The following is a 121896-nucleotide window of genomic DNA, read 5'->3' as shown; positions in this document are numbered from 1 at the left end:
TCAGCAGAGCCAATTTATACGGCTCCCACCTTAGCAGCAAGTGAGAGATCAGATACTTGTAGTAATAACAGTGAGACCCTTTCACTGTCAGACAAAGTGTGCAAAGCTGCATCATGTAGTGTCACACTTTCTTAACCCTGTTTCTCTTTAGCTTCCCCAACAATTTGTAGCTCTATAAACTCTGTCACAATGTAGACCTGATGTCACACTGGTTAATAGGATCTGACCCCTGATGGTTAAATTATTTAGGCACTTTGAAGAGAGAAACCCAACAAGCCTCCCTAATTGATACACCCACACACAAACACACACACTGCTGTGAAAGGATGTGCAGATCCCCAGCATTGCAGAGGCCTATTGGGCCCACTGCCATTCTTCTCCCAGCATATTGGAGGTTTTTAATGAGCGACCACTCTGTCTCTGCAACACTGTCTTCAGCACAGCTATCCACAGCTGGACTTCAGGGGTCTGACAAACCTTCTATTATGTTTCCTTAGTAAATCAGAGGAACTGTATTTTTTTTCCTGTACCAAAACAGTTCTCAATTATAAGTTTTCTTATATTTAATTTTGCTCATCACTTGCACAAATAACTACACTTTGTTACTCTGTACGAATGTTTTGTCAAATTAGTCTAAATAAATTCTATCTGTGAAGAGGGTATGTTATCAGTTGCAGTTTCTTTATGTCTGATTTAAATAGATTCATCAAAATAATCTTAGATTTGTGAAATCTAACACTTCTGATTTGTCACAACTATTAAATCATTCCTTGCATTCAATGTGACACCAGTGTGAAATTACAAATCAGCGCATGCAACACTCTGAGAGCTATATTAGTAAAGTTCAGAACTTTTCGAGTAGAGTTTATTTCTTATTTTTGCATTGAGAAGCAATTGCAGTTTTGCTAAAGTGGTCCCCTTGTCCAAGTTGGCACCCGTGCAGAAGCCTAAATGTGCTGAGTAAAATAATCATCTCATCAATAACATATCAATTTTGTTTGCCTCAGACATGGCGCTGTAATTCTACTCTGTCTTTTTCCTCCAGGGGTATCTACAGAACATTTGAAGGACTTGAAAGACCAGTGACCAGAGACAAAAAACTGAGCAGAATGCCATTTGTGAGCGCCATGGTGCGTGGGTAATAACATAACAGCATAATTGCTTCACTTTCTTGAAAATAATCTTTAAGTCTTTAAAGGAACAATTGCTCACAAATATCATACCTCAGCCAAAATACAGTGTACACATTGTGTTTTGGGTGTTGTGATTGCTGTCACAGCTTTCATCTGTGTCTGGTTTTAGCAAAATGAGAGTCAGGTGAATTTTTTAAGGGCATTTCATGGACCATGGATTTGTTTTGAGACATTGGTGGTGAAGACAGTGCCTGTACACAATCAAAATTAAACAATAAATAAATCTTATAGCATGTAGCTCTGCTACTGTAGTGAGTGACAGGACAATCAATATCTGTCAAACTTTACTTATCTATATATACTGTACCTGTGTACAGTCACAATTTATGACCACTTGACCACAGAAAGTTTTTAAGTCATATTTGTTTTTATTATGTTTTATCTGATTCTAAAGTGTTTTACCTCTTTATATAAGGTGTAACAGTTTTTGACCTTGGTCCTTTTTCTTACTTATCTACCATAATCATAATCAATTTTAACCCAAATCTCATCAGCTGCTTCACTACAGAGCCACTCGAGTCTTCCTTGTCAGTTCACTCTGCTCCCCAGTACTCTCCTATAAGGGCCAATTGCTGTAACATTCCTATGCTTGCTCTTCAACAGCCATCTGCTGCTGTCTGTTTACACATGCCACTGTGTAAATTAGAACTAAATAAATAGCAGAAATTGTCACCTTGCAGATAAAGTAAAAATGTCTCATTAGAGTAAGAGTATCTGCATCTGTCAGTATGATGGACAGCACACACCTTCATCAAACTTCTTCACAGGATGTTACAATGAACAAGAGCTCACCTGTAAGCCATTCATCTATTGACTGAAATGTGCAGCTGCAGTACTGTTGATATACTGTATGGGTAAAACTAAATCAATTTATGATCATGAGAAAACAATAGTACAACATTTCATAATGATGCATTGTTTGTATTATGTTAAAAGCTGTATATATACTAATAATTCACTTGATAATAACTACCAGTGATTTACATTACATTACACAGTGCTAAAGGCTGCTGATTATGGGCACACTCAGAGGCCTGAGACTTCACTGAAAGATGCTGTTAATTCATTGTTATCATGGGTAATGGTTGTGTTTTTGTTTCAGTCAATTAATCTTAATTTTTTTGAATGGAAACACCTCCTGTCAATACATGCACAGAGGAGTGAAGGGGGTCTTGCAGCTGTCACTTTGTCAAGCAAGGTAAGGGTGATTTAATGCTCCCTCCATATGGTTAATCATGTAAAACACACAAACATGGCGGTGATTTGTTGGCTGCCAGTCTTCCCCACATCCAGGGTGAGCCAGTGGATTGATCAAGCCAGCTGGATGTTCCAGCTCCACTTTCACTTTAAAGCCATTAATCCAGGCCTGTCTTTGTGCTCTCACTTTGTTGTTATTTGATGGAAATTTTAAAAAATCCCAATCTGTTTCATTTGCTTGCAGTTCCAAATCACTATATATATATATATGTGTGTGTGTGTGTGTGTATGTATTTCTGCCGTTTGCACTGAATGCTGGGTTTTGAAATGTTCTCCTCCTGGCAGCATCAAATTGAACCCACAAATGCTTGGTCCTTGCCTGTAAACATTTTAATGAGGTGCATGCATAATCATAATGAATCTTCTGTTCATCTAATATTTGTCTCCTTATGTAATAAAAAGTAAGAGAAGAATGCAAGAAAAAACAAACTTGCCTGAAATTCTAGTCATCAAGAACATAATGTAAGCAACCCACATTCGAATCAACTTCAAACTCTGAGGTGAGGTTACAACACAAAGTGCATCCGCAGTAGTATAATATACATAAAATGTGATTCCCATTAACCTGTCCACTGGTCCAGCATGCATGGTGAACAGAAGATATTATATGGACTTTCATCTATTAGTCTGCAGGTACAGAAATATATGTATTTTTATGCGATTAGGTAATAATAATGCTATCTATTCAGATCAAACAAAATCACATTAAACCAAAGAAGTCAAGATGTTGAAAAAACCTACACAAATCTAGTTTTATATTTCAGGTTCATGTCTATATTCAAGTGTGAATATGTATGAGCTCTGCACTCAAACTCTATTGTTGTCCATTTATGTAAAGCAGTGTGAAGAGCCAGGTTCAAGCAGCAAGTATATTATAAACATATTTAGAGTTAGAACATAGTTCTATGGTTGAATGTCTCTTCTCTCTCTATCCGTCTCTCTATGTTCATCTTCATGTATTCACAGAGTATAAAAATATTGGAAAATAGGGAAAGTGATGAACAAACTACTCTGTGAAGTTAATGGACATAGATGCAATATTTAAGAAGAAAAACAAAACATCAACAGAATGAAATTGGCTGCCATTACTGATGCCTGAAAATTCTGTATATGTATGAGGTCATGCATTGACATATTTAAGACACAATCGGTTGTTGACACTTTATCCAATCCTAATCTGTCAATTTTGACTGCAAAGGAAGTATTTATGGATGTTTAATCTGGGATCTGAGAAGGTTAAACTTTTCTAGTGTGTGTGTGTCGAACAAATATCAAACAAATGAAATGTCAAAGTTGGTACCCCTGAACAAATGAAATGTCAGGGACAATACCTTAGGCCAGGCCCTCCCTCACCTGGCTCATCATCTCCATGCAGTTATATTTGTAGTCAGACATAAGAGGGCAAACCAAACAGGCTTTCTTCCACTGAGCTGACCTATTAGCACCCTATTATTTGAACTGCTGAATGGAAAGTGCTAGGGGTCCCTTCAACCCACCACAGAAAGTTAAGGTCACAAAGTAAAATTCTCTGGTACTATTCTCTGTCCTTTGGCTCCTGACTCTGCTTTCTCCTATTTCCTCTGCCTGGCACAGAGCCTCGATTCCTCCCAGTGTGGACATTCTCCCATGCACCAACTCTGACTATCAAAACAACAGTCATTAGGCAAATTTGCTTTGGTGCAGGATTACGTTAATTATCATGGAATTATCACTTCATTAAAGCAGGCAGAGATAAATTATCTCTGATGAAACGAATGCAAAATGAGGAAATAATGATCAGGCCAAAAAAAAAAAAAAAAAAAGAAAAGAAAAGAAAAGAAAGAAAGAAAAGAAGAAAAAAAAAAGAAAAAATTAAGAGACTACGCGTCGAAGGAAATCAAGTCATTGTGTTCCAGAGGCTTGGTCCCTAAGAGGAATTGCAGCACAGTGCAACATGACAGAGCAAGTGGGTTTCCACAGAACACAGTGAGGACCACCCACCCCTTTACCCAGTGCAGTCCAATTTTCTTCCCCAAGCCTCAACAGAGCCAGTACTCTTCCTTGCAAATTGCAAGTATCATTAATCATGCCAAATACCAATTTTAATGAATGCCTACATCAGCCCAGTAACACTTTCTGTTTCTGGGCAAAGGCTGTAGTACTGCAGCAGAACCAGAGTGAGATTTTTATGACTGTAATGATGATTTCTTTTCCCTTTGCACTATAACACAATAGTGTTTTGATGGTCACAAGCTTTTCTTTGTTGACCTCACTGTAACCATGGTAAAATGATGGGTATCAATATGATAGTGCCTAACCAGGGTCATATTGGTTGAAATCTGAAAGGCCTTGGCTGTAATAGTTGCTTATCTGTGGGGGCAGTGGTAAAAAGAATTCTGGCCAGTTTGCACTGATAGATATTCATGAGCCAGTGTGCTCAGTCCTAACATTGAATTAATCATTGAACCACCCTTTTTTTTCCCACATTGCAAGGGAGGACTGGGAAACATACAGTTAAAGCAGTGGTACTGCAATCTTAATAGCCTATTTCGTGCTTGATTTAATGAAAGTATTGGCATCTTACAAATTGTTTTGTCACACCATTAGCTCTTTTCTTGTGATCTTTTTAAGGTGCTAGAAGAGCGAAATAAAACCCTAAGGGTGATCAGATATTCATCTCAGTCTTTTTTTTTTTTTTATCCCAACAATGATGTAAATGACTACAGCACAAGGACACTGGTCTCTGCTTGATTTATAATCATTAGAATAATCATATTTCTATGGCAACATTAGGCAGTAGCAGGGGTCCTATCTTTTCCATTGCTTAGCAATATCCAATGATGTGCAGTATGCAAGAAATAAAGTGTTCCTATTAAGGTTCATCCATTGGTTGGGAGAGAATACTGCAGGAGATTTGTGAGGGAAAATATTGCCTCAAATTACACTTGACCTTTTATCTCTGGTATAATTTATTCATGCGCTCATTCATTGTTTTGTGGCTAAAACAACCATGGTTCTCCCTTTGCAATGCAGCAGTTTTGTTGATCTATTCGTTGATTATTCGTGAGGCCAAGGACTGTAATCTGTGATGTCACGTTGACTGACAGATTGTTGCTCTACGAACAGAAAAAGCTTTTGTCTGAGTGGAGAGTAACATTGTGGTGATATGAGGGGGCAACAATTCTTGTCTCTTGTTGCCTCAATTACTGTCTCCAAATGCATTGAAAAAACATTTAGTAGATTCTCCCTGTCATGCAAAAGACAGCAAATCTGTCTCTGACAAAAGATGTAGGACCTTTTGTGAGTGCATGTTACAAGCAGTAACCATGTTATCTGCGTAATTATTAATAGGAAAACAACATGGAAGCTAAATGATTGTCAGTAATTGTCACACTACGGTCTAATGTGTGGGTCTATGAAGAAGACCCACACATTAGAGAAAAGAATGATCACTGACAATAAACAATTTTCGCCTCTCATTGCTGTTACCAACTTTTCCTCTTCCCCTGCTATAGCCTGCTATATACTCTGCTGATCTAGGGACTTGATGAACTGCACCACTGAAGCTGTAATACAGACAATCCCTTAAGGACCCTCTCGTAATGGTGGCACACTGTTCCATAAAAATGCTAGTTTGCTTTGGAAATTGAGGCACAGGTTCATTAGAGCTATCCTGTTGAATTTGAGAATAAGCTCCCAAGTGAGATATGGAGAGAGGCCCAAGGAATCACCAGAATCGGGGGAGGGTGGAAGTTTCTAACACTCACAGTTTGTCACTTTGGTTTCATGGTAGGTTTTACCCTTCTCTCCCTCTCCTGCAATGTTGGTGGTATCACCCAGGCCTTCCACTGTGGGAGTGCTTTTGGGGAAAACCTCACACCAGGCTACTTATTCTTCATGAGGTCACATTAAACAAAGACACCTACTCTCCAGGGTTTTCTGCATTACATTGCCAGAATGAGCTGCATTGGCTTGGTGAGTCAGAATACAACTTTACCAAGAGGAGAAAAAGATGTTAACACATCCATTTGAGTTCAGTCACGAGCACTGAAGCAAGAACATTTAAATTAAACCATTGGGAACATTAACAATGGCATTTGACAACAAAAATATGATCAGTTTTGAATGAACATGAAAATTTCTTGCAGGCATGAAAACTCAAAAGCGTGGCCACAAGTGTTGGTAAATCTTCAGCTATTGTATGCTGAACTAGAGGATTTTACCAATACAATACTCACAGCATGGAGATATACACGCTGCCGTGTTGACTATTCCAGTGTCGAGTAACAAATTACATAAACCACCCACAAGAAATCTGTGATGTATTTGTAATGATGCAGCTACTCGCCACCATGGCCAGAGCGCTCCCTTCTATTCTACTGCTTCGTTCAAGACACTATTTCATGTTCTCCCTTTGTGTTGCAGAGAAATCTGTCTGGAACAATTGCTACAACTTAGGCTCAACAAAAACCATGTCCAATTTCTTCCACCAGCTGCACTAGAAACTACACACACCTGTAGTCAAAGCTCCAGGCGATCCATTCACTTTTGTTCAGAGATTTAAATAACATAGAGAACAATAAGTAGCGTGCACTCTACACACCGTTCCAATTTCAGCTCTCTAAGTAATCTGGTATTCTTCTCTGCAGAAGAGCGAAATCCATTCAACCCCTTTTTGTCACTGGCTCTTACAAGGAACACAATAGCATCTATTTACAACAGTGTTGTGTAAACATTACACATTTGTAAATATGGTAACAACTTATTTGCACATAATGTTCTTAATTAGTTTGCTAATTTGATTCATATTTTGTCTATATATGTAGTATGTATGCACACTGTTTATGTATCTATGCATACTGAGAGGATACATAAACAGGTGACGGTACCTCACATCTCTAACTTTTGTAAACTGACATTGGATTGGTTACTTGCCACAGAGAAAAGACATTAGTATTTGATCAGGTCTGTGTTGGTAGAGAGATCAAACTGGTTGGTTGGGAGCTCATGCACAACTATCTATTTGTGAGGAATGTGCTTTCAGAATAAACTGAAATAAAGTGAAGTCAGTCATTTGCAACAGAAAATACATTTTGAAGAAAGTGTAATTCTGCCCAAATTATGTTTTCTATCAACGTAATTAGGAAATGTTGATACTAAACCTGGCAAAATGTCAATACTAAATGCATTTACACTGACAAAGTATTTCATTTGTTTTCCCTAAAATAGTCGCTCACGCAATAATAACAAAACAAAAGCATGACAAACATTTTTCATGGATATGATCAAAGCACTTGGTTATGGTTAGACTGTGGTTTTAGTTGAAAATTAGTGTCAAAAGTGACTTGAAGCATGACATATTTAATTTATCAATTACTTAACCAAAAACATGATCTTCCCTAAAGCTATTCAAAGTGCCTAAATCTATCCAAGAACACAGCTGACTGAGAACAGTATGGACATCATCATGGGGCACTTTCCAAGTATTATTGTAGACCCAAAAAAACTGTCTGAATTCTTTAAGTATAAATGTCATTACTTGATCTATAGAGTTACTTGAAATGCTGTGGTGAGGTAGTTTTGCATAAATTGCTGATGGTCCTAGGAAAACAGTCAAAACACAATCACAAAAGGCCTGTATCATCACCTCTCAACAGCATTTTGTGTTAACAATAAAAACTATAATGAATAATTTATGATATGTTTATATATATATGGATATATGGATCAGATGTTGCTCACTTCTGTTTTCCACTGCAGCTCAGGAAAAAAACACCCTTGTTCTGTCACAATGGGACGTCAGAGGGAAATTAATTAGGTGACATGCAGGACAAAACAAGTGGTTTTTATATTTCAGCTGCCAGCCTTTTATCTCTCCACCGTTTAAATCACTTTGTTTGTTCTGCTAGCAGGAAAATACAGTATATCTTTCTTTAAACACTATATGCCTTTTGTATAAATGTCTTTTGTCCTCCTTTGTGCCATGCAGTAGATGAGGATAGGTAACTGTGTATATGCAGGCTATAGTGCAATGGGAAATTGACCACTGGAATTGTCAATAGCGCATCAGCAGTAATGAAGCAGCAATATTGAAGTTGAAAAGAAAAACAGGTAGACAAGGTCACAGGTGAGAAAGCAATAACTTTGTTTTGCCATATTATTTTATGACTTTATCACTTAGAGACACATTTTTATTCTCCTTTATGTAGTAGGAGGGACCTGTGTTGAGAAAGGGGAGGAAAGAAGCTGAGAAGCCATGGATTTAAATGTGTTTGTTAATTCACAGTCATTTTTGCAGTACAGCCAACAGCCACCATGGCTCAAATTTATGCTCAGGCAGTTACTGCCCCAACCTCCCATTTCCAGGTTGCTTAAACATGACAGAAGTTATTTAAGTGGGGGACCTGACATGTCATGCTGGCTTCAAAGAGCTAATGTTGACAAAGACTTTGCATTGCCTCAGTTCTTCTGTGAAAGTTGATAGCTCAGGGCTTAAAGAAAATAGCCAATGACATAACATGCGCACTCATTCTGCTCCTGGGTGAGAGACAGTACCATAAGTAGGATCTGTTCAGGACTGGAAACTTACTAAGCATATTAACCTACAAATCCATTTTTATATGTTTAATTTGTTTGAGTGTGCACTTAAGAAATCATTGTCAGCTACGTTTGTCAGCAAAACAGTTACAACTAGCCAGTGGTCTTTTGCTTACAGAGGAAAAAAAAAAAGAGTGATAGGTTAGCCATAGGTTGGCATATATGGCATATATAGCATATATGTCATATGGCAAATGACATATATGGTCATTTGGGTTGGAGGACTTGTTGGAAAAAATCAAGGCAAAAATAAGGAGAAACAGCTCTGAATGGGTGAAATCATTGGTTTACAAGGCTGAACAGCCAGTCAGACAGCTCTCTTTCATTGACTGCCTCCACTGACAATCCAATTCAACATGTTGAATCGGCTGAGTGACTGCTGATGAGAGCCAACTAGGGGCAACAGTGCCGGACACACTGCAGAAACCGGTGTGCGATGGCTCTTAAGTGCTCATCTTCATTCACCATTAGCTCAGTGCTTGAGTTTTACAGGCCTGTCAGCGCCTACCAAGAAACTTATTTTCACTGTTGCATTCTTCGTTACCTGCCCACATCGGACGCATTATTTCCCCTGGCACTCCATATGAAAATGGAGGGCCAAGAAATGAGCACTGAGCCGTGTAAACTGTGCAGCTTGCTTAAAAACATTATGTTATATAGTAGCAGAAAAACAGAAAGGTTAAAATCAATATGTCATCAAATGCATAGTAGATGATCAATAAAGCAGGTTAAATTGAGTTACAGTATGAGCCACACAGATGCAAAGAAAAAAATGTGTTGCAGTGTTGGAAAATACTTGGTGCAGTTTATATTTTTTGTAAAAATCTTCAAACTACATGTAAAGTTATATTGTCAAAGAATCACCAGGAAAAGCTAGAGACACTTCAGAAAACAAAGACCTCTCACTCCTGCAAAGGTTTTTTGAAGGTATTGCATATTTTAGAAAACTATTCTCTTGTCTGTGAGCATACCCCAGTAACCATGAGAACTGGCATTTGAAGTGACATGCTCCTTTGGTTTTAGCTTTTCACAGCACATTTTGGTCTCACTTTGGACTGCAATCCATCTTTCTGAATTACTGTAGCAGAGGAACAATTGATCCAGTCTTTTCAGTTCCCTGTATATTCCTGTAAAAGGCTTCATTCCACAGAGACAGAAAAACAGATTTAAGATGGACAGAGAAATGGATTAAAAATGGTTCCTAAAAAATTGTGAAACATTTGTGCCATTTATGATATAAAGTCCAACACAATTCAGGTGTTTTCTGTCACTCTGTTTCCCTCCAAAAGGGCAGAGAGGTCAAGTAACGTACCTGTGCCAGGCTAAAATAAATCATTGGCAAGCAGAGACTTTAGGTCAAATAATCACCCCTCCGATAATGCATGTCCATGGAAAGGGCCGGGGAGATTCATTGCTGTGCTCCCGCTGACAATAATGGAGGCTTTCAAAGGCCACAGTCTTTAATTTCTAGTCCCTGCTATCAGCGTTTTTATCCTCCAGAGAGGAGGAGGTCAACTGCCCCTGTTCCACAGCCCCAGAGCCAGCATCCTGGGCATTAAGGGCTGAGAGAGGTGGCTGAGGTCACACAGTGATTGCTGCTGGAGATGGCAGGCTGAGGGGTCCTGGGGCTCATCGGACCCTTCTCAGACAAAGAGGCTTCACAGAGCAGCTCCCAGGTCAGTTTTATCAGGGCATCACTAATGGTTATGATATGATCTGTCTAGCATCACTTCCAATTAAAGCTTGCTGAGGGAATGTGGCAGCCGCTACACCCCATCTCACTGAGGGCTCAGTAGTGTTCAGTGAATGTAGACCATTGTTTGAGCCACTAATTTCAGTGGCGATCAAAGTTCTATTGTGACTACCACAAAGAGATGTGGCCACTGGCCAGGCCTATTAGATACGTAGTTGTGGTGGGGAGATGGAGAGGGTAATCAGTCTTCTTACTGATAGCAATGACCAGCCCACTTCTCACTGTGACAAAGACTAACCTCTTCAATACAATATAAAGCTGTAACAAAAGGTTATTCTTCTTGTTTGGATAGCCTTGCCTTTCGGCCAGAAAAAAATACGTCCCTTAGAGTCTTCATAATTTCTACAAACTTTCTCTAGTCTCACCTTACCTCGGCTAATATCCCATTCTAAGACCTTACCACTTTCAAATGACTGTGACTGCAGCAAAGCCTCAACAGTGTCAAAGTCTGAACTTGTCGTAGACAGAGCACAGAGGACCTCAATTCTCCACCCAGGCCCAGACTGAGACCTGTGCAGATGTGGTGTGAGGACACATACAGGGCGAGGCGAGGCGAGGCGAGGCGAGGCGAGGCGAACCCAGCTCTGGGCCAATTTGATTTCTCTCCAGCAGTGATGATAATCGTCTTGCTTGTAGGTGTGGATCTGTGGAACAAAGCATTATGTGTTTGGTAACCAGTCTACAGAAAATGAAAAAGCAGATGATTGAGGAAAAAGCCCAAAAGCTTTAAAAAAAAAAAAAATAAAAATCATCACTTTTCTTTGAAGATACTTAATAGTTTTAAATTTGCAAGTTTGAGTGAGAGTTATAGGAAACAGGTTAAAAAAAAACAACAACTTCTTTTTCTCCTTTGACTGAACTTCTCTACCTTGTGGCTTGGGAGTCTTGACCACTTCACCTGCTTTTCTGTGGAAGAAAATTAGAGAAGAGTCGAGAGCCAAAAGTGCCCTAAGTCAGCATCTCATTTACATGCCTGAAATAAATTGAATTTGGCAAACTGCAGTGGGCCAGGGAGAGAAAATCATCTGTTGATACTGTGTTTGTGGGCGCAGTCATTGAAATAAACAACCTTATATGGTGCCATTGGACGTTCCAGCTACATCAAATAACAGATAAAATTGAACCACAGTTACAGATGAAAACAAGGTCTACAAATTTGCCATTGTAGGCCACATCAGGTGACGGTATTATTTTATTATCCTTTTTGGTAAACTTCTATTTCTTTTACTTCTATTTATTCAGAGGTTGCAGCAGTGTTTGTGGCAGCAAGGCAGTGCAAGATTTGGTTGTGGCACTTCGCTTTGTCAGACATGTTGGCTGTCACCTAATCCCATGGTGAACCTCCACCAGAGGTTAGTGAATGGACTAGTTGGTCATAATGAGGCAGGAGCAGCTGCAAGCCCTTTTCATAGAATGAGGTCACTAGAGCGACAAAGATCGGTGTGCCTGATTGGGGGTTGGTTGAGGGGGTTTCACTCAAAAGAACAGGCGATGAATTATTTTGTATTGAAGGAATGCAAGGCTGCGGGCCCTCCTGCTCTTTCTCAATGCATGTCTGTGTCAGAAATAAATCATTTTAATTGTTCTGATTCCCCCTCTCACCATTTTGCAAAATGATAATTGAAACATTAATAGGATGTTAATAGGATGTGTGTCCCGGTAACCTTTGATATAAATCTCGCTGTAATGGAGAATATTCTCCGTGACCACCGTGAATCAGGAGTGATTAAATATGCGTGGACAAGAACCATTTGGGGGATTTACAAATACGATTCCTGCATTGCAAGTAAGGTTTGACCCTGGGGGATGCTGCTGATTTAGAAGACAAAGTTTTTAACATATAGGTTTGAAAGAATAAGTCGATTTTTCAGGTTAATGATAATGAGAGCGGTTTCTTTAAAATGGATTTTAAAATGCTTACTTTGCCCTTAAGTTGAGCCTTCAGGAGCCTGGACTGTACCTTTGGTTCAGGCGAGTTTGTTATGGAGACCCAGAGGTCTAAACACTACTGAAAGGGCATGAGTAATTCATATGAGTGGGGCAGAGCTAGAATTGTAGTATTGCCCAAGAGAAGAGAACTTAGCTGGAAGAAACAAGATCCTCCTTATAGACTAATGGATGTGTTAGCAAGTGCGCTTTCAGACCAGCTTTCATGTTGGCTCCACCAGAGGGTAAAGAGGGAATGGCAAATTAATTATAGAAATGAAGCCAACCTCCTTTTCTTATCATAGAGGGCAGCTGTGTGGCAGCTGTGTTTTTACCCTCGGTCGTTTCCCTTCTTCCCTGTCTACAGTGCAGGAATGTATCCTGTTCTACATCTCTTCTCTGTTTCTCTTCATCAATCCATGCAAACTGACTCAAGAGAAAGATCTGCTGTGTATGGGGGAGCTGCAAAGTGGAGCTGTTATTGAGTGAAAATGTCATAGAAAATGTTGTAGACTAGCAGAGAAAGAATCAGGCTGTGTCTTGCCTTTCAACTTATTTCATTGCTTTTAGACCCTTCCACTCAAAGTTGACTAATAAATCAATATGTCAAGTGGAATCTGGTGTTGTAATGACATCATACTGTTGGCTGTGAAAGCACATTAAGCACAAGCCATATGTGAGTCTCAGTGACAGGCTACACGGTCCTGATCAGTGTGTGTATTGTAGTATTTTGAGTGACATTTGCGATGTTAAATGTCTCAAAAATGGCCTGTGTGACCCGCTCTAGAGAATGAAAAGAGCACTACCATCAGAAATAGATGGTAGCATACACTCACCTCACATGTTGGAAGATTCCCTAAGGGCTTCTTTGGAAATAATGGGAAAGAGCAACAGTGAATGCATGGAATATTAATGTAGAGTTGAAGCCAGCCTTGAGTCAAACTGTTAATTTCCATTTTATCATGACAAATAGAATAGACATCATTCCATGTGTTATTGTGCTGTCTTCAAGAGGCAAACTCAAGACATTCACATCATATTACAGATTATAAATACATTATTGTGAGGCAAACTTTTTCCTGCTCTGCTTTGCTCTTTTTGCTATGAAATCAGTTTGTCAAATGGCTTTATTTCCACTGGCTACACAGCAGTTAAAGCAGCTGGGGGTCGACATTGTTAGCTGTTGCATAGTCCCTTCTGTGATTTGCACAGTACTCCATGACTCTGTATGTTAGCTATTACTGAGTGTTAAGGTTACAGGACTACCTGACACTGTGAGTGTTGACAGTCTCGTCATTTGCTATTACCACATCTAGACCCACGAAAGAGAGACAGCTAACGGTAGCTTGAACCCCCTTTGTTTGGGACAAACTCAGCACTGAGTGTGCAAGATGACTCAGGTGGTGTTGAAATAACACAAACAAAATGTAATGTATAGTGGGAACAAGTGCTGATATTGGCAACCAAGGCTAACTAGCTAACTTAGCCAGACTTGCCAATTGCCACTGTCCAAGTAAAATACAAGCTCAAACTCCTTCCAAATGTTAGGGACAGATTGTTTGAATTGCTTAATGGTACCATAACCAATACTGTGTAGTTTTGTTGAAAAAGGGAGAAAATGACTTGCTTGTAGGCTGTACAGGTCTATAATGTGACAATATAAGGACTGGATACTGGACTCAAAAATTGTGCCTGTTCACATGAGTTAAAAATTGCTTGTTGAGTGCATGAGCAAACATTTTTTCTAGCATCCAGTTATATATTCACGTTGTGCGGCACACTGCACGTGCCTACACGTTACGTAGGGATGCATCACATGGATAAATATAGCTTTTCTAGGCTGTGGTAAAGATTTATGATTAGAAAACACTGTTAAAGGAGGTGTTCCCATTTGAGGCCTGAAGCTTAGACACTGATTCCACTAATAAGTCCAAAATCAGTTATAATCTCATGCGAAAAACTGAAAAATCATCATAATATAATATAACACCAAAAGTGAAGAGAATTCAAATTTCATGTCAATTTTAAAATTGACATCTTCAGATGAGTAAAGACAAGGAAACAAAGCAGAAAACATTTAATAGTTTAATTATAAGCTGCTGTATACATTCAGTGATTATTCCGATTTTCATGTTGCCAGAAGCCATGGGTGAGACCAGCAAAACATTCAGCTACAAGATCTAGTTTGTTGTATGCAATTTGTCCATTTTCATTCATATTTTTCCACATTGTACATAGTTTACTGCAAAGCAACATAAAACCACATTGCTGATGTGCAACACGGTTCCCCCAAGACCTTAGTTCATACAAACACAATTCCACCCAGTCTGTTGTGTGGTGCTCGTAGGAGGGGAGAGCCCTGTTTATACCACTCTGGTCTCAACCTTATCTTTGAGATCAAGTGAACACAGATGGCATAGGGTGACAGCAGTGCTGAGCAAAGCTATTCTGCACATCTGAATGCCCTCAGTTGAAGCTGAAAAGTTTTGTTTAAACTTGATTGGGCCCAATAGGAAAGCCGACTCATTAGACAGATGTAATAGGTGGAACCCTGTTACCAGCTTGAAGAACACTGGGAGCCGTTCTTTCTCCTCCTTAGATACTAAGATTAAGCAACATCCTGCAATCTTTAAGGTTTTGTTTGCATCTTTTTTGGTTTCTTTTGCTATCTCACTCTAAGCTCATTGAACTGACACACTAATGTTGGTGCTGAAATCGCTTTTTTTTGTTGATTTTTTTGTTGTTTTTTTTTGTCTTTTTACATTTTCTAGTAGCCCACACAGAAACTTGATGGCACAAGAACTGACCAATAAGAAACTCTTTACAACAAGGTAGACTGCAAGTCAACAGTTGCCAGGGGTCACACAGTAAACAAAAAATAATCCAAGTTCATTTTGAAAATAAAAAAACAAATCAGGTTCAATATAAAAGCAAAAGACAAATGAACAAAAGCAAGTTAATTTCAAGTATAACTTACTCATAAAATAACTACACAGCATTAAATATTCTCATTATACATTTTTAAATTATTTATAAAATATATTTTGGCATATATGTTTTTTTTATTTTTGTGTTTGTGTAACAAACGCTACTGTAGCTTCAGTTGAACACCAATGTTTATTTGTTTTTTTCTCTTGAAACAAAACATTAAAGGGATTGTCACATAACAACAGGTTATTAAAAATGATAATAGTAAACCCTATACAGAGTTTCACATAGCAAGACATGAGTGACGATCCCTTCTATCCTAGCCCCATAGTCAAAAGTCAAAAAAAGTACAAGACCAGAGCACAAAGTTCTAATTTGTGCTCCACTGGCTACAATCAAGGTTGGGCACAGGAGATTTCAAAAGCAGTAAGTCTTTTTTTTCATACAACTCAATTTGAACACAAGGATCTCTCTGTCCCACTTCCAGTGTTCAGAGTGGCTGGGCAGATAGTGAGAGTTCATTTAGCTCCATCCGTGATAAAATATAAATACTGTAAAGACCTCACAGTCTGATGACACTAGGATGTCCTCAGGGATATGCAGAGAAAGTTTCTCTTATTAGCCAGGGAGAGGGGCAAATGAGATTGAAAGGCCTCCCTTTCCTTCTCCTGAAAGCACTGAAAACTGTTGGAGTAAATGTGGATATCTTTAGCTGAATCCTGTGTATGTCTGTTGCTGTTTATTACATTGACGGAGCTCACTATACAAAGAAACAAAGAGCGATTTTGGCAGCTAGAACAAACTGCAAAACCAAAGAAGGCAAATATCAGTTTGTGATACAAAAGTAGTTCAAAAGGCATAACTGTACTTATGAAGTGGCACCTCAGGTGTCCAAACACGTAGTGTCCTGCTTTGGCGCAACGGCTGGAGAGCTCCATCGGCCATGTCCATGCAGTCAACAGTAACCTGCCTGTCCACTCATTGCAGACTGATAGAAAGAGAACTGAACAAAAAAGCAAACAAGGAAAAAGTACTGCGACTACAACAAAGCCACATCCACTACCTCGGCTTGAGCGCACAACTAGCTGCAGCATACTACAGTTCATCATCGTCAGCCCGAGCTGGTTCTTGAATATTGTATACTGCAAATGGGTGTGTCTCTACTTCCACAGCCTGACTTTCTTCTGTGTACACACAGCTATTGCGGGGTATATATATGTGAGTTTACACTGTATGTGTGTATGCATGTTGGTGTGTGTCATAGAGAAGCTCGCTAAAGCACAATGTCCTTCAGGCGCTTGCTGCTGGGGGATTCCTTGTCTCGGCCATCATGGAGAAGTGTGTTGATCTCCCTGACAGCCGGCTCACTGTCCTTCCCCTCCGGCTGCCGCAGCAGGCTGTGGTTGGCGATTCGCTCCGCGTCACGGCATTTCAGTGTGTTGTAGGCAGATGACGGCTTGGACACTGGGCTCTTCAGGTGCACGGGGGAGGTGATGGGGCTGGCTGCCTCACGCCCATTGCCAGCTTCACGGACAGCCCCTCCATTGGCCTTGGGGCTGCACACCTGAGACTCCTGAGTCCGCTTTCCCTTTATCTCTCCCCGTTCCACGTCCTCGGGCCCATCCTTGCCGAAGGTGGCAAAAGTCCTCTTGGTGGTGCCATCCTCGTAGTGGGGCACATCCACCGTGGTGGCCTCAATGGACAGAGCAATGACATTACGGGTGTGCTCAGGTGACTTGGCACGTGCTGGGATTGGGACCCGGGGCATCCAGCAGCGGTCAGAGTGGCCTAGGATGCGACACTCATCCTGGCAGTGAAAGCCCTCGCTGGGATCTGTGGGGGGGGGGGAGAAAACATAATTGTTAGCTTTGTCTGTAAAACCAGCTTGATTTTCAGATTTTATATTCATTTGCACACAGATCTCACAATGTTAATTCTCCCACATGGCCTTCATTTGATTTTGGGTATGCCAAATCTTTCATGAAATAAAAAGAAAAAACAATGCTGCATTTTGTTTTAATTAAAACAGCTCAAGTTAAACATTGCCGAATGATTTGCTTTCACTTGTACTGCATTCCTGCATCTGCTCAAGACTGCAGTCCTGTTAACACTACTCACTGATAACTAGAGCTGGATGTTTGGGGCACTTCTAATATGCCAATTAAATTATGTATTGTTAAATCAAAAGTCCATTTGCAGCTCTTGTATAATTGGGTTTTCTGTAGCAATGCTAGATGAAAGGCAGGTTTAAACAGTGCAATCAGATATCTCGGAGAGACACGCCAGACGGGTTGCGGTGTTGTTGCCTGGTTCATCTCTCTCTCCCTTTCTGTCTCTGTCATCTGGCGCTGAGTTATAAATATGTAATGATGTTTAACGCTGGAGTGAAAAAAAGATTTGTCTGACTCTGTATAACTGCACTCTTTCGTACTTTGTTGGACAGGGGAGGACTTTGAGGACAATTTCTGCATGGTCTTCCTCACGCTGAGACACTGTGGTTTTTGTTTTCCTGTTTGTTATTAATTCTCATATACACTTTAATTGCCCAAAAAGCAGAACTCGGTGCTAGAAATCTTCTAAATGTATGTGCATCGTGATTACAAAGATTAAGAGAACACCCTTTCAAAAACTATTCAGCCTTTGAAAACATAACAATTCATTTTCCAAATCCTCTCTATGCCACTGTGCCATTGTATTTTCCACCTGCTCCAATCTTGTGAAAGAACTTGCCACACAGATATGCAATGACACATTTCTGAGCTCCCCTACTGCTTGTTTCACTTCTAGCAAGAGCCATCCTCCGTTCCAGAGGCCCAAGGTGACAAGAGAGGATTGTGAGAGGGATTGCCATCGACCCAAATGCATACGCTTACATCTGGCAATCGCAGCTTGACAGATCACCTAATTAAAATCACTAATGATCTGTTTTTCTCCCTTCTTTCCTGCACTCATGAGAGGCACCTCTGCTTAGGCCCTGGGGATCGATATTTAAAGATTGGAGACAGGCTTTTCAGAGCCAGATATGCCAGAGCTGTCTCTCATAAAGTATAATCTGATGAGACTGACATGGTGACTAAATGACTGAAAGAATGAGTAAAGGGTATCATGGGCTTTTTGAACCCAAATACGGGAAGTGGAGTTCTGGTGGAATCATCTTGCTAGAAGGCAGACAAACACCAGCACCAAAGACCGCAGACGATGAGTGACCGGCGTCCACATGAATGCTTCATAGTGTGACAGAGGAGGCACAGAATTATCTTCTTTTCATCATGCGTGTCTAAATTCACACGCACAGACGCACACTGACAAGCATAGGCATGGCTTTCTCTCCAATAAATGCTGCTTCAGTCACCCTCCTCCTTACAAGGGACAGCATTGTAAAAAGCCTTTCAGACGTAGTCTACACTTACAACACTCATGTTAACACACAAGTTGGAATCTTACAGGATTTCTTTCAGGGTGAAAATATTATCCTATGAAATATTATTACACATTATTACACATTATTCATACTGCAGCATAAATAGATGGTTTTATTATAAATCTCTATACAGTTAGAATCATTTTGATGAGGCTGAAAGGCAAGAATGAGCAAACTGAATATATTTTCCACGAGTTGCACTCCCCCTGTATGTATGTAGATTTGCATGAATGCTGATTGGTCCAAGGAACTGCACTGGCGGCAATCAAGGAGACAAAAGGCATGGAGGTGGGGGTTTTGTTTAAACAGAAGGGATCCAATCAGAGTGTAATAATGTAATCACAACAGAAAGTCTTTACCAGGTACCAGGAACATAATGGGAAGCGATGAATAAAAAAAATAAATAAAAAAAAGACATGCCCACACAGTAGATTAGATTGTCCACTGCAACAGTATTTCTAAAGCCCTTTCAAATCCCATGTTCTTTTTTAATCCTATGTAACAGCTTTTTCATTAACTGTATTTTGAACTTGGCCCTTTTTGATGCCTTTTCTTTGATAGACTGCTAACAATAAAGATGCTTTAGACAATGTATAGTCCCGTTTGGAAAGACTGTAGCATGTAATATGCATTTGAAAGTTGTAACATAAATGTCAAACTTGTGCTAAAACACACTATGTGCTAGACCTCAGCTCTATATTTAGTAAATTTCTCCCTAAATCTTGTTTGACATGTTCGACAAAGTAGATCTTTTTCTCCACTGATTAAAGATTTACAAGCATCTTGGTAATGAATGCAATTTCCTCTAAATACTTTGGCTTTTTTCTACAGCCTGAAGCACTTTCTAAAGCATGAAAAGCCTCAAGGCACAAAGAAATATACACAAGTTGCATGCTCTCTGCTTAGCAGTGCATGCGTATGCACTGAATGCCATTTTCTCTCCTTTCCTTTAGGGGTCTATGAGAGAGCAACTGGGTTGTAAATGACATTGTTATGAAAGCCAAGTGCCATTAACACTCACACATCCTGCTTCTGCTCAGAGCTTCATAAAACGCAGATGTTGCTCCAAAAGACCCACAAAAAATGGAGGAGACAAAATTTAAATAAAAAAAGTGACAGGCCATCGACCTCTAACAAAACACAATCTCCTCCTATTTCAAAAAATGAGCAAACTGTAATGGCAAGAGATGAATTAATGGCTTTTACAGCAGTAGTTAGGTTTGGAAGTCAACAACTACAGAATAAAAGACAGCGAAGGCACCTCATGCTGTGAATGTGTATTCAAAGTCATCAGCAAAATAAGCCTGCCAATCAGTTCCAGGAACAGACTTAAAGTACAGTACGGAGCAGGATGTCATTGGGAACACTTCCTATCTACGGTTTAATACCTATTAATTACTGAGGGAGCTCCGTCGGGAGGTGAAGGCTGCCTGTGTTTTTTACTCTCCCACTTTTAAAATACAAACAGTTTAATGGCAGTGCAGGCAAAAAATCCATGTATCAAGTAGCACTGTGCTCCTATCAAATCAGACATACTGTACTTTAATACTGAATTAAGGTCCAAAGACTGTGAAAGGCACAAGGGAGCACTTTAAATATGTATGTACTGATATACACGGCATTGGAAAATGATAAATACTGCCACTTCAAATACAAAAGCCAAATTCTCCTGATAGTGCTGGCCATGTTTTTCTGTTTGTAGTTACCTGGAATAGCATCACTTTGCATCAGCGCGGGGAGAAAACCCACACATTCCCTGCCATTTCATCTCGTATCTGCAGCCTGCCAGCAGCCGATTCAATCCTGTCTGCTTCTCTCAATCAGATGAAGGCGTCTTCATGCATGCTGTAACTTCAAGTTACAGCAGACAGATCTTGAGCTTCGGCACGGGGATCCCACAGCCTGACAAGCTCATTGCTCAATTTACCCTTGTGTACTGCATATAATGATCCCTTCATGTCATACAGCTGGGGGTGTTATTTGTTTGTTGCTAATGTAACAAAAAAAGAAGAATCAGCAGAAGACTGAGATCCCCTGACACAAATGGGAAGGGATGTGTTCACTGAGAGAGGCAACTCCCCGAAAAACTCCCTGAGCTTTTGCCAGCTATTTCGCGTCCTGTTTGGCTAACACATGGAGCCTGGCTTGGAAAACATAGGCGCTTTTCCCTCCAAAAGTAGCGCACACAGCCTCAAGGTTGAAAACAATGATGTAATCCTATAAAATGAATGTAAGCAGCTACAAGAAACAGAAGGCCAGATTGGAGGGCCAAGAGACGAGGGCTGGGTCGACGTGAACCTAGATTCAGGTGACAAAATCTTTGTTCTGTATTTCTTAGTTTAACTGGAGCCACGGGGCGATGGGGACTTGCAGTATGACACAATTCAGTCAGTTTGGTTTAACAGCATGATGAACCCTAAAAAGAATTTGGAACAACAGTGTGGCATGATAAATCATTTTACAAAGAATGTCTGCCACTTTTGGCTTAAACTAGTTTTTTGTATTTCCTCTGTATGCTGACATTTTTGTTGTAGCAGTAACAATGAATGTCCTGATTCTGCTTGTCATATGAAAACAGATACTCCTGTGCAGACATCCAGGCAGTTTAATGTCAAAATCACTGTGATGTTGCTGTTTTGAAAGCAAAATAATTTAAAGCAATTTAAACCTAGATGTAGTTTATTTGTGGCATGCATAGGCTTTACCGATCCCCTTTGATTTCCCTTGCTTTGCTGTTTATTCCCGTCTCTGATATTAAACCCTATCAAAATGCTGTGACAAAGCTATCAAACACAGCCTGTCTATACTCTGAAAAAGAGAATTATTCAGCTCTGGTGATTGAAAAACCAAACAGCAACTCTGTCATTGTGTCTCTTTTCAATTTTTTTTTTTTTTGTGTGTGTGAAAGGACTGGTATAAATTCCAAAAAGAATTCAATCTACAGAAAGTTAAATAAATGTGGCTGCAACCCTGCTGACCCGTTTTGAGGACAGCCACGGAGCCAACACTCAGTGCCATGTCTGAGTGGTTTACAGAGGGTTTTCATTTGCTGCTAAAATGCCGTTCATTTTTCTGCGCTCATCTTGGTATTCCAGTGTATCTTTGACAGTGAGATGGGTGTTTTCTAATTGCTCTCCATATTAATTTTCCATCCTGGCAGTCACATGGCAAAGATTGATTAAATCTAAATTGTTACTACAGAGTCTTGATGGAGCCTGTGATGCAGAAGCTGATGGAAGTATCACAGGGGAGGAAAATTCAGAAAATATGGCAGCAGCAGAATAGAGGGTGACTGCCTGTGGTTGGTTAGTTGGTGCTCAGCATCCAAAGCGTGCTTGAGACCTAACGGGGTTGGCCCTGGCTGATCCTAACACTGGGGATGAAGCTTAACATCTAGTCAGCCCTAACTACAGCAGAGGACAGTTCTACGTCCAGCTGAGGCTGAGGCCTGGCCAAGCAGCCTCCTACACTACTCACCAGGGAGAGTCCAAGCACTGCTGTCATCCCAGCCAGCCAATTCAGTCTGTGGGCCATAAATCAGCCTGGAGGCCTGGCTCCTGCGGGAGCGGCAAGATGGAGTGTGATGGTCTTGTTTTTACAAACAGTAGAGGGGCACCCTTACTGCACCACGCAAGCCATCATTCTCTACACAGCACCGAGTCCTCTCCTTCTCCCCACAGCATCTGGTTCAGTCACATCAAGCCCCCCCCCCCCAGATTCATCCCTCGCAGCTCCGCACACAAACCCATCCTTTATGCTTCTCCTCCTTCTGTCCTCCTCTTTCATCTCATCAGTACTGCTGTCTCACGTACATTGGTGTAATTAAATAAATCCTTCACCCCGAAAACTCTTGCTCTCATTTCTGCCTATCTGACCAGAATTCCTTCTACTCTTGCAGTCAAATATTAATTGTCGAGGAAATTAGACTCACTGGGCAGCCTTGTTAGTACTGTCATATGGCTGGCGGAGCCAGGGGTTCATGTGGCACTGGTTCTATTTCTGAGCATTAGTACCAGTCAATTCATCAAGAACAAATTCACTGTCTAATCCATCCAGCACTGCAGAGTGTCTGACAGCTTGTCACTTCTACCAGGCCTGCCTGTGTCCTCCCAAAATGGCAAGTTAACTTCATTTTGAGGCAGTTTTACATTTGCTGCTCTTTAGAAGCATTTGCCAATAATTGTTTTAAAAGCTAAACAGTTCAAACCAAATTCTGCAAAACTTCCCCTGTCTCTGCTGCCCCCCCCCCCACCCTCCCCACTGCTGGCCCATCCAGCTCAGCCTGTGCATTTTAGAGCAGGTCGTGGCATAAAGAATGAATTTCCAAACTGGTGTTGACAAACAATGCACTAGCTTCTAAATTGGTACAAACAGCATCTGTTTAACAGCTGTGTAACAGCGGCGGGAGGAAGAAAAAAAAGCAATCGCAACCCTGTTTTATAAATCACTATGTCATCGCAGAGCACTGTTTTGTTCAAAAGCAGGACCACTGGCCAATGGACTGCTTGATGTAGTGGAAACGATGCGAGCTGGTTGTCATGATGACATACGTGGGTGGGCTGGTTTCAATGCCCCGGCAACAAATACTGTTTCACTGAGAAGATTCTGTCACCTCATTGTGCCTTGCTCCCACCATCACTGGCTCCTAGAGGTTGCAGTATGTCAGGGGCAATTTTTCTAAGGCTCTAGAAGCATTACCAGTGGCTCCTATCATGACATGTCCAATGCTTAGGGGGAGGCAGGTTTTAAAACAGTCAGATCTTGTGTGATCTGTGGTTTTTAGACCAGCCAATATCATAATTCATGCCCTGATTTTCATACATTACATGAGCCAGTAACTGTTTAACTCTCTCAACAGGCACAGTGAACTGGATTTAACTCAGACAGTGAGGCACAGAGACCTAGGCCTGGCTGCATATGGCTGAACTTGGCTAAACAGAAAAATAGAAGTTGCAGAAAGGCTCCCAAGATAAGCAACAGCACCAATACAATACTAGCACAAATGTGTCCACAAAATACCAGACAGCCTCTGGGCTGCGGAGGCTGGTATCATGTCGGCCTGAACAGTGCCAAACTGTTCATCCACACTGCCAGTCCAGCAACATGCAGAGACTTGGTAGAGAAAAAGGCATTTGCCCTGTGTGTAGTTTATACTGGACCTTGAAATACTGATAATTACGATGGAAGAGTAACCACAGAAAAGATTCTGTTCAGGTTTTAGAGCAAACTACTTTTATTGTTGCCTGCACAATTTCCGTGCCATTCTAACAAGAAGAGGTTAGATTCTCAGGCTAAAACATGATTGTTACTGTTCAATGTGACAATGACCTCAAGTCACATGTACATAAATCACCGAAAACAAATGAGTAAATAGAAATTAACTCCATATTTTCCTTATGACTGTATTAAGAGAGGGTCAATAAGTGGATTTTGGTTAAAGTTTTGGATAAAGCTAATAATTGCAAATTGTAAAAGAACTTGTAATATGTCTGTGCTCTCCACTGCTACAAGATAATGATGCCAAACATATTGCTGTCACTAGAACAAGAAATCAGCTTAATAACTTTGTGGTAGTAAATTAGGTAATTTCGTGGCCACATATAACATTTCCAAGAAAAACTAATCAGGGATGTAATTCAGTGATGAATTTCATCAGAGGAAATTCGTCTTTGAGTTAGAAGTATTTTAAAAGGATAATTATTTTAAAATATGAAAGATACAGAATGAAAAAGAATGCAATTAAAGTCAAAATTAAACTGCAACTTGAGCTCATCTTACTCACTTAATTTGATATATTGCCAGTTAAAATGGGAAATGGTGGTGAAACATCCAGCGGGGAGGAATCATTGAAAAGTGTCCAAAGGCAAATGGGAGAAAATGGTAATCTTATTTGATTGGATGGGCACTGTTGGCTGAAAAAAATGTTTTGGTATTCTATTATTGGTTGCAACCATCACCATACTTTTAACCTTTTGGTAACTATGGTAAAATGCAGAGTATACAGTTGCTGCTATTTTTGTGCCTTGTCAGACTACTGAGATCTTGACCCTCACAGCTCTTTCCAGCAATCCTCAGGCTGTAATTTAACAGGAAATAGATAATAGACATTTAATATAATATAGAGTGTCCAAAGGCACACTTCTATTTATTCCAGAGGTATATTTTTTTCTTTAATCATCTGAAGGCACTGAAATACAATGACTATACTTATTCAACAATGGTCTTAAGAATACGAATGATTAGTGACAAACATTAAATACATATACTAATTAAAATAAATTAATAATTAAATTTAAAATAAATTTGGCACAGCACCAACAAGTTACTTCCTAGCTTTGTATCTGATCAAGACAGTATGGCTCAAGTAATGTGAAGCACTGTGATGAGATGCACTTCACTATAATGACATAGCAAATGCCACCCTTGTCAATTCTCAGCGTCCAAATTGCCCTTCTAATGATGGGCTTCAAATTAACCTGTGTTCTGGCGCTCCAGGCCCACAACAACAGTACAATGCACTCCCAAAACTCAGCACAGCAGGCCGCTGGCGTCCCAGTTGCAGACCTGCCCACTCTGCCATCCAAGCCAGCCAGACCGCCTGCTTGCCTTTGTCTGCTTGGCTCGTTTCCTCCACAATGCATCGGCGGAGGACATCTTTAAATACACTGGAACAAATGCAGCATTTCTGTGTTTAAGCTTGACCGAGCTAGCAAGCTAATTTGCTCCTAAACCCTTGAGTCTGGGAGAAGCAAGGGGGACAGAAACAGATTTTTAAATTACATCTGTAAATGGGGTTGGAGGGGGGTAGATGAAGGATATATGATGGAGAGGACAAGAGTTGGCTTGGGGACGGCAGCGCTGTGGACTAAGATGAGATAGACTTTATTTATCCCACTTGTGGGAAATTCGCATGACTATGATCATTGATGTCAAAAGTGAGAGTTAAAACCAGTGCTTATATCAGGTGGGTCAATGAGGTTACTTGTGTGACAATTACACATCCACAAACAGAATCTATAAGTGTGTTATCAGCTACAATGAATCCCTATGCCAGGGAAATATAACACTGGATGATGGAAAAACAACGCTTTGTGTGGCATTGAGATTCTCCTTAACAAACAAGACATCCATGACAAATTGCAGATGTTTCACCAACAATATTTCTATTTGTGGATCCATGTTTTCACCCCTACAATCACAAAAACACAATTAATCAAGTGTGGGGGAACAGATTTATGATTTAATGAATTTGAACAATGTATTATGTAAACACAATACTTCAGCGCCTGTCACTGTGTCGAGGTCCAAACAGCTGGGGACGGCACACTGGGCAGCATACCAATATCTTAGGATTTCCTCTCTTTCTGTGAGCTTCTGCTTTGCCTCAAAAGAGTGGCCTTACATAATTAATATAATGTGGCTTCTCATTCAGTCATGTTCACTTTGTGTCAGCCAGGACTATGTGTTTTATATTCCATTTTATCTTGCCGCAGAAACACCAGCATGGTTCCAACTCTCTCTCATTTCCTTCTTTTTTTCTGTTTTTTCTTCCTTCCTTCAAAAAAAAAAAAAAAAATCAACTTGTCCCTTTCCCGACAGTTTTAACAACCTCTGGAAGTAGGACGCTGTAACATGGTGAGTGTGGTAGTATGTAGTGTGATGGGCAGGTTTAGCTCAGCGTGCAGAAACATATACAGTATGAGTGGGTGGGCCACCTTGGGGACACCAATGACTGTTTTAAAAGAAAGTCTCCCTTTTTCCCATTGAACCGGACTGACAGTGTCACTCAGGGATGAGCGGCAAATAAAAGGAATGAGAAAAACACAGCAAGGCCCTTGCTGCATGGAGGTGCATTAGATTTACACCTGCTGGGCAGTGGAAAAAGCAAGAGGGAGGCCTTTCTAACACTTTCTATTTCCCTGTCACAAAGGCCATTCTGGTTGGCATCGAGGAGGCATGCTGATTCTCTCCCAGGTTTTCCATTATTCACCACAGTGAGGTCTGCACCATGATACCACTTAATATCAGGCAGTCAGAACCAATGTCCGTAGCATTAGCCACCCACCATCCAGTGCTACACTATATAGCGGATTGTCAGCGGTGAGGCAGTCCACGAGAAGAGCTGCAGCTTGTATCTAAGACACACAGATTGAAATGGAGGTAGGAGCCTGGACTGAAGAAAAGAGAGGAAACTAATAGCCACATCTTCTCTGATTTGAGGAACATGACTATAGCATACATAAGGATGATGGCAAGGGTCTGACACAGTGGTAGTAATTGGATTTCTCAGGCCCTGTGCCCACTCATGATAACACGCTGAGCTGTGACATGAAAAGTCCTTATGTGTGGCAAGGGAGCAAGGTGCAGCAGAGTGGAAGTGACAGATGTCAAAGATCCAATTCCCTCGCTCCTCTCGATCCGCGAGTTCCTTTTCTCTGGAGACAGCTGAAGAACAACCTGCCCTGTGGTAAAGCCAAACACCAAGCTTGACATTCAGTTGCAAATCCAAGCTAGTTAAACCATTGTAGAGAGCAGCAGAGGAGCTGGAGGAGGAGGAGGGGGAGGAGGGGGGAGTCAGTAGGAGGTGGGTGTGGGGGGGGGTCTGGCATTACTGTGGATATAAGAGGTCACGGCCTGATTGCTTGCTTTATTTATTTTCTGATGCTAATGTGAGCTGAATACAGAAGCAGCATGGGCTTTCTAAGATGTGCTGGAGAAGGAGACACAAAGAAGCCTGAGACCCCCTACTGCAAATCTTAAAGATGGTCGGGGGGTAGTGCAGTGTCTGGCCACAGTTCCCTCCCTGTTCTCTGCATGCATTCTGGCCTTGTCTTTAACGAGGATTGCATGAGAACAGGCACATCATTAAAAAGAGCCATTCGGAGACTTTCCTGTCTGCCATTAAACTTAACAGCCGACCTCTCCCATTACGTTTTATCCTCCCCTTTAAGGAGGTGGGGGACAGCGGGGTTTGAAAAGTGACATTTGGCTAGCAAGATGTATCCATTGAGTGAATTCTGTCCCTCAGTTAATTATACATGGAGAGAACAACAGTAAAAACTGGAACGTATTGGAAAGTATTTGTAGACTATTTCTGTAAATAAACAGATTAATGTAATAGTTATTGCAACATTCACATGGTTCACACTTAAATGATTTTACGTAATATACTCATATGATATGATAATTAGGTTAATGCCCAGAAAGATGTGTGGTAGCCTAAAGGAAACATCTTATTAGCAGTACCATACAAAAATGGAGGGCCTTTGTGAATAATGTTTTTAATGTTGATAAATTTACTTTAATTTGATTATCCGCCACCCCCAGCTACGCCACAATCGGCTCTTGACATTTCTCACACATGAACAGAATCAAAACAGGCAGAAGTCTGACTACAGAGCATGTACACCACAGCAGTTCAGATGGACTAGTATACTCTGTGGTGTTTTGATCTTTATTCAACTATGATGACCCCTGTTGAGTTCAGCAGCAATATGTGTTTCCTTAATCTGAAAGCACGCTGATTCACTGAATCACGGAATAAACAGAACGGAGAGGTTTAAAAGACACAGAGGGTCTTGAATATGAAGACGTGTTGAAAGACAAAAATATAAGCAAGGTCTAGTGGAGATCGGTGGTCAAGAAAAGGTCAGGGGAGGCTCCCTGAGTCCACATGCATACCACATCGGGTCCCTCCTCTCTGTTCTGTTGTCTCTCTCTGCGTCTTCACTCTCTCATCAATAGTTTATAATCTGGGTCACTAGCAGCCACAACGTGCCCTCCCACTGTTGAGACCTTCTCGAAATGCTGAATTACAACATGATGAGCTCATCCCTGCAAGGTCATCTAGGGGACAACGAGAAACACTGACACTAATTGGTGAATGAAAGATTGTAATGATAGAGGTGGTTTGGATGACTTTTCTTTAACCTCTGTTTAACTTCTGCTGAGTAGAAATCCAAAGAGCACATTCTGCCATGCAGTGTCTCCACAGTATGTGCAGGGTCTCTGCAAGAGGAATTCTGCATTTCAACGGCCATAAAATGTTACAGAATAAATCATTCCCACTGAATATACATGAGGAGAGCAAAATATGGAAATATTATAGCAGTATGCCTGAGGTAGTAACCTTTTGTTGCCACAACTGAGGAGGACGACATAACTTTACATATTTCTGCTACATATTCCATCTGAGTTATAATGTTGTCAGGAAAAACAAGGTGATGAGAACTAAGATAAAAAACCAGGATGGAGATGACAAAGACAGTGCGAGACACAGTGAAATGAAAGAACAATAGAACGCAGGAAATCTCAAATGGATTAAAAAGGATGGAGGTATAGTGTTTTCCCACAGAGAGGAAGTAATAGGGGTTAAAAAAAGAAATGCACGTTGCTGCAGCACAGGAGACCCCCCCTCCACTCCCCCACCCCTTACCCCAGCTGCAGTGATAAATGTCTCTTTGTATTCTGGACAGAAAACTGCGGGCTACAATGTACTTGTCAGAAGACAGCTGATTTTCCCCTTAAACAGAGCAGAGTATATTCTTAATCTTTCCTTTCACAGACGCAGGAGATAAAACAAATGCCTCATGCCAAGACACATAATGCCCAGAAAATCTCTCCCCATTCACTGCACGTTTGTGTGGCGTGCAGCTACCAATATATGCCTGTGTGTACAATGTATATGTTTGCAGCAGGTGTAGCTATAACATGTGCAACTGTGCGCTGTTTGTACTTTTCCTAAATTTCACAGCATCCTTAATCCCCGCAGTATAGCCATGGTTCCACTATGGGGGCTCCTAAATGGGAGTCGGTGCTACAGGTAATGGAGCTGATTATAGCTATCTGGGCTACGGGCCAGCTGCCAGACTCTGCCCTGCCTGGAGGGAGCACAGGCCGCCTGGTGTCTGATATCCTGGGATCCCTGTAATACAAGCCTTGCTTTGGCAGTCACTCGGTGACTATCCTGCCCACTTCCAGCCACACACTGAGGCTCCTTTGAGTTAGTCTATGTGTATAGTATGTCCTCATCAGGCTGTTTACTCCACATGGTATCAGTCTATAGTCATACCATCTCGGCAACAAGGTTGTGGTAAGTCATGCTTTTGTAAATGAATATTAGGGACTCTTGAGAGTTACACTATCTGCTATTTTCTGTCCTAGGGGCAGAGTGGTTCTAGCGGCCAACTTCACTGTTGCACAAATTGCATTCCTGACACTTCAGACAACAATGGCTAATCAGTTGGGGATGCATTCCACTGGCAGTGCCATAAAAATCTTTCTCTCCCCTGACCTGTAGCCATTAGAGTTAATGTGGTAGCCAAGCTCCCTCATTTCCATTAAACCTCTTTAGAATTAGGATGTCAGGACCTGACCCCGTCTCCTAGAAATTACGTTTTTATACAGCTAAGCTGTAACCGCAAACATGTTTTCTAAGAAAAAGAATTGTGACTGGATTGCATTTTCTACAAATGTAATGAGCAAAAGTTGTTAATTTATGGATGTGGCAAGTCACAAATATTATGATACTGAATGTTTCAGTTAAATGCTCACAGAGAACCTATTTGTTTTCCACAAAAATATCCGATCTTGCAATACAATATAACTACACCATTATTGCACTTTTTTATGGTTATGTGATGTGGTTTAGTTCAGAAAACATTCAAGGTGACTTCAGACACAATGTGTTTATCTACATTTAACAAAAAACAAGATCTTTCCATAGCTTTAACCAAAGTGCTTTTGTTGCCTAAATCTAACCACAGATAGGACCTGGGACCCTGGTCTCAGGTGTGACAGTCATGCAGGACTGTCAACAGGACATCATTTCTCTGTGCCTTCCAAATCATCTCTGTTGAGATAATCAGTTTCACACACCATGGTGGGGATCCAGTTAGGCACAGACACAACTTGATTTGGTCTAACAAAAGTTCACAGTTTGGCTTTGGGGACCTTCATAGTCGTGTTTATAATAATAACCACTTGGTTGAAGTTAGAAAACAATTGTGGTCACGGGTGAGAGAAACCAAGATTGACTGTCAGTAGGAAACAGGAAACAACCAGCTCTCTCCCTTTGTTAAAAGTCCGACATTTCTACCCTGACCTCCACCCTCTGTGGACTCTTTCGCTCTTTAATAACGTAACCCAACTTCCTGCTTAGCTCCTGTCATAATTACTACAGCTGCAAGGCATTCCGGGGGAACTGCTGAAACACCTGATATTCTCAATTTCCTTGGGAAGACAGTCTCTAAAATCTCACATGGAACGTTTCAACAGATGCGACAACACAGTGAATGAGAGCGTGCATCAGTTTCTCTGAAGAGAAAATAATTTGCCTTGGCTTGTTGTCCCTTTTGGGGTCACGATACAGTTGCATGCAATAGATTCTGAACTTGTTATGTTTGTGGGTGGGAAGGATGTAAACAAAGAAAACCATGGAAGAGGAGGCTGTGTTAACCTGCAATTATGTTGAATTTACATTGTGTGTAGATAAAATCACTGTAGAATGTAAACTGTGTTCAATCCATGACAGCAAGTCCACATTAAACTGGAGATACGAAAACCTCATCCTATGTAAACATACAGTAGTGGTTAGAATGTCTACGTATCAGATACATTTGTGGACAAGTGGGCATTAAGTACCACTAGAGCTTGTTGTGGGTGATGTAGGAACAGGGACATCTCAAGAGGAACTAAAGAGACACATAATGAGTAAAATAATCAAAGTATCTCATTATGTTTAATAAGTAATTATTCATGGATAACATCTCCCAAACAGGCCAATCAGGTGTGTGTGATTTCAACTTAAAGGGGGCTGCACTCCCTCTGGTCATAGAGCCCTCTGTTTTAACCCACAGTCTTATTACTGCTTACTTTGTATTGCAGTGGAGAAGTGGTTGTGCCCACGTAGTGACCTCAAAGAATTAAAAACACAATAGTGCGGTTAGAAAAAAATGGATGCTGCCTTGGTTCCTGAGACAAGGACTAGAATCAATCGGAGCCACAAAAGGCGAGTAGACTGGAGACAACGCTATAGCTCTGCTACTTGAATTTCCCCCCTATCCATAGTATTTGTCTCTTGTGCCATCTCTTTATCTTTCTCCCTTTTTCTCCCTCTCTCTCTCTCCTCTCCTTCTCTGATTAACCTTTAAAGACGCACACTTGCAGCCCCACACACACACACACACACACACACACACACACACACACACACCCAATATACTGTTTACACACTTTCAGACAGATTTAAAATTCAGGTACTCTCTCCTTGCTCCTCTCTGTTTAATACACACTCGGCCCCCATCAACTTCAGCATATTACCTGTTCTTAATCTCCCTCCCTCTGTCTGGGATCATCCTGATCCCCCTGTTTTCCCATCTGCTGTCGATTGGGGCCCAGCTTGGCTAGGTGTTCAACAAACAACTGTGATTCACTTGGTTTCTGCGGAGATTATTAACACACCTAGCATGCCACAGCATCATGAATAAGCAATGGAGATCCGGAGCCCTATTTTCTCTGTCTCTGTGTTTCCTCCCTCTTTCACTGTCTGTCTCACTCTCGCTCTCTCTCTCTCTCTCTCTCTCTCCCTCTCCCTCTCTCTCTCTTGCCCTGCCGCGTTGTGAACTGAATGCCAGGATTGTCTAGAAAATGAGCTGTCAGTGGAGGGCCTGCAATGAGATACATCAGGCTCATTGTGAGCCCTAGAAAATAATGAACTATTCCCATTTCTCTCTCTGATATGTTCAATACGCTATCCATGACAAGTGCAGAGAGATAAGCAGTCCCCTCTTGAGCTGATTAAATACACTGGGTGTATTCAGGAGAGCTTTGGCAGAATGAGGCTTCAGGAGATGCCATTGTAGCATTATAACATTATAACATTACTATATGTTTTCTGTCTGGGCTCGAGATGAAGACCTTTTGCATGTGTTTTTTTGTTTGTGTCTGTGTTAGTGTGTGCAGTTGAGGAAGAGCAGCTGGAGGCAATGCTTGTAAAAACTTAACAGAGAATCAAAACATGTCAAGTTTGTTTAAGTCCTTCTTCACATCTCTTAACTTATTCCCCCTTGGTATTAACTAAAGAACTAAAGGGATGGGCTTGCGCATGATTTTTAAAGAATTTGTTAGTTTGCTTGTGGAAGTACTGCAAACAAATACTACCAAGAGGCCAAAGCCAATTTTTAAAATTTAGAGCAGACATAAAAGCAGCATAGTTTGAGCAGAAACAGACTTGCTTTACACAATAAAATATGTAAAAAAAAAATTTAAAAAAATCACATCTTCTCTTTAAGTGACAGTGGTCTCGCCTGCTTTACCAGGGGCAAAATCAATATTGGTCCCCTCTGTTTTATTATATTAGGTGTAATTTCAATAAGACAGAGCCAGAGACCTCAGTGAGTCACACAATTTCATTCAGCGATGTAAGCACGATAAGTAAGATGAGTCCAGATGGACACAGCTTGAAACGACATTTTATTTCCTTCTTTTTCCTCAAGTCTCTATATCTCAGAGGCAAAATCTGCATCTTGGTTGTTCATTACAGACTTCACTACACCTGCTAGCAAGCATTCTCTGGTGTGTTTGAGCATGCAGTGTGTGTGTGTGTGTGTGTGTGTGTGTGCACTCTATCTTCCTTAATGCTTGTATTGCACTGAGCTCTTTGTCACTGTCAGCCATTTTACCTCCACCACGGGTTCCACATTAGATTAGGCAAATCCAAATCAAAATGGATGGTCCCAGTATAGAGTTTGTGTGTTAATCTAATCATAAAAGTATCATAACACAACACGTGTTGTTGCCAGTCCGAATCACAAGAAGAGTTTTGATGCTTAATTCAATCAAATGTTGTTTGAGAATCAGTCAGGTTCTCTGGCACATTCACAGTTATCTTGGAGTGAGAGAAGGAAAAAAAATGACTCCTACCTGTCAGAGAGATTGTTTCCTCTGTTCCTCTTTTTATTTTCCCTCGCTAAGACTGCTTACTAGACTCTCGGCTCATCTCTCCATCTCTGTCTCCCTCACACACACACACGCACACACACTCTCTCTCTCTCCCCCTCTCGTGTTGTCAGCACAGCCCCGTTCCTGTTGCCTTCCCGATTCTGACACCTGTCAGCATTTTCGTTAGTAGATCAGAGAACTGCAAACTAGAAATGTTCCCGTGTTGAATTTAGGGCAAGTTTGCAGCAGAAACATGTGAGGTGCCTTTACTCTTTCTTTAATTCAACAGGGGAAGGGAACTGCTTGACTGGCACAAAGTTGGGAGATGTGGGTTGGAGATGTTTGCAGTCAGTGGATGGAAACAGAAGCGAAAGACAGAAAGACATATGGAGAGAGAGAAGGAATGAGAGAGGGTGAGAAAAGGTGGGGGGAGCTGAAATCAATTAGGAACAGTGAAACCCTGCGGATCTGCTGATGGAAGAAGGGAATATGGAGAAGTCTGCGGCCCACGGAGGGGGCTTCCATTCCTGGGCTCCAGCTTCAGGCACACACCCATAGGGAGCTAACAGATAGATGAGAGATATTCTCCAGAGGTGGAGGCCAAGGAATATGTCAGAAATAAAAGAGGCCTGTTCCCTGCTCTGGCTAATTGAGCAGTCTTGGATCCCTTTGAGTCTAACAAGCCTAAGAGCAAGGGGATTTTTTTTTTTTTTTGAAGAACACTCACACATTGACCTGGAAATAATTCCAAAACCAAGACCACAAACCTCTAAACCCACAAATCGGACACTGTACAACGACATCATGCTCTCCCTTTTCCCTCCCGCAGAGATAACTCGAGCGATTTAACAATACATGAATCTTAATCCTTAAAAACCATGGCTCATCCATATCCGGGAGGAATTAAAGTGTGAGCTATGACAATCAAAGGAAGTTGAAAAAAATAGCTTTAGCTCTCTTTGTCACCAGCCCCCTCGGAGTCTGTTCCCTCGCTTCTCCCTTGACACTAATGGTGCTACAGAGCCAAAGCTAGCATGTCGCACATTTCAACCAAATCCCCCTAACTTCACAGACATGCCTATAAAGATAAAGAAGAATTCATTTTATATAGCTCTTCGTCTCAGTTTATAGTTACGGCGATATCATCCATTTTTATTCTATTGGCAGATATGAGGGAGCCATTACATGTTAAAGATAGCCCTTCCTTTATAGATTTTAAGAGATTTAATGTAATTTGTTCTTCGGATACTTCCCTAATCTAATCCACTGGGTGAGGATATTTCAGGTCAGGCTTTCAAAAAGAGCACACACGGCTCTTTAGATTCTTGGCAGGGATTCAACAAAGAGGCATTCGCTCAGATTTAAAATCTAAAGTCTAAAATCTCTTCACAAGCACTTCGTTGAAAGTTACCTTGGTAGTGGCTCATGTGAGGATAATGAATAGTGTTGTTGAAACCCCATCACTGAAGAAAAAAGCATAACTGTGATGGACAAAAGTCAAATATCAAAACCTGAAATTGATACAGAAAGGAGAAATGCCCACTGTGATCTGGAGCTGGGATAGTTAGCAGCCGCATTTTGTCACACAAATGGATTCCCACGTGAAAACCAGCAAGATGATGTGGATGCAGGGTCTTTGTATAAAGGTAACGGCTTGTCTCCTGGGCAAACAACACCTTTACATGGCTGTGGGAATGGTAAACATTTGCACTATAAAATCCTGAGAGTTTAACCCTTCCTCCTTCCCCCTTCCAGGTTCCTTTTGTTCTCAGCACTTATCAACACAAGAAAACAGAACAATAATAACACACGAAAAACAAGGCTTCTATCTTTGGCTTGTGTGTGCTGTTGTCCTTTGGCAATTGCAGTCTCTCAACTTGTTTTCTGCCTTAGCTGGCAGGAGAGGCACACTATACAACAGAGTTACTCCCAGAAGACATCTAAACAGCGGGGTGTTTAGTGAACATGCCTATTTGTTTTCTGACAATTCCCTCCATTCACTCAGTGGAGTTAGCGGTTAGTGTCCGTTTTTGTTAATTAAGACAGATGATCTCATGTTATACAAACCTTAACTGTTCTACTTTTGCCACTGTAGCTGAGCCAGTTTTCACAGAGGGAAATGAAACAGGGAGATGAGAAGGCTAGTGTTCTGCTGAGGAGTCACAAAAAAAAAAAAAAATCTGATGTAAAATCCTCATACAACAGGAGAGACACAGTCAACTACTCCTAATACTGAATCTGCCCATCTCTGTCAGCTTTTTAACTATGTAATTAGACCATTGAGATGGCAATAGAGGGACGATTTCATTTGCTATGTCATTACATTTCTGCACGTGTAAGGATCTTTGGTCAATTCATTTAATAATTATGAACAGCCTCTCATTACTCTCTGGTGTGACCACTGCTGCTGATTGACTTTCAAAACAAAGGGAGGAAAGATTCTAGTGAAGCCATTTTGTTAAGTCCTTAGCGAGGAGAATTGCGGAGACTGTGAGACTGTAGCTGAACCGCAATAGAAAAAAAGAGAGAAACGAGAAGAAAAGAAAAAAGCCAATAAGAAACCATCTACTTGTAATTCCAAACAGATCCTTTGTTATCATCTATTTGTTCTGGTCAAAACAACGGACAGCACTGTGAAATAGCCTCTTGCTCTGTTTACCAGCTATGTGGAGCCGCATTACACATTCAGGAGGCACGCATCCATTTTGCTGAAACAGATACAATCATCGGTGGTGTTAATGAAAAAAGAACTGCCTGAGAGAGCTTTCCCCACTTGTAATATTCTTCATGTACATCATTTCTAATTGTCTCCAATAATGAGATCCCACTACTAGAGGACCTGTCAGCATGCATTTTTTAGAGGCACAAGAATTCTTGCGGGTTGTGAAGTAATTATAGCTGGCAACCAATAGTCAGCAAATTCACTTTTCATTGTTCATTACTGTCTGATGCCACTGAGGGAACACCCAGTACAAGTTGATTCTAATGGTCACCATAGTCCGTGACCCTATATATGTCTATCTGTATTTCTCAGCTAAGCCAGTAGAAAGTATTGGCCATGAAGACAAATCCATTTGTATAGCTACAGTCTTGATTAAAATGAAGTCTAAGTTGTGTAATATTCTTCCCTGGTCCAACAATATCAACAGCAAAATTGCTCCAAGTGAAGCATCTGGTTAGTTAAATATGGCGGGCACCAGACAGGGAAGAGCCTACACATGCACATTACTGCTTCTTCAACCACACCCACACACTTCACAGTCCATGATAAAAATAGTTAGATAAATAATTAAAAAAATCTCACAATCTTCCTTCCTTTATGCATTTTTATAAAGTTGAGTTCCTTTTCGTTATCTCTTGCTCATTAAAATTTCTTCTCTATATGGAGCTGAGGAGGAAGAAAGTGGTGAGAGAGTAGACAGCCTTACTAGGGCAGTGTTAGTAAAAAGGAACCAAAATTATGTCGATGTTAACTGAGGGAAGAAAAAAAAACTAAATTTGGCACAAGTTCCCAAATTAGAGCACACCACAAATGTGAAGTTCAGATACAGCAAGTGATATGTTTAAGTGCTGTCCTCAAGAGTGTGCTTTTAAAATAAAATGTCCGGTGTTTCCTCTTCACTCAGAATGAAATTGCTATGGGCGAGTCATCCTAAAATGTCTGCAATTTTCACACACACTGACTCTCGTGCTCTGCTGAGCCGTTGCACCTGTGCATGTGGTGTTTCCTTTGAGCTCAGTAAATACCCTCAGGTGCATATAGTAACATCCTGGTCTGCTCCAGACAGCTTTATCCTGCATTCTCTGCTCTCTCTCCCTCTTCCTGACCCACTCTTTTCCTCAGTCTGACTGGCAGTAGTTAAGAATGAACATGACCCTTACACTGACTTCTGCCAACCAAGTGGATGTCTTTTTAAACGGTGAGTCAGAAATGAAACATCAACATTAATTCCCTGCTAAATGATTCCACTGAATAATGGATGAGGGCACGTGGAGATATGTAGATTTCCACCTTCTACCTTTGTGAGCCTAATTGCTGCCATTCAAGCACATCTGAAGTCAGCCTAGCTTCAAGAGCAGACATGGCTACTATCAGTCAATAACGTTGCCTGAGCCTGTATCAAAGGGTAGCCTTAGCTGTCAGAGATCCCTCACATTAGCTGCTCGAACAGGACTTCAAAGACAAAAAACCTGTGTTGTTATTCACACTTGCACTTCTGAAGCCTGCAATGGGCATAATGCACCTTAAAAGATGCTCTGGTGGCATAAAACCAGACTCAAGTGCACACAAACACACACTGGTCTTATCTTGAAACTGGCAAAACATACTCCAAAGGATGTTGCAATCTTCCAAACACAGACATGCACGTATACGCGCGCGCGCACACACACACACACACAAACACAAACACACACAGCGCACTCACTACTCACGTACAAGCACAGATTTTCTTACCTTGGTCTGGCAGCTGGCAAACATTGGGGGGGACGGTCATGTTCAGCACGTCATTGACAGCCGTGTCAACATAGTGTCCTCTCTGGACATCATGTTCGCTGTCGGTCTGGTCGCTCTCCTCGTGGCCGCTGTCCTTCAGACTGTTCCCTTCCAGGTCCTTGAATGTCGATGTGCTACATGGGGGCCAGGAGGGAGGAGAGGAAAATGTTGATTAACTGTCACATCACCTTCTTTCACATGCTCTCCTTCGTCCTCTTGTCTCTGATGGTTCGTGATGAGCTGTCCGTCTTTCCTTCTCTCCCTTTTTTATGTCCTTTGTCTGAATTCTTTGCCCTTTTAAGAGGTCTATTTTCATGAATTCAAAATAGATGAATACTAATTTGTTTTAGGGATAAATCTTTGTTAAACACGACTCTTTTTGGAAAGAACAAAACCTTACTCCAGCCTTTATGCTTGCAGTAGCTGTAAAATAAGAAGAAGGTTTAAATCCATTGAGAGCTTTTTTGGATTAAGTGGACATTTTTTACCTTCACAGATAGCATGGCAGCTACGGGCTGTTTCAGACAGGGACATTTTGGATGGATGCACTGACTTCAAGGACATCGCACTGAACAAACAGGAGGCACTCACTCACTACAATCAAACAAATACTGCAGTAATCAGGGATTCCTGGAAGGAAGATGGATGTAGGAAACGCTGGAAGCATACAAACTGAGCATCTGTCTTGTTTGGGGCTCACAGTCAATAAAGAGGGTGGGGTGGGGGGCACAATCAACAGCTGCACAGTAACAGCGTGATTTCCCTTCATTTGATTTCCATCCCACTGGAACAAATTCTGCTTTACAAACAACACTAAATAGAAGTGAATATATGAACATGTGTTCTTGCGTGAAGAAAAAATATATGAATGAGTTTATGTGATGGGAGAAAAGAGGTCAGAAAAGAATAGACGGTAAACACAAGTGTGTAAACAAAAAGAAAGGTAGGGGAAGTGAAGGACAGTAAGAGGTAGCTGCATTCCCCAGCCAAAGTCTTGCATTCTCCAGCATGGGAGAGAGGACTGCAGTGGAGGTAATGCTGGCTCTCTGATGTTATCACTGTAATTGCACCTGTCCCAGACCATAGGCTCACTGGCTCCTGAGGGGATTTCTTTGTAGTGTGCTGCAGAGGCCCACACTTGAATGCTCTTTGTTTACATTAATGCAGGGAATCTTTTGGGGGGGAAATTGCCGTAATGGGTTTTCAAAAGGCCAGGATGGCCTCAAACAAAAGAAAACCTGGAATGTTCCGCTGCTGCGGGTAAAAACGGAGAAGTGTAGTTTTTTGTTTTTTTTTCCAAAGAGAGCCTGGTTACAAAAACCTCTATGGCTGGAGGGAATTATTATATGACCCCTATCCCAACCCCCAACCCTGCATTCCAACAATGCTATCTACTATCTTGGCTCAGGTAGACTGAATAACAATGCACAATGAAAATGTTTATCCTTCACTTCTTCACCCAAGAAAAAAAGGACATAATTATTGACTGTTTATGAATCTGTCTTAAAAAAAATCTCTTAAATATTATCTAATCATTAAGTACACGAGCCACATGTGCTGCTAATGAACCCAATTAGAAGAGAGTAATAAAGTTATCTGTAAATATGAAAATTACTGTTTGCAGATTCCGCTGCTCTACGCAATGTAATAAACTGAGCGAGTTTGTGGCTTTCAACAAGTGTCTACTAAACGCATTATAGAGTAATGCTATTTATCCCAAAATCTTATCCTCCCATTGCAATTACACTGAATGAAAAACACACAGGAACACATGCAGCTGCAACGGTAGCTGTGCACTCATTAGATAAAACAATTACAGATAACAATGGTAACGAGGTGCTGGTAACAATTCCTAATCAAGACATACCTTTTAATGAGGTGGGCTCTGCTGTTCACGTAACTGGAGTCAATGGAATAATTCTCCGTCTGTAAGAGAGCGATACAGGGGGTGGGGTGGGGGTGGGGAGGGGGTTGTGGTTGAGGGATGATGGTGGAGGGGGGGGGGCAACAGAGAGAGGTACTTTTAATAATGGAAGCAACCAAAATAATGTTACCAGTAATTGGCTTTCAGTAGAAATGTTATTTTACACAAAGGCCCCGGTGAGCAGCCTCAGCTTTTATAGGGCTGTATCCTATTCTCTTTCAAAGCACACACACAGAGAGGCTGACTGGGAGCTGAGAGCTGAGGAGAGTGCTGCAGTGAGCGCAACCTCTCTTCTCCTCTTCACCCTCCCCGCTCTTGATCCCTTGCTCCCTCCCTCTACTGCCGGTCAGCCCACCGTCTTTAAAATGTAGTCATTAGGGAGGACAGGCTATCATGCAGACAGAGGGAGAAGAAAAGTTTCCCTTTTTTCTTCTCTGAACTCTTCACTTTTACCATGTTTGAGAAGACATTAATGTAGAAATATTAAATAAATAACTGCAAGAGAAGTAGATGAAATTAAGAGTGTACCAAGGGAATCTTAACTCCGCAATTGCAGATGAAAAGGCTTTCAGAATATGCATACGATAGATCTCTGACCCACATTAGAGAACACAGTTCAAAGGCATCCTACATTCATTTTTTTTTCAACATTTATTTAGCAAGGAGAATGTCTGAGGAGTAAGAGCACATGGACAGAGGAGGCAGCACACACTGAGCAGGTAGCCCCTCCTGCATCTGCCAAGCATCTACTCGCACTAGGTAAGATGTCAGAGGGCCAAAGGCTATCAAAGCCCTCAAAGGACTTTACCAGTCCTGCAAAAAGACAGGATACGACCCTTTCGACAAAGTTTGATAAGATGCAGGTGTTTTCTGCAGAAAGAAAGCAGAGCCTTCACTTAAAATTCCAGAGCGCAGATACTGTGTCCTGATAAATGCTGAGAGTCAATGGCTGACTTCCGAGGGAAGTCTACAGTACCCATATCAAAGCAATGTTGAAAAAACACTCACTCGTATGATAAGAGAGGTTAATGTAGGCACGAGAGCACAGTTGCTGATTATTGTGGGGGCTACATATTTTAAACAGGCCTGCTGTTGAGGTAGCAGTGATCTTGCATAGTCATCATATGCAGTGACCGAAAAGATTTGGATTAAAACTAAGGGTGCAACTGTGTGCACACTCTCCTTACCAGATGTTAACGGGGTTGAACATTTTGAACTATTTCAGTGTCTGCGTGGAAGTGAAACCACAATGCCAAGGAGCCTGAGCAGTGAGGACGGGGGTGTGGAGGAAATGTCAAACATTAGTCCCAGTCTACTTAGATCTCTTTTGAAATAAATACATAAATAAATAAAAGTGGTGCTGGCAGCTTACAGCTGACAAAGTGTGGTATTTACCTCTGGCAAATAGCTTCCATGACCTGTTTGCAGTCTATGAAAAATATAAAAGCTAATAGCTGTGAATGCTATCAAATGCGTGTCCTTGTTTGTTTAGATTTTTGGTGTTGATGCCATTTCATCATGGCTTCAAAGACAACATATAAGCTGTGCAGCATTACTACCTGACTGATACCAATACTATTCTTGTCTTTTTAGTTGCTGCGAACTTTGAGAAGCTTCTGTGTATGCCAGAGATGTAGTTAACTTTCAGTATTCTCCAAAGTGCATAGGTTTGCCTTCAATCATCAGCAGATAAGCCATTGTTTGCCATCTCACCTCATTTAACACTAATTATTTTTGCAGGAGAATTATATAATGATAAGCAACAATGCAAGGGCAGGCCTCTGATTGGGGTTTTGCTAAATTATGATGCAATATGTTTGCACTGAAGGTTAGCATCATTCCATCTCCTTTTTACCATTTACCCCTAATTAAACTTTAACTCATTACTACAGAGAAGATAACTCATAAAAAGGAATTTAATTAACATTTTATTATTAGCCCTTAATTTGGAGCACACCATGTTTGTTCTCTTGTATTACCCCTGATTCCTTTTGTTCCCGTTCAGCTTGACTCCATTAAATATCAAAGGTAACAGCAGTGGCAACATACTGCAACTCAGTTTAGTCATAAATTAAAAATTAACATATATTATTTCATTAATTTATAAATGATGCCACATTTTAGAAAGGTACATCTACGGCTTTAACCAAGAATACTATATTACCCTTAAAATATTTATCAATCTATAACACTTCTATATCAGCATTGCAAACATGTACAGTATATGCATATGTTTTGTGTTCCACCTGTGCTCCACTGTGGTCCCAGTGAACACGAATTAAACTGCCTCATCTTCTACAGTGGCCGCGCATCCAGTGAGAGACTAATGAAAATGCAAGGCATGAGTAACAAGGGGAAAACTTCATTTAAAAGACAAGATAGAAAATTTCTTGTGAATGTCACTCTGGCTGCAGCCTGTAATTGGTTTGGATGGCAGGTTCTGTGTGAGCACGGCCTGGAGAGGAAGGCAGTATGCCCCTGCTTTCAAGCTGTTCCAGTCCTGAAATGGAACTGTACTTTCCATAATGCAATTCTCTCTCAGGATTTTTACATGGAGCCCTCTTAAGTGTGTAGCTGGTACAACCAAAAGAGACTCTTCATAATATTCCACTATTCAATATTTTTGCATCACCATCTTCTCCACTCCAGCTCATTCTCAACACAGCAGCATCTCGTTAATCAAAGGATTCAGTGGAGATAAACGTATTTCCTGCATTTATGGAAATAAACAAACACCCAACATATGAGGGCATAACCTTGGGCACTGATGAGTCACTCAAGAATTCCTATTCTGAGGGAGAATCGGATGCATTAGCTCAGGCTTCCTGTAAAGAAATGTAATGTCTGCCCCCACATTTCTGATTGACCTCAAATTGGAGGACATGTCAATATATCTTGCTGGGAGGTCAAGTTTCAGGCAAGATGATGAGGACTACTTAACTACAGCGAGGATGCCACAAATGGCTACTTAATCAGGTTGGACAATGTGTTGTTGTGATCTGAGCGGCCCCAGTTTGGCGGCCAGAGCCACTCTATCCCCATAATTATTGTTCCGTTTCATCTGGAGGACTGGAGGGGGGAATGTAGTCCCTTGTGCTGCTGGGTGACTGATAGGTAGTGTCAGGATGAGTGGGGAGGGAAGTGGAAAGAGAGCAGTGAGAGAGAGGGTGAGGATGGAAGGAAATGGGTGAGACTTGACCTGCGGGAGACTTGAGGTCCAGCTGCTGCAGCCCAGTAGCTTTCCCCTTTTCACCCTTTGCTTCTTTCTCTCCAGTAAAACCTGAGGCACAGGGACGATGGGCTCGCTTCTCTGCCACTGAGAGGAAAAGCAATCTCCTCGCCTAGTTGCTGCCGTAAGATTTGATTTGCCTTCCTCCCAGCGTGACAATTGGTTCTGTAGTCTGGATGCAAGTGTATTCATTGTGTGGGGGCATGGGGAGCACCAGAGAGAAGAGGAAGGGTGGGGGGGTGAAGACACCAGTTGTTACACCAGTAAACACCCGACAAGTTCAGCAGATGTCACACAGATAGGAGAGAAAAAGAGAGAAAAAAAATGTCACACAGCTGCCCTACTGTATGCATTATCGAGGCTGACACAGCACAGTACATTTACACAAGGAAGCAATTTAGAAAAATATGGACAGATGCTGCGACATGCATTAATAACATGCTATTTTGAAATACAGGGTGCATAAGATGATGCCATCAGCAACCTGTTTCCTTAAGAATCTAATTTATAGACACTGACTGACATGAAACCAGAATGTGACGGTTAATTACTCAATTTAATCTTGCTTAAAAATTTATTCATATGATCAATCTTTTAAGCAAACTTAATCTTTGAGATAAACTGTATCTACTAAATATGAGTTCAATTTCTAAAAAAATATAGTTATTCAAGCAGGGTGGGGCGGGTTGCACAAGACTACATCTAAAAAAACTGAGCATCAAAAAGAAGAAAAATTGATTACACAATTGAGTGTTTCATGTCTGTCATGGATGCAACTCTTTAACGTCATCAATTTAGTTGACAAAAAACATCCATCCATGCTTGTTGTGGACACAAAATGCTCTTACTGCCACACTAAAATGCACAGTTTAAGCACACAGAACAACAGACTAGACAGAATCAATTAAAACTGTCAGATCGAATTTTGCTGCTTCATTCTGTGTTTAAGCAGTCTGAAGTTGTGCCTCAGTCTTCGTTTATTGTTGCTGCAGCTTGCTCACGGACTCCCCCCGGTCCCGGAAGGAAATGTTACACATAATGTGCCTTGTTATTGATATCCCATTGCTAAAGGAAGGGATGAGGAGAAAGGGATGCAGAGGGTTTACAGGGCAAGCCAGCAGCAATTAGAAAATACAAAAAGGCTTCCTTATCCAGCTAGGTTTGGTTGTGATTAAGTTAAAAGAGTAGATGGGTAAAAAAATTAAGAGCAACTCCACTGGATGAAGGATGATCAGCGTCTGAAACTGGCTGTTTATACATGCATGTATTCCCCACACCACCATATAATTTTGGAGTGAGGATGCAGAGGAGTGTGTGTGTGTATATGTATGTGTGTGTCTGCCGGTGACTTTCTCATCCTCTACACTGTGTCTATGAAAAGAAATGCTTCATTTTGAGTCTTTTGCACGTTCACATTCTCGCACACACAGACTCTCTCTTTCTGCTTCCCTACAAAGGCACTGCTCCAACAATCCCTGACTTGCAGGGCTGTGCTGGCGCCCGACCACCACGCCTCTGGGTCGGCACCCAGCAGCACCTCAAAGCAGCTCACGTTCAGTCTGTATGACACCCGTGACGAAGACAGAGACCACCAAAGCACCTGCTCAGAAAAGGTTTATATTTTGTCTACCGTGTGAGAAAGAAAAAAATGCTCTTCGGCCCCTGAGCTGCCATAATCTGCCCTCTACCCCAACGACCATCATCACCATCTTCTTCCCGTTTATAGAATTTCCCATAGATCCTCTGCCATCTGCTAGATTATAGATTTCCCTCTTCCTTCAGAGAGGGCAAGGCCCCTGAGGGAGGATCAGTGGTAAAAAGGGTGAAAGAGTGCCTGAGGCACAGCCATGGTTGTGGATGAGATTACATTTTCTATTTCTGCCTGCTGAAGGGGGCCTGCCGTGATGAATACAGAGAGTTGTTACCATTTAATATCAACGGGCTCCCCTGCAAACTCAAATTATACACAATCAATTGTGACAGAAGGGTACATGTGTGACAAATAACCTGCCACATTCTCTGCATCATTTCACTTCATCACCCATCAGTTCAACCCAAACCCAGTAGCCCATTTGGGAATCAATCATGTTATGAAAGTGAGTGATTCTGTGGCGAGAGGGTTTTTAAAAGCTTCCCTGTGCCGCTGCAGTTTGCACATTTCTCCAGTCTTTGTGACTGGACAACAAAATAAACTAGGTGAATTAAGTGCTATTATGAGGTCACTTGCGTCCTTGTGTAGAGTATTGTTTCAGCAAACTAAGCAACAGCTTCTTTGAAACACAATGAAACAGATTTGTGAGCACAACCACCACTTCCTGCTTGTATTTCCTCCTCATTTTTCTTGCCTTCCCGTGTGAAATCGAACAAATATTTGCCCACTGTGACCAAAAACAATCACCCCCTGCTCTCTTAAAGTGAGGAAAATGGCCAAAGAACTAAGGCTTTTGCTTGCTCCACCTGTGTATCACTCCCACATAGGAAACTGCAGATCATGCGGCTGTCTTTTATTATGAAACAGAGACAATAGTCCAGACCAGTCTCCATGTCACTCAGGCCTACAGGCTCCACAGAAGTCCAGTTAGCAGATATGTGATTAATTATACATACATTGATAGAAACAACATTCATTATTCATGAGCTTCTCAACGTCAAAGCTATTTCCCTCCCTTTCAGCATGATGAAAAGATTTTAAATAATAGGCCCCCTCTGCAGACGTCTGCATTCCAGCGGAGTCGGCTGATGCTAAAGAGGCTTAAGTCAGAGCTGTTGTCTTACCAGGGAATCACTGCTCAGACCCGACATGTTTCAAACTGTTGGTGACTGTGTGGCTTCCTGGGTCAGTGTTTTTGTTTTGTCTTTGTCTTAAGAGACACGGCTGGTGCTTTTAATCCTTTCAGATGGAGTTCTAGTGTCCTCTCAAAATGAATAGGGTCTACTGCGTCACTAGGCACATAAGGCAGGGTAGGGTTTCATTTAACACCTGTTCGGCGTTCAGGTCTGCATGTGTTTTCAGACTTATTCTATCTGCAAGTCAGAAAAAAACCCTGAGTATCTCTATGAGATTATGATTCATGGTATTACATTGTAAAAAGGGGGGGGGGGGGGGACTTGACTATGTATGCTGTTTCTGAGAAGAAATCAGCTTACTTTTCTTAAAGCCTGTGGAGCCCAATCAAACTCAAATAGCAGGAACTTCCCCTTTAGGCAAGTCTTGAGGGATTTTCTTTAATTTGGATGTCAGACCGAAAAGTTTTCACACTCCTCTCATCCCAAAATCCATTAATGTGTGTATGGCGCCACATGTGAGAGGTAGATGGGGATTTTTTTTAATAGACTCTGGAAATGTTTAGGATAACAACTAATTCAGGTACGTTTTGTGGTTTCTGGGGCCTCTGGGAAAAAGCATTACTAACATATGTTTTTAGAAGTCATTTCATTTTTCTGTGACAATTACTAGATAGCATTTTCCCTCCTGCTTGTGCCCTATATCAGCGTTGAGGGGGGGAAGAGGGGTGGGCACACTAAATTAGTGCACAAGGAATTCCCAGAGGTTTCTTCCACCTTCCCTAGGCTGGGCCTTAAAAATAAACATTCAGAAACACTGCAGATTATGTAAACATATTTCCCTTAAATGCTTGCATAAGAGCAGTGACTGAATAAACTGAATCACTTTGAGTCACTTCTGAAATCAGTAAACTTAGAATTAATTTTTGATTAACCCAATGCACAGGAGGACGACGGAAATTAGAGATCTGTGAATCTATGAGGAGAGCTGATCAGCTCGCACGCCACAACATGGTGGAGCATGGCTTGGTACATTTTTTCTTAGCAGCTTAAAGGTGGCTGCCAGTCACATCGGTACTGCTGTGGTCTCTCTGTCTCTCTCTCTCCATCTCCCTCCCTCTTGCTTTTTCTCTCGCTGACTGTGACAAGGCATCTTTCCAGACATTTTAGTTGGATGGAGATTTGCAGCAGCTCATTACAGACTGGGAGGCTCTGTGAGCGGATGCAGTCACTCGGAGATGGATTGAGTGGGTCTGTTTATTGACATGCCTTAATCTGACACTGGGTAAAGGGAATGAGTCACCGCCTCCAGACACACTACCACATCACAGCCACTCCAGCAAATAGGGAGGCAGCACCCAGGATACAAGTGGAACTTCATCAGCGCTCATTAATCCAACTACCCCAGGCCACTCGCTCAAACAAACCGTGTTTACTCTGTGTGTTGGCTGGATGGAGGGGTGATGGAGCTTTTCAAAGGGCATGTGTGCAGGTGCTCAGATCCGCAACGCACACACACACACACACACACACACACACACACACACACAAACATGTACTCCAGACTCTAGCTCATCAAAAACACACCCGCCCTCCTAACCCACAACCCCCTAAACACAATATCTGTGTACACCAGCTGCTAAAACTCAGTCGATGCACTTTGTCTCGCAAATCAGAGCTGGTGTGCAAATCAGGGGTACACGACCAGGCTTAGTGCCAAATTATGTGTCATAGAAAGGGGCTTTTTATTAAACAGATGGGCATACAAGATCCTTTAGCTCACGTCATAATGAGGCTACTCCTATCAGTGATCCAACGATGGAGTTAGTTTTTTGATCCAGTTTGCCAGTGCTTCAATGGAAGCACATCTGGTGCTAATGTTTGGGATGGTCTTTCTAGGCAGCTGTCAGCACTGGGATTGACAGCAGAGTATTAGCTGTTTGCACATCACCACCGCATCTGTAAATCCAGCTTGTTAACAGGACTGTGACAGGCTGCCATCAGGGCACAGGCAGAACAAAACAACATCCAACGCTATGTGCCCCGACGCTACTATTTATTATCCATTACACTGCTCTTAGTACATTGACTGTGAGATGTGAAAATGTGAACGTCTATATTTTACATTTAACTGTAAATTCCCAAAAAATCTAGACGCCAGCAAAAACAAGAAAGATGTGCGAAATGTGTAAGCCAGTCACAAACAAAAATAAATCTTTCTTGAAGAATGCACACATGCATACACACAGGCACACAGGCAAAACAAGCAAAGGGGAATTAAGACTGTGTGAGTCAGAAAGGGAATAACACAACACATATTTACAGTGAAACACATGTATTCCTACACACACACATACAGTTGCAGTGGGGCAGAAAGTCGGCGCGGGGCCTGCTGTCGTCTCCGTCAGGGACTGGGAGCCTAGCAGCTTGGGAGCCGGGCCAGTGGAGAGGGGGCCAGATGCAGCGGGCTTGACCCACTCATTTTGTGAGGGAGGGAGGAAGGGGGTGGGTGTTTCAGCAGCTGAAACACACAGGGATTAGCCACACTGACTTCATTTAATTTAATTTGTATTAGGGCCATCTTTGGGGGGCAAACATCGTTTTTCACTGCGGGGGATGTACGGGGTCATGGAAAACAGCAACAGACGGTGGATCTCTGCGTCCCACCCCTGCAGTGGATCCACAGGGGAAGGCATGGCACTATATTATCAGGCGCGCACACACACACACACACACACACACACACACACACACACACACATATCTTGTTTCCCCCTAATTATGTCTATATTATGAAGTCAAACCAATCCAACTGAAATGCATCTTAGACTCTGCATCTACCTTTCCACAGCTTGATTTCTTGAAATGAAGACCTTGAATCCTTTTGTTCTGCCACCATAAACAACATGTAGTAATTTTCAGTGCTTATCAGAGCTCTGCTCTGCGCACTTGTGTGCCTGTTTATGTGTGTGTGTATGTGCATGTTGCCAACACACACACTAAGCTGTTATCTACCAGTAACATATCTTAGGGGTGGATGTTTATCTGTGCTGATGCAGATTGGAGGAGTTCTCTTTGTCTCTGTGCAGTGGTACATAATATTATTTGTCTTGTTTTGTTTTGTTTTTTTCATCATTTATTTCTTCTAGGCTGATATAGTTTGATATCCTATAGTGGAGAAATCCTTTTAGTAACCCCCAGGCATCTAATGTGCTTTTACTTGTAATCTGGGAATTTAATAAATGACAAGGAAAGGAAAGATTCTGTACACAGTCGAATACAACCCTTTATATTCTGTGGAACATGACTTACGCTGTTAAGCAGAGGAGGAAAACAACTGCAGTGAGTGACTGAGTATCCAACATGCCTCCTCACAATTTACAACAGCTCAGTGGAAAAATATGGCAGCTAACAGCCATCAAGTCTGCTGTAGCCAAAGCCAGTGGTCATATGAAAGGTTCCTTTCTGTCTCGTGCAGGTGACATACTCTGAAAGAAAGCTAATGCGCCATGCACTGAGAGAAGTAGTTTTATTACAAGCACAAAAAATAAAGGAAAAAAATTGTGTGAGCTGCAAAAGCATTGCTTTGTCTCTGCGAGACAGAGAGGACTGTACTGCTGGAGCCTGTTCAAGACTATCAGGCGCTCACTAGCAATCGTTTTTTCCTCTCTCCCTCAGCCCCTATCAAAAGATGTTACTGTGTAAAATGTCAAAGAAAAAAGAGGCAAGAGAAGTAATCTCCTTTTCCTTTTTGATCGCAAGTGGAATAATTGGAACCCTCTTAGGCTCATTACACGAGTTGCCCGCCAGCCAAAAGACGGCTCCAACTGCCCCTCTTCATTCATGTTAGAGCTTTGAAAAATATTGCTTCCTCTAGTAACAACTCTTTATGAGATGCAATGACTAGAGGTCCTGGTACCTACATTAACGGGTAATCCCACAATGCCTTTGAAAATATATCTTTCAACTACCACTGTCAAACATCGATTCAGAGCAATGGGAAGGCAACAGCAACAATCTGGCTGTGTAATAATGCCATTATGCATATTGCACCACACTTCTCACTCTGGCTCTTTTTTTGGCAATGCTGTTCTTCTCAATTACATAAGGTACTGCATACATGTAGCAAGTTAATTTGGATCCCTATTACAAATAGCCTGGTCTTCATTGTTATTACAACTATGCTTGTAATTATTGTGACTCTAATTACTATTACTGTATTACCCAAATTAACCTTATTCTGGGTCTAGATCACCCGCACTGACGGTAGCCAAGACATGCCTATGAAGAATGGCACCAATGTCCCTTCAGATAAATCCAGTATAATTAGCTGTGTGCCTTACAGGGCCTGTGTGATGGTAATAATTAGAGCTACTGTAGCAAAGGTCATGCAAAACAATTTAGAGAGGATGCTGGCTGCATGGGTAATGGGCAGAGAGGGGGAGAGACAAGAGGAGGGGAGAGCTTGGATGAACGCGGAGACTCCGCTCGTTTTCCATCTTTCAGGGATGGAAGGCGTACATGGCTGTTACTTTGCCTCTGCACTTGCTTCATTTTTAACCAATGCTCTCAAAATAATAGAAATTGAAAACCAATTTTAATGGCAAGTAGACTCCTAGCTAACGTAGTTTAAATGGATCCATGATTAGATTTGAGGAAAGTGCTACAGGGTGTATCTGTGAACTGGTATCAGCTGAAATCGATTCCCTGCGTTTGAGGTGTGATAGCTGTCCCATCACGTTGTTGTTTCATCTGTTCATAAGCTTTGGTTTAATGTGTTTATGCTTACCCTTAGTTATCATTATTAATTGTGTGTGTGTGTGTGTGTGTGTGTGAGAGAGAGAGAGAGAGAGAGAGAGAGAGAGATCCAGATCCAGAGATGCGTTGCTCCACCCAAGTGCACAGGTTAATGAGCTGAGTCAAAAATGTTGACACTGAAGTAAACAAGTAGTCACACTGAGGTACTTCTATTTCTGTGCTCCCCCCCATGTGGTTTGACCCTCTATGTAACTCCCAGACTGCTCCTAAGCTGAGAGCTCAGGGTTCACAGTCTGGATCCACCAGGAATTCGTCTGCTCCCTCACCTCGCCACCATCACACCCCAATGAGATAAGTAACAGCCTCACACTCAAATATAGCATCTAAAACAACACATATGCTTATGTGTGCTAGATTGGTCTCTATTCCCTCTTGCAACACTGACAGCCCCTCTACCCCCCAGCTCCCAACAACACTTCATTAGCAGTGAGTGATACAAACAGCCATAAACTGGTAGGCTAAACCTTTTCTGTATTGTCTGTCTTTGTTTGTCGCAGTCATCTGAATCGTGTTGTAACTGCTTAAAGGAACAAACCAGTGTGTTGCATATTATAGCTCATTTATTACATTGAAGTACATTACTGTCCAAAAACCATTGTTTTTGTTGTTTTTTGTTTTGTTTTGTTTTTCTTTTTTGTTTTATTTTTAATGTGTAGTCCTGCCCTCTTGGCATAGTTAATAGTTATTTCTGTACAACATTAGAGGAATAATTTCACACTTTGGGACATACGCTTTCACTTTCTTGCCAAGAGTCAGATGAGAAGACTTATGTCTGAGCCAGGAGATGGTTAGCTTAGCTTAACATAAAGGCTTGAAAAAGGGGGACACAAATAGCCTAGCTCTGTTCAAAGGTGTAAAAAAAATGTAACCAACCAAATCAAATCTACCTACCAGAGCCTCTAAAGATCACACATCAACAAGTTATATCTAGTTTGTTAAACCTGTAGAAAAATCAAAGCTTAAAAAAACAAGTTGAACTGGACTATTTCTTGGCAAAGACCAGTGACTTCCTGGAGTCTTTGTTGGTTGCCTGGCAACCTCAAAGTGAGGACAAGACTTTAAAATGGCAAACTATTGCCTTAAAATGATAAATGAATGGGGAAACAAAAACAAAAAAAGCATCAGTATGATGGTTAACTGGTAAGGTGTCTCAGTGATTATTAGTGGAGCACCACTGGCTCCAGAAACTGGAATAGCCCAACAAAAGGTTTGCAAATGCTATTTCTATTTTACAAAAATAGTAAATGTGGAATTAATCTTACATTTAGGCAAATTTGCACATTTCTTTAAAAGGCTGAAACCATCGTATCAAACTGTTAATAAATGTCTGAGTGAAAGTGATTAAAGGCAACATGCACTGCATCATAAAGCACAGCTGGATGTCTGATTTAGCTGCTTTATGTAGTTAGATTCAACTTGCTGGTGAAATTCACTGGGGTGGCAGCAGAGGCATATGCTAAGATCCATATGCCTTTGTGGCTGTCGGGGTTTAAAAACCGTAAATTGTGATTATCATTGATCTCAGTCGTCAGATGCCTAATCTCTATGACTCATATCCACACTGGCCACATTGGGTGACAATGAACCGCCCTCCCCCTCATCTGAAGTCCCAAACAAGTGTTGAGGGAAGCAGTGATAAGCAGGTCCTTATCCTTTTAAAGACACTCCCGTAATCCAACAGTGGTGGGAGGAGGGAGGGGGCTTCAGCTTTAAGGGACTTAGTCTGGATTATAGCTAGTCCTCCAAATTAAACCAAAAGTCAGCTTTCTGCAGTTGCTCATGCAAGCTGGCGACTGGCTTGTTACCAACGCTGCTAACAAGGCAAACGATGGAGGTCTATAATTAGAAAATGCTCTCTCTCTGCCACAAGGCAAACAAACATAGGTAACACAGCAGCAAAACTCAGTTTGTTTCTGCTTAAACTGAATATTCAGCCCTTCTTTCTCTTAATTCTCCTTTACTTCCCAGTTGACCTCCTGTGAGTACATTCAAAATGTCCTACATGCTGTATACCTGACTCTTGTTGCCAACCAGCTTAGCCACAGACAAGCTTCTCAGCCAGGGCAAGGCTGCTCTGTCCCCACTGATGCTGCTTCCCAAAGCAAAACAAGGCCAAATCTGGGGCTTAGAGGCTAAAATGATCATTACTGGGTAGCGAACAAATGAAAAGTCAGAACACCACTCCCATGACTGTCCTCCCCCATCATTCTTGGTATTTTGTCTGCCATCCTATCGCACATAAACAAAAAGGGGCAGCCACAAATTAACATTTAGGATGGACAACATTTTGGCCTGATAGTGAAAACTAGAAGCTTTGAAAAACAAAGCTAAGGCCGGATTCTCCTTTTCTCTGGAATATATAATTTATTCAAGGAAAATATATTTTTCTGCAACAATAAATAATAGAGATGGCTACACAGTTTAAGAAATATGCTTATTTACTTTTTTGAGAGTTATAAGAGAAGACTGATGTCACACTCCTATCTGTGCATTAAATATGCTGGAGCCAGGAGATGATTAGCTTAGCTTAGCATAAAGTCTGGGAGCAACGGGAAGCAGCTAGCCTGGTTCTGTCAAAAGGTTAAAAAAAAAAAAAAGTCTCATATCTGGTGTGTTTCATTTAACAAGTAACTTAGACAGTCACTGCTCCCAGCTGAGAAAAGCTGTCAACTGTTTCTTTCAAAGGAATATTTCACCATTTCAGTAGGCTAACTGTTTCCCCTCTTCTTTCAGTTTTAGTAAGATAGGCTAAACACATCACAGTGCAAAAATTGCATCTAACTCTCCACAAGAAAGCAAGTAAGTTAATTTCCCATATGTCATATTTTCTTGTTGCACTTTTTATGATTTATGTTAATATTCCTTTGATGGTTCACAGCAAAGTCTCTAAAGAAGCATTCTAATTTAACTGTGTTCATGTTCCCATGTGTACATCATGTATGCGAATATCTTATATATGTCGACGTATTAACAGTCCTCACAGCCTGCTTTGATCTCACAATCCCGGAACTAGATACACTCAAATACAGCTCCACAGTGACCTTCCAGCCGTGCTCCCTGACAAAGCAGTCGACCCCTGTTATTAAAGCACAAAGATTACACAAAGTCTTCCCTTTAACAAGTATAGACATGCTGCCTTCTCTACTCACTGGCTCCCCACAAGACTGGACTGGGAACAGCTCTCAAATAGAAAGCAGGTACAGGAGAGTAATCTTGAACTAAGGAGGTTACTGGGGAAAGTAGTGCACTCGGAGCAGTCTGACAGAGGCCAAGTGCTTTTCATTCATTAACTTGGCCGCCTGAGCTGTGGTATGTCAAATGGTGGACGTGAGGGGAAAGTCAAAATTGACGTCCCATTGTGCTCCACAGCCAGACACCGACTGAACCCTGAATATTGTTTTCTGATGCCATAAGAGAGCACAAAGAGGCGGGTGAAGTCGTTATCAATTCCCTTGCAAGGCAATCATAACTATTATCATTAGTAGTGTTTTCATCCTCTGCGCTCAGCCCAGAGTAGATATCTAATCTATTCCCTGGCACACATTCTTGTCTTTCCAACTTGACCTGGTATCACTCAAGCAAAGAAATGGTTTCCCGCCTCTCTGGAAACTAGATATGGGCGTAAATAATATGCCTGGGCCCTTTCTGAAAAGCCCTAATCCCAGGAAAACAAACCTGAGCGAAACAGGCTCACCTGAATTGCTTTAAGGAAAACTAGATAATCAAAATGCAAAACAGCTTTTGATAGAAAAATGAGCCGACTTCTAACAACAAATCCTCTACACCTAACATCAGCAAATTCTCCTCCTGAACTTTTATTTGTATGCTGTGTTTGGGGTTTTAATGTAATCACACAGCATACGGCGCTCCATCAATGAGCTATTCTGATTTATGTCAGCCTGAATCAGACTGACTGTTTGGAGCTTTACAGACATCATGAATGAGAAAAGGAGCCACACACTGAACACATTAGGGGTCCCACCATCTCCTCAGACAGGGGTACAATGGGTAGAGGAGCGGAGATAAAGGAGGGGGATAACAGGGGTGAAGGAGTTGGTTGACGCTGATCGGGCAGAGAAAAAGGGGAGAACGGGAGAAAAGAAAGGAGGAGGCCTGAGACACTGGCCACACAGGGCAGGGGGAATGCGAGGGCTCTGAGAGGCCTATACTTGGTCATAGCCCATTAGGCTGGCTGGGTGAAAATGCTACAGCTCATTACATGCTCTGGCTCTGTTCTGTGGATGAACAATGCACAATTACGCTACCCTGCTGCTGCTCTAGCCCTACTGCTGCATGCCTCTGAGGCAGGCGATATTGCTGCTATAGTGGCTCGCTTGCCAACAGCCTCTATGCTCATCAAACATCCCATACATGTGCTCCCTAATGCAAATCCAGGTTTATGTCTTAGAAACAAAAGCGCTGTATGAATTTGCTGAAATAAAAGGAGGGGAGAAACAGGAAAGGCTGCTCCACCACTGGAGCAAACAAAACAAAGGTACAATGCAGCATTTGTGTGTGTAATACAATGACGTTTGCTCCCCTTTGTCTGCTCTGCCTTCTTTAGATCCTTGTTCTCCACACTTTAAAAAGGTAGACATGACAAAGGGATAACTCTTTCTTTTTTCAGCTGAATTAAGTTTCACTCGATGTTACAATTACTGTAAAGCCAGGTACAGTGCTAACACATACATCCAAATATAACGATAATTAAAACAGTAAAATGTAAGCAGATGACACTGAAAGTACCATGACAATATCTGCAATGCAGTGAATAACTAAGCTCAGGATTCATCTATCCACCAGCAAATTGGTTCACTTCAAGTCTTCCTCTTTTACCACTCTACAATTATGCATGCAGAAGTTGACATTTAATCTGATGGGGGGGAAATGCTAACTAACATCCTCCTGCTCCCTCTTTGTTTTAGGCAAAAAACAGGACACTTGGAAAGGTCATTCTTCCCTGGTGTCAGAGCTGGCTGCTTGGAAAAGTTTCCATTCACAGTGAGCATTGTTGTGTTTCACACAAACCCTTCCCCCACTTCCCTGTCACTCAAAAAGCACAGCATCAGCACTTGGGAGAAAGCCCTGGGAACTCTCTCAACAATGTGGCAACAAGTCTGGTAACCCACGGTTCAAAGACAGGACAGCAAAAAAAAAAAAACCTAACCCAAAAAAAACATTACAAGCCTGATATCTGTGAATACCTTTTCTCTCTGCACATTTGGATGATATGAGTTTTTGGCACACTCAAATCATAACTGTCATTACTAGAGAACTGTAATAACTTTTCTCTCCTTTTGTTTACTTGGTGAAAAACATTATGGTTCCACAATAGATCAGAAGAGAAAAAATAATATCCCCAAAGACTGATTGTTGATTGAGTTGTTATTGTTATCTGCAAGGAGGGACAAATATATAATGAAGGAATTTAAAGTTTTTTTTACACTGCATGTCAGTACACACTGTACAATAAGTCAGAGGGACAGACTCTTGATATACCCTACATATAACATTGCAAATAGTATTGTGAGCTTCCACCACAAATAGATTTCACTCCTGGCCATAACAAGTCCTAGGGTTTGTGTTTTTAAATATGCAGGCTGACCTTTTCAATCCTATATTAATGTAACTACAGGCATTTCCCACCACAGGCAGCAAAATCTGCATTAATGAGAGACTGGCTTACTTTTTTATTCTCCTGGAGCCTTCCCTTGTCATAAGTTTCACTGACTCTTGTTTGGTGTTGCTTGTTTTCTTTAAAACTACACCTTAGTTTTGCTTTAAGCTAAAAACTGCAGGAGTTTGGCACACAAACTTTGCAAGAAAATGTGTGAAAGGCTGTATATCATCGCTTTAAAACATCCTCACAAATCCATTTTCTTAACAGTAAATTTCTACACATTAACCTCCTCTTCGATGGGACTGGAGAGTCCAAGGATTTCCATGAAAGAAAACACAATGCGGCATATTTGTGTCAGAGAGTTTAATTTGAGAAATAAAAAAACAACGCCGCGGGAAACTCATTTAAATGGGTAATTACGTCCACGCAGCATTGCTTGCAGGGCTTAACAAGGTGCGTAATGATGTCCCCTTCCCCAGCGATAAACATCATCACTATGTCCATTTCCTTCACTCCATTTAGCCTTTTCTCATTTACGGGTGGACCCATCAAGCCCAATGCCATTATACCCCTTTTTGCATTTAGGTTTGTGTCCAGTAAAAATCTTTTAACATAACTTGTGGGACTACTAATGCCATTATGTGTATTATTTTTGGATGTTTAAAAAAAAATCTACTTCCTTTGATGTTTAAGAGGTTTAAACGAAAGTTAATTCTTTCCACATGACAGAGCTTTTAAAGTAATTTAAAAAATATATTTTCCTTTTCAGTGCTGTTGTCTTGAGCCAAGTAAAATTATCTCAAAAGATGGATGAATGATTAAACATATTAAAACTACATAATTTGACTTATTAATTTTTATGCAATTGCATGCTTGAGTGTGAGTCCACTGAACAGCTTAAAAAAGTCTGATGGACTTTAAGGAAACAGAATTGGTGCAAAACTCAAAACTATCTTCTAACCGCTATCCTTTCCTAATACCATTCTCCATGTTTGCAGGTACATCGAAATAATAACAATATTTGTTTTTTTTCATGGGAAGAAAAAAAATCATGTACTAACAATAGAAAAGTGTCATTATTGCTTTCCATAGGGGGTTTATATGGTTTGTGCAATAAAATCTCATCCTCATCCTAACACCACATTTTACAGAGAAAAATAACATGTTTCAGGCAGCAGCAATACAGGTTGTGAAAAATCATTGGGATTCTATAAATAGATCTCTCTCCCCTCTTCTCTCCCTCTCTGTTTCTCCTTGTTTTTCTAGGCCTTGCCTTTTCTCTACAGTATTACTCCCTCTGTATGCGCTGCACCAGTCACATGTGGTTAAGGACACATACAGTGACAAGTGTACATCAGACAGCGTCACTCATGTGTTTTGACTCTTAAGCTCTTTTGGCTGGGTGCTCTGATCCCAACGAGAGGGTGGCAACCCGGCGGGCCTGGATGCTTGCGACTGGCTGCCTGGGGTTGTTATGTCATTTCATTGTACCTCCGCTACATTGAGAATGACGTGCAGTGATGGGGTGTTGCGGGTTGGGGTCAAGGCTATAAAAACCCAACCAAGTGTAAAACTAGCGCTGGTTGTGCATGAAGTGAAAACCATCTTGTTGAGTAATGTCACTAAATCACCCCACAGCTTCAGCAGCTTCGTGTGTTAAACATGATGGGAGGAGCCAGAGGAGGAATGTAATAAGAGGGCACTGAGTACATCACTGTCACACTGTTAATTTATTTTTGACAGACAAGGCTTTATTTCACCTTATAAACACTGACACTTGAAAAGCAGAGCATTTCTGAAGTCTCTACCTTACAAATAACCTCTCTAAATAATTAACAGGTTCATCTGCCACTCAATCAGCGCGCATCTGAAGCTTTTGGAGATGAAACGATTCTTTCTCAAACCCTTTGAAATGAGGAGACTTTAAAGAATGTAACATACACCTCCCACTCCTCCAACACATCAAAAATATATTTAAAAAACCACTGACTTTTAAGATCAAGCAGTTGTGTATCCCTTCCCTTATTGCACAATATCTGTATATCTGTCATTGTTTCTTTCCTACCATGATTAGTCACTGACAAACTGTTCAGAGTTGAAGAGGTTCTGTATTTTTTCCATGAAGCTTTTTTTTAAAAAAGACATTGGCTTTACTGTATGATCTGTAGCTTTTGCAGTGTGCTTTGAATTCATAGTGATTACATTGAATATTCAATAATTTCTTTGCAAAAATGTATCTATATCTTTTTTTTAAAATCCCTCTGTCTTATTCCCTGGATGTAAACAGGGACTGGTTTAAACTGCTATTGTACATCAGAGACAGAGGAATTAGATTTTTTCATAACTTTCATTTACATAATTCAAAATTTCACCCTGTTTTAAATGTCTAGACCATAACAGTGGATATTTTTCAATTAGTTCTGCTGAAAATTTCGGACATTCATTCCAAACCACACTTACAACTGTAAATACGAAGCTGTCAGATACAGCAAAACTAAAATCAGACTATAAACTTTTACATTTTGAAAGAAGTTCTAGCCAGAGTACCCACTTGCACTAATGCATGCATTCAGGAACAATGTGAGAGCTGAGACGAGACAAGAAGCAGAATTTTACTTCCACTTTCTGCTTCTCTGCTTTCCATGTTGTCCTCTCCCAATTACGCTTTTATTGAATACTTGAGTGTCCTTTGCTTTCTGTCAATTACAGTCTGTTCAGGTCAACAAACAAACAATACAGTGTGTAAATATACACTGAAAATAAAGCTTGAATTTTCACTGATCAGCTACACCATCGTCTTGACTAAAAAAGAAGAGAACCTGTTAAAATGAGTGAAAAATAACCGTCTAAACTGAGGAGACAGTTATAAGCATTACGAACTGCAGTAAAGGTAAAATTTTCATTAACACTGGAGCACTAAAATAACAGAAACTATTATGGAAATATTATTAGAGACATTTATAGCTAATCATATCTTAAACACCAGGGAATGATGACAATATCACAACAACATTAAAAGAGTACTTTAAATGCAGAATCACAACAATGTTCGATTATCAAAAATGTTGGATTATGCCTCTCATTTCTCCATCTCTGAGATTTCTGAGCTGGTCATAATGATGTAAATGATAATGTCACAGCCCATATTTCAAATAAATGTGACACTCCATAAGAAATACTGTGCGCGTGTGTGTATTCATGAGTATGTGTGTGGGGGGAGATTGGCAGTTTCAACAGATGTGTAGTGTGCTCTGACAGCATGACATCTACTTTGCATGCTCAATATGACACGTTTGAATGCTCCCATGCATATTGTCCTGATGTGAAGTGATAGCGAGGGATGTTCAGCCTCGCTGGAACCACTCCCTGTTGTCTCTCCTCCAACAGCAATATCAAAACGTCTCCCTTATTAACAGCAAGACTGGTGCACTGAAATACATTGTCAGTTATTTTGTTTCAATTTTCATCTTCTGGTTTAAGGTGCCTCGATTGACTGATGAGAGCTGAACAAACAAATAATGTATATCTGAACCTGACACTATGGCATATACCACAATACAGCATCACAGAGAAGTATGCACTGTTGCTACAGTATCTTTAAGGAAACAGCGCAAAGAGAATCTGGGGGATGACTGCATCGATTATCAATTAACTAAAAATGTGCTTGCGCGCCCTCCACCGCATACTGAACATTTTACACCATGTATTGCAAAGTCCAGCACCACCTTTTTGTCTAATTCACTTATCACCCTTTTTTGATTCATTTATCTGTTGTTAAAGAAAAATCTGCAATCTCTTACCTGAATAAGTACAATCAATAAAGTGAGATAACTTATTTTCCTGCTATGCTCATTATCTGGAATCACAGGTGTAAGAAGCCTTAGTACACATTACAAATTCAAAAACACATTCTAGCCAAAGGCCATTCCTTTACTGTATAATTGTCTCCCCCACCAAGTGATTCACTATAATTAAGCCATGGAAGACAGCTCTATTCTCCTGTGAGCATTCATATTAGTGCTACCACAGGCAGGTCTAACAAACATCTCACAGCTGATGCTTCTCAAAACAATGGACAGCAATGTTCAGGGAGGTATATATACTGGTACACATTCTCACAAGGGAGAATACAATATACACAATGCAATTGCAGGTATGAGGCCTTTGGGGAGACCTGTCACTGTTATCTTGGCCAAGTCTGCTGCGTGTGCGTGTGTGCATACGTGTGTGTGCCAGCGTGCTTTGTCTGAAGCAGGAAAAGCTTGACTCCAGCTGCTCCAGCATGAGCAGGATGCTCACTGCCCCACATAAACTAACAATAGAGGAGAACTTTGCATCCATCAAAAACATAAATTACAAAGCGACACAAACCCATATCCTCTTTTCCGGCATTAGCAAACCAAATCTGACCTCGTATCCACATTCTGATGGCTATGATAATTTTAAACTACATGTTTGGAAAATAAACAAACACAGAGACATCATTGTGCCCTGGTGTAAAAACAAAACGCTCTTCCGCTGAGGATAAATGAATCATGGATAATTATGAGGTTGCCCTCAGGATGAAAACAATTTTTTGGGACAAAGCAGCCTCAGTAATCACAACAGTGCAGCCACTCGTGTGTCCTAGCCAGTCAATGGGATATGGGTTGAGGACTTGTGGAGTCAAGTGGTTTCAAGCCCAAGCTTGCTCATTGTAACAAAGCAATTATCAGTCATTTCACTGCTGTTTGTTTGTGCTATAAATGGTATTGTAATTATACTGAAAACATTTTTCATTTTAAGAGCAACATTTGAACATACTGTAGAGCTTCTGTCTCTTGCAAATGTCACAATGGGGAGGAAAGAAAACAATGACAACTGTCGTTGCACTGGGGTTACTCTGTTGGAGGGTAACGCATGCTCTCGCTATTCCTCACTTTCTTTCTCAATCTCACACACACACACACACACACACACACACACACTCTTTTCTCAGTCAAGGGAAAATAAGCAAAGGCCGGGTCAAAGAGATGTTTGTCAACATCATGTGTAAGGCGGACAGCGACGGAAGCTGCATGCTAAACAGGCCCAGCCTCTATCAAACCAATCAACTGCCTCTAAGAAAATAAGAAAACGTAGTCGGGGCTCAGACACCTGGCACTAAGACTCATTCACCCTTGCCCACTTCATCCCTCCTTATCTCTCTATCTGCCCTCACACAGCTCTATCAAGACAACTCCAAGCTTTGCATATGGAATCATCAAAATCAATCTTCAACCCTATTTGTCTCCCTCTCCACTCCACTTTTTCATTAGCTGAAACAAATAAAGGCTCTCCTAATCCTGCGGCAAATGTGCTTTTATTGGATGGTTAAGCCACAGAGACAGGATGCTGCTAGAGCTTTTTTTTTTTTTTTTTTACAAAGGTGGTTGATTTCCTTCCAAAGCCAGACCCACTTTTTTTTTTCTTCTTTTTTTTGGCTGAGGAAAGGATGGTGGTGACCTGCATAGCGCTACCTACCAGCAAATGCAATCACAGCATACGGGTCACCGCATGTACCTGCTGAATCCCCCACCTCTGTCTCCACTGACCGGATAATGCCACAGGACAACCCCCTACAACATTTCTCATTCTTTCCACCTGTGTTATTCTCACACACGCTCGGTCGGAACCAGCTCAGACAGGCCCAGTAAATCAGCATGCCTGTAAGTAGGTCTCATTGACCCCTCAGGATCCATCGGTGCCTGGATCTCTCTGGATCATCCAGTCAATACATCAATATCCATCTTGTGTTTCTTGTTTTAAGACCCCTACTCCCAACCCCACGCCCCCACCTTTTCCCCACTGAATGTCAAACGGAGATTGGAGTCATCAATTACAAGTGTGTGTGCATGTGTGTGTACGTGGAGCTGGAGCTTATTTACTGCTGTCTATAGGAGTGAGCCTGACACACATTCTTATATAAACACATACACTGATGCACGTTTTTTCTCACACACACACACAAACATAAATGTCCCCTTCTCCCATGGGATCAAGGAGAAGTGGGTCATGAAGAGAGGGAGGGAGGCTGCCCAAAGAATCCAATAGACCAGTTCATACATAGGAAAATCTATAAACTAAAGATCAGCTGGTCGGCATACACTCTGTCAGCTCGAATAGTCTTTCAAGTCAGACCGCCACTGCTCTACTGGAGCCGTGCATGGTATATGTCAGGGTAATTCAATGGCTGGCTGTGCAGAGCGGCCATGCGGTAAGACTGCAGCCAAACGGACGACACACAGATAAAGCATTTAAGCAATGATTATTCTTTCTGCTAGCACCTGAAATGACGTGTGGTGGAGCTGATTAGTTGGGTCAATACACCTGGCAGGTGCTCAAACTCCTGTTCTTTTTGCAATAGCTCAGCACACACAAAAGGAGAAAAAAAAGTAAACAAGTGGAGTAAGAGAGGCCAAATAATCCACTTTGTCAGGCCTCCAAATTCTGCTTGGCAAAGTGCTCTCAGTCACAGGTCAGCTCCAGTGTCTCGGCACCTTGAAATGCCTCGAAGGATTCCGCTCAGATTGAGTGGCATAACGTCACAAATGCCACTTCAAATAGCTCAGCTTTCCATCAGTAACAGACAGACATTTCACTGACACTATAATCTGTGGTAAGATGGAATGCTAAATATCACTAGACCTTGAAATGTGTTTAAAGGTGGTGCATAGCATCTTCTTGAGATTCAGCACTATCAAGGAGAGCTATTAATAACAATTAATGAAAAAGTAAACCTAACAGAGCTGCCTATTTCTTCTCTGCTGATGAAACTCACATTTAGTTGTTTGAATCAGTTTTAAAACCAACCATCCCCTTTTCCTCTACCCATAACACCCAAAGCTGCCCAGCCAAGGACTTAGGACAGAGCACAGCGGATTGTATCTCACCTCTGGCAGTGGCATGCCGTTGATGATGAGGTCTGGCTGTTGGTGGCCCTGCCCAGTGAACGGGTGCTGATAGCCATGGTTGGGAGCTGCATTGCGTGAGTTCTGGTTCTCCACGTTGAGGAAGGTGCTCTCGGAGCGCCTGCAGCCCAGCGGCAGGCTCTGCTGGTGGTAGTCGAAGTAGTTGAGCGAGGAGGTGAGAGACGAGCAACTCACCACATTCATCTTGTCCGTCTCCTCAACGTCTCGTGGCACCAGGCGGATGTCGTTCTTGCTCAGCTTCTTCTTCTTGCTGGACTTCTTCTGGTTGCCGTATGAGTACTCCGCCACCCTGCGCAAGTAGAAGAAACTGAACAGACTCAATAAAGCAGTGTTCTGCCTTCCCCCTCCCCTGTCCACACGGTCAAAACGCTTGCCCGCCATGCCGGCTAGGGCGCTGTTCAACCATGGGTGCCAGACAAAGGCGCATTGCCCATGCCCAGGGGTGGAACAGCACACTTAGGTGACTCTCCACTCCCGGCTTGCAATGGAGCTGTCATCCCTTGTTTGTTTGCGTTTGCATGCTCAACAATCGACATGTCACAAACAGGCAGACAATATGCAAACATGCCAAAAACCACAAAAGCAAAGCAAAAGGACACGCTGGTACTCAGCAGCACCACTGGTATATGCAATCATATTCAAAGCACACAACCCACACTAATTCCATTTTTTTCTTTCATTATCAAGTGAGCCCACTGGCAAAACGGAGTGCACGAGAACTGCAGATTCAAATTCATTTAGCTGCTCTCAGTGGCTGCTGCAAACTTCAACTGAGTATTTTGACTTTAATAAGAGCAAATGAGCAACACAGCCATGTTTTATCAAAGGATCCTCAGACTGGGGGAAAATATCCATTCTTCGCACAGCCTTGCAGTTTTCCACAGGAGAACAGATGCTATGTGCTCTATAGTGATGACTACAAAGTTCACTTGACATATTCCATATAATTTGCTATGTTTTTTTTCTTCTACAATCTGCATTACTTCAAACTTTGAAAGAGGCCATTTTTAACCTTAGGGCATAGAGCATATGGTTTATTTCCCGTTAAAGCTCACAACAAAACTATAGTTGCCCATGAAAGTGCAATATCTGGAACGTCTCTGTTCCTCTCTCTCATCTTGTCTGGAACGGCTCTGCTATACCAGCCCCCACTGGCCTCTGTTCCTTGCTAAAATGCAGCTCTAATCCTCTGTCGCTTCTAAAATCACACTGGCTAAGAAGCACCATTGTAGTTTGTCTTTTTCATTTTTCTTTTAGATTGCATCTTGAAAACAGCTCCCACCCCCATTTCTGCTCCCCCTTGATTCAGAGGAAAGAAAATGGGCAGCTGCAAGGGTTGAAAATACTCCATTTCTTTTTCATTTATCATTCTAACATGTTGTCTCTCTACTCTGTGCCCAAATTGAAATCTGGGAGGGGAAATCTTCAGTCAGACAGACTGACAGAGGACAAGCAATAAATTGGAGATAACTGCTCCTCATATTCGAGGTGAGGACTGAGAAGCTGAACACATCAGTGCTGATTAAAGCACCCAGCAGGAAGAGTGGCTCACACTAGGAGGGTAAAGTACTGAGAGAAGTTTTGAATTTTGAACTTGTTGTTGTCTATCTGTGTTTCCTCTCTGAACAAAACATACAACTAACTTTAAAAATATGACAATGCAGGGGCACCCTCATAGCTGAATGGTTGGGGCGCATACCACATGGGCTTAAGTTCCTTAAGCAGCTGGTCCCTGGATCGACCCCTGGTTCGGCTGGACCTTTACTGCGTGTCATTCCCCTGCTCTCTCTCCCTGTCTCATCTTCACTGTCCTATTAATAAAGGTGAAACCCCCCCCCCCCCCAAAAAAAATATACATATATGATACTGCATTTTGATCTCAAAACAGTATTCCCACTATTACGAATCAGGCTTGAATAACACCACATTTAGCGCAGTTTAAGTATGTATCTTCTGGGAAGAGATGTGAGTTCCCACTGTTAACAATCTAAAGGTTGGGTCACTCTTGAAACTGGAGTACTAACACTTTGTGACAGAATTTTCAACGGAGCTCCTAGAAAGAGAACCAGAATAATTTTCATCATCCAAGCTCTGTAATTAACAAAATGTTGAAAGGTGCCTAAAACCAGGGATTATTTCAAACAAACATTACATGAGAATAAAAAATTGAATTTCTCATCAATTTTGAGGAAAAAAATCTGAACAATATTGGGGGAGTTTTAGTGTTTTTTGTTTCATGGCTACATATTTGAAATGTGGCCTAACTTAACTTCAAATCAACAAAATTATGTTTGGAGCAAAATATGATTATAGCTTCAGGTTAAATTCTCAAATCCAATCTATATGTAAATTTATAGTAGTAATGTGGCACAGGGAAATCAAAGCCAGAGCTGATGTTCAGATTGATGAACAAAACAGACTATTTGATATGCAAAATCTGGAAAATAATAATCTGCTCCTTTCCAGGAAAATGGCTTGACAGTTAATGATGATGATGTGACTTACATGATTTTATAAAACAAATCTTAAATTTTAAAAAAATTATTAATATATAGCATGCTAATTTATCATAGTTGTTTCTGATATTCTGTGGTGAAAAAAGAAAATAGAGGTAAATCTGAATGATCCTGAAGGACTGTCTATAATCACACCAGATTAAAGCTGATAACAGCCAATCAGCCATGGTGGACGTTAAATAATAAATGTCTGGGACTGCTATTGAACCAGTGGGACGTTAATTGTCCGGCAACACACCCGCAAATTGAACATGACAGTTGAAGCGTCATATTTATGAGTCAATTGGTTACAATGGAGGGATTAAATCAATCAATCACGTTTCCCTAACACGGAACAGTGGGCCTCAGCAGAATGTGTCTGATTTAAAGCAGCCGGGTTTATTTCAGTCTATCTCAGATTCAGCAGTGGAGAAAAAGAAATCTGCAGTCCTCACAGTCGGGCCTCTACATGCTGCATGACAAAAAGCAATGCACTGACAACTCGCAGTATCGGGCACGATCACGGTCACGCGCACAGACTCTCTCTTTCTCTCTCTGCCTCACTCTCTCATATGCACACACACACACACACACACACACATAAACACACACGAGATTCGGGCAGTACCTGCAGTTGTACGTCCGGATCTCCTTGTTATCCCTCTTGCACTTTACCGCCACGAAAATCATGGTGACAAACAGGATAGCTGCGATAGAGCCCAGGGCGATGATGAAGATGAGGGACAGGTTGACAGGTCCAATAGGCTCCTGCGCGTTCAGGTCTGGTGAGAGGTACACCACGATGTAGGCCGAGGCGGAGAGGGAGGGCTTGCCGTGGTCCCTCGCCACCACTGTGATCTCGTAGGTGGATTTGGCGTTCTCTCCAAACATCCGGGTGGAGCGCACCTCTCCGTTCACCTGGTCGATTTCAAAGAAAGCCCTGTCCCCCTCTGAGATGGTGTAGGTCAGCCGCCCGTTCTCCCCCTCATCGTAGTCGTCTGCTTTCACCTGGGTCACCATGTAACCCACCCCCGCGTTTCTTGGGATGGAAACCTCCGCCGTGCCATTAACCAGAGGAGGGTTTGTCATGACAGGTGTGTTGTCGTTGACATCCAACACCACAATACGCACCGTGGCATTACTAGATAGAGAGGGATTACCATTGTCTCTGGCCAAAACTTTGAAATCAAAAGTCCTGGTGTATTCATGGTCGAATGATCTCATGGAGTAAATGCGCCCTGATGGGTTTATGCTGACATATGTGTTTACATCCATGTGCTTAATCTCACCAGGGACTATGGAGTATGAAACTGTGCCATTCATCCCCAGGTCCGGGTCTTCTGCTGATACTGCCAGCAGACATGAACCGGGGAGGTTGTTCTCCATCACCATCTCTTGATAGTGTGGCTTGAGGAAGTGGGGAGGGTTGTCGTTTTCATCTGTGACTTTGACTACCAGGGATTTTGTGGCGCGTAAAGGAGGGATGCCACTGTCCTCCGCTTGGATGGTCAGGTTATATGTGTCCTTTTGCTCTCTGTCCAGCCTGCCGTCCACTAGTATGGTGGAGAAGCTTTCGTATTCTTGCAGTCTGAACGGAACGTTGCCCTGCAGCCTGCACTGCACTTTGCCATTTGCCCCAGAATCCTTATCTGACACCCTCACTAGCGCAATGACATATCCCCGCTGCGCGTTCTCACTAACTTCCACCATCTCTGTGTTCAGTGAGAGTAAACTGATGACAGGTGGGTTATCGTTCGTATCCATCACATTCACTGTGACTTTGCAGTGCGCTGGGATAGAGTTGGGACCTAGATCTTTGGCCTGGACGTCGATTTCGTATATTTGCGTGGTTTCATAATCCAAAACGCCGTTGACTGTGATGATCCCGGTTCTGGGGTCAATTTTAAACGCGTCCCTCGTTTTCTCGGTGACGTAACTGTTGAACGAGTATACAACCTCTCCATTAGTGCCCTCGTCAGGATCCGTCGCGTTCAAGTCTATGACTAATGTATTGATGGGGGAATTCTCCATCACATTAACTGTATACACTGGCTCGTCAAAAACAGGGTTGTTGTCATTAGAATCAATTACCTTGATATTTAACTGGACCGCGCCTATCTTTGGAGGGTCTCCTCCATCTTCTGCGCTGATTTCATATGTATAATGGGCCTGTGTCTCCCTGTCTAACGATTTTTGCACAACGAGCTCAGCAATTTTGGACCCATCCCCTCTGGTCTTTATTTCTAGTCCGAAAAGCTCATTCGGGGTGATGGAATATGATTGCACTCCAAAGATCCCCGAGTCCGGATCGCTTGCCCCCTCTAGGGGAAACCTGGTACCAGGGGAGGCATTCTCAGAAATTTCAATGTCAATGTGGCTCGTTGGGAATCTGGGTGCGTTATCGTTCAAATCCTCAATTTCAACTTTGATGACACAGATCTCCATAGAGTTTGACATCACTTCTAGGGAAATAATACACTTTGGGTTCTGTCGACAAACTACATCCCGATCTATTTTCATTTGGGTTGTAAGGATTCCGGCTGGACTGAGTTCCACCCATCGTGGTTCTGAATTGGAAATAACCCTTAAGTACGGGGGCTGCGGTGCAATCTGAAATCCTTGCTTTAGTGCGTCCTTTGTCACGTTTCCAATCACTGACCCGGGCTTCATTTCCTCGTTTATTCCATACTTTAGGTTGATAACAGCCTCAGCCCCGACCCAGAATAAGAGGAACACAGCAATTAATTGTATTAATTCCATCTCCTTGGTTTGCATTGTACCTGTTGAGTTTTTCTCTGCCTAATAAAAACCTTGATAATTACGCACAAGAATGCTCGTCAGAGAAAAGAGCAAAAATGTTCCAAATGAATCATTTCATTGAAATGTCCAGAAAAGTGTTTGGGTGAGGAATGGCTCTTGTGTATGCAAATTATATCATGGTATGAAGGCTATAATTCTAACAAGTGCCTTAGCCTATTTTACTCTTCTCAAGCAGAGCACATCCTCCGGTCTACTGCAGCGGACGAAACATTGGGGACGACAGATCTGTGAAAACATGCTGAATCTTCTCACAACAGTGATTTAGCCGTGTAAATCCGTGCAGCTCTTATCAAGCGGCAAACTGGTCTTACAAATGACTCATGATGAACTGTCCATTTTCAAGTGGGCTGAGAGGAGAGAAAAAAATGCTCGAACTGCAGAGAGACAAAATGACAATTCCTGTGAGCAAGTCCACAATTTTTTTTTCTTAAATCTTCCCTGCAGATGGAGTAACGGGGTTCAAAAGTCCGTGTTAAATTCACCGCCTTGATTCCAGCAAATATTTAAGTCGCATTTTGGATAAACATCTTGTTGTGTGTGATATATTACAAGCAGTGGTAAAAATTTCCTCTTCGGACGGCAGCTATAGGCTTTCAAACTGCACATCTGATGAAAAAATCTAAAAGGAACTGCATTCACAAAATTATTCAACAGCTTAAGTCCAGATATCTTTGACTAAAGAACTGGGGTACAATTGCAGGAATGTCTCATCCCGATTACCTTCTTATTTCCAGTAGATTTCGTCTTTCATTCCCTCCGCAAGTCTTGAAGCTTTTACTTACTAATTAATTTTCCTCGTATCTCACTTGGAAAAGGCTGCACATATCCCGGTAATTAGTCCATGCAACACATACAAAAAAATCCGTTCAAAATGTAGCCAAAAGCCAGTGGGAGGAAACGATGCAAGAGCCTACTGTATGTACAAAACGCATTTCATATTGGGCTGCAGCAAAGTAGAGGCACAGTAGCCTATATCCAGCCTGGGTTGAGGCAGAAAAAAAAAAGAAATCACCACTCGTTGCCAGTAGGCTGTCTAGTTGACTCCAACAAGCGCTCCTCTCGCTTCACTGGTGCACACTGGCGGACGCGCAGCTCCGAGTCGAGCGCTCAGTCTCAGGACCCGCAATCCCCTCAGCCAATCAGGGGTTACACAGGAGGGCTGGGAGCTGCTGGTGGGTGGGGCAAAGTACAGAAATGAAACACGGCCAACTACCTGTTCTCCTGCAGATGGACGACTCAACGGGCAATTACAGCGTACAAGTTGAAACACGGAGCTGTGTATTATATGATCGTTAGAGCTGCGGTTCCAAAACTAGGGTCTGGGGACCCGCAGGGGTCTTCGAGAGTTTTCCCACGAGTGCCACAGGGGGAAAAAAAAGGAGTAACAGACTAATTTCCCCCAGCAGAGGCAGAGAGGAGATGCTAAGGATAACTTTTCACCGATGTGCCCTTGTTTTCTCTTCTGCTACAGTGGCCAATTATATGTAACAAGTCATATTTTACAGCACAGTGGGGATCCTGACTGTTAGCTGCGGACTTGTATAGATCTGTTTGATCCTCAGTGACATGTCAAAAGTTTAGAAACCTCTGTGCCGGAGCAGGCAGAGTCACCGTGGAAACAAACAGCGTTTTCCGGCACCTTACACTGCGTATTTTCAAGTCAAGTGCAGGCCTGTTGATCTATACAGCCGTTGCAACTGTACGCATTATGTTACATCATATGTACCCCTTACGTGTCTCTCTTGCCTTTAATGTGCGTGTGTCTGAACCTAGGCAACACCAGCCACCACGGTGAGGCAATAATGAACAAACGTTATAGATTATGGCTTCCATGTAGCAACAGACAGGGAGTAAAATCTTGCTATAGGCTAAATCGATACATCATATTCTACGTTTTTCCTTGCTTTTTGGCTGTCACGAAAATAAAAATCCTCGAGGCTTTTCGACTTAATACTGCCCTTGAACCCTCCAAACAATTACACAAAACACACTGGGACACACAGAGTTGAATATCATATTAAATGTCAAGACTGCATGTTGGCTAGTAACTGATTTCAGTAAGGTCACAACCAGGGGTCTGACTCATACCTGGTTACTGTAATTGATATGTGATGAACCGAATTTCACATCCAGTGCTTTTGAATGAACACGTCACCAACAGACGTCAGCCTAAAATGAACTGAAGACGTTTCATAATAGAGAAATACTTGTATCCTGTGAAAATTAATAAGATGCCTTCACTGTTATTAAATCGTCTATGTTTGTCAGCTGCAGAGTCCGTATTTATAAAGGTTAATAATGAGGTGGGTGGACTATGACCTCCAGTCTGTCGCTAATCATCATAAGAAAAGGAACAACAAATCAATTATTAGCTGTTATTCTGTTCGTCCCTTCTCCCTTATCTCCATGTAATTCAGACCGACATCATATTGACGCTCCTTATGATGTGAACAATTCACTGCCGTCACATGTCAGGCAACACTGGTGAGAAATCCACTCCGCCAATGGAAAAGGGGGGTGAATATTAAGTTCCTCTTGTATTCCTGCACATATTGCAGACTCTCATCACCCTCCCTGTAATCTCACTCATTCAGATAGAAGCGACACTCGCTCACAGCCGGTCCACCCCCCTCCCCCCAAACGCACACACCCCGACACACACCCCTCCCATGCAGCCAGTCTGCCTGCCTGCCTTGCCTCTCACCAGCGCGCACAGCTGCCACCACCACATCCTGTCGAGGGCAGGCCGATTTCAAAGTCACAAGGGTGACACCTAGCGTCCGCAGCCGCCGCTCGATTCTGTTATTCCAGCTGGTTCATTTTACCCCCAGACTGTTTCACCCCAATGAAAAACAGCGGCGTGCCCTAAGAATAACAATGAAACACACTGGCAAATCAATTTCCTCTTTATATTGGAATAGAAGTCGACAGTTTGACCACAATTAATATGCTGTCCAAGAGATGAATTAGTTCTAAGCCATATCCAATCATGTTAATCAATAAGGAGTGATTGAACTCTATATGGAAAGGAGAATAAGGTCATTGTTGTGTAATATGGGCATGTAATTTACCTTATTTATTTATGTTTTTATCAGCACAAAACTTAACCTGTGTCAGGCAAATAAATGCTCCAGGATCAATAGCAGCAGCTTCACTGGGTTTATTTTAGGGCACTAGATGGACACTGCTGATATAAAGCTGTTAATATAATCCAGAATATATGTATATGTACACTTTTGTGGCTGTATCTTACAAGTTACAAGAGCAAAGGAAATCATTATCCTTAAAAGTGTATAATTGGGACGCCACCATCTCTGAATATCCTGTTGTACAACAGAATGATGAAGCCACACAGTCTCCTACGAGAGTCACTGCTAAATGCCTCGGATGTGATATTCTTGTAGTGAAAATATTTTCTCTTCTCTTGCATAATGCAATCACATCTTGACAAACAAGCAAGTATCAACAAAGCAACTTGTTTGCTCATCCTTAACACTTTTCAAGACATGTTGCAGCCGCACAAGGAGAGCAGCATCTTTAAGCTCATAAATTCTTAATGTCATCGAGTTAAACAACCATAGGCGGTGGCAGGGGACTTTCTTTTCCTCGGGGCTTTCTGATGGCCGTATGTACAACATAGTGCAAAGTACTTTTTTTTTTTTTTGTATTTCTATCAGTCTGAGATGATGTTACACAGGCTTGTGTTGTGTTAGGTTGAAGCTCTCCCTGGTAACAGTGTTAATTAAAGAACTACCATTGAAATCTGCTTTTATCGTTACATGCCATTTGTGAATATACAGGAGACCAGACTGCTCGCATGAGCAATACATTACATTAAAAGGCCATATGGACTTTTGTACCTTGTGTTTTTTATGTATTTATGTGACTATTCTTGTCTAACCATATATTTCAAGACAGCGAGTTGGTTCAGGCAACAGGGTAGAACTAAGATTTCTGCTATTAACCAGACAGTGCTAGAATTGGCTTGGAAGTTTTCATCCAATTTGCAGTGTTACAGTGCATGATGATGGCTTAGAGGGTTAAAAATGTTGCTGATGTTCTTCTCCCTCCAGTTGAGTGCTGTGTAAAAAAAAAAGCAATAGCATTGCCTGAAGCAGCAGGGTTGATCATAAACTATAGCGCAGTAATTTAGCCACAATGTATTTCTTTCTCTCAGAGAGTGGTGGCATATTTCATTTATGAGCTACAATCTACCTCAATATACTTCCTGCTGTTGACGTTCCTTTGTGTCCTTTATTGATTTCACCACTATGTTAAAATCCTTAAATTTTCTGTTCTGAGTGGTGGCGCATTGACTGTTTAGCCTTAGTGTTTGTTTTCACCGCTATCACCCGGTTGGCCAAAGAAAGAAGGAAATTCATCGAGAAAATGCAAGTTGTTTACTTGTCTATTTTTCATTAAACTGTCAATCATTCATGCTCAGGAGCATCTGAATGACCCCACTTTATGTTGTGGTCTCATTCCTGTTTTTCTCTATCCTACAGTATATTCACTATACTATAGCTGCCCTCAAAGAAGATGGTGGCAGAACATTAAGTATTTATCTAAAGAAAATCAATACATTATGCATCTAGTGGAGTTTGAGAGTGATAATTAATGTTAATTACAGTCTTGTCAGTGCTCTCTTCAACACCTAAAAAATGCTGTCAAATTCACAGAAAAAAACTTCCCTAAGGCCTCATGACTTATACACACACACACACGTGTGAAAAATCTATCAACAATATGATATTTCTACTGTCAGGAGATTAATATCTAAATGTATTTCTGGACATATATGTAGTAGTGTGCTGCATGTGCTTTAAGGCTGTACAGAGGTTTATTCTTAAACTTGGAAGACAGGAGGCAGAGCTAGGGTATTTAAGTCCATGGGAATTTCACAACCTCAGACTGGTTTTGAGCATATTTGAAGCGTTTGTGGTGGAAAGCTTGAACCAGTGCAGTTGAAAGTACACAGAGAATAACTGATTTTATTTCATATCAGTTTTTTCTCTGCTGCCAAGGAATGGCACATGTCTGTAGTCTGTCCCTGCTGCTTGCTTGGAAAGGAATATCTAAGCTCCTCTGACAGATGCTGGCATTATCACCCCTATGTCCTGCCCGGCACAGGAACTTGGACCATGCACAGACACAGACTTACAGGAGCTAGCACAAGACAGCAGAGACAGACAGCGGCGCATTGATTCTGAATGGGCAAGATGGCCACGCTTATTTTGGCCGGAGCTGACAATGACGTTATTATTATGGTCCTCATCCATACAGCTTCTCAAAAAATTGATTCCTCCTGAGCACCCCTTGCCAGAGGCATAAAAAGGAAGGGGAACTGACAGGCTTAATCTATGGGCCTCTCGTCAATGACGATACGCCCTCCACTCCATTCCACACCATGCCTGTCCATGATACATCAATTAGTATCAACTCTCACCATCCGTCTGAGAGTTCACAGAGTCCCCTGGGCTCACCAACATGGCTGCAAGTACAATTCGACCACAAAACAAGCTCTTTTTCTGCTCTTCACCAACTATTTTTTTGTTGTGCTGGTGGTTGTTGTGCGACTTTTAATTTAATCCTGTTTCTAATCCTAATTTCCCCAAAGCACTGGCCTGGGACCCCCATCGTGGTTGAGCTGAAGAACTACAAGTACAGTGGGTACAGCTTGGCTTTGTGTCACTCAATCAGTCTTAATACCACTCAATACCATTTCTTTCCCTTCCCTACTCTGTGAATCCATGAGTGGAAACAAAGTGGCAGTATTTGTTTGTGCCTGTTCTGGGCACTGCACTTCCCTCTATTATCTCCTGGAGTGCTACCACAGAACAAAACTTTAACTTTTCTCAAAGCTGCCAGTGACGCACTTGTTAGGTGCAAACGCTTCCTCTTTTGTTGACACAAGAGCTGCTTTTGATTTTCACATATTTGATTTGATGTATTCTAGTGAAATGTCAAAGGTTTTCCTGAATAGCCTCCCCTAGGTTTAATGAAATTATGCTCTCGCCTTGCTTTGCCTGACATGAGCAGGAAATGGATGCAGATGGTGCTGTATTAGACTGGATGAGGTCCTTGTTACATACAGATGCAAATGAACGAAAGAATTGTTGAATGTGGCTGTTTGAAGTTGCATCGTTGGTGGGGCTCCTGATCATCAAAAGCTGCATTGATTTAATATGCAGTTTGTTGATGTTTAAACAATTAATAATTAGTAACCCAATGACCCATTTGCTTCTGAAATGAAACATGTTTAAGAGAAGCTTGTGCACAATTGGTTTAGTTATTTATGCTGTTAGATGGCAATTAACAGACTTTGTGTACAGTTCTCTCATGTTTAGAGCCAAATGTGCTCTCACATTTTCTCTTTGAATGTCTGTATGATAAATAGCAATTTACACTCTAAATGGCTATTTGTTAAAGTACTTTCCTCAAAGTGGAATTGCAGTTTTAAAACATCAGCAATTCACTTTATTCTACATTATTTAAAATGCTACTTGGGTAATTTTCCCATTTTGAAATTACTGTACAATAAAATTAGGTCTAGGAGGTCCAATGTAAGAGAAATATAGACAGTTCCTTGCCATAACTGTTAGCCCAATCATCTTTTTTCTCTTTTAACTTCTTATTTTTCCTGTAAAATAAATGCAGACATGCAAGTAGCTGAGCAGAATGGCAGATAATGTAATATTCCTGTGCAAAACAGTTCAAAGACACATATAACATACATACATATAATCTCTCTCTCTCTCTCTCTCTCTATCTCTATATATATATATATATATATATATATATATATATAGAGGCCCCTATACACATATACACACACACACACACACACACACACACACACACACACACACATATATATGTGTGTGTGTGTGTGTGTGTGTTCAGAGAAACTACATGGTACTGAGAAAAGTGTGGTTCACTCAATGATTTTCTCTTCTTTGTCTGTCAGGGCTAAAATTTAAAGAGAGGATTTGGTTTACAGATTGTTTGGAGCCTAACATTATTCTGGATAGCTGCCATTTACAGTAGCATTTCTCCCAAATCAACAAAGTGCTCCCTTTAACACATTTCATCCCCTGAAAAGCATTGACCTCTAAGAAACATTCTTTTAAATATTCCTGAATTGGGAAATCAAACATTTTACTGTAGCTGTGAATGCTTTAGGCAAACGGAATCAGTAAAAAATATTCTCTGAGTCAGGGCATTTTGGACTGAGTCTACTATATTGATTACAGATTTTGGAGCTGCGTGTTTTTGAATGCTTGACTGTTTAAACCACGATGTTTAACATTCCTTATTCCATATTGTGTCTGTGATTACACAATAGGTGTAATCACAGACACAATACCGTGCTGGAGATTTCATTTTGATCTGATTACCCCGGTGTGCAAAATCAGTTGTCTTTGTTAGGGAGCCCTGGGCCATTACAGAAACAAAAAAGGAAAAAAAGCCATACTAAACCCAAGGCTCTGAATAGACAATAGACAGGATCTGTGAACCCACAAGTTTCTGTTCACCTGGTGTATGGTCAATTAGCTTTGTGCTGCTGTGTTTATTCAATGTCAGCTCTGATTAATAGGCACAACATGGTGGATAGAACACCTGAAAATGTAGTATGGTGCCTGGGTGGGACATTGTTGCCATCTGATACCATCTCCACAACACGGTGCTTATCTCACCCTCCACCCCCACCCTTAGGGGTGTTTACAGCTGTTTTCTCGTCAAGACAAATTAGTGTGGCCGTGTACCTCTTTCACCCCCTCAGAGTGAAGCAGTGAACGGAGACATCATGGTCACTACCTCTCACTGTGATTTTGGATTAGTGCATGCTTGCTCATGCTTAGCTGTGTTTCAAAGTTGTTGACACGTGTCAGTTTTAACTAAATGTGTTTGTCTGATCTTTGTATTCATAACCCAGGGAGCCAAGAAAAGGAAAACATATTGTTGCCATTTTTATCCCCTCTCTAATCTGTCTATCTAACCTAATGTCCAATTCATTTATTTATTTATTTTTTGATCTGCTGGGGCTGATTTAGCAGTGGTAATACTCTAAATCCTGACTAGCCTGACCAGGCTGTGTACTGTAAAATGAGAGAATGAGGTTATATTCACAGAGGATAACCTCCGTCCACACAACAAACACACCACCCCACCCTCTGTGTCTGACATGTCATGGCCTTTTTCTATCTCTCAAACACACCTAGCTAAACAGCTGCGCCTATTTTCACTTAAGACAGAAGCCACAGTGATTACTTCTCAAAAGGTTATAGTCTCACTCTAACAAATGTTGACTCCTTGCTGGTGAAAAATTAGGCTTTGTTAAGAGAATGACATTTCCTTTTACATTGACCATGACAGTGTTGTTAGGAAACCCCAGGCGGGTAAGCACAGCCACCCCTGCGGGCACCCATATGTTGTCTGTGTGATAGATGCAGTAGCATGAGGGGGGCTCTTGTTTATTGCTTCACATAATGTGCCACTAGTGCCTTCATGGTAATGAGGACTTTGCCCTATGATTGTGCCAGTTTAAAATGTTACACTTCATCACCTTAATACTGGGCTCCGGCAACATTTGATGGCACAGGCGCCATAAGGCTGGCCACAAATTAGTAGGTCTTGTTATTTCAACATTAGCTTGTCAACACCTCATCTTAATTTCACCGCTGAACCACATTTGAACCATGTAAATGGAGACCTCGAACGCTTTGGCTGCTTGTGTCGAGGAGAGATAGGAGGTGAGAGTGTGTGTGGGTGTAAGCACACAGGCATATTCGTGTCTATGCCACTATGTATGGATGTGAGTGTGTGTGCGTGTCAGCATGTGTCGAAAAGGCATTCTCCTCCTCAGAGAGAAGTGAATTCAAAATAACAGACACAGAGATAGAAATAGAGGGAGAGAGACAGCGAGAGTGAGCGAGAGAGAGAAAAAATAATCTCATGCTATGTTATCCCTGCAAAACCTGACAAACCACCCCCGAGACTGATCTGGCTTAGCATTCAGTGTGGTTAGGGGCTTGTTTGTGCTCCTATGATTGGAGCAGGCTGGCTAAGTTGGCCTCATAACAGTCCAGTCACAGTGGAGCCCCAGTGGAGCCACGCTGCCTGGGGATGGCAGGCCTGTCTCTATCTGGCCACAGATATCAATAAAAGCAGCAGTGCAGTCTTCTGGGAAGCTGGACAGTCCAAATTTTCTCCCCTGAAGGAGGGTTATTAATTGTCCCGATGTTGTATGTGGTCTGCTTGCACAACATGCTTTTTGAACATTTCGAATTCCAGGCATGTATCCCAGAATGCAATTAGTCCTCCACCATTAGATCAAGCGACACATGTCTTCTCGCCTTGTGCCTGGTCTGGAATTACGGTGAGGGGAGGGAGAAAAGAAAGAAATTAGTATGGAAATTAGCTGTCTTCAAAGCCTTTGGCGTTAAAGGTGGTGTAAGGTGCTACAGGAAGGTGGCAGTTCCCTTTGCAGATATCTGAGCAAGAAAAAACGCAGGGATACAGGAGGATTGATTTTCTTGGGAGACTCACATACCTCTGTGCAATGTGGGATTAAGGAAATGGCACATGAAAGGCATATCATACTGTTTAGTATATACTAATTGTGCATCCAGTACAGAGTGGTCTGTGGCAAACAGATTGTATTTTAACATCACACACTGATTTTTGATCCATGGAGAGTTGGAGGTCCTTAACATTTAAAAATAAACACATTCAAGTTTGTAATCTTCATCCCAACCCAATGGAACCAAGCCCAGGCCTCAGAGATGAGTTAGGACAGATGACAAACTGACACACGTTAAAGCTCCACCGCAGTAAACATGGCGTCTTTAAAGGTGCAGGGGGTTCATTTTAATCTAATGCATTTTAACCACAAATTCAACACAGCAATATATTTTTGGAAAACAGTTGACACTATGCTTGTAGTTTCACTGTAGTATGTCACATGAGTCACTACTCCATGACTTAAGCCTCCATGACAGTGTTCAGGGCAGATGGTGACAGTTATTGCACAGACTCAGACTCACTACCCAAAAAGGGCTGTAGGAACACTATGACATATTTACAGGTAAAATCTGCACTTTCTCTCATGGTCAAACTACAGCTAAGATCACTGAGCACACTGATGATCTTACTGGGGGTGAAAGGAAAAAAAAAAAAAAAGAAGAAGAAAAACTGCACCCCCTATTGCTCTTGGGGAAGCACTGAAATTTAAATGTCACAGTACAGGAAATTATCAAATTAAATTAATGAATGTATTTATTGTTGGTGCAGTGTTGGTCAGCTATGCACTAGGTTACTGTTGCCAGTTGCCAGTTCTGTACAGAACAATGTGCTACAGTGTAGTAATGTGTGAACAGTGTAAGACCTGAGGATTAATAGTGTCTTGGTCCATCAGCTGCAGTATGGTACTAAATGATTCCTATATCATTCTATCCGAGACTACTGCACCAACAGTATGCTCGGTGCTACATTTTGTGGCTTTGTGGGGCAATGCACAGTTATAAACTGTTTTTATAAACTTTTAATAGCTTTGAATGTACATATACAAATAATGTGTGAGGTAATGTAGGTAATAATACTGATTAGTTTATCCGTACATGCATGTGAATGTGTATTTCTTCTGTATATACTCCACTTTAACCTGGATGTTGTTGGGTTTTTTTTAACAGCAACAAGCTTAACACAAATATACATACAGACACTCGTGGAATCTTCATATTCCAGCCAATAGTAAACTGTGGCATAGGCATCAGGGAAGTCATTCAGTTTGTCCCAAGGTTACATATATCCATATCTATCAAGGTTACATTCTATATCTCTTTCTATTATGATTCTAGCCCCATGCTCCTTTAGTTCTTCTATTATTCCATACAACCTTAAGGCATGCTAAGGTCCTTAATACCTGAATATTTAAGATAATTGCTCTGGCACGGCCTGGCTTCATTATCTCTCTTACTATGTAGTGGGGTGGTACTGCTTATTTTGGCAGGAGGCAATCTGGCCCTGAGGCTATGGGGATTCCTTTCCCCCATGTGTCAGCTAATGTTTACTGAGGCCTGAGGACTGAGGATGGATCACAGGATTTCATAATCCACTGCCCGTACAGTGGAGCAAGGGCAAAAAAATAATTCTCTTTGTGTCAACAGTTGTTTCATTCATGGGTAATTTCCCCATAGCTAGCCTCACATTGCAGCCAGAGATAGAGACAGAGAGAGACAGCAAGAGAGATGTCCACACTCAAGTGCTCTGGTTCCCTGGAAGCCGCTTCATGATTTGGTTGTAAAACCTTGCTATTTGTATTCCACCTGAGTTGTTCCTTCTCATTCATGTGTTTTAACCAACTGTGCATTTGAATTTATGAGAGCTATATAAGTCAAAAGATGCAGATGATGTCAGCAGTTCTTTAAGGAGGGGGCACATCTCTGGAATCGCTACTCAACAGTTTTCCTCTTGCTCCCTGGGCACTGGCTATTTTCCAAGACATAGTTGAGGATCAATGCACTGTGGAAGTGAAGAACTGAATGGCAGCACTGGAGGTAAAACTCACACAGACCTGAGCACTGTGTGAATCTGAACTAGAGAACTGTGATATTTCATATTGTATAGCGCAGCACTGCCTCTCTTTGATACTTCCAGTTTATGGGTTTTATCACACATTAAAATCATACTCTGCAAAGTGACAGTTTTTGACCAACCATAGATTAAAGGTGCCCTGTAAACATTCAGTGTTACTCACCAAAACATATTGTGTTTATCCTTTGATGCCTAACAAACATGCTGAATGCACTATCCTCCTCATAAAACATTTTCTGTAATATTTTAAATAGTGTTTTTAAAAAGTGTTTACATCCTTGTTTACCAGACTGTAATATTCTTCTTCCTTGCCTTTGATGCATTGCTATGTTGCTCTGTGCATTAGATAATTATTAGTCAGTCAGTGCAGTGTGTACTACTTTGGCCACAACGTGTATTTCATCCTCATGCATGTGTAAAATACAAACAAAATGGGGATCCACTTATGGGAACCAGTCTTTAGTGCTACTAGTGGTCAAAAACTCCACAGGGCACCTTTTTTAAACTATAAACTCTGCAACTATCACACATGGGCCATTTTTCCATTGCCCACCTTATCAAGTCCAGTCAAACAACAGAGAGACTAGAAACAGCTCCTTCCAGCCTCTCCTGCAGCTATACTGTAAACTTCCCCCATCAATATGTGTTTATACTGCTGTCAGTGCTGCAACCTGGGTCCTCCACTGCTGCGTCCCTCAGTGATCACAGCGGTGGAGCAACCCCACACTGTTTGTGGGCGAGCCATCGCAGCCCCTTGCAGACCTCAGGATGTACATTCAATGCATACTCGTACTTTTTCTCTCCTCGGCTCTTGACTGATATCTGGGCTGCACAGGACTGCAAAAGCAGGATCATCTTAAGGTGGATAAAGAAGGACTTTCACTATCATAACCCTGTGGATTAACTGGTGCCTTCACTATGCTGATATGAAAGTGCACTGCATTGCAGGCAAAGTATACTAGTACTGCAGGCAGAGTATGTAAGCCAAAAGTGCATTGTTTGGCATTTTATCAGTGTGAATAGGTGACGCGTAGTGTTTTGTTGGCTGACTAGTATGGTCTCAGGTAAGCATTCAATACTTTGTGTTTAAACCATTGTAAATACACATAATGGAAAAGGGAACAAAGTGGTGGCAGAAGATATGAAAACTGGTGAACTTCTCACCTCTGTTACATAAATAGCAACAATGAAGAATTAATAACAGTAGCATGAAATAAATAAATAAATAAATAAGCAATAACAAGGACACAAGAACAACATTAACAAAACATTAAAAACATCCTGCACCATTTGTGACCACTATTTACAGCAACTGGGTCTTGATGCTTGTAGCACACACTGCATTCACATCATATTGCACTGACTGTAAAACTGAACATCTGAGAAGGAAAAACAGTCACGCTGGCCTCCCAGAAATGTGAAATTTCTGGCAGCTGTGACACCTATCACTTTCTAGAAAGAACTGTGGAAGTGTCAACTAGCTTGTGCCAACATCTTTGCAAATCAACACTGTTGGCAGTTCAATGTAAATACAATCCAATATTAACACAATTACAACTGATTCAGTTAAGTTAAAATGAGCTATACAGCCTCCACAGTTTGTTTATATCTGGTTTAACTTGTTAATTAAAAGCTACATTTATGTGTTTCAATTAACAATGGTTGATACTTCTCCATTTAGTTGGTGTGACTATAAGGCTAGTGAAGGCAGTAACCATTTCTGAATAATATGGGAGCGCTCCTGGGTGGTAAGAACAAGATATTTTCTCTTGCTTTCTGTTTCTCCCATCATGGCATGAATGTAACAACAGCCCCACTAAGCCTCTGAACCTGCTACTGTGAGATATTTTACCCTTCCTGCCGAGTGTTCTGATGGAAGTACTAGAAACACCAAAAAAAAAAAAAAAAAAAAAAAAAAAAAAAACACCCAAAAAACAGGAAAGACTCATAATGGTCTTTCCTCTGTAGCTTTGAATATAGTTCTCTGTAAAGCTGACCTGATTAAGCATTGTTCCAGCTGACTGTGTTAGGTTTAAGTGCACCTAATAACCTTTGGTGTGAATGACAAGCTGCAATACTTCATTGTACAAGCTATACTGTTGGCTGTTGAGCTTAAAAGTCAATGACAACTTTCTGCCTAAGCACTCAGCCTATAGTCCAGTGTATATATGGTCAATAGCAATATGGTGGCTTCTCTAGTCTTCATGAGATACTGTAGCTGTGAAATATGTCAGTCCCAATTATATGGCATCAGACACCTTCCATGAGAACACATTCATTGATTTAAATCTAGTGTTCTCATATCTTTCATTAACTTTTCCAAGAAAGTGATTGATTTTAGCAGTATGAGATCTAGTTCAGCTGGGGGCATTGTGTAAATTGAATTCAGGGTCTCAGGCTGACAGACTATTTGCTTACAATGTTTACGCTGTGTGTGAATTATTACATGGGTTGCATATCTGTGTATGTGTGTGCACAGACAGATTCAGACATGTCAGAGTCAATAGACGTCATGTCTGCAGTGCATGATGGGTCCTAAGAGCATGTTGTTTTTCTCACAGTGGGCAGACAAAAACCATAGATTCACTTTCACCTGCCCAGCTCCCATTCCTCTCCCAGACTAATTCATATTAAGCTGCCACATCGCTGGTGAGAGGAAGTGATTTCTGCCATTACATTGTAAACAAAAGAGCCGGAGAGTGTTATACATGAGCAAATCAGAGGATGACGGACAAATCATCTGTTTTAGAGACTAATCTCAGTGACCAGAGCAACATTAAAACCTTAATTCTGCATTTTTGAGACAAAAGGCAGAGAGGCCAACGCCCAGCATAGCAGCTGGCCCCACCTAACTGGAAGCTCACAACCCCTCTGTGTTAGATAAGGTTGTAATAAGATATAGTCAAAGCCTGGCAACTAATCTGATATTTCACCTCAGTGAGAGATAGGAAAGATATAAAAACGTATTAGGAGTGGGCACTAAGAGGATTAGAGTATGGAAACGGATGTGTGCCAGTGTTTTAATCCACTCATGCTTAACCCTTTCAAGCTGCCCAATCTGCTACACTCAAACAATGATTATTTAGTCTTGCTTTCAATGGAGCTGTTGCTCTTGTTTCAGACTAGTAACTCTCTCCACACAGACACATACACACACAAACACACACACTTCCCTCCCTGACACATTTAATTTGGTTTTGTGTGAAGAAAAAAAAAAAAAACGGTGAGCAGCGGACTGACAGAGCTCAGGTTTGATTAAGATTCTCTGTCCTGTGACAACACAGCACGGGTCTGTGTCTCTGGTGAATTACTCTGGATTGAAGATTGACATTCGGCGGTTGGTTTGGCAGCTGTGTGAGTGTGCATTTGTGTGTGGGATTCGTTTACATGTGCATTTGTTCAAGTCTAATCTGCGTATGTCTGGGCGGCCACACACCTAGTTGCGTGTGTTTCATGTTTTACATATGTGTGCATGCCTTTAGACATGTCCCTGTCTGTGTGTACACCAAGCGCTTAGTGGCTTAGTGCAACCTAATCTCACATAGCCACACTTAGAGGATGTGAGATTAAGTACAACCAGACTGTAGAGGGCAATTAATCTTTCTTCCACATCCAGACGAAAGCTTTAATTTTGGGGTGGGCTGATCACAGCCAGAGTGTGCATGTGTGAAAGGTGAAAACACACGTACTTGACCTTTTGACATATGTTAACGCTGATATTAGTTTCAGGGGGGCAATAGCGTCGAGGAGCCTTCCAGGAGGGATTGCTGCAGTCAAAATGAAGTCATCACTCTGGGACAGACAGCTGTTACATGGGGATATGAGCAGTCAAGCCCAAGAGAGCAGTCATGTTCTGTCATCCAGGTCTGCCCTGAAGGGTGGCGCTCAGCAGCCCACCAATCGTCGCCATCTATCGGGACATGACCCTTGTGAATGCATGGCGAGCTCTGAGGAGGTGCGTGTATGTAACCTTACAGAAGGGCATGGCCATTAATAAATCGGAGTCTGCGGTGGGTGGCGAGGACAGGGAGAAATAACAGGTGTCAATCTTCATTACATGTGATCTGCCGCCTCTCCAAATTCCAAATTATTCCCCAATTAAGAAGAAAAATGAAGGCAAGGATGCTCCTTGAATTTGACATCCTAATTAATTACTTCCTTCACATGAAGAATTAACTCATACTTCATGTCACCTTGGAGCCCTCTTGTGTGTTTTGCATTGCAAAATTAGTAAAGAGAGCTCACTGTTAAAGAAAAAAGTTTTCATAGTGGAGAAAGATTTAAAATGTTTTGACAACTAATAATAACTTCAAGTCTAATCTAACTAGATCTAATTATAGTTTGCTTTAATTATGTATATGTATGCAAAATTGTATATGTCATGGTGTTTTTAAAATACATCAGTGAGTGACAAACGACACACTGGTTTTGAATATGCCTCAGAGTTGATTGTGAGGCATAAAACTCCAACAGCCATGATGGCAGAACTCACTGAAGACATAATTGGCTATACTGTGAAATGGGCTTGAGTTTTATTATCAAATCAGTTGTGGTGAATTAAAGCAGTGTCTTTCATCCTGTCCTCTCATTTGTTATTTAGTTCCCTCATGCCATCCCTCCGGCAATTCTATCCCGGATTCTAACAGGCAATTTCTTTCTTACAATCAATTACAGGTTGATTGTGAATGGTTTACTGTGAGAGGGAAAATGTGAAAAAGATTGGAAATATGATTTTACTTCATGAGTAACTGTACCAATACAGGAAAAAAAAAAAAAGATTTCATGACTGTCTTTTGCTGTCCTTGTCCTCCTCTCATTTATGCACACACATACACACAGCACGCACGCACGCACGCACACGCACGTCACCACAATATAAAGTTCTTTACAGGCAGCACAACAGATTTTTGCATAAATTTAACTTTTCAGTGTAACTAGTGTCCTTGTGAACAGCATAGTGATAGTTTTGCAGTATTACAGATGGCTTGATAAACCCCCCCCCCCCAAAAAAAACCCCATCCCTCATAATTATGTCTGCCACATGACAAGTGGAGGGGAACACCGAGCATCATTACAGGACTTGGCTCCCTCCACGTACAGTAGTACATCAGTCGAAGCGCCTCATGCGTGCTGAATGTATGTCATTCTAGCTTAGAGCCAACGCCCTCCTTTGGTGCAATTTTTACACTTGGCAGGGTGATTAACGCATGTGATGCACTAAATCTGGGTTGCCCAGAAAGCACCAGTGCTAGATAGAGCAAGACTCAAAATTCTTTCCCTCTTTTTTGCCTTCTGGCTCCTCGGGCTCACACTGTATATCTGTGGGACTTTCTTTCCTTTTGATGATCACCACTAAACAAATATTTGCTCCCTGAAAGAACAGCCATGTTGTGTTATTTGAATTTTGAATTTTGTTTGTCTGTGTACTGTTGAGTGCTTGTCATAGCAACCAACGAGAATTTGATATTTCCGTTTTCTCTGCTCTATATGAAATAAGGAAGTTAAATGGCTCATATAACCTTGCCGAAATTATCTGCAGAACCTCGTCTTCAGTGAACACTCTGAAAGCTGCAGCACTTCTCAGTCTTCCTGTGTCCCTGACTCAACTGCTTAGCAAATTGTCAGACAACCTACAAAGAGAATTATGGGCCCTGAGGGGTCTTGGGGAAATTGCACCACTGGCAGTTTTATCTGGGGGAGCTGCAGGGCCTAGACAATGCTCCACTTAAGTATGATGACAGACTAGAGGGGATGTACCCAGGCCCTTTCTATAAACTTCACAAAACCCTCACAGCTGAAAACTAAAACTCCTGGCATCCCCTGCTGAAGTTGTCGCTGTAGGGCAAAAGTCAACCACCATAAATTTAGCTTATCAGCCAACTTGAAGACAGAGAGTATATAATATTTCTGGATGTGTTCCATTAGCAAAGTAAATTTAAATTTTGCCAATCTATAGTTTCATAGCATTACACAAATATTATTTCCCGTTCATTTAAATGGTGACAAGTAACCCCACTCGACAGCGTTGATGAATACCGCACGTGGAAATCATTCATCACAAGTACAGGATCTTGCTTGAAAACAAATCAAACTAAAAACCCAGGCAGCTGACTTACACTGTGACAGACTACAGCCAGCAGGTCGACGTGCATTTGCCTTTGGTATGTTTACATATACGCTGCTGCAGGGGATCGTAACAGAGTAAGATAGACCTCTAAATGCATGCACAACACATTCAGGGGAGCATATTCGCTTTGAAGTGGTTATTAATACACAGACAGAAAATTCCTGCAGGGATCAAGACGAGACACCAGAAAGACGCGGTGGCACAGTGCTGCTGCATCCAAGGAAGCTCATTTTTCTTCCTTTGCTAGGTTAACATGTTGGTGTGATGTTTTCGCTGCTTCTGTGTAATTTGAATTAAACACTGCACATGATAGCAGGCGAGAGACTATAGATACGAATGAGTTTCCACTGAGGTGTTCGTATATTGCCCTGTTTATGAGGGTGTTTCTTACATGTCATATCGCCTGTCACATTTGTGATGAAACTCTGCCTCCAGCTCCTCCTAAATACATTTCCCTCTTATTTGCGAAATGTGTATTCGCTGTGAGCACTGTGCAGTGTATGCAGAAGTTTCTCATTAAACACAGTAATGAACAGGAGTATCAGCACCGGGCAAGGTGTTTTATCAATACCAGGGGTGGAGAAGTGAACCAAGCTACACAGGCGTGCTTCTGACACTCAGCAGTGAGCTAAGTGAGCATTGGACTTTACCCTTATTTCAATACTCAGAGAGAGAGAGAGAGAGAGAGAGAGAGAGAGAAACAGTGGAATGAGGATGACTGTGTATGTGGTACTAGGAGCCTCTTGCTGCCTGACCCGTCCATGGTGATGAATAATGAATGAGCAGGACAGAAGCAGTTACCATTTGGAGACAGTTTCCTGATGAATGATTACTGGCTCCATTGGGTCTGTATTTGCATAGGAGATGAAAATGTCGAGAGGAAGACACATGGCTGATACAGTAGTGGAAGCTGTAATACTTTTGACTGCTGAGCAGGCAACTCTTCTAATGTTATAATCAACTAGCATGGCTGGCCATAAGAGACCACACATAAAACAGAATAACTGAAGATGGGTGAGGGGTGCATGAGGTGACATTTAAAATGAGATGTATTTATCTGTTATGCTATTAAATGGGTTGTCTGCTCCAGCAGAAATTCCGATTTATGTTTGTACCATTCTGTACAGCTGTTCCTTTAATAACCACATTCATTACTGGGCGACAGTTATTAACAGAACAAAAAAAAAAACCCTCTGCATCTGAGGTAAGGGAAATTTCTCAGGAAACACACATATAGGCCCACTAGAATAATGAGGTTAAAGATAATGATCACTTTTGCAGAAAATGAAACAGAACCAGTTGATTCATTCCTTTGCAGACAGATAAAACCTGACTGCCACTTATTTCACTGTAGCCATGCCGCTGCATAGCAATATCTGCTAGTGCTGAAGTGAGGGAGATAAGGATTTCATGGTCATCGCGTCTCCTCACAAGGTGGTTGTGGTGCTGCAAGGGGGGCGTACAGCCTCTGTATGGCCCTGCAGGGTGAGATGAAGTGTTCCTGTCAATGTCAGAACTCTGTTTACACCTCAGAGCAGCCACCTATGCCACCACTTCTCGCCTCGCCACGCAGAATCTCGCTTGGTTTGATCAGCTTTTTGAGTCGGCTTAATCTTGTCAGGCCTGACAATGAGGGCTGATCTCCTCTGTTCTTCTTAGCAGTGGAATCAGCCTACAGCTCGCCCTATTCAAACAGGGCCCAAGATTCACCCAGAATCCATAATCATTTCTACGAGGGATTTTTGGATGTATCAAACATTCTCAAGTAAAAGCACTGATCTGCATTCATCCCTACCATAAGCTGGCCTGGCTGAATACAAAACGGCCCTGCTAAATTCTGAAAGCCACCTTTTAAAAGTGCCTAAGATATGCATAAGGGGCTAGAATAAGAGAGAGAAGTCATCTTCTTTTCTATGCTGTTGAAAAGAGATGAGGAGACAAGTGTCTTTTAGTGCTCTCAGGGTCGGTAGGAGCTAAGAAAAAGACAGAGAGGAGAGGAAAAGCAGAGCAGCAGAGAGTACAGAGAAGGTGGGAGCCATCATTACCACAAGGCTACTTAAAAATCCTCCACTGAGGGCACTTAATAGTGCCATTTGTAACAGAGGCTTCCTTTTACCACATACCACATCTGAAAAGTAAGGAGATGCTCTACATGTGGGTGAATGCGTATAGAGAGGACAAAGTGGATGTTCTGCCCCCCAGATGTTTGCCTTCTTTGATAGAAAAGAAAGTGAATTGCATTCCACATAGCATGCTTGTTTTTTCGTCTCTTAAGAAAGCAGTGAACAGTACATGTCACGGCCACAGTCTGTCCCACTCTGTTATATTTAGTGGTACATGTAAGTTACAAGGACAAATTACCACTGTGCTCATGTAAGACTCTCTGAATGAGTACCAACATTAAGTGGCCCTGATCATTACTGCTAATGTCAGTTTAGCCAATGTGGTATTGTATTTTATGATACTATATTATATTATACTGTGTCTCACTGAAGAAATTCAGATTTTTTTAATGCTTTATGTAAAATTAATTCTTCCAAAATGTCTTACTCTCGCCGAATAAAGTATTAAAAAGCATAGCACCCAAACCCTAGCAATCATTTTTGAAAGATGGCAAACACTAACATGTTCCAGCCTCTAAAATGTGAATATTTGCTGGTTTTCTTAGTCCTCTGTGATAGTAAATTGATTATCTTTTGGTGTTGGACTGTTGGTCAGAAAAGGCAAGTGATTTCAATATGTCAGCTTGGCCTCTGGGTAACTGTGATGGCCATTTTACTCTATTTCCTGAAACCTAATAGGCAAAAGCATTAACTAAATAGATGGAAAACTGATGAATAATCAAAATAATCATTAGTTGAAGCCTTGTTTCTATTATATTTCATGATGTAAAATGCATTACATGTATTCAAATTAAATTGCAGTGGCTTTATACAGCATTGATGAGAGCAAAAACTTTTTCAAAGTGGTGGCATATAACTTAATTTGACAGTACATGGATTCACGCTTAAACTGATTCATGAGCAGAGATTTGCCAACAGCCAGCAGTAACTCAGCCACAGCAACTAAAATATTTGCAAAGGCTGTTCTATTAAAGACCATATTAAGTGAAAAATGGAGCATCTATAGCACAAATAGAGCTTGGGCCAAAAAAAGAATTATGCTCTGTGTACACTAGTTCTGAAACAGGGTCCAAGTTTTCCTTTAAACACATTGAAGGTTTGGTCATTTCAGAGAATGACATTTTTAATTGACATCTCTTGGAAACTGCAACTTTAGGTGCTCTACTTCCATTCCCAAGGAAACATGCACACAGACTTACGTCAGTTCACCTTTAGCACAAATAAGTGTGCACATCTCTACTGCATACACAGTATGTTACAGCAATTATATTCTAATTATAAGCTTGGATTCCTTTCCTGAACATTAAAGAGAAACAGGTAAGGATCAAAAGAGTAAAACCTCTTTCTCAACAGGTATGATTTAACAACCTCAGGCCTGCCTGTCTTTGGCTACATTAACACTGCAGGTGAAGACTAAGCTGCTTTCTTCTCCTCCTCTGTGATTCACATCTGTTGTTAAGGAAGAATAACAGTAAAAGAATAACACTGTGAACAGATCTATCACTTTGAATCTGGCTTAACTTATTCCAGACCCTAACCCTAACCAACTACATAGAGTACTATAAGTATCTGATTTGGTCTAATCTAGCCACAGTCTAATCAGTCACCTTAAATAACATAGCTGTGGCATTTTTAAAACCATTTAATAAGAGTTGGTGGGCAAAGCTTCAGGAGAATGTGACTGCAGTATCAAAGCAAATTAAGACCTTTAAAACCTTCAATGACACTGAAAACTCAACTAAAAAGGCATTTTGTCAGTTTCCAATAGGTTACGGTGTATTTTGTGCACAGCCATGAGATTCTGAGGATACATTTCATGCCACCAGAGTTAATGTGTCATAAAAACTTTGTTGAACAAGATTCTTCAAGAACCACAATGAAAGTGAGAGTACATCAGTATAAAAACTGACCTTTAAAAACACCCTATGATGAAACGCATTGCAACTATCATCCACAAAAATACAAGGTGATTTAGCTGCTTGAGCAGTTGCACTAATAAGCAACAACAACCTGAACTTGCAATTCGGTAACATTATGCATCTGCTAAGTAACATGTTTATGGTCTGAATGCACTGGTAAGCCTTAGTAAACATAACCTTACTAAGGACTGTGGAAGTAATATAGACAGTATTTTCACTAAGCTATCTCTTGTGTTTATAGGCTATCAGCAGAAATGAGTGTAGGATTAATATGAGCTGTCAACCATCTAAATCTGCCTCTAGGTGTTCATTAAAATAATATTTTTGCATTTGACAGTGGCTGACTGTCTATTTTCAGACAGCAAGGGTATGGAAATGTTCACAGTCTTTGCTGTGGAGATTGAGCCTACTGTATTACAGTCTGGTGTAAAGAGATAAACAGTGCTTCTTTTGCTTATGTTGCAATGAACAAGAACACCTGTAACCATAGCGACTATACATCAGATTTACTTAAAGTTGTAATCGTCAGAACACTTGGAAGACATAAAAATGTGCACAATTAAAACAGAGCTAAAATATCTTTGATTTTTGTTGATGAAAACTAGTCTGGGAATAACAATAACTACTTGACCGATATGTGAGAAAAAATAATTTATGTTTTTGTCACAAGACTGTGACAAAAAATAAATCAAGCAGGTGCCAAAATGAACACAGCATGGTAACATTCCTAATTAGTCAATATGGGTTTCATTTCATACTGAGCAAGGGGTTCATTGTGAACGTAACCGTAGAAGCTGAAGAGGTGCCTTAACCATGAAATAAATGACTTCATCTCAAAGAAGTGGTGTTTCGTTCAGCTTTTGGAGCAGTGTTAGACTTACCAAGGGATGACTCAGGGATCTGTGCTGACACCTCTCTTGTTCATTTTCAGCTCCTATAATTTGAGATCCAGCTCTGGGCTGTGCCACCTCCGGGATTGTCTCTCATTCCTCTCTTCTGGGATACATCTGTGAAGACGAGAAGGAGACAGTAGGAGTGTGGAGGAGAGCTTTGTTGGCTGGTGGAGGAGAACAATGTGTAAGGTTATTGAGCAGTTATGGGTACATATCACTAATAACCTGGACTGGGCTGATGAGACATGAAATGTGAGGTTTTTTAACTTCCCCTGTACAGTACAGACGTACAATATGTCTGTACGGTCTTTGTGAGTGAGATACTGATGGACCAGCCCAGTATCCATAGTAAATACGTACACATTGGATGACCCTGCACCTCACAATGGATGTGTAGACACAATGCCAGTGCAGTCCAGGGTGGTGGATGGGTTATGATTATGATTTTACATCCCATCACAGACCAGCAAAAATGTTTCCTAACCTTGAACCTAAGAACCTAAGAATTTTAGTTCCCTAACCATAACCATATCTTCTGCACAGAAGTGAGAATTTTAAAAAATGCTGGCATATGTAAAAGAATGTCCAGTATTAATGCTTTAGTCAGGTTTGCTGGACACATGCCTTTAGCCTTCAATATTTCATTAACTGAACTCAGATTCCAAATTACAAAGAAATCTATTTCAAAAGTATCTCACACAACATGTATAGTCATAGATACAGCATATTAATAAATTATGTACTTTATTAATCCATAAGGGAAATTGCAGGGTTACATCTACTTCACATAAATCACAAAAACAAATGAGATATGTGACCAAAGAAAAAGCACAACAAAAACAAATCAGAAATGTGAAATACAATAAAATAGGATGGGGACAGTGGAGATTAAGGGTGTAAATTAATTAATAGGAGTGTATTTCATATTATTTGTTTTCATGATTAATATTATCTGTCATTGTTTCTGCTTAACTCCACCTTGTTGAAAGAGCAAACACAAAAGGAATCAGTCTGTCAGCAGAACGATGACATAAGTTACTTTGCTCATAATATCTGTGTATGAAATAAAATGTGAAACATAAACTGTCTGGGCTTCTGTATTAACAATCATAGTACATTCCCACTTGCCATTCAACACATCTCGTCAAAATGTGTTTTGCTGCGCTTACTGTTGTAAAACCACTTATCTTCAGGCTAAAACTCTTTCACACAGGCAGCAAAGAAAAAAAGAGTCATATGCCACAGGTGATTACTGGAGCTAAGGGGTGTGTCAACTTCTCTCCTTCAACTTTGGCCCTTGTTCTGAAGCAGGCAGTTCAGGCAGTGAGCGGGAGTCGGCTCCACAGGTTGAGCACTGGGGTTAGATGTCGGAAGCGCTGGGCTCCTCTGGCTTAGAGGCGTAGGTCTGCGCAAGCATGCAAAATTGGCTGTGAGTTCAAAGAGAATCAGTGAGAGCAGGGAGTTGAGTTGAAACCTGTTATTTCTCTCTCTCCCCCTCTCTCCCTCTCTGTTTGATTCCGACTCTCAAGCCTTTCTCTCTCAAGCCTTTTCTAATGATGACTCTATCTGCCTCCCACTGGAAGGCATAGGAGCTGCGGCCTCGGGGTCTGCAGCACTAAGGTATCAGAATCGCAGCTCATGCTTTCCTCTATCTCTGCTTTTCATATCAGCACTCATTTAGGTATTTAGCCTTGAATATGCACAAGTGGAATAATTTAAGGTTGTCCAGAATCCAAAAATTTGCTGTCTTATACTCACCCCTGATTATCATCAAAAAAATTTTTTTTTCTTCCTTCAAAGCTGTCAAATGGATACGGATATGAATGTCAGACATTTGGGGAATGGCTGATGGTCTAAGTCTAAGCATAGTGATGAGCAGAATAATATTAAATCTGTGTGCATACCTGTGATGGAAGTTTTTATAACAGGAATAAACTGACAAGTGACAAATGCTTTGATCCACTGCAGATTCTTGATGACAAGACATGGAAGATGACATTTGCTATAGGGCATATGCCAACACTTAATCCTGCTCCTTTTTGTAGAAGGCAAGTTAGGTCAAAATCAAAATGAGTTTGGGAGACACAATGTGCCACTGTACAGGTTAAAAATAGTGGTCTTGTAAAGCAAAGTAGTTTTGGTTCCTTTATTTTTCCCCTCCATTTCCTATGTAGAAAGACGTGCTCTCCATGACGCACAGTTTCACCAGTCACTTCTTTCCACCTGCCAGCAATTAGCTTCATCAGGACACCATAATATGTAGATCCCATCCCACTCTGTGCAGGTGCCCCAACCAACCAGAACAAGTCACAATTGCAGGAACAAAGATGAGAACTCTTGTTGGCTTCCCACTCCTAAGTACTGCCAATTACGTTTGCCTGAACATAGAACCCAGCCTGAATTTCCCCTCTGCAACAATCAAGTGCTAGTAACAGTAACAGAATGACTTTGTGGTCAGTTAAAGAACAAGAACATTTCACATTTTGTAGTTGCATAAGTTTGTTTTTTTTCCAAGAACATGGTGTCTTTTAAAATCATCTCAGGAGACAGTGCACCAAAACAGTGGTGAATTATTCAGTGAATGTGCAAAAGAAAAACTGATACCATCTGTGACTACAGAATGTGGTACTCACAACTAATTGTTATTGTGTATTTTTTTAATTGTTACTGTATAATTTAAACAGTTAACAAACACAAATATAAAGCTATTAGACAATAGCAATATTAAAATAGAGCACACAAGGTGCCACATCTGCTAAATGTAATCTAAGTATTTATTACAAATGTGTAAAAGGAAAGGAAACAACTAAAAGAGAAAGTGTAAGTACTATCCTTGGTTGGAAGAAAACAGTTGGTCTATGAATACAGCATTGGGTAAAACACAACAAATTCAATGATAATGATTACCAATAAGAAAAAGATGAGATACTCTAAACACAAGTAACACTGAAGGTTCTGTAAATAATGAATTCATACAACAAGAACAGTGGGCTCACAGTATAGACTAGCTGTCAAATTAGTTACACTGCTCCACATGCCAGGACAAAATAAAGTGTAGACTAAAACCACTACAGAATGAATTTTGGTCTGATTAGGAGTTACAACAAAACATAAAATCTACAGCTAGCCAAAAAGTAAACAGTTTTCCTGGAGGGAAAGAGAGTTTTTAGCAACACATTAGCCTCACATAGCTAAGTATGATGGCTAACCTGGCTTGTACTAAACTGACTGTAGAAATAGTAATCTAATGTCTCCACAGATATAGAATGATATCAATAATTTGAGAGTTGCAACAATTAGTCCTATGTAGAAAGATTTGCTTTCTCTATTTGATTGACAAAAATTTAATCTGCAACTATTTTGGTAAGTGAATAATTCTTTCAGTAAGTCAAGCAAAATGACAAATATTTACTGGTTGATTTGATTCTTTTCTATGTCATACATGGTGGTAAACTGAATATATTTGTCGTTTTGCACTGTTTGTTGGGCAGAGCAAGACATTTGCGGACACTGTCTTGTGGGCATTTTTTTTTATTATTATTATTTTCTGACAAAATGATTAATCAATAGTGAAAATTAGCATCAGTAGCTGCCCTACAATAAATGTTATAGAAACAAGTGCTGATAATGGTGAGGGTGATTATTTGTTTGATAAAGAAAAAAATGGTGGATGTAACAGTGCCAGTTAAACTGCAACTCCTGTGGAACCTGTCAGTAGTGGTTGCTATTAACAACATTATGTTCCACTGAAACCATCTGCTTGTTGCAGAATGAACATTCTTTGTTTCAAATGTTTTCATTAGATTTATTTGATACTAATGGTAGCCAGACTACTTCAAGATAAAAGTTTAAAAACAGAAATAAACCCAACAGAGGGGTTTTCTTTTAGATTTAATATGGTTCGGTTTTCTTACAAAATTCACAACTGCAATCTATGGAAAAATACACTCATTGTGTAACTATTGCTGCCAAATTAGTGATTCAAATACAATGTCAAAATAACTACAATTTTCAGAGTCAGTGGCAGGATGTGGAGGTCAGAGAAGAGGTTGAATGTGAAACTAGTTTCCAACCATTTACAGAAGGCAAGTGGTTAAACATAATTACAAAACATTGTCTGGCCGCATTATGTCCCCCCCCCAAACTGTATTCTATTAATAAAAAAGTAGTTGTGTACCAAACTTGTGTACCAACTATTTAGTCAGCACTGCTTATTGTTGTGATTTCGGAGCAGTGGTTAAAAGTAAGTATCTGTATTTGATTCTGCCTGGCTGTCATTCACCCATTAAAATGTCTCTTTACAAGTTGTATAATAGTTTCTAAACTCTTTAATTGGCCTTTTTGTAAGAAAAAAAAACATTTCAAGAACACGTGGGAATGTGTTTGTGTTTGTGTCCTTGCTCTATTCTTTGCAGAGGACTGATTTAGCCTATTACTAACTTTATTTGCAAAATGCTTGTGGGTCTGAATTTAATTGAAACCCAATTAAAATCACAGCATGAAAACTCTAATAATAGCAAGGGTTCGTCTTTAACAAGTGAAGTTAATAGAAAATGCCTCATTTTTGATTTAACAGAGGACATGTGGCACAAAAGGTAGAAGATGAAGAAGTGTTTTCACATACTGACAAGCAGAACACTCAACTAAAACAGCAAAACCAGAGATGCTTCATTCTTAAGCCTTTGTCAAATGACCTTGCCTGACTGACAGGCAATATCAACAGCAGGTTCTTGGTTGTGATATCTTAGTGCTTACAAGAAGTACTTGTATTCTCTTTTCCACTGTGACTGCAGCTTTTCTGGTTCAGCAAACAATGGTTCTTTCAAAGGTTGCACTCATTTAAGGGCTCCCAGTTGGGCAGTGACCTGTCGGCTGGGCGAAGTGTGCACTCATTTTACTCTATGCTCCTGACCTGCCCACTCTATCAATGGTAAAAAAAATAATAATAATAAAACAGCCAACAACAAAAACAGAAAGCTGCATGTCAGAGGAAAATATAAAGGGCAAAAACTCTCTGAATCAGTGGCAAAATATATATTAAAAAATGTAAAATTCTATGTACTTCACCTGAATCTCCTATTTGAGAGATGAACAGTCTTTCCTCACATGCTCCCACGTATGTTGAAACAATTCTAGTCACTGTAATTGTTACTAGCTGTGAAAAGATCCCTTCCTCATGAGATTCCAATGTAAGAGATGAAAGACAAAATCCAGTCTTCATTTTGTACAAAAATGCATTCTACACTTTAGCCAGAGCTAACCTGAGGCTTCAGCTTTCTGAGTTAAACAAATCAAGTGGGGATCTTCCAAAGTTGCAATCTTTTTATCACAAAATTCCCTCTTTGTGTTTCCCAGAACAGTTTTTCTCTGTTGAGCTGGAGCCTGAAGCCTCCAGTTCAGTGACTTTGGTTGAACTTTATGAATTAATTGTTGCACAGAATCATGACTGTGGATTTTGTCTTCCATCTCTTCCACTGCAATGCTGTCTTGTGAAATTACATTTATTCACAACTAAACTGCAACAGCAAATACAATTTGAAGGAAATGTAATTGGTGCCAGATTACATATTTATTCATTTCCGTATTTGGCAAGATGCAAATATGTTGATACTGAAGAAATGAGCTATGATGTTCACTGACAACATTTTTTTTTCTCCCAAAATATCTGGACATGGACAGGCAAGCACCATCTTGTGCTGTTTCTGGTTAGTTTGGTGGCGTGTACGTCTTCAGTTTGATATTGTAGAGGCATTCATTCTCTTCCACGGTTCAAACAGTTTTCCCTCCATTTCAGCTGCTGACCATTTTGTATTCATCTTCCTTTGTTTATTTACCTACCTGTCTACATCACAAAATAATTGTATCTGCTGACTAACCCAGACAGTAACAGTTCCATTTCAACTTGGTCTGTTCAGTTGTCATATCCAAATAGTATTCATAAAGGGCTCAACAGTCATTATATGTGTCCCTATTTTTACTCTACGTCAAGATCATGATGAAGATTATATTTAGTGCACTGGAAATATTTGGTAAATGGTGGGCTTAACATTATTATTGGGATTAAAGATAAACATATAAAAATAAAATGAGCTACTGAGTTTCATCGAAATTACAAATTCATTTATCATTATGCATGTAACTCACTATGTAAGAAAGTGTTTCTTATGAGCTCACAGTTTCGCAACATTTTCTCTGATGTTTCCATTTTTAGTTCCACAAATTCTCAGATTTTTTGCACAGTTGCTTTTCATCCATGGACTTTAGATTCAGACTTTACTCTCAGAGTTCAGTAACGTTTATGGAGCGGAGCAGAGATTTTAACCACCCTCCTGCCCCAGCTCACCTGGAAGAGGCATCCTTTTCCCCTCTTCAACTCTGTAACAAGCAATGTGACTGCAGGTGAGCTTTGGCCTAACCAAACAAACTGACTGCAGGTGAGCCATGAGTTGAGGAAACAACACTAATACCTGCAGGTGAAAATACTCAACCCTGTTGCTCACACTGGTTCAAGTGAGGATATTTTTTGACATTTAGGTTGTTGTGTTACTCTGGTCTCAGAACAGAGAAACATTATCCTTGTCAATTTTGTGTGTGTTTACAAAATACTAAGGACATTTTTCACTGTAGTAGTGGATAAGGTGAGTGATAGATTGACGATTTCTGCTCCTTACATTTGCCATACAGATAGCAATTTCACAATATTTGCTATGGGTTATATTTTGTCAATGCACAGACTGAACAAAATCCTAGACCAGAGTGGATAAATTACCTGGACAATCAAACACTAAGTTACTAAACTCACCCTGGCTCACATAAAACAGAAATCTGATTTTTACAATTCATATATTTCCATTGTATGGTTAAACATGGACACTACAGAATGTATGGTTGTTGGAAATACTCTCTTTGCTCTGTTATTAAGAAATATTTATCAGGTTTGTGGAGCTGCCCCTTTTATTTGACAGGGGAAATGTTGTCATGACTTCCATAGGTACTTTATTTTTATTTCAATTTATGTTACATGGTTGCTGGCAACTTCCTCATTTCCCTTGCTCTGATCATTAAAGGCAAAGACAGAGGTAAAAAATAAAAATAAAAAACACAGTATTTTAGCCCTTAATAATACATTGCCACTATTAAGCCCTTGTGCAGCACATGCACCGCACTTAATCTCAGAGGCAATGAGAATTATTCTTTCATACATGATGAAGTGAAGACAAGTTATAGCTTTCTTATGTATAATAAATATATAGATGATTATAGTGCCCTTAATACTAGCAATAACTTATATCAATTCATTGTAGAACGCTGTAATCCAAACTTCACCATAACAGTGAGGACAATACCACATTCTGCAATCCATGTATCTCTCTATACAGTGAATATTTCTAAAGCAGCGCAATCTCCTTGGGCAAAATATAATATAGCACATGGGTGTACAGTGCAGTGCTGTATATGCTGTTGTTTGATGGAGAAGGCCAGCCACGAACATATCTCACTTGTACCAACGACTGGGGAAGCAGACTGTATTTTAGGCTCCACTACAAGGGCTTCCAGCAGTGTACCAAGCACAGCATGTATGGTTTATGAACAGTACGTCTGTGTATTTGATTTCTTACCATACCGTGCTGGCCTCTCACTCCATATCACCTCACTGCCCTCTCTCACATTCACAAAAGAAGCCACTCTACTGAAGCCTCTTCCGAGTAAACAGAGGTTACACACACTGCATTCATTACTACTGCATCTCAGGCAGATCGAGCAATTACCATGTGATGGTACAAAGAAGGAAGTGTTAACAGTCAACAATGTAACTATAGTAAATGTATTGTACCAGAGAAAGTGGGTGGGTGTCGTGGTTGGTTTGGAGGCTGAGATGGCTGCCATCCATGTCTTTTCTCTGAGGCAGTTGGTGAAAATGAGGCCTAGTGCTGGAGTGAGGAGAGTGGATGTGTTGCTTTGAAGCAGAGCAGGATAGCTGTCAGAGTCAGTCATGGATGGGATGTTCCTATCCACAGCCTATTAGGCCAACTCCTGGTTTGCCCATTCTAATCTGGACTTCATAACTGCTACATATGGTGCAAGTTCTGTTCATTATGTGTGGCATCGGCTCCCCCACTACACTCCTAATGCAATCCTTGTGAAGCTGCAGGTAAACTTTGAGTGCCACAAGACTGCAATGGTGTTGTCTGTGCAGATGGTCACAGGTGTGTTTATGCTTGTGACTGTGGGGAAAGTAGGAGAAGGACAGAGTGGCACACAAAATAAATAGTAATAAATGAGTAATCCCATCTTAGTCATAATGTAAAATACTGCAAGTATTCAGTTTGTTGAGTGTAGGTTTTGTTTTTGTTTTGTGACTGTGCACTCAAACCAGTACTGTTTTTTTTCATTGCAGCAAATCTGCTAAACCACTCCAGCAAACAGTCTGCCCAATCATAGCTTAGCAACCACACTCAGGCATGTCACTCATGTCTTTGGATTTCTCCACATTTTGAAACGAGGTACATGAAGCTGCAATTACAGACATATGTTGGAATGAAATAGTCTGATCTTACCTTGTCATACTTATAATGTTATGACTAACTAGCTATATCAGCTGAAAACAAGCCAGAGACATGTGTTTCCAACCAACTCATTGAATTAATGTTTGCGTATTAAGCACGCTAGCTTTAGATGTTAAAACAGTCGACAAGTGGACAGCAAAATTGCCAGTCACTCTGCTTCCAAATCAATGACCCATTGTTTGCAGAATTATTATGAATTTATTTATTAAGAAATCATTAACTCAGCTAACAATATAATTTTAAACTCCATTATGTGTCACGCGAGGCTGAAAGTTTTACAGTCACTTTTATAGCCATTGTGCCTCCTGTCAGTTTTTGGTATTTGTGCCGATACTATGAAAAGTACGAAACCATACACAATTTCAATTGCACAACACTGTTGATAAATATAAATATACATTAACTTAGGCTATGCTTACTTTAGGTAATGTTATTTGCCATGTTCTTTGCTAATATATTCATTATAAAATTGCAATGCTTTTTAAGTAAGCTCACTAGGGATCCCTATGACCCTGGGTACCTCTCTCCATGATTTATTCCTTTTAGTGAAATCCTGGTAAATAGACAGGGACACATTGTATTCTTCAGGGAAAGCAGCTATGACTTCATGAGCTTTTCTTATATTATGAAATTGATAGGAACAGTGTGATAGGAACTAAAGTCAAAAGAAGTTTCACAGTAGAGGAACGAAAGGTGAGCAACATCTGCCCCTTGGCTGACCGTTGTTGGATCACTTCGCTGCTCATTTGCATCAAGTTTAACTCAACATAACTTTCTCCTGCCGACAAGTCACTGAGATGTCTCTGCCCACTGTCTGTTGCTGCGCTCTCTGGTACTCCTTGTCTTCCAGCACTTATTTAAAATGAATGGGCATCACTGTCTTTGTCTATTGTTTTTGCTGTGTGAAAACAAAGTGAGAAACACTTGATCTATAAATATGAAATGTTGTTTGTCTCATACTATAAATAATTGCCTGTTTTTATCACTTTAATCAACCATAATGAATCACTGACACCATACACAGTGAGACTGTGGATTGCCCCCATTGTACTTTGTGTGTGTTGTCGTTCTATATGTTTCTTGCAAATGAAACTGTCACCACTATCACTTTGTGGAGGGTGTAATTACATAAGGGATTTCTTGAATTTCAGCTTCTGTTGTTTCTCGACACTTTGCTGAGTGTAGACCTATAAATGTAATCTCAGTAGGAATTTGGACCAGGCTTGCAGTGGTTAATAATTCAGCTCAGAGCTGGAGGCTTGCATTGAGGTGAACTATGCAGCAGTCTTGTTAAACATTCATGTTCTCAGCTGTGCCTCGCCCCTGGAAGGCATTTGACCGCTAGAGCGATAACTCAAAAGGTAAAGGCTTCTCATAGATATTAATATCAATTTGATGTCTGTGGTGTCAGATCTGCCCCTGCTCAACAACAGGGCTGTGTAACTCAGGGCCACCATTGTTTCTCTCTCTCCCTGTTGCAAAGACAGTGTCTCTGTGTGCTTGCAGGCTATATGTATACTTACTTATTTGTTTGTGTTGTATGTTGTTAGCATGTAACAATGTCCATGTGTTCTGGCAATCTTCTGCCAAATGACTACAAAGCATTCACATAAAATATCAGAGCATAGAAAATAATAACAAGGTGTGACACCACAAGCTACACTAACACACTCCATGCTCACCATCATTAGTACATCATCTCAGCTGGTGGGGCTTTTTTGGCAGGTATTATTCAAAAAAGCAGCTGCCCCTCACTCATGTGTGAAGAAATGTGAATGAGAAATAGAGAAGTTTAGCTTTCATTGTCGTCAGTAACAATGAAGAATCAGCAGGGTGGCAATACAGACGCTGCTTGACTGGAATAAATTCAGACCGTACAGTCACAAGTGACAGCTGCTACACATGATTTCAAGGTGGAGCGTTTGTCAAATCTTTGTTTCTGTAGCACTGAACAACAACAACAACAAAAACAATGAAGACAGTAATTCTTTTGGCTTTTGCTTGGCAGGAATTCTGTACATATGTTAAAGTACAGGTACATCAATATCAATAATGGATGCGAACTGAAGAGATTAAAGACTTTTTTTTTTTTTGGCAGACTTTTAAAGATACAGTGCAGCATTGTTGAACTGTGTCTCCTTTACTGCAACCCAGAGCACACTCATCAATCATGCTCACAGTACAACAACACAAATTAGTTCTTTTTGGGTGGCAGTGATTTATTAGAACGGCAGCTGGATATGCAAGACTAAATTGTTTTTCTGCACTTTCATAATTCATTTAATTCTCCAAACAACAATTTTCTGGCAGGTCAGTGTTGTGTTCAGGGTTTGAATTTTTCAAAGTAGTAGCTGATGTAATTGTTTTTTGTACTCCGAGACTAAGGAACTGAGCCTGTGGCTACTGGTAACAACTGGTAGGTGATGCAGGCAATTTGACACAGTCCTCTTTATATCTAAGGTACCTTTGCAGCCATCTTGCAGTATGTTTACTTCTAAACACGCAGACAACTAACTACATCCTGAAACCACAGCCATGTCTGCACACCAGCAGGTAGCAACCCAATTTTGATCCTTTGTCACACGTAGATCAGATACATGATCATAACATACAGTGTCTGCTCGCAGAACAGATATGTATTAATAATGTATGAACAAGATAAAAGCATTTGTCTGTTTATGCAATGGATTTCCTAAATACAGGGCGTGTATTTGCCAAAATTGTTGTCACGTGTTAAAAAAAAAAAAAAAGTAAATTAACATTTTCTACTACATTATGAAGCTACAGCACAACAGAGTCAATCCAGCTGACACTGGGGCAAGAGGCAGGGTACAACCTGGACAGATCACCAGTCAATCGCAGTAGCTACCAGGGCAAACTGCTGTGATGCAGCAGTGCTAACCACCGTTCTGCCCGAGGTTAATCATCCTTTAGTATAACACACTATTGTACTGCCAGAGTAGATACTGTAGGGAAAACAAATGAAATTCTTGGTCAGTCGTTATTTAGCAGGTACGTTCTGGATGAACAGTTTGCAATATGGCAGATAGGTTAATTAAAAAAATCTTTTCTAGGTCTGCTCCCATTAGGGAGAACAAAACCTTCAACATAAATTACCATTTAGGTTGCTTGTCTCTGTCCTCAGATATGACCTACAGAGACGTACGATTAGCAGGCGTTCCAGACCTTTATCATCATAATTATCATAAGAATAACAAGAGGTTAAGGGTGTGGAATGGCCACGGTTTGGTTAGGTACAGGAAAACATTGTGGTTCTTGTTACTTGAGGTTAGAAGACCTTCATCGTCATGGTTACAGTAAAAAAAACATGGCAAAGGTTGTGGAATTGTCATGGTAAACAGAGACAATTATTGATAAAAAGCATTATATTTCAGAGACAAAGTATTTGCTGTTGCAAATTAGCCATATTTAAACATCATAACTTCTACACAATGGGGTTGTGTGTGGAGCTCAAAGGTAGATTTTTTGGTGTGGTGATTTCAAGTAACAAGAAGGAGGACAAGTGCTTATAGTCTGGTCTTGAGTTGCAGAGCTTGCCACTCCTCCAGATGACCCTCCAAATTAAGACCGTATCTCTAACTCCTTTACCCCAGACCCAGCTGACCCACCAGCTTGAATTATTATTTCCATCTTGTCTGCAGCCACTACAGATGGCAATTTGGCTAGGCACATGCGGTCAGCTTATATCTGAAATGCATTCTTGTGCATGTTGTTTTGAGTAGAAACTCAGGAATCAGATAAGACTCACATTTAAAGGATAGCTCTGGTGATATTTTTATATTTCTTAATGGTCAGTGAAACCAATGGAAAGGCCAAAACCCAAAGATGAAGTGATTCCACTAAATTGTTTTGTCAGTGTAGCCAAAGCCTCATATAGCTTACTTCACTGTGCCCTAGACTTCTACTGTTATCAAGAAAGTGTTAAAACAGTGAGCCACACTGTTGCACTTGGTGATATGTACCTTCATTACTATGAACATGTGCACTGTAATTTATTTTGAGTCTTATTTTGAGATCCTAAATACACCTTCCTGCTGCCACACATACTTGCAAGCACTTGAATTTCAGTCACAAAATTAGAGTGCTTTCAAAATCACTATGTAGCCCCTAGCTGAGTCTTTTTTTAAAGTTAAAGTTATAGTTCATATTTATAAAGATTTCTTCAGTAGGAACACATGAGCTTGGGGCTGGGGAAGTCTTAAAGCACTGAGAGACTGACCAACATATTGTTCTGGTCTTTGCATGTTTCATGATATGACATTTGGCTATAAACCATGCAGAATAGACACAAGCCTTAGCTTTTAAATGCAACAGTGAACTGGCAGACAATGAAAAAAAGATCAGATACTGCATAGACATCAAATCAGAACACTGCATACATTCTGTACAAGCTGCTCCTTGTCTCATCTCCCTCCCAGCAATATTGACTTTCGGGGCCAGGTCCAATTGGAGCGTTTTTGAATTAATTTTAGTGTATTATAATAGACATGTAATGATCATTATACTGTATAATGGCCCATAGTTGGACACTGATTTTATTCACAATCCTTTTGAACAAGGTTTATAGAGGGGACAGGATATGATTGAATCCATAATAGAGGATATAAAATGACTTCAATTTATCATCATCACCACCATCACCATAAATTTAATTCCTGATCATAGGCCTTTGTTTATCTCTTATAAAGTTGTAAATTTATAATGAAAGCAACACCATATAAAAATTCTATACGGACGAAATGTGAATGAATTAAGCAGTTGCAGCATGAGTGCCTTTAATACATAATTTACAAATTCCTCACTCTCTCATCTCAAGTTCATATTCCTGAGTTGCTGGTTCAGTGTAGAGTCAAAAGAGAAAAAGCCAAACATTAAGCTTGCAGCAGAACCAGTGCATTTCATTAATTTATCCCCTTTTAATTCCCCAGAATTGTCCCCATTAATGTATCCCTAATCTAATCTATAAACATGGGAATATACTACATGTACTACATACATTACATGTCTTAAAATACTTGCATTTCTGACACATTTGTGATTAAAGGCTTAGTAATTATGGTGTTACCACCAACAGCAGAATTTTATTCATAATATTGAAAAACATGTATGTTGATCCCTTTGAGGTGTGGGCGGGGCAATTTGATGGAAATGCCTAGAGGCCTGCGTTTTAACACCAAGTCTGTCAAATCTAGATATGTAAACATATGAGACTTCACGCAGTGACGAGGGCACAGGGGGAGAGATCTATCACATAGATGACACCCCGGGATTGTCTTTAAGCTTTCCTGGTGTTGCACACATAAATTAACCTGAGCCAAACTTGGATCAGTCAATTATGCTGGGGGCGGTGATTAGTGTTTCAACACAAACGTTTGGGAGGAGGGGATTATCCTTGTCAGCCCAGAGAAGACCCCAACCTTCACCTCCACAAGGTGAAAATCTTCGACTTTAGCAAAAGGTTGAATCGGAATTCTGCTCATGCCTGAAGATCGATAAATTAAAACCAGAGCTCTTCTAAATTTACTTTCCTGTTGTTAAATGAAATCACCCAATATTCCGATCATATTTTGAGGTGAGCCCTGGGAACTAAAACATCACCAGTGAAAAACTCTGCTTGAGAAGCTACCTTATGCCAATTAACATATTTTGTTAAGTGGTGATTAGAGTTGAAACCATTAGTCCATTTAAATTAATAAGCAACAATTTTGAATATCAAATAACTAAATAAAAAAGTCAGTTATAAAGCAAAAACCCCAACTGTTCTCTCTTATCATTGTTCTTTGCTGGGTGTTTTTTGGTTGATGTTACTGTGGCCTTGTTGGAAGTGTTATTTGTGATATTTCTTTGTTCAGTTTTCTTAGGTATTTGAAACCAAACCTGAAATAGGGCTTGTATTCTTTTATGGTACATATGAGTGATACATTGGTAAGCTTGACAGGTTTTTACAAGAATTGATGTTGCGAAACTGAGGGACTATTGGGTTTACACATCCTCTGCATGGTGTCATTTTTGCCATTTGGTGAATGTGGGCAGTGTAAATTTCACGCCCTCCCTCATTTCTTAGCTTTGCTTTAATAGAATTGGCTATACAGAGGCTATCCACATATAGTATGGCAATGATTTTCTTTGTTTCATTCAAGTCATGGATTACCATTGATAATGAGAAGGGTTAGTTTCTGTAGCAGATGGTGCAATAAGACAAATTTATTCACCAGTGCAGCACACCATCATAACATCTCTCTCTCCCTCTCTTTCATTTTATATGCGCTCTCTCCCCACCCTACCTCACCCTTTCCTTTCCTCTTCCTTCCTCTCTTACAGTCATCTAATGCTGTTTATCTTTCTTAATCTACTGTATCTGGTCTTCGATCGTCTTGCTCACTCACCCTCACCCGCTAACTGATGCAAGGCAAGGTAACTCATGAGGGAATTAACAGGTGAAATGTATGCTCTTTATCTCAAGCACTGCTGTGTAGCATAACAGCCCTCCCTGCACAAACCCGACCAATATCGTTCTCACAGTGCGCAAACAAGAAGTTTATATAATTAACTTTCAAAGACATTGTTGAACCAACCTTACATTATAGAGGAGAAGGGGAGCTAAGCGCCTTCCCCCCCTTAACTCCAGGGGATTAAGGTAATGACACAGAAAGACAGGAGTAGACAGGTGGCCTGCAAGAAGTCTCCTCCTATTTCATACAGTAATAAAATTGAATTATAAACCTCTACTAATCTCTTTCACATAGGTTTGGAAGATATTCCCCCACCTGCAGGTGTGCTAGAGCCCTCCAATCAGCACAACTTATGAAGTCTGATTTACATTTCTTGTTAAAGACTCACTTCTGACACCAGTATAGTGCTGCCTGCAGCAAATACAGTGATTTATCTGTGATTTTTCCATTTGAGAGAATATCATATACCAAGTTTTGAAACAGAACTTAATTCCTTTAGGAATAAAAGGCTAAAACAATATTTAAAATTAGAATTTGTGGATTAAATTGCAGTTTAAAAAGCAGTTTTTCTTGCCTTCCAGCTTAAGTACATCATGATAGCTTGACCAGTCCTAAACCTACACCTCCATATTTAAGTACATCATGATAGCTTCCAGTGGCATCATGATTGTATCCCTTAGCAACAGGTGATGGGGCTGCGCTCACACTTTCATACAATGGTCTCCTATCCACACAATGATAACCATTCACATACACAAAGCTGCATTTTGTACAGAGCACAGTGTATACTTATGCCTCTATATGAATCTACAGGGGGTTGAGTGTCAAGCTGCATGATTCTCTAAATTTAGTTCAAGGCCATGCCAGTCAAGGAGGTGAGCTCATAACTGTCAAAGCCTGTGAAAGAGAGGTGGAAAGAGACAGGAGAGCACACACAAGCCTGCAAATGCTGGCTGCATTATTCTGTATGGAGGAGCCCCTCAGCATGTTTATACTCATTCAGTGAGACAGCTGTGGGCATCTTGAGCCTGCCTATGCCTATGTTTCTCCTAGGCTCTCTAAGCCAGCCCCATTCATCATCCTCCAACAGCCGTGCTCTAATTGGGCTGCATCCCCACCTGCTGTCACTCACCACCTCCTCCACATAGAGCCGGAAGAGATACAGATGTACCTGGTCCGGCACAGCCCTGTCGCAGCACACCAGCCTCTGCATTTGAATTGCATATGTGGGCAGCTGAGCCCCAGCAGCTACACTGAGCTGATCCCAGGCACTGCTCTTTCTTTTTCTCCCTGTCGGTATCTGCCTGTCCCTCTATCCACAGTGGAGAGGAAGCCTGGTAATGATGTGGCCTATCAGTTTAAGTGGAGATGGGGCTACAACGCTCCAGGGCTGGAGGCATTGTCGCAGGTACCTCTGTCCCCAAATATGGCAGGGACATTAAACATTCCTCTTCCTTGGGTAGTGTGTCTCTTAAAGTTTCGCAAGGCCTAGTTTCATAATAGCTCTTGTCTTATTTGAGTGGAGCCTGCCACTTCAGATAAGAATTGCAGATACCCTTTAGCTGCCATGCAGAGCTAGAAGACATCTAATGAGCCTTTGAGATTTCCCTGCTAAACCTACCATAAAATTCCCGGCATGCATGGAGACATGGCTTCAATTTGTCTGAAAGGAATTTCAAGGTTTCAAGTTTCAGCGTAACAGACAAGACAGCAACCAAAAGTCTCATTTACTCAATTTGATTTTATTAATAAATAAAGGATTACCTCTTTTGTTCAACGGAAGATTGGGTTAAGATTTGTAAGGGCTTGGCTTTGAATAGTTGGGCTAACCAACATGGAGATTTGCATTTGTTCACTCTGTTCGTTTCTTCATTCCGCATTCTGTATACTTTAACTCCCCTGTCAAACATTGCAAATATCCTTGTCCATCCCCATTAGTGGCTGACAGAAGCAAGGAGGGGTGAATTTTATGTCAGTACAGCACAGATAGTCCATTGTAAGTGACAGTGGCTGATACCAAAAGCTTGGGCATGCTCAATATCATTTTATGATGTATGTCCTGTTCTACTTCAAACTGACTGAGCTGACAGTCATAAAAAAGGTAGATGAGCAGAGGAACACTTTGACAAATTATTGTATGTCTTCTGTGTCCTGCTGAGGGTTTGCACAAATGTGACAACAAAAAACAAAAAGAGAAAAAGCACTTCTCTCTTCTCTCAATTCTCTCCAACCCTGTCTCCTAGAAATTAGGTTTATGAGATACTAATTTGTTTTCCCAATCAAGTTGTAATGGAAAATGTAATTGCGGCCTGGATTATGTTTACAGGCCACATTTAGATGTAGTGTAGGAGATGCTACAAAAATGTAGCACCAGAGTTTGGGTTCACATCCTGAATTGTACGTGTGGTTTGGTTTAGGTAACAAACATTAGAGAAAGATCTTAGTTTAAATGTTTATACAATACGCACATCTTTTGCCCTGAGTCACTTTTGAATTTTTTTACATTTAAGATCAACCTCAACCACAAAAATGTTTATCTTGCCCTATTTGTTATGAGTAGATACTATAGAACATTTTACTAATTAAAGGGGCTATTTGTAAGTTTTCTCTGCCACCAAATGTGATTTCTTGCTGGGATCAGGTGGTGGTGATGGTCAAGAGCTTCATCCATCATTGCATTTACACTACAAGATATTAGAATATGCCCTTTGAGCAGCACTACATCCTCAGGGCAGTCTGGACACTACACTGAGTCATTATCGGAAAGTAACAAGACCGGCCAAGACTGGCTAATGATCTTTTTTATAATCCCACAATGTTATGGCTGATTTTTGGTTAGGTTTAAGGAACAAGCATGGTTTAGATTCAAATAAGTACTTACATATGGTTAGAAAAATATCTTGGATTGGGTGAAAATTACTACATCGTTTAAATTATTTCGTCACCATGATTACAATTAAGACCACTTGGTTATGGCCATGGGAACAATCATGGTCATTGCTGAAAGAAAACAAAAATGACTGTCAAAATGAAACAGGAACCAAACAGCAGTCTCCACTCCCACATTTGTTTATCCACCCATCCACCTTGTTCTCCTCCTTATGCAGACTCTGTGGCTCTATAACAACCTCACCCAACTTTTTTATCCTTAACTCCTGATGGACAAAAGTCGTAATTCCTATGGCTGTATGTTTCATGTATGTGACGAACTTCAAACTGGTTTAGCTGATGTATTTTAAGTCATTAAAAAAGTAGACAAGCATAACGATATTTTGACAAGTTCATGTATGGTTTACTTTATCCTGGCAAATAATGGGTGTGAGTTTAAATATTTATAATGAACATGACACCAAGTAGATTTGCTTTGAACTATGAGTTTTGAATACATGTGAAACTAAATGACAGGTTTTGAAAGAGCTGCAGTGAGAGACTCTAATATCACTGCTACTTTTAATTGTAATACACACTTTACCATGCGACCATATGCTGCTGCCATATCCTGCTTCCCAACTTTTAAGATAGGAAAGTTTGAAATGTCAATTTTTATGTTTCAGACTACATAAACATGAACACGGCTGCTTCCTGGAGACAACATTATGGTTTAAGTGATCTAACCATAATGAGGCGTCAGCTGTACAGACAAAACACAGGATGCTGACTTTGATTGTACAAACATGAAGTAGTCATTTCAAGTTGCTCTGTATTGATGGAGGGCGCTCTGCAGGCAGTGAGTACATGATGGATCATACAGTGAACTGAGAGTCTTAGGTTCTGTCCCAATGACTACACTTGTGGTATTTCCAACTCGTCAAGTGTCTACTTGTGTGACATCTTTCCGTTAATTATGGAAAATGTACAAGTACCTGTTAAGAGTGCAAGTAAGTGGAGGATTTTTCATGACACAATTGAGCACACTTTGTCAATGAGGTCAGCCTGTTGCTCATGCAACTACATGGTGACACAAGCTTGGTTCGTTTATTTTTATATTAAAAACAAATATAGTAGGTAATTAGGAACTACTAATTAACAAACAAAATCAAGAGAAAAACACATTCTGGCAGCTTAAGGCCTGAAACAATAAAGTCATTACATGGAGAGTTATCTAGAAGTGGTACTGTAAAAATAAGAGACAAAAATAAGAAATTATTTTGACAGACTGGTTCTGTGTGACAAAAAATATCTTATGAGATATATTTAACCACAACAGTAACTACATATACAAGGTAATTTAATGTATTTTCATTAATAAAAATCTTGAATCAATGAAATTCAAAAAGAGCTTCCATTTTACAGTAAGTGACAACCATCTGCTGAACGTCCTGGATATGACCAAAACAGGAAAAGAGTAAAAACCATTTCTGTCTTTCAAGAATACAAATCAAAAAGTTTGACCTCAAAAATTATCAGGCAGAATAAACATAAATTTGAGTTTTTTTAATCACATTTTTTCTATTTGATACTAATAAGCTTTATTTGTCATCACTTTATATTCATTCATGCTAATTCAGCATCACCAAGTGTTCTGTATTTTTTGCCCCACCAGCATAATTTTAATTGCAGTTTTCATAACTATGGGATATAGAATCCATTACTGGCAGGTTTATATATATATAGGCTCCTCCTGTCTGAACCCGTGAAAACGTTAAATCCAACACATCATGAACATAATTAATGTTTTCATCTTCAAGTTAGATGATTATTATTGGTTGGGAAACAATCTTATTGATGCATTACCACCAGCAGCTGGACTGTGAAATATACTTCTCAAAACATGGCTTCAGGAGTGCATCAAAGTTACTCTAAGGCTATATTGTATTCTGCTATTTTTCAGAGGCTGAGCTAATTAAGTGATGGCATGTAACTGCACACTTACATCAGTACTAAGACTACAGGTGCAGGGAGTGAGACAGACTGGACCAGAGCTCCTGTAGGTTCAGTCCTCAGGCTGACCGCATGAAGCTAGAATTAATGTTTGTACAATGATCAAAGCGTGTAGGAATACTTCCTTTGCACCAGTTTACATCATTTTCATGTAATTACAGCTTCAATCAAAACTACTTGCGTGTGTCAGACAGAAACAGAAAGAACAAAAGTATTTCTTCCTGATGTTCTACATTTAGTTTAGCTAATTATCTTTTCTCTGCAGGAGCCCAAAGGTATATAGTCGACATCATACGTTGTAATTTATCACGGTTATGTAACTGTGTGTGTGTGTTATTATTAAAGATGGTATATATTCAGCTTAAGCCTAGACTGACTTCATTATGCATGCAGGAATTTGGTCAGTGGTTCAAACATACTTAAAACAGTAAACAGCACACAAAAGAATACATCATTCAGAGATGATGCAGTCCCATCATCTGTCTCTACCCCTCCCCAGACACACAAAGGAAAGAAAAACAGCTGTACAAGTCTACCCCCTACTTACATCACACACACACACACACATATAGCAGCAGTGCAAACTAAAACCATAATCATATGAATAAATGAATGTGTGACAATATGAGACAGCAATACCGAATACCAACATCACACATGGAGCAGATTTAGTGCCAGCTGTTTAACACATTAACAGAAACAAAGGATTGCTTAAAGCTTGCAGTTTTAATTTTGCATTGCAGTATTCTGCACTTCTGACTGCACTAATTCCTGATGTGGAATATGAGTGGGTCACCAGAGCAGATGGATGAGACGAAAACACTTGCTGCTACCTTCAACCTCACACTGCCTGCCTTAAATGAATGCTTTAAAGCAAAAAATGGAGCAGACCAATATTTTTCTTGCAGTGTATCATTACACATCTGCTTTGATATTCCCTTTAAAAATAATTTTTCATTGCTGTAATTATGATCTATGGTGGCTTCAGGAATAAAATGTGTTACTGTGTCAGTTGTGAGTTACACAATGCAAAAATGTGAAGGGGTCACTCATCACTGGGAAATTGGACCCTAGAAGAAACTCTTGTGTTTGAAGTGCTGCTCACTCTGTGGGTTAGTGTTGCATGTGCGGATATGCTAATGAGAACATGCTTTGATTGGGCCACCCACGTCAGTGACTCCGACTGACAAAGGTGCACAAGGCTGCATCCGCCAGCCTCATTAAAGCCCTGTCCAATTATAGAATAGTAATTGATCGTCTGCTTTGTGTGTTTTTGCCCTCTCTCCTTGTCTCCAAAGTATGCTCGAGGTCAATTTAAAATGCATCAAAGCTGTAACATGGTTAAATCCCTACAGACAGTTGCTGGCCTTCCTTGGCTTTTTGTTAAGCTTATACAAGCACCTGCGTACTAAGTGTTGTCCCTGTTTTCCAGTTTACTTCCCGCCTCCATCGTCGTTGCATCGTCTTCTTGAATGGTGATACTCTGGAGCCTTTAGGGTAAATAGGGCTACAGTTTAAATAGGTTTGTCTAGAAATGAAAAATGTGAATAAATCTGTAAATTCAGATAACAAATGTTGAAGCAAGTCAAGACAAGTAATTGGTATGGAATAGCAGCATGATCACAGTATGTTTACGTGTTTATCTTACTGTGTGTGTTGAACACAGGGACCTGTAAGAGTGACTCTGTGTCAGTCAACCATGCTGATGTCATACTTTGAGCCAGTATTCCCCACCTCACCCACCCCTCCGTCGGTCTGTTGTTTCAAACTGGGAGAAATGATTTGTTGTTTTCTTTTAGATGAGACAGGGTGGCATGGGATCCTGAACTCTCCAGTGCAAATAGAGAGAAATAAACATTGAAGCGTGCTTGTCACAGTCACCGACAACCATCAGGATGTCGAAACAACATCGGCACAAACACGCCAGTGCCTTCAGATCTCCATATTTAGATATGTGCGCTGTGTGTAAGCGCAGGAGGTGTCTGACTTTTCAACAGACTCACAGAACCCGGGTTTCCACATTGACAGGGACTAAGTTCAACTGATTCTCGAATCAATCAGCAGCAGAGGTCTAATTTATCTCTCAATTAGATCTCTCCTGCTGTATTCCTCTGGTCCGTCATGATTTGTATGCCAAACAAGATGGCTCCACTGCAGCCCCATTATGAATAGAGACACTGCCTTGTGTGGTCTCATTATTAAATAAGTAAGGGGATGGAGGAGGCAGACAAACGTTTTTAAGCCTAGTCGGAGAAGACGCCATGGCCATTAGAGGCTGAGCATTAACAACGGCAAGAAACAACACAAACCAGAGGAAGGGGGGTAGAGGAAGACAGGGAATGAGCTGGACAAGAAAGAGGGAGCTGTAATTATGGTAATATTGCCACCTTGTTATTATAGCCTGTATTGCATGTGGTCTGGCTGTGAGGGCAGCTCAATCGAAGACACAGAGCCAATGATACAGTCAGTTCATTTTGTTAAGGCCTTATCCACAGTAGCTTTCGGTTTCGTTTCTACAGCTTATTCTGCAATATTTGTCAATATTATAATTCATCGCTGCATCATAACAAAGGAATGATAAATGTGAGTTAAAAATCATCTCTGGACTTCATAACATCCTGGGCATCGTCAATGGCAGGACTGAATGTATTAATGCAATATGAATTGTCCCTTTATTGATGCCATTCATTACAATGATGAAAGCTCTTGGTAATTATCAATTTTGTTTAAGCACATCTGAGAGCTTTGTGTGGCACACTAATGGACGCTACCGGTGAAGCCAGTCATTCAGATTTGTGTCAACGAGTCATTAAGCCGCCTTTGAGGGAAGTCAGCAATCTGATCCATCATGACAATAATGAGACGAAGATGAACTCATCAATTTCACTCTCCCAAGCATTGCGCATAGCTTATAGATAACAGTCGCTGTCTGTTCCCCTAGTGACTCACTCTACTTGCCACTGTCTTCCACCCTCTTTGTAACGTCTTCACCTCTCCACCAGACTTCTCTGTTTCCCCTTAGTCCTCTTTTCTGTCACCTCTTTTTGAAGTCCAACTCAAAAAGCAAACTACTTTGATACTATGGTCCTCTTCATTCCTTGCTCCTCTTTACCCCATGCCTTGCAGAACAAACAAATGGATATAGTGTGGCAGCCAGTGTGGCACCAAAGATTATTGTTTCTTAGAGCAGTATGTAAGTCATGTCAAACCCGATTCATATAGCAAATTTGCACTGAGTTCAAAGGCATAAAAAGAAACAAATATGTGTGTCAAAAATGATTGTTTCCTGTTTTTAGTATTTTGTTGAGGCAGTCTTTGATTTTAGTTGAATAAATAAAGGTTTGGAATTTAACCCTGTGTTTCTCTCTCCCCCAAATAAGCATAGGAAAAGGAGAGGAGGCATGACACTAGAGAAAAGAGTGGTTTGACAAACTTAATTTGTTTTCCTGTGTTAATCATTTCCTCAAAATATTCCCTGCTTCTAAAATGAAATAAGCTGCATTATTTTGATATGAAATTTCTCTGTGTAGTTCTTGATTCTGCATGCTCCACACACTACCTAACCTCAAAGGCCATCTTAATATGCAATCGTTCATTTAGCTTTTAAGAATGTTGTAGCTACCTGTGACCTCAGGCAGCTCCAGCAGTTTCCATTTCCTCAATCAGCAGTTCATCATGAAGCTGGCTGATCATAACCAGCACTTAATGATTCATGAACAGAGAAACTAATGGAGTACTTTACACGTTGTAATCGAATGAGGCCATTATGGTGAAACTAGCTGCTTACTGGGGACTTTGATCAAAGAGGGACTCAGGGTATGATCATGAGATGCATCAGATGTGGAGAGATGGCACAGAATGACATCAAGCTTTTGGACAGAGGTCCACATTAGCATATCTTTGAAAGAGAGGATGCATGCTGGTACACAAGGTCATAAAAGCTGGTGAAGTCTTTCCAAAAACAGAGTCTTCAACTTGCCAATGGCTTTTCAAAAGCAAGAGAAAAGGTTGTGAGAAGGTTCTGATCACAATACTGAATATAATTAAAGCAAAAAAGAAACAGCAAAAACTGTGTTATAATGCCTTAGTAATCCTCTTCATCATGGGTCTTGGAATGCACGACCCATGCCACGTGAGAGCTACAAATGAGCGCTCTTTGAACTTCTGCTGCTATGTTTAAGGAGAAAACAATAAAAACCAACACTGACTGTTGGTCAAAGATGGCCCACAGGCTCATGTCTCCAGTGTCATGGTCAAACATTTTTCCCATCTAAGCACCCACCCCAACCTCCACCCATTTTTGGCTAATTTTGTGGCAGTGTAGCTACATCATATGTCCTCTGTCACAACATAAACATAATCATTTCAACAAACGACCAATTTTTCTTGGGTAGGAAACACATTAGTTGCACAGCCACAATAAATCACTGGTCAGGAAAACGTATTGTTTCATAGAAACTGTTAGAAAATTAGCTTTTTTCAAAGAATCAGAGATTAAAACCAGCCTCATTCTGTCTGTGTAATTAATATAAAGCTTCAGCTAACAGGTGTTAGGCTTAGCTTTATACCAACAGCATTTATTCGGTTTTTGGTGACCCACTTAAGAATATTCGGTGGATTTAGACTGCTTAAATTTCAAGAAAAACTGGAAAAATGGGGGGTGAGCTAAACCCTCTGACCAGTAGCATATACTCTTATTTTCAGTTGTAGGTTATTTGGTCTCTACAGTTTACCTGACTCACATGTCTAAACTGTGGGAGGAAACATGGGCAAACAATGCAAACATCCCACAGAACACTCCACAAATGTCACAAATCCTTCATATATTTACTTTACAAAGACACACGCCAGCACCTGTAATCATGCCACAACAGACACACACAAACAGTCATTCACCTCTCTCTCACTGACTCTCTCTGTCTCTCTCTGTCTCCTGCTCTGCTACATCTCTTAGCTTTGCACCCACTTCTTGGGTGCCAGGACTTGTTGGAAGGAAGAGAAGTGTTGACAATTGTCTTCTCCTGCCTTGTCACCAAACAACTTTGTCACACTTCACTGCCAGCTTAATTCTCAGACATCCCTGTCAAGAAATGACATTTAATTTTCACACCTCCTCTCTCTGCTATTCTTTCTTTCATGAATTTTATTTTTGAGCACACCCCAAGTGCATTGGCTGTCTTGCAGTATCGATATCTCTGACAGTATGGGAGTCTTTAACTCAAATGAACACTCCCACAGTCTTTGTCTTTCTTCCACTTACAATGTATTATGACTAAGGTAAGTCATCTTCAAAAAACAATGTCACCTCTACACTGCATACAGCTCCAGTACATCTATCAATTTACCTATAGACATAATCTTGTATCTATCTTTCTCTCTCGCTGTATATTACATTACTATAAGTGACAATCACTCATGAATCCCTTTGTTTTATAGGTTTTGGACACAAAAGAAATGTCCTTTTACTTCTATTTGTTTGAAAATATACAAAGATTTTTTTTTACAATTAATTTTACATTATAGCAACATCTCATTGAATTAGATAGATAGATAGATAGATAGATAGATAGATAGATAGATAGATAGATTTGTGTATTTGCTGTGTTTGAAGGAGCAGGGATGGAACACTTCGCTGTCTCTTTCTTAGCCTAGTAAATTAAAATGCTGCTCCACTTCTTAGTTTTCATAAGATTAGAGAGACTGCATGTCCTAGTCTGCCGTTTTATCCTCCCCATTACATGTAGGATGAGAGCTTAACTTCCTAAGGGTTTCCATTTTAGCCAGGATCAATAGCCAAATGCTCGTTGGCCAAAGTGACTTTGGTCCTCAGCATTCAGTTTTCTGAGTGAGCCATGGTTTGACAGTGCAGCCCACATGAGCAGAAAATAGAGCTTAGAAGAACTGCACCCGTCTACCTCAATTCTATTTCCTCTCCACAAGTTTCAGGCAGTTATGACAGGTCCTTTTCATGGTTTAAGTAGGTGACTGGAGGGAGCTGATCCAAATGGCCGAAACAACCCCTGGTTCATTATCAAGAGGCCTAGAATTTGAGATTATAGGTGATTACACTCATCCATCCCCTTTTCTGAAAAAAAAGAGAAATCTGTTTAATCCCCCCTCTCTGGTGCAGCTTCGGAGGGCGCCCAGGGACGGCTGGCATCTATCACAGGCCTAAAAAAAGCACAGAACATACGGAACCAGGAGGAGCCCTGGCCCCGGCTTGCAGGGAAGAAGGCCAGTTGGCCAGCGAACAAGAGGTGCTGGGTCTGATCGGGCAGAGGGAGACGCCACTTGGCCACAGATCACAGCGGTCAGTGGGGACATCGTTGGCCCGCCGGCTTGCGTGGGGAGCTCTCATGGAAAATGGGGGGGGGGGCTGGGAGTTCAGTGTTGACCTTAGACTCTGAGCTGCAGTCACAACACAGCAGCCCTCTCCTTCCATCCGTATCCTCACCATCTCTGACAGGCTTGACTGACAGCTCTCAGAGCTGCATGCTTGCTACACACTCTCACCCTCCTACTCTTTCTAATAGATTATCAATGCCAACATGCCAATCTAGAGTGAGGGTCATTCACAGTTAATTTAAAACCCATTATTTTTTCAATATAAATAATACTTTCCACAGTCTTATAACTTAATAAAACTGTTTACACATTTCCTTTTAGTGGAGACCCTGTTAAAGCAGCTAACAGAGGGAATCCACCCACATCACAAGTGTTTGACTGCATTGTCTCTTGTTTGAAACCAGTCCTTTGAAACCATGTGTGGACTTATAGAATGGGAGCCTGGTGAGCAGACTCCATTTAAAGTTTGAATTGATAGACCATATTGATCACCTAGAGAGTTCTGTTCTCATTAAATGCTGCCGCTTAGGTCAAGTTCACACAGAGCCCCTCTCTTCACAGCAATTCCACTTCAACAGGGTGTTGAGATATTCACAAGGCATTTTGGGAGCTGTGAGACACAAATAACAAGATTTTTTCTTATCCATGACAATGTAGCATTTATTCTTTCCTTCCCTGTTTGCTGTTTCATAGAGATTTATAAGGAATAGAAATCACCAGCATATGAGCAAACACTAGAGAGTGGTTATAAAATCATTACAAGCTGTGCAAGGCACCATGAATGAGATTTTTTTTTTTTTTAATGTCATTTAGAAGGAATAAATAAGGGTGAAAATTCTATAGTCTCCCTCTCAGACTGGGACTCACAGCTGCATGTGAATTTATTAAAATTATTATGCTTTTTCTGTTTTTCTGTCACAAAACTGCTACCTTTATCTAAAATCTTTTAATTAAATCAAGACAAAACAATGAATTACACTAGTAGTTCGAAACCTTTATGGCCTGTATCCCCTTAAAATGAAGCCGTGTCTATGTGTAATCCATAACATATTCCATTGTGTATGTCTATGAGTTGTGAGGAGTTCCACCAAAGAGTAATCTTCCCTTGTAAAGCAGTCTTCACTTAAATATTTATTAGAGGTCTGAAGAGGATAATGGTCTATAAAAAATTTCAGAATAAGAAAGGGAGGAATTAAATCTGTAATGTCTTTTTTTTTTGCCACTTGGGGTCAGCAGAAACAAGCTGTAAACACAACATTGACATACTATCACTTTACACATTTGATATGTTGAACTTTTTCATTTATATATGCAGCATACAGAGCCACATTAGCATTAATTTGAAGTTGTTCATATGTTCAACGTGACTCAAATATTTTCATTCCTTTAGTTCTGTTTTGGTCTCCACCAGAGTACAGTAACTTTTCACCGAAAATATTATGAGAGCATTGAGAGTGAACCAAAACAGAATGAAGCTCTGTAGATCTGACTGGAACTGTAGTTCTCTGTAGGTTTACATATAAACATAGTCATGTGATCCATTGTTACAATAAAAATAATAATAGCTGCTTTAAAGAAAAATCCCAAAATTAATATATCTGGTCATATTTATATTAAAATATTTCATATTTCACACTATTTATTAATCATCATTAATTATTTCCCAGCCCCTTTCATTTTCTGTGTGACCTCTTTGATGCGTCCCAAAGCCCTGGTTGGACATCCCTTTATTAGGCCATAGTGTATTAAAGCCTATTAATGTAATACAACCACATAAAAACCAGATACATACTAAATAGTCAAATGTTCTAGTTGGTTTTAAAACTCTTGTTGTTATTTTAACTGTCATGGTTGTGACTGCCTCCCTATATAGTGATCAGCAATGAAAAGCTTTTCTATTCCGTATATACAATGAAATACCATGGAAATGCCTTGTGGTGCATTCTTGTTGCATTGGCATGTGGTGGACAGAAAACCTGACATTGCTTTCAATAAGAGAGCAACAGTAAATCCATAAACTACCACCTACTGCTCTGCAGACAGAACTTGACAACAAAAGCTGAATCCTCCCAGCCTTCACCATCTACAGAAGGCAGGATAAACAAGATAGAAGGTAAAAAAAACTGACAAAATGGATGCAGTCAGATATGTTTGTGCAACAGCTCTTCCTGTCCTGTCGACTGATAAAGATAAAACAGTGAATCGGCAAGAGCTCAATTCATCTAGGTTTCCATATAAGGTTTTAAGGAAAATATTTACCAATAAATTTTGGCTGGGTAGAGTTTCTAATATCCAAATACTACCAAAGAAATGTTTGAAAAATAAAATTAATTTGTCAGACTAATTTTTTGTTGTATCAATCTGCATCAACTGCTTGTCTGACCAGTGCATTTTCAAAAGAATCAACTTAAAGATTATATACTCTGTTCTGTATTATACTACAGACAGCAATTACCTGTCAAGTTCAGTGGTGTTATTAATTAAATGATTAGGTGGATGACACTGTTTTGATGTTTTGTAGTGACTGAAGATATCTGTGGCATGCTTGTGCCCCAGTTACCAAGATACGAGTAGTCTACTGACCAAGACATGCTCTGCAGAATTATTTAAAGATAATGAGGGACGCTGATCTCACTGATCTGCAGCACTGAAGACACAGATTAACATGCCGTTTGTCCTCACTTAATTGTCTTGTTATTCTGGCACGACAGCAGATGATCAAGACACAGAGGTGACCGACAAAAGTCCCTTTGTACCTCACCGTCTCAAAAACAACCTCTCTCCCCTCACTCCCTTCCCCACCTGTCAGCAAGACACAGAGTGAAAGTCAGGTAAGGACTCTTTCTGCAGGGTGTCACAAACACAACACAGATGAGGGCCAGACCACACTGCTGGGCGGAGGAACAGCCCTCTGACCAAAAACGGTGCTCATGATTCATTCATTACATCGTTAACAGTTTCCAGAGTGTCAACAGCTTGTCTTTGAAGTGATAATCTTAACATTGAGTGTGTCCTTGAATCTCTTCTCTCCATTAAAATGGTTAATAGGAAATTATTTCTATAACTCAGAAAGGAGGAGTTCCCTGAGCCTCCTGTTAGTTAAACCATGTCTAATAAATCTTTGGGGAAAAGACAGAAAATATGGGAAGCTCCTAGAGAGCTTAGGGCATTTCTCTCTCAGTTTGTACTTGGTAGCATGTTGTCTCTTGCTACTTATGTTCTGATAGCTATTTACAGCTAAAGATCTACTGAAAGTAAACATGCTGTGTATGGTAGGTTGTTTTTCTGATTATGAAACGCAGCATGTAGTTAGAGTATATAATACAGTATATAGAGGGAATTTTATTTCAAGTCCATAATTAGCTGAACAAAATGCCAGTGAGTGAATTCATCTTGCTTTTGAGACATTTCTTGCATTATTATTTATTAAAGTTATCAATAAATAATATCAAAACAGGTTATTCATTCTGATACTCTGTATGCCATAAATTTCTACTGTTTTCCTTTGCTGCCTCCAGTTGTTCACAACCAGTTATCATTGTGCAATGATGCCTTACACTGGCAAGTTATGGAAGCTACAGCAGCATGATACAGCAAAGTGAACTGATCCACTGGCTCAGATAGATAAAACAGATGGAGACTTTCCTCCCAAGAAAAAAGACAACATCAGTTGTTTCATCAAATGCTGACATGTGTTCACATTCACGTGACAAAGCCTTCTAACATAGAAATGATTGTCCATCAGGAATAGAAGAGGAAATAATATGACATAGTTGAAAAACCATAACCACGATTGTTGTCAAACCTCAACCAATTAGCTGTTATAACCCAAACCTGTATCTTT

The 121896-nt window shown here is 40.8% G+C and overlaps 1 protein-coding gene across 6 annotated transcripts; it reads right to left on the bottom strand.

Moving 5' to 3' along the window:
- Positions 1 to 14777: 14777 nt before the first annotated feature.
- pcdh19 (protocadherin 19) lies at positions 14778 to 70425 on the bottom strand. Of its 6 annotated transcripts, none has more exons than XM_051072483.1 (6): positions 70142 to 70411; positions 66938 to 69945; positions 63776 to 64121; positions 40357 to 40415; positions 38451 to 38623; positions 14778 to 17466 (listed from the first exon to the last, which is right to left on the bottom strand). In XM_051072483.1, the coding sequence occupies exons 2-6, from the start codon at positions 69082 to 69084 to the stop codon at positions 16907 to 16909; spliced, it is 3285 nt and encodes a 1094-aa protein (XP_050928440.1). In that variant the 5' UTR covers positions 69085 to 69945; positions 70142 to 70411; the 3' UTR covers positions 14778 to 16906. The 6 variants fall into 6 exon arrangements, 5 of the variants coding, with proteins under 5 accessions (XP_050928440.1, XP_018549690.1, XP_018549691.1 ...); XR_007813691.1 differs by adding an exon at positions 38978 to 39057 and having other exon boundaries at positions 17324 to 17466; positions 66938 to 70425; XM_018694174.2 differs by having other exon boundaries at positions 63989 to 64121; positions 66938 to 70417.
- Between the last annotated feature and the right edge of the window lie 51471 nt (positions 70426 to 121896).

This window comes from Lates calcarifer, linkage group LG8 (assembly GCF_001640805.2).
Source record: "Lates calcarifer isolate ASB-BC8 linkage group LG8, TLL_Latcal_v3, whole genome shotgun sequence".
NCBI lineage: Eukaryota > Metazoa > Chordata > Actinopteri > Centropomidae > Lates > Lates calcarifer.
This window is presented reverse-complemented; position numbering and strand designations above follow the sequence as displayed.

What these genes read in the sequence shown, in the direction of transcription:
- pcdh19 (XM_018694170.2), bottom strand. Translation starts at nt 69,084, where the DNA reads ATGCAAACCAAGGAGATGGAATTAATACAATTAATTGCTGTGTTCCTC. An exon ending in ACGGCATGCCACTGCCAGAG is followed by an intron (nt 40,416 to 63,775) that starts GTGAGATACAAT and finishes GCTCTCTTACAG; the next exon opens with ACGGAGAATTATTCCATTGA. An exon ending in TTGCCAGCTGCCAGACCAAG is followed by an intron (nt 17,467 to 38,450) that starts GTAAGAAAATCT and finishes CCCCCCCCACAG; the next exon opens with ATCCCAGCGAGGGCTTTCAC.